Here is a 144,179-nt window from a genome sequence, read left to right on the forward strand (position 1 = left end):
CTGTGTGGTGTAGTATAGAGGATCTCTCCTGTGTGGTGTAGTATAGAGGATGTGTCCTGTGTGGTGTAGTATAGAGGATGTCTCCTGTGTGGTGTAGTATAGAGGATCTCTCCTGTGTGGTGTAGTATAGAGGATCTCTCCTGTGTGGTGTAGTATAGAGGATGTGTCCTGTGTGGTGTAGTATAGAGGATCTCTCCTGTGTGGTGTAGTATAGAGGATCTCTCCTGTGTGGTGTAGTATGGAGGATCTCTCCTGTGTGGTGTAGTATAGAGGATCTGTCCTGTATGGTGTAGTATAGAGGATCTCTCCTGTGTGGTGTAGTATAGAGGATCTCTTCTGTGTGGTGTAGTATAGAGGATCTGTCCTGTGTGGTGTAGTATAGAGGATCTGTCCTGTGTGGTGTAGTATAGAGGATCTCTCCTGTGTGGTGTAGTATAGAGGATCTCTCCTGTGTGGTGTAGTATAGAGGATCTCTCCTGTGTGGTGTAGTATAGAGGATCTCTCCTGTGTGGTGTAGTATAGAGAATCTCTCCTGTGTGGTGTAGTATAGAGAATCTCTCCTGTGTGGTGTAGTATAGAGGATCTCTCCTGTGTGGTGTAGTATAGAGGATCTCTCCTGTGTGGTGTAGTATAGAGGATCTGTCCTGTATGGTGTAGTATAGAGGATCTCTCCTGTGTGGTGTAGTATAGAGGATGTGTTCTGTGTGGTGTAGTATAGAGGATGTGTCCTGTGTGGTGTAGTATAGAGGATCTGTCCTGTGTGGTGTAGTATAGAGGATCTCTCCTGTGTGGTGTAGTATAGAGGATGTGTCCTGTGTGGTGTAGTATAGAGGATGTCTCCTGTGTGGTGTAGTATAGAGGATCTGTCCTGTGTGGTGTAGTATAGAGGATCTCTCCTGTGTGGTGTAGTATAGAGGATGTGTCCTGTGTGGTGTAGTATAGAGGATCTCTCCTGTGTGGTGTAGTATAGAGGATCTCTCCTGTGTGGTGTAGTATAGAGGATCTCTCCTGTGTGGTGTAGTATAGAGGATGTGTCCTGTGTGGTGTAGTTTAGGGGATCTCTCCTGTGTGGTGTAGTATAGAGGATCTGTCCTGTGTGGTGTAGTATAGAGGATCTGTCCTGTGTGGTGTAGTATAGAGAATCTCTCCTGTGTGGTGTAGTATAGAGAATCTCTCCTGTGTGGTGTAGTATAGAGGATCTGTCCTGTGTGGTGTAGTATAGAGGATCTCTCCTGTGTGGTGTAGTATAGAGGATGTGTCCTGTGTGGTGTAGTATAGGGGATCTGTCCTGTGTAGTGTAGTATAGAGGATGTGTCCTGTGTGGTCTAGTATAGAGGATCTGTCCTGTGTGGTGTAGTAAAGAGGATCTCTCCTGTGTGGTGTAGTATAGAGGATCTCTCCTGTGTGGTGTAGTATAGAGGATCTGTCCTGTATGGTGTAGTATAGAGGATCTCTCCTGTGTGGTGTAGTATAGAGGATCTGTCCTGTATGGTGTAGTATAGAGGATCTCTCCTGTGTGGTGTAGTATAGAGGATGTGTTCTGTGTGGTGTAGTATAGAGGATGTGTCCTGTGTGGTGTAGTATAGAGGATCTCTCCTGTGTGATGTAGTATAGAGAATCTCTCCTGTGTGGTGTAGTATAGAGGATCTCTCCTGTGTGGTGTAGTATAGAGGATCTCTCCTGTGTGGTGTAGTATAGAGGATCTGTCCTGTATGGTGTAGTATAGAGGATCTCTCCTGTGTGGTGTAGTATAGAGGATGTGTTCTGTGTGGTGTAGTATAGAGGATGTGTTCTGTGTGGTGTAGTATAGAGGATGTGTCCTGTGTGGTGTAGTATAGAGGATCTGTCCTGTGTGGTGTAGTATAGAGGATCTGTCCTGTGTGATGTAGTATAGAGGATGTGTCCTGTGTGGTGTAGTATAGAGGATGTGTTCTGTGTGGTGTAGTATAGAGGATGTGTCCTGTGTGGTGTAGTATAGAGGATGTGTCCTGTGTGGTGTAGTATAGAGGATCTCTCCTGTGTGGTGTAGTATAGAGGATGTGTCCTGTGTGGTGTAGTATAGAGGATGTCTCCTGTGTGGTGTAGTATAGAGGATCTCTCCTGTGTGGTGTAGTATAGAGGATCTCTCCTGTGTGGTGTAGTATAGAGGATCTCTCCTGTGTGGTGTAGTATAGAGGATCTCTCCTGTGTGGTGTAGTATAGAGGATGTGTCCTGTGTGGTGTAGTATAGAGGATCTCTCCTGTGTGGTGTAGTATAGAGGATCTCTCCTGTGTGGTGTAGTATGGAGGATCTCTCCTGTGTGGTGTAGTATAGAGGATCTGTCCTGTATGGTGTAGTATAGAGGATCTCTCCTGTGTGGTGTAGTATAGAGGATCTCTTCTGTGTGGTGTAGTATAGAGGATCTGTCCTGTGTGGTGTAGTATAGAGGATCTGTCCTGTGTGGTGTAGTATAGAGGATCTCTCCTGTGTGGTGTAGTATAGAGGATCTCTCCTGTGTGGTGTAGTATAGAGGATCTCTCCTGTGTGGTGTAGTATAGAGGATCTCTCCTGTGTGGTGTAGTATAGAGAATCTCTCCTGTGTGGTGTAGTATAGAGAATCTCTCCTGTGTGGTGTAGTATAGAGGATCTCTCCTGTGTGGTGTAGTATAGAGGATCTCTCCTGTGTGGTGTAGTATAGAGGATCTGTCCTGTATGGTGTAGTATAGAGGATCTCTCCTGTGTGGTGTAGTATAGAGGATGTGTTCTGTGTGGTGTAGTATAGAGGATGTGTCCTGTGTGGTGTAGTATAGAGGATCTGTCCTGTGTGGTGTAGTATAGAGGATCTCTCCTGTGTGGTGTAGTATAGAGGATGTGTCCTGTGTGGTGTAGTATAGAGGATGTCTCCTGTGTGGTGTAGTATAGAGGATCTGTCCTGTGTGGTGTAGTATAGAGGATCTCTCCTGTGTGGTGTAGTATAGAGGATGTGTCCTGTGTGGTGTAGTATAGAGGATCTCTCCTGTGTGGTGTAGTATAGAGGATCTCTCCTGTGTGGTGTAGTATAGAGGATCTCTCCTGTGTGGTGTAGTATAGAGGATGTGTCCTGTGTGGTGTAGTTTAGGGGATCTCTCCTGTGTGGTGTAGTATAGAGGATCTGTCCTGTGTGGTGTAGTATAGAGGATCTGTCCTGTGTGGTGTAGTATAGAGAATCTCTCCTGTGTGGTGTAGTATAGAGAATCTCTCCTGTGTGGTGTAGTATAGAGGATCTGTCCTGTGTGGTCTAGTATAGAGGATCTGTCCTGTGTGGTGTAGTAAAGAGGATCTCTCCTGTGTGGTGTAGTATAGAGGATCTCTCCTGTGTGGTGTAGTATAGAGGATCTGTCCTGTATGGTGTAGTATAGAGGATCTCTCCTGTGTGGTGTAGTATAGAGGATCTGTCCTGTATGGTGTAGTATAGAGGATCTCTTCTGTGTGGTGTAGTATAGAGGATGTGTTCTGTGTGGTGTAGTATAGAGGATGTGTCCTGTGTGGTGTAGTATAGAGGATCTCTCCTGTGTGATGTAGTATAGAGGATGTGTCCTGTGTGGTGTAGTATAGAGGATCTGTCCTGTGTGGTGTAGTATAGAGGATCTCTCCTGTGTGGTGTAGTATAGAGGATCTCTCCTGTGTGGTGTAGTATAGAGGATCTGTCCTGTGTGGTGTAGTATAGAGGATCTCTCCTGTGTGGTGTAGTATAGAGGATGTGTCCTGTGTGGTGTAGTATAGAGGATCTCTCCTGTGTGGTGTAGTATAGAGGATCTCTCCTGTGTGGTGTAGTATAGAGGATCTGTCCTGTGTGGTGTAGTATAGAGGATCTGTCCTGTGTGGTGTAGTATAGAGGATGTGTCCTGTGTAGTGTAGTATAGAGGATCTCTCCTGTGTGGTGTAGTATAGAGGATCTCTCCTGTGTGGTGTAGTATAGAGGATGTGTCCTGTGTGGTGTAGTATAGAGGATCTCTCCTGTGTGGTGTAGTATAGAGGATCTCTCCTGTGTGGTGTAGTATAGAGGATCTCTCCTGTGTGGTGTTGTATAGAGGATCTCTCCTGTGTGGTGTAGTATAGAGGATCTCTCCTGTGTGGTGTAGTATAGTGGATCTCTCCTGTGTGGTGTAGTATAGAGGATCTGTCCTGTGTGGTGTAGTATAGAGGATGTGTCCTGTGTGGTGTAGTATAGAAGATCTCTCCTGTGTGGTGTAATATAGAGGATCCCTCCTGTGTGGTGTAGTATAGAGGATCTCTCCTGTGTGGTGTAATATAGAGGATCTCTCCTGTGTGGTGTAGTATAGAGGATCTCTCCTGTGTGGTGGAGTATAGAGGATGTGTCCTGTGTGGTGTAGTATAGAGGATGTGTCCTGTGTGGTGTAGAATAAAGGATCTCTCCTGTGTGGTGTAGTATAGAGGATCTCTCCTGTGTGGTGTAGTATAGAGGATCTCTCCTGTGTGGTGTAGTATAGAGGATCTCTCCTGTGTGGTGTAGTATAGAGGATCTGTCCTGTGTTGTGTAGTATAGTGGATCTGTCCTGTGTAGTGTAGTATAGAGGATCTCTCCTGTGTGGTGTAGTATAGAGGATGTGTCCTGTGTGGTGTAGTATAGAGGATCTGTCCTGTGTGGTGTAGTATAGAGGATCTGTCCTGTGTGGTGTAGTATAGAGGATCTCTCCTGTGTGGTGTAGTATAGAGGATCTCTCCTGTGTGGTGTAGTATAGAGGATCTGTCCTGTGTAGTGTAGTATAGAGGATCTCTCCTGTGTGGTGTAGTATAGAGGATCTGTCCTGTGTGGTGTAGTATAGGGGATCTCTCCTGTGTGGTGTAGTATAGAGGATCTGTCCTGTGTGGTGTAGTATAGAGGATCTCTCCTGTGTGGTGTAGTATAGAGGATCTCTCCTGTGTGGTGTAGTATAGAGGATGTGTTCTGTGTGATGTAGTATAGAGGATCTCTCCTGTGTGGTGTAGTATAGAGGATGTGTCCTGTGTGGTGTAGTACAGAGGATCTCTCCTGTGTGGTGTAGTATAGAGGATCTCTCCTGTGTAGTGTAGTATAGAGGATCTCTCCTGTGTGGTGTAGTATAGAGGATCTCTCCTGTGTGGTGTAGTATAGAGGATCTCTCCTGTGGGGTGTAGTATAGAGGATCTCTCCTGTGTGGTGTAGTATAGAGGATCTCTCCTGTGTAGTGTAGTATAGAGGATCTCTCCTGTGTGGTGTAGTATAGAGGATCTGTCCTGTGTGGTGTAGTATAGAGGATTTCTCCTGTGTGGTGTAGTATAGAGGATCTGTCCTGTGTGGTGTAGTATAGAGGATCTCTCCTGTGTGGTGTAGTATAGAGGATGTGTCCTGTGTGGTGTAGTACAGAGGATCTCTCCTGTGTGGTGTAGTATAGAGGATGTGTCCTGTGTGGTGTAGTATAGAGGATCTGTCCTGTGTGGTGTAGTATAGAGGATGTGTCCTGTGTGGTGTAGTATAGAGGATCTCTCCTGTGTGGTGTAGTATAGAGGATGATCTCTCCTGTGTGGTGTAGTACAGAGAATTTGTGGTGTCCCGGTACCGTATTTTATACGTTACCTGTATAGAGGTCCCCATAGTCAGAGTCCCTAGGATGTCGGGGTCCCTCTTTTGTAGTTTTCCCCTTGTCACCTCACACTTAGTCGATGTCTATATAGCAGTTCTATTTAATATTAATATAAGTATAGGAATTAATATGTATATATTTAGTTGTCTACCTGTTCAAGCGTAGCAGGACCTGCGTGTCACGTGATTACGTTAGAACTCTATGGTTTTGCTAAAGGACCTTTGGTGCTTGTAGTCAGGTGATCACCCACAATGCAATGTAGCGGTGAGTGACAGCTGATTGGACCAATCCAAAACGGCTCAGCCCCTGCCCATATAAGGGATCTGCAGCCATTAATCTCTCTCTTGTTCCTGTGCTGTCAAGCAAGCAGCATCTCTCCTCTTCTCTCTTGGGTTGCTGACTCTGGAAGAGGTAGGACCTCCGCAGCTTACAAGACGATTTACTAGGCCAAAGTCTTGCGGCCTCGGCCGCTAACATAGCGGATAGACTAAGCAATTCCCCGCTACTCATCGCAAGACCCCTGGACCTAAGTACTCCCCTAAATCCAGCGGATCTCTGCTATACAATTCTTAAAAAGCTAAATTGGGCTTATCTGATCCCAACCGACTGTCAATCGCTGCTCAGCTATATCTATAGAGACTCTGTTATCTGGACTGTTACTATTGCTGCATGTACAGAAATTCTTCAGTAAAAGTTCCTGCAAGTTTTCAGTTAACAGCGTTTGTGGACAATCCTTTATTTCTGCATCACCTATTGCTCTTGGAAAGGGTGGCAATAGGCCTGTCAAGAAACACAGCATTTAACCCTCACCCTGGCGTGACAAGGGTTAACAGCGCCCTTAACTATTCGGAACAGCAACACCCTAAATACCCTACATCCCCACAAGACAGTATCCTCTCATCCGCCACCACAACCCTAATTTAGCGTTGCACAAACAGGATTCGGGTGTGTGCCTACTGCTGTTGCCACTAGTGAAGTTGTACTCCCCCCTAGAAAGTAACAGACTTTATTCATGTGTCGCAGACCGCATTATCGTATACAAGAGCGGTGCGTGTGATGCACCTTGCAAGGGGGCCACGCGAAAAGTAAGTGGGGAGGTGAAGATTTATTTGCTGAAATGTGTAAACTGCGAAACGAATTCATGCTACGATCCTCTGGTCCGGTCAGCAGGGGAGGAGTTGGTCTGCTGCCGGAGAAGCACGCGAAAAAGGCCCGCGCTGCACCATGGCCCCCCCTGGGCGTGGCTGCCAAGTTGCTCTGGGAACTTGAAGACACAGGAGTTGTTTCTGGGAGGACCGGAAGTCGGGGCTGCACCGAGGACGTCCTTCCTGCCAGCCGCCATTTTGGGGAAGCCCACTATAAAAGACATCACGCACAGCGACCTCTTCAGTCTGCACAGGGAGCCGGAGAGTACAGACATGGCGGAGAGCAGCGTTCCACGAGGTGAGAGCAGCACAATGGCGCCGGAACAGTGGAAAGTTGTGGCAGTCGCAGCCTAATTTTCCAAGAGCTTTCTGACCGTCTGCAGCGGTTGTCATTAGATGAAGAGGGGGCCTGCAATCTTCCCCCACTGCCTGATGATGACGACGATTGGCCAGAGACACCTCCAGCGGAAAGCGCAGGGACACCTGGAGGTGCATTACTGTTGAGATTGTCCCCTCACCACAGAACTTGGGGCTCGTGGGCCGAGATGCCATCGGAGGAGTCTGCAGTGAGTACCCCGCCAGAGGCCGACTTTTCTTCCTCCTCCAGCCCTGAAGCTATACATCGATCAAATTTGCCGAGTGCACGACCGTGCTCACCAGATTTGCCCCAGTAGATCTTAGGGGACGAGCCGGGACTCATTGAGTATATGCATGCGGTTCTACAACCCATACCTGGGAAGCCACTCCCACCAATTCCAGCCGCACAAAGGGAAAGGGCCCATCAAGAAGCTGAGCTGGCTGAACTGATGGACAAACTAAAGGCCCGATACAGAGAACTGTACCCCCCTAAGCATGTGCATTTGCCTCCTGAGGAAAGAATTCGTTATCAGGAGAATACTAAAGAAATGGAAGCTTTATTCATCCGCAAGTGGGACCATCCCCGAGAAGGGGAGGAGCCTCTAGAACGATGAAGAGCAACTGTGGCCAAATTCGACAAGGTCAGAGGTTATGGGACACTCCTAGATTGCCACACAGGGCAAACCATCCCTGTAAACCGGCGAGCAGTACAGAGGCCATATCTTCATAAAAAGTTCTACTCCTTGGAGATGGCTGAGATAGTGAAGTACACCCCCGTCCAGAGCCTGCGTGGAGAATGGGCTGCAGCAGTCACCAGACCAACAGCCTCAACTCAGCTTCCCTTCAAATACTTTTCGTCTACAGATTGGGAATCAGATCTCTTCAACCTGAGGCCGAAATGGTCTGCTCCTGATGCCTCCACCAACGTACTCAAGGAGGAGGAGCCTCTACAACATCAATCATCTTCTGTGTACAGTAAAGTGCCAAGTCCTGCTCAAGATCAAGAAAGTAAGCCTAAATTGCGGGCACCAAAGACCGTACCTAGACCCTCTCGGAGCAATGAGAGTTTGTCTGTTCCAGAGGTAACAATGTACGTACCTAGGCCCTCTCGGAGCAATGAGAGTTTGTCTGTTCCAGAGGTACCAATGTACATACCTAGGCCCTCTCGGAGCAATGAGAGTTTGCCTCCTGGACAGGTACCAACCTATGTACCAAGGCCCTCTTCTGACATGGAGATTTTGCCTGCTTCCAGGGTACCGACAAAAGTGTTTTGCCCCATTCCTGATATGGAGATGGTGCTAAAACCTTACGCACAAACTGTGATCCCGGCTAGTAAGCCTCTGGTCACCTTGAATCCTAGTGTTGCCCATTTTACTCTCACCAATGTGGTGTGGCAGAGTTACATTAACTCCTCGCCTGGTCCAGATGTTGGCAGATTTAGAGGATCTACAAGAGGCACAAGAAGATTCAGAAGAAATGTCTTTTGAAGGACTGTAAAGCAATGTTTATTGCTTTTCTATGCTAACCACTTTTGTTTTTCAGTAACCAAGTTCAAGACATGTGCCTAGCAGGACTGTGCCAAGATTGTTCCAGTTTCAAGTTCAGCAAAACCATTAAGCTTTGTGCCTGTCCTACTTCAAGTCCCAGCAAGCCCTTAAGGTCTCTGCATCACTATTCACCTCTTTGGGCCCTGGGTGAACTGTATAGACTTTACCATCTGTCTACCATCAGTAAAGCTGCCGTTGTCCGTAACTTGGCGTCAGAGTCATTATGGCCCCCGTGCCTAGCCCAGGATCCAGTGATATACCTTGGGTGGTTTTAGGCTAAACCACACCCTGGCATCACGAATACAAGGTGTTAATGCCATCTGCAGCTAGAGTAACATCTGCCCTCATCACACACCCTGCACCCACACCAGCATGAATAGACACCCGAAGGGCATGCTGGGGGTTCTAGTTATTCAACAGCTGGAGGCACACTGGTTGCAAAACACTGAGAGTTTGTCTCATAACTGAGTGTTTCGCCACCAGTGTGCCTCCAGCTGTTGCAAAACTACAACTCCCAGCATGCACTGAGAGACCGTACATGCTGGCAGTTGTAGTTTTGCAACAGCTGGAGGCATACTGGTTGTGAATGGAAATACCCCATATGTGGATGTAAAGTGCTCTGCGGGTGCACTACAATGCTCAGAAGAGAAGGAGTACCAGAATGTAATAAGGGGTACAGTGAGCATTCACGCCCCACAGGTGTCTGACAGATTTTTGGAACACTGGTCCGTGAAAATGAAAAATGTAATTTTCATTTGCACAGCACACTGTTCCAAAGATCTGTCAAACGCCAGTGGGGTGTAAATGCTCACTGCACCCCTTACTAAATTCTGTGAGGGGTGTAGTTTCCAAAATAGGGTCACATGTGGGGGGTCCACTGTTCTGTAACCACGGGGGGCTTTGTAAACGCACATGGCCCCGACTTCCATTCCAAACCAATTCTCTTTCCAAAAGCTCAATGGCGCTCCTCCTCTTCTGAGCATTGTAGTGCGCCCGCAGAGCACTTTACATCCACATATGGGGTATTTCCATACTCAGAAAAAATGGTGTTACAAATTTTGGGGGACTTTTTCTCCTATTACCCCTTGTAAAAATGAAAAATTTGAGGTAACACCAGCATTTTAGTGAAAAAAATCAAACTTTTAATGTACACATCCAGCTTTAACGAAAAGTTGTCAATCACCTGTGGGGTGTTAAAGGGGTACTCCATCCCTAGACATCTTATCCTCTATCCAAAGGATAGGGGATAAGATGTCAGATCGCCGCGGTCCCGCTGCTGGGGAGCCCCGGGATCCCCGCTGCGGCACCCCGCTATCATTACAGCACAGAGCGAGTTCGCTCTGCACGTAATGATGGGCAATACAGGGGCCGGAGCATCGTTACGTCACTGCTCCGCCCCTTGTGACATCACGTCCCGCCCCTTTCAATACAATTCTATGGGAGGGGGTGTGGTGGTCGTCACACCCCCTGCCATAGACTTGCATTAATGGGACGGGCCGTGATGTCACGAGGGGCGGAGCCATGATGTCATGCTGCTCCGTCCCCTGTATTGCCCGTCATTACGCACAGAGCAAACTCGCTCTGTGCTGTAATGATAGTGCAGTGCCGCAGCGGGGATCCCGGGGCTCCCCAGCAGCGGGACCGCGGCGATCTGACATCTTATCCCCTATCCTTTGGATAGGGGATAAGATGTCTAGGGGCGGAGTACCCCTTTAAAGCTCACTGTAACCCTTGTTACGTTCCTTGAGGGGTGTAGTTTCCAAAATAGTATGGGTTTCCTAAATGTGACATGCCCCCCAAAAACCATTTCAGCAAAATTCACTCTCCAAAATCCCATTGTCGCTCCTTCCCTTCTGAGCCTTCTAGTGCACCCACAGAGCAGTTTACATCCACATATGGGGTATTTCCTTACTCGAGAGAAAATTAGTTACAAATTTTAGGGTGATTTTTCTCCTTTTACCCCTTGTAAAAATATAAAAAAAACTGGGTCTACAAGAACATGCGAGTGTAAAAATTTAAGATTTTGAATTTTCTCCTTCACTTTGCTGCTATTCTTGTGAAACACCTTACTGAATGTCATTTTGAATACTTTGGGGGTGTAGTTTTTATAATGGGGTCATTTGTGGGGTATTTCTAATATGAAGGACCTTCAAATCCACTTCAAATCTGGACTGGTCCTAGAAAAATTCATATTTTGAAAATTTTGTGAAAAATTGGAAAATTGATGCTGAACTTTGAAGCCCTCTGATGTCTTCCAGAAGTAAAAACATGTCAACTTTATGATGAAAATATAAAGTAGACATATTGTATTTGTGAATCAATATATAATTTATTTGGGATGTCCATTTTCCTTACAAGCACAGTGCTTCAAAGTTAGAAAAATGCAAAATTTTCAAATTTTTCATGAAATTTGGGCATTTTTCACCAAGAAATGATGCAAGTATCGATAAAAATTTACCATTATGTTAAAGTATAATATGTCACAAAAAACTTTCTCTGAATCAAATTCATAAGTAAAAGCATCCCAGGGTTATTAATGCTTAAAGTGACTGTGGTCAGATGTGCAAAAAATGCTCCCGTCCTTAGGGTCATAATGGGCTTGGTCCTTAAGGGGTTAAACAGTTTTTGCGATAAAAAAAAAACTGGTCTCAGAAATTTATACAAATAGTGATTTTATTTTGGGATTATAGGGAAACCAGCAATTTCCGCCTCCTTGTAACTTAAGCCGCATGAGGATAGAACCGATGATTCCACTACAATGAGAACACAATGTAAACATGATTAAGACCGGGAATGAGTCCAGCGCCATCACTTTCCTTCATATTTCATCTCCAGTTATTTTATTTTTGTTTTATTTAAATTTATTTTACTGTTTTATACATTTCTTATTCTAAGTCGTCTTCGTGAACGTGTGGACATCCTTCAGACAGAAGAACCATTGCCGTCCGGCATTCTCATTTAGTCTCAAAGAGCAGGAACCCGCAGAAGGTGCAGTAACGTTGATGGTCCCCGTGGAGGGCCCCGGTTCCCATTCGGAGCCACACCTCATCTTCCTTCGCCAGTTTTAACACTGCACTGTTACCCGACGTGTCTTGCTTCCCCTTGGTTTCATAACTGGAATGAAAATATCTTTATTAGTGCCTAAAATGTTGGCAAACACTTTGGGGGAGATTTATCAAAACTTGTCCAGAGGAAAAGTTGCTGAGTTGTCCATAGCAACCAATCAGATTTCTTCTTTCATTTTACAGAGACCTTGTTAAAAATGAAAGAAGCGATCTGATTGGTTTCTATGGGCAACTCAGCAACTTTTCCTCTGAACAGGTTTTAATAAATCTCCCCCTTTGACAATTCTTTGGAACGACAAAAGGAGTAAAACCCTTCCCGACTTTGGAAAGTCTTAAGACTCTTTCACTTTTTATTATGTTGAGGCCTGGTGCCCTTTCTGCACTCAATACCCCAAAATGAGACAGTGAGCCTCCAGTCCCTCAACCCTGACCAGTCTCCCCATCCCAACTGCTGAAAAACACCCCCACAGCACAATGATGCCCCACCATGCCTCACTGTAGGGATGGTATTGGACAGGTGATGGGCAGTGCCTGGTTTCCCCAGACATGATGCTGCCCCCACCATGATCACTGTAGAGATGGTATTGGGTAGGTGATGGGCAGTACCTGGTTTCCCCAGACATGATGCTGCCCCCACCATGATCACTGTAGGGATGGTATTGGGCAGGTGATGGGTAGTGCCTGGTTTCCCCAGACATGATGCTGCCCCCACCATGATCACTGTAGGGATGGTATTGGGCAGGTGATGGGCAGTGCCTGGTTTCTTCCAGTTATGATTCTGCCCCCACCATGATCACTGTAGGGATGGTATTGGGCAGGTGATGGGCAGTGCCTGGTTTCCCCCAGACATGATGCTGCCCCCACCATGATCACTGTAGGGATGGTATTGGGCAGGTGATGGGCAGTGCCTGGTTTCCTCCAGACATGATGCTGACCCCACCATGATCACTGTAGGGATGGTATTGGGCAGGTGATGGGCAGTGCCTGGTTTCCTCCAGACATGATGCTGCCCCCACCATGATCACTGTAGGGATGGTATTGGGCAGGTGATGGGCAGTACCTGGTTTCCTCCAGACATGATACTGCCCCCACCATGCTTCACTGTAGGGAGGGTATTGGGCAGGTGATGGGCAGTGGCTGGTTTCCTCCAGACATGATGCTGCCCCCACCATGATCACTGTAGGGATGGTATTGGGCAGGTGATGGGCAGTACCTGGTTTCCTCCAGACATGATACTGCCCCCACCATGATCACTGTAGGGATGGTATTGGGAAGGTGATGGGCAGTGCCTGGTTTCCTCCAGACATGATACTGCCCCCACCATGCTTCACTGTAGGGAGGGTATTGGGCAGGTGATGGGCAGTGCCTGGTTTCCTCCAGACATGATGCTGCCCCCACCATGATCACTGTAGGGATGGTATTGGGCAGGTGATGGGCAGTACGTGGTTTCCTCCAGACATCATACTGCCCCCACCATGCTTCACTGTAGGGAGGGTATTGGGCAGGTGATGGGCAGTGCCTGGTTTCCTCCATACATGATGCTGCCCCCACCATACTTCACTGTAGGGATGGTATTAGCAGGTGATGGCAGTGCCTGGTTTCCTCTAGACATGGGGGAAGATTTATCAAAACCAGTGTAGAAGATGTGCAGTGCAGTTGTCCATAGCAACCAATCAGATTGCTTCTTTCATTTTTAAATGGTTCTCTAAAAAATGAAAGAAGCATATTGGTTGGTTGCTGTTGGCAACTGCGCCCCTCTTCCTCTGCACTGGTTTGGAGAATATGCAGCATATTTTTAGCTGCGCAGCGGATTTTGCACAGCAAGAAATACGCTACATATACACAATGTGTGACTTTTTACCCTTCCCGTACATTTAACCAGAGGAAGTCAGAAAAAAACATTACAAATTACAAACACCCCCATTTCCAAGTAGTAAAACATAACACAATCAATATAAATGTAATACTACTGTCGTTTACTGACTCCAGAATAAATGTAACACGTCAGTGTTACCGCAGAATAAGGAGCAGGAATTCAGCTTTTTGATGCAAAACTCCAAATCCTTTTTTCCCCCACAAAAAAAAAATTCCATTTAATCCCATATGGGCAAATTGATGCGGACGTTTCTGGTCTGTCTATTTCTTGAGCTATGCTTATTTATTGAGTGTCAGCCCCCTCTACCATAGTGCCACTTAAAAATCACTCTAAGACCTGAAATAACAGGAGTATGCATATGAATAGTAGATCGGCATTTCTGAAAAGGTCAAATATGAAATGCTTGCATTACATTACTTTCTATATGCAACAGATCCTCATGTATATGTGCATCTAGAGGAATGTATTATACTGTATATTGCCTCTACAGATTAAATGCTTGGTAGCAATGACATGCAAATAACCTGTCACCTAAGCTTAAAATATCAGGAACATTTTACATATTTATCAGCTTAGAAAAAAAAAACATTTCTGATGTTTGGTATAGATTTTAACCAGGAATATAATATTGGTGGCAGCATTGCATTGTTTACCAGGTATAGCGCAGTACATCTGTGCCTGGTATTGCAGCTTACTCTGCAGACCAATTTAATAGGACTGAGCTATATTACCAGGCACAGCCACTGCAAAACATAAGGTGCTGTGCATGGTGAACTATAATGGGGGTGCATCGCTACATGAGTCACCATTTTCCTTTCAGTGAACCAATTTGGGGGACTACCTGGAGTCAAACCCCAACCAATCTAATATTCTTTGGCTATACTAAGATACTGAACAAAAGAGAAATTCCAGCTCTGTCACCAAAATCACTGTTGCTTCCTGTATATTAGGAGAATGTAGAGACACCATTGGAATCCAATGGCATGTAGATCATAAATACAGAAAGACTTCTAGCTTTAAATCCTTAAGAACCTCAAACTTTATTGAACACTTCACTGGTAGAGCCGACACGTTTTGGACAGTTCAGAGTCCTTAAATGGGCACTGTCAAATACAAAAGCGTTTTATATGTTGTACATCTTGGCAAAACATTGATCTTTCTAGTATACTTCATAAGAAAATTTTATTTCCTTTTTATAGAAGCAATGGCTCATAAAATCATGGCTTTGTCCAAGCTGAATCACAGGCATGGGCAAAGTCCAGTAAGTGAGGGTGGGATAGCACTCCTCTGGGCTCTCGCCTGTCTGAAGGGACTTGTGAGAGCACAGAGGAGTCCAATCAGACAGGAGAGAGTACAGAGGAGTGCTATAAGACAGGAGAGAGCACAGAGGAGTCGTATCAGACAGGAGAGAGCACAGAGGAGTCCTATCAGACAGGAAAGAGCATAGATGAGTGCTATAAGAAAGGAGAGAGCACAGATGAGTGCTGTCAGACAGGAGAGAGCACAGAGGAGTACTATCAGACAGGAGAGAACAGAGACGACTGCTATAAGACAGGAGAAAGCACAGAGGAGTGCTTTCAGACAGGAGAGAGCCCAGAGGAGCCCTATCAGACAGGAGAGAGCACAGGAGTGCTATAAGACAGAATAGAGCACAGAGGAGTCCTATCAGACAGGAGAGAGCACAGAGGAGTGCTGTCAGACAGGAAAGAGCACAGAAGAGTCCTATCAGACAGGAGAGAGCACAGAGGAGTACTATCAGACAGGAGAGAGCACAGAGGAGTGCTATAAGACAGGAGAGAGCACAGAGGAGTGCTGTCAGACAGGAGAGAGCCCAGAGGAGCCCTATCAGACAGGAGAGAGCACAGAGGAGTCCTATCAGACAGGAGAGAGCACAGAGGAGTGCTATAAAACAGGAGAGAGCACAGAGGAGTCCTATCAGACAGGAGAGAGCACAGAGGAGTGCTGTCAGACAGGAGAGAGAACAGAGGAGTCCTATCAGACAGGCGAGAGCACAGAGGGGTCCTATCAGACAGGAGAGAGCACAGTGGAGTCCTATCGGACAGGAGAGAGCACAGAGGAGTGCTATAAGACAAGAGAGAGCACAGAGGAGTGCTGTCAGACAGGAGAGAGCCCAGAGGAGCCCTATCAGAGAGGAGAGAGCACAGAGGAGTCCTATCATACAGGAGAGAGCACAGAGGAGTGCTATCAGACAGGAGAGAGCACAGAGGAGTGCTATCAGACAGGAGAGAGCACAGAGGAGTCCTATTACACAGGAGAGAGCACAGAGAAGTGCTATAATACAGGAGAGAGCACAGAGTGCTATTAGACAGGAGAGAGCACAGAGGAGTACCATCAGATAGGAGAGAGCACAGAGGAGTGCTATCAGACAGGAGAGAGCACAGAGGAGTGCTATCAGTCAGGAGAGAGTGCAGTGTACTCTCAGCATAGCTCAGGGAGCAGGGGGAGTGACAGCAATGCCTGTGAGTGCACTCTGCATGCGCACGGTGACTCACAGATCCCTGTGTGCCTGCTCGTAGCAGCAGCGGATTGCTGCAACGAGCAGGCACAGCAGGAGGCACACAATATGAATCAGTCATTGGCGGATCTGCAGCATATTTTATCCATTACGTGTGACCCTAATCTAAGGGTGTATTCACATGTACATTATCCTGTGCAGATCTCATGCTGTGTTCAGTCATTTAGTTTACATTGAAATCTGCAGCATAAAATCCTGCGCATCAAATCGTGTGAATACACCCTTAGGGTCGGTTCACACATAACAGATCCACAGTATATTTTACGCTATAGATCCGTTGACCGATCCTAGAGTGAGCCCCCTGCCTTTGCCCGTGTGTCTGCTAGTAGCAGCAATCCGCTGCCACGAGCACACACACAAGGATCTGTGCAACTGTAATAAACTGCGTGCACATGCGCAGTTTACTCTCAGACATCGTGGACACTCTCTGCCAAACTCAGGGAGTAGAGGAGCGGACGCAATGTCTGAAAGTAAACTGCGCATTCGTCTGCAGTTTGTAGGTTACCTAGCCGCACAGGCATAGGTAACCCTGACTGAAGGAGACTCAAGGGTTAAAAGAATAAGGGGACAGACAGCAATCCTCGCACTCCAGTTCCCTGGGAGGGGTTTGGTAGGAAGGCCCAGGGGAGTTATCTGCCTGCTCTTCCCGTTGCTCTCCCTCTTGTTCTCCAGCATCCGCGGTGAGAACTTCCCCTGTGATGGCTGACGAGCAGTTTTGGTGTGGGTTCGGGTAGCGGGTGCTGGCGGATGCCTCCCTCATCCCCCGTAGTTTAGCAGAGCTCAGGGAAGCTGATGCGGTGCGTGCCCCGGCTCCTGTTCACACTCCTCATGCTGCTGCCCGTTCCGATTGCATACCAGCCCCTGTCCATGTGCTCTCGGCTCCTGCGGCTGCTCTGTGCGGCCGGCGCACTGCTAGACAATCCCGTCCCCCCTCCCGACTCAGTCGCGCGTTCTGTGCATCCAGCCGCGCTGAGTATAGCTCCCAAGCTCTCTCCCACGCAATGGGCGCCCAGGCCTCTCAAAATTCACAGGCATCCTCATCGGCTGATGAGGTGCCTTGCAACCCCCCTCTGCTGTCCCTGGTCCAAGTACTTTACCTGTTGCAGGCTGCAGCTCTGCTGGTGCCTCTATTAATGCCCCTATGCAGCCTTCTGTACCCAGATCCGTAGATATGGGTAGCAAGCCCTTGTTTGAGGATGCTGTAGAGAGTGTGGGGGGCGGGCATTTTTAACCCCTGCTCTGCCATTGTCCTCTGCCCCCAGCTCCATGCCTACCCCCTTGCCCCCCCCCCCCCCTTTGGCTGCCGCTGCACAATTGCCGGCACCTGTAGTCAGCCAGCCACCACGTGACCGTGATGGTCCTGCGTCTGTGAGTTGGTCCCGTGGGCGTTGTTCTCGATCGTCCTCCCTGGGTTCTGGGCGCTCCCGCAGGAGTCGCCGGGAGTCTAGGAAGAGGGCCAGGTCCCGCTGGTCCCACTCCTCCCGCTGGCGTTCGCCCTCCTCCTCGGGGGAGAGTTCTTGGAGTTCCATCAGCCCGGACAGGAGGTCTCATAGGCGTTCGGGCCGGCGGCACAGGTCCAGGCCGTCTCGGAGGTCTTCTCGTGGGGGTGATCGACCCAGCGCTGTGGATACACCTGCGCCAGTGGAGCATGTGGACCCAACTCTGGGTCCACACAGCGGACCTTCATCAATTCCGACTGTAGTTCCTGCGCAGATGGGTGAGTTCAACTTTGCTGGGGTTTGGGGTAATGTGAGTTCTGAACTGTTGCCTACCCTTAAAGCGGTTCTAGCTAAGTTGGAAGGTTCACAGGTTAGTCCTGCTCCCGTGGTCAGGAAAGTTTCCCCTGTGCGGGCAGGGGTACACAAGGAGTCGTTCTTTTGTGGTGTTAGTCCCCTGGGATCCCATGTTGATTTGGCTGTGAAAGAAAAAATTTGGGGGAACCAGTATGTTGATGTGTCGTCTTTAGTATCGGTGGATACTGACGAAGAATTTTGTCGCCGCCTGGCGTTGACACCTGAGGTTGGTTGGGGTGTGAAGGCAACCAATGTCTGGTTGTGATTGATTATGGCCCAGAAGGGGTCCCCCTTTCAGTCCGGGGCCGCTGTCCCAGCTGGGACATCGGGGTCAGTGGCCGTGTGGCGACCCGGCGCCTGCTGGCTGTTTAATGAGGGACACTGTAAGTTCCTTAACCTGTGCAAATACAAGCACGAATGCTCCGCTTGCGGGGGTGGCCACGCTGCAACGCGTTGTCCGCGGACCCCGAAGCACCCGGGGCACCCCGCAACCGCGGGTGAGGGAAAAGACGCCAGTGAGCGTGTCCGCAATGTCCCCGTGGTTAGAGCGGTACCCCAATAGGGAGTGTGCTCGAGTTTTGAAGGAAGGTTTCTCTGAGTTTTTTTTTTATCCCTTTTGTTTTGGATTCTGATGTTGGGGATTATCCTGATAATTTGAAATCTGCTAGGGAGCGCCCGGATGTGTTGAAGGATAAGATTGGCAAAGAGGTGGCGTTGGGGCGCTTGATGGGCCCATATCATTCCCCTTCTCTTGCTATGTTTAGGGTCTCCCCGTTAGGGGTGGTGCCTAGGAAGGAGGCCGAAAAATTTCGGCTTATCCATCATTTGTCTTATCTTAAGGGTACATCTGTCAATGATGGGATTCCGAAGGAGGATTCCTCGGTTTCCTACGTGTCTTTTGTTCGGGCAGTGGCTCTGGGGCATGGCGCGGGGCCTTGGGCCTTGATGGCGAAGTCTGATATTGAATCGGCTTTTCGTTTGCTGCCAGTGCACCCGGAGTGTTTTCATTTGTTGGGTTGTCGTGTGGATGGTGAGTTCAATTACGATGTGTGTCTGCCCATGGGTTGTTCCATCTCGTGCCACTATTTGGAGATGTTTAGCACATTCTTGGAGTGGGTGGTGCGTTTTGAGAGGGGCTGTTCATTGGTGATTCACTATTTGGACGATTTTTTGTTTGTTGCCCCTGCAGGTTGCTCCAGGTGTAGTTTCTTGTTGGACACTTTTTTTGTTTTTTGATGCAGCATTTTGGTGTGCCGCTGTCTGTGGACAAAACGGAGGGGCCGGCTACGGTCATGTCTTTTCTGTGGCCATGGTGTTTCGTTTGCCTTTCGTTTAGAGTTTTTTCCAGGCGTCTGTCCTTGGCGACAAGGGGGTTGCCCTTCCTGGTCACCGTATCCGTATTTCTCGGTGCCTGAGGTCTGATCTTTTGGTGTGGCGAGAGTTTCTCCGGTGTTACAATGGCCATACTTGTTGGCAGGCCGAGAAGGTGTGCAGTGGGGAACTGCAGCTTTTCACTGATGCTGCGGGGTCTGCCGGTTTCTGAGCTTTCTTTGCTGGTGAGTGGTGCACGGAGGCGTGGCCACCGGACTGGGAGGAGAAGGTTTGGTACCGCAACTAAGCTTTGTTGGAATTGTTTCCTATCATCGTGGCTGTGGAATTGTGGGGCAGTCGTTTCTGCAATCAGAGGGTTTGTTTCTGGACAGACAAGTTGAGTGTGGTGCATTGCATTCATGGTTTGTCTTCTCCTACCTTCCTGTTTTGTCACTTTTACGGCATTTAGTGCTTCGTTGTCTAGAATTCAATATTTGGTTCCGTGCTCGGCATGTCCAGGGGGTTGATAACGTCATTGCTGACTCTTTGTCTCGTTTTCAGTTCCAGGACTTCAGGAGGTTGTGCCCGACGGCAGAGCTGGAGGGTCGGTCATGCCCGCCTTTCGTTTGGGGCCTAGTGACCGGAGATTGATGCCGCTGCTGGAGTCCTAGATGGTGACCTCTACGTGGTCCAGACACGGTAAGGCGTGGAATGAGTGGTGTCTTTTGGTGTCTGGGCGCAATGTGGCGGAGTGCCCTGATTCGAGATTGGAGGTAACTACTTATTGTCATTGCGCTCTGCGAATTTGTCTGCTCTGGTGGCGTGGCGTAGGCTGGCAGGGGTTAGTTTTTATTTTCGTTTACTGGGATGGGAGGATGTTACAAAACGTTTTTTAATTCAGCAATCAGATTGATTCAGATTGCTGAAGGGATGGCAGCGGACTCATGTTCGCAACGATCAGCGGCGCCCGGTTTCCTATCCCCTGCTTGTTTCGCTTTTACAGGCTTCGGTTAGCTGCTGCTCTTCCGTTTTTGAATCTACTTTATACTCGGCTGCTTTTTGTGTTGCGCTTTTTGGGGCCCTGCGGGTTGGGGAGTTTGTTCCTTCCTCAAAGCAAGGTCCTGGTCCTGTTTTTTGAGGATGATGTCTGCTCTAATGGTGTCTTACAGCTGCGGATCCGCGGTTCTAAGCCCGATCAGGCGGGACAGGGTGCCTGGATTCGCCTGCAGTCTGTCGATGGACCGGCTTGCCCGGTGCGGGCAGTCGCTGCCTATTTGTTGGTTCGGGTTTCGTGTGTTCATTTTTTCACTCATTCGGATGGTTTGTCTTTGTCTCGCTTCCAATTTCAGGCGTTGTTTAAGCGGTGCTTGCAGTGTGCTGGGGCCCCCCCTTCTGAATTTGGAACGCATTCCTTTCGGATCGGGGCGGCGACTGAGGCGTCTAGGGCCGGTTTGTCCGTGTCTGAGATTCAGCGTATTGGGCGGTGGCGCTCGGCTTGCTATGCTGGTTATGTATGCCCAGAATTGCTGCTTTAACCTGTGCTTCCTTTCAGATCCTCCGTTGTGTTCCTGGGCCATTCATATGTTCACCAGGCGGCACGGCGGGCGGCCTGCCGTCCTGGAGGGAGATCGCTGGGCTTTCATCAGGTCGATGCCCAATGGAGGGGAATTCCGGGCATGAGATGGCCTCTAGTGCTTTCAGAAGCGGTGGATCTGTCCGGTAGGCTGAGATCTGGAGTTGTTTTGGTTGTCCACGCGGGTGGCAATGACCTGTGTTTTACTAGGGTCCCGAATTGATCACCGTCATGAAGGCGGATGTGGAGCGGCTCGGGGGATTTTTCAGATCCTCCGAGGTCCCGCCCTCCTTGGTTTTTCTTTTATTGTGTTTTTTGATTGCTTTAGCCAGGCATCCTGTTGTGGGACGTGTCGGTTTTTTGTTATCCCCTTATATATAAAAAAATAAAAAATTCTTTATATGTATAAAATATATTATATACTCTGTTGCTATATATATATATATATATATATATATATATATATATGTATATATATATATATATATATATATATATATATATATATATATATCTGTTTATATTTAAATTGAAGGCTTATCAACCTTGGCCATGGGGAGGTTGGATTCCTCGCTGGCCGTGGTGCTGTTTTTCTTTTCGTTCCTGATGTTTTGTCACAGCTGGCGTGATGGAGTAACATTATGCGAGTTTTAAGGTGCCGAAGGCATTTCATGCACGCTGTGTAGACGGCGGGGCATACTGCTTCGGCTGAAGCAGTACTTCGGCAAAAAGTTGTTTCAGTTCATGGTTACTGCTATGCAGTGTTATATTTATTTAACAGAGTTTCTACATATATATTTTAATAAATGAGCTGTGACCACCTCCCAGCCCACTTAAAAGGTTACCTGTGTGTCAGTGTCTTATTTCAGAGTGGGAGAATTCGTAGCGTTAAGACCCTGGTTAAAAGGTTTGTCCAGGCAGTTTGCTACAGTCACGCAGGTCTCCGTGTGTGTGCTCGTGGCAGCATAGAGAACAAATAAATCACTTAGGTGCTTTGTGACCCTACTTGAGCTCCTGCACACAAACAAAAGGCCTCTTCAAGATGGCTATTTATCTGGTACACACAAATAAAGAGCCTCTCACCCCTATCCTTGGGAAGTCCCTGCTGATCCCAGAGGTCACATGACCTGTTGTGTAGCAGTGGAGTAATGAAGAAAAGGACCCTTATATCACCGGGCGCCACTATATCCCAGGAGAAATTATTTTCAAGACTTGAATATTTGTAAATCCAATAGAACAAAATGTACAATAACCAATAACTCGACAGCCTTTGGCTGTCCTGGCATGCTGGGTGTTGTAGTTTTGTAACAGCTGAAAACACACTGTGTGTAAAACACTGGTCTAGGCCAATCTGAGGAAGGGGGAAATGCAAAACGCGTAAATTTCTTTAAAAATTATCAACATTATGTACAGTAACCAAAGACAATGAGTAACCAATGGAGTCTCCCCCTTCCTTAGATTGACATCGACCATTGTTTTCCAAACAGCGTGTCTCCAGCTGTTGCAAAACTACAACTCCCAGCATGCCCGGACAGCCTTTGGCTGTCCGGGCATGTTGGGAGTTGTTGTTTTGCAAAAGCTGGACACCGGCTGATCGGAAAACACTGGCATAGACACTACTGTACGTGTTTAGTGTTTCCTTCTTGTAACCAAGGCTCTTTTGTGATTCTTCCCAAGCCTCTCTGTTGCTGGATAATCTGTAAACATTTTATGGGTTTCATGGGTTTTAAGTATTATGTGTATCTTTTAATGTATTTCCTGTATGACTTTTGCCTATATTCTGAAATACTGTTGTTACGGAGCTGGATGTGGATCCTCTAACATGTGTGGCAGATGACTCGGACCGTATCGAGGAGCGGAGTCTTCACCAGAGCCTGCCGCAGGCGACACCCAGGTCGCAACCCCCGACACGGCTCGACCACACAGGTAGCTGGGCAGGCGAGGTACCGAAGGAAGCGGCAGTAGATCAAGGCAGGTGGCAAAGGTGCGTAGTCAAATAACGTAGCGGGAAGGCCTGGAGTCTGGATACACAGGTAAGGCAAACAGGCAGTAGGGAACGCTTAATCTCAGGCTATACATTTTAGAGTTCCGGCACGTGCGCCCTAGGGGACGGGGACACGCGCGCTGGAGCTGAGACACAGCGGAGGCAGCAGCGGAGCGTGGTAAGTGACGGGCTGGGATTCACATGCAGGCGCATCCTGCAATGCGAATACCAGTGCCACCGACAGCCGGGGAGAGAGGGACAATGTGCCTGCTGCTGGTGCGTGCGGGCGGAGCACGAAGTGTAACAGTACCCCCCCCCCCCCCTTGGTCTCCCCCCCTCCTTTTGCAGTTGAGAAATTTCCTGAGAGGGTCTTGGTCCAGGATATTGTCCTGCGGTTCCCAAGACCTCCCCTCCGGATCGAATCCTTCCCAATCCACAAGAAAAAAGTGCTTTCCTCTGACCAATTTGGAGCCCAAGATTTCTTTTACAACAAAAAAATCAGAGGTACCAGAGATGGGAGAAGGCTAGATGTCCCTTTGAGAAAACGATTGTGGATGACAGGCTTCAAGAGGGAGACATGGAGGGAATTCAGGATCTGGAGAGAGGAGGGTAGAAGGAGGAATAAGCCACAGGATTAAGTCGTTTCTTGACTTTATAGAGGAACAGATGAGGTCAACAACATCCTGTTTTAAAGTTGGCCACTAGTACTGTGAGGAGTTGAGTTGCTAGGACTTAAGAATACCGGCATGACCGGCCAACAGAGAGGAATGACCCTGTTTCAAGACTCGGAGTCTTAGACGTGGAGCTACGTAAGTCTTCCCAGGAGGCAGGTGTTGAGATGAGACGATTAGGAGGAACAATATGTTGAGGGAGAGATTTGTGGTCTTGTACATCAGAGGATCTAGATAGGGCATCAGCTTGAAGATTCTTCTCTGCAGCATGGAAGTGAATAAAAAAGTCAAATCTGGAGAAGAACAGAGACCAACGAGCCTGCCGAGGATTGAGACAATCTGCAGTCTGTAGATAGAGCAAGTTCTTGGAGTCAGAATAAATAGTAAGCGGATGTACAGAGCCCTCCAAGAGATGATTTTTCCATCTCTTCCATTCTTCCAAAGCCAACTTTATAGCCAAGAGCTTGCGATCTCCGATGGTATAATTTCTCTCCGCAGGGGAGAAGGTCTTGGGGAAATAATCTTTCTACCTTTGGAGGACTTTTGTGTTAAAACTGCACCTGCTCCAACTGAAGAAGCATCCACTTCCAAAATAGAAGGCCTGCCTGGATCGGGTCTAGATAAAACAGGAGCAGAAGCGAAGGCGGACTTTAACTGTTCAAACGCTTCCTCGGCCTCTGGAGTCCAGACCTTCGGATTAGCAGTTTTCTTTCTAAGAGAAATGATGGGGGCTACCAAGGTGGAGTAGTGAGGAATAAATTGCCGATAATAATTGGCAAAGCCGAGAAAGCACTGAATATCTTTGAAGCCAGAAGGTCGTGGCCAGTCCAGTACAGCGGACAACTTGCTAGGATCCATTGTAGACCTTGACTGGTAACGATATACCCCAGAAACAGAAGACTGTTTTATTCAGGAGGCAACGTAGAAGGTCGCGGGGGTTGCTGGCAGACAGGTGCCAGATGAGGAGAGTACCGAGGTTGTGCAGACTCCCTTTCTTGGCGTAGTTCCTCGCGTCGCTCAGAGAAATGGATGTCAATCCGGAATGCCAACTGTATGAATTAATTCAGGCTAGATGGCAATTCCCAGGCAGCGAGGACATCCTTGATATGGCTAGATATTCCTCTCAAAGCGGGGTTGCCCAGGCCAAAGCCCTCCCAGTTAAGAGATGAAGGCAACCTTTGCTCGTTCCGTAGGGAACTGTTCTGCCATGAGTTCAATGTGCACTGAGTCACGAAACTACAACAGGACTTGGGATCCTCCTCATACTTCTCAGGAAGAGAAAGGCTGAGTTTAGATCCGGAGACCACTGCAGGAGCGGGAGGCAACACTGGAGCAGGAGGAGGCTGTGGCAGTTGCAGTTGTTGTTGAGCAGTTAACAACTGCTGCATCATGGCGCACAACTGGCTACACTGCTGTGCCTGCTGGGCCAACTGCTGTGACTGGAGCGCCACGATAGAAGCGAGATCCGAATTATCAGGCAGAGGAACCCCACCGGGATCCCTGGCCAGATCTTGCTGTTATGGAGCTGGATGTGGATCCTCTAACCTGTGTGGCAGATGACTCTGACCGTATCGGGGAGCGGAGTCTAAGGTGCCGCTGGTCTTCACCAGAGCCCGCCGCAAAGCAGGATGGGCTTGCTGCAGTAGGCGGCACCAAGGCCGCTACCCCCGACACGGCTCGACCACACAGGTAGCTGGGCCGGCGAGGTACCCAAGGAAGAGTCAGGGGCGTAGTGGAACTTAACAGAAGGTCAAAGCAGGCGGCAAAGGTGCATAGTCACATAATATAGCGGGAAGGTCTGGATACACGGGTAAGGTAAACAGGCAGAAGGGAACCCTTAATCTCAGGTTAGGGGCACTGAAGATCCGGCAGGGAAGAAGGAGAGGTGCAGGAACTTATAGACTGGTGACAGGTGTAGGACATAATTACGGGCGCAGTGTCTCAGCTCCTGGGGACGGGGACACGCGCGCCGGAGCTGAGACACAGCGGAGGCAGCAGAGGAGCGTGGCAAGTGACGGGCTGGGATTCGCATGCGGGCACGTTCCGCGATGGGAATCCCAGTCCCACCAACAGCAGGGGAAAGATGGACAATGGAACAATGCGCTCACGGCCGGTGCATGCGGCTGTAGCGCGACGTGTAACAACTGTTAACATTGTGAGTTCTCCTACTGCTCCTTGAAGCCATTCTGATGCCTATCTATACCTTGGTAGGACCAGTAGTGTCTGTCAATCTGAGGAAGGCGGAGACTGCCCCCAAAACACGTCAATGGTTATTGTCCATACTATATATATATATATTTTTTTTAAATAAATTAATCGATTGTATACAAATATACAATACAAATATCCATGCCTTGAAAAATGTTTCTCGTGGGATATAGCAACGCCTTTTAAGAAATTGTCTAACTGCTCTTTTAAATGGTAGATGAAATGAAGGAATAAGGAAATCTGTTTAGTGAAGTTTTCATACTTTCAATTGAATAAAATCTTAGAATACAACGCCTACCATATCATAAAGCGCCACCTGTGGCGTTGTACAGCACAGACAGAGGTAAGCACAGGTTTCCATGACATGTATGATAGCATTTATCCAGCCCCATTGTGGGTATAGAACGGTGCAGGAAAATCTACTACAATTATACGCCACAGAGGGGGGTCAATAATCCCGGATACTTAATCAGCTTTTAGGTAATTTCCTCCCTTTGTCCCGTATTAGTCCTCACAATACTTGCATATAAGACAGCATCCATTTAGCATTATCGGAAGGAAGTTATTCTACCAAAGCGGCGCTGCTGGAGAACTCAGAGCCTTAAAATACCGAGACGGGGAAAGGACAGCAGGTGACTTGTCTGGAGCTTTATGGGTTATTGATGATAAATTAACTCACTACCTGCTGAATCCCACAAATAATGTCCTCCTATACGCAAACATTTCTAATTCGGGCTCATTCATACATATTTAGGATCCAAATTATTTCCATTTTTATTTATTGGAAATAAAATTACTTTGCATTTTTTTTCCCACATTTCTGTTTTTATATGGTTTTTTTTCTAAATCTTAATGGTGTTTCTTTAACGGGGTACTCCGGTGGAAAACAGTGTTTTTCATATCAACTGGTTCCAGAAAGTTATACAGATTTGTAATTTACTTCTATTAAAAAAATCTAATCCTTCCAGTACTTATCAGCTGCTGTATGCTCCAGAGGAAGTTGTGTAGTTCTTTTCTGTCTGACCACAGTGCTCTCTGCTGACACCTCTGTCCAGGGGCGTAGCTAGAAACCCCAGGGCCCCAGTGCGAAAAATTGCCCTGGGCCCCCACCACCACCACCACCACCCGACGACCCGCTTCCCCAATCCCGGACGACCCCTTACTCAGCCCCACAAAGATATCAGTGACTACAGCACTGATGGGACACAGCCAGGAGAATACACAACAATATAAGTGACTGACAGCCAGGGCCGTACAGACAAAACATAGGCCCAGGCATTTAAGAATAAGCAGTCCATTTGTCTGGAGGGGGTCCAACTGCTGGGACCCCCACCTATCACCTTGGTTTCAGTTGCTCTCCAGTTGTTATAAAGCTATAACTCCCATCATGTCTGGAGAGTCTCAGGAATTATGGGAGTTGTAGTTTTGCAACAGCTGGAGAGCCACAGATTAGGGTTCAGCATCACCTATGATCACTGCAGAACTGACAAGTGACTCCAGCTGATGGGACAGTCAGGAGAAAACACAGTGATGCCAGTGACCTGAGTGACGTCTTCTCTGTTGTCTTTTCTTTTCTTCTCCATCTGGTCCAGATACCAGGACTTCTTCCAGCTCCATCTTCTCTGCAGAGTCTGATAACTGGACATCGAAGGTCCTCACTTTGTCAGTAGATCCTCATCCTCTGTATGAAGACAACAATCATTATTATTCTGCTAAATACTGTACCCCCTGAATATAATACTGCCACACACTGCACCCCTGAATACAAAACTACCATCCACTGTACCTCCTGTATATAATACTGCCACCCACTGTATCCCCTGAATATAATACTGCCAACAACTGTACCCCCTGAATATAAAACTACCATCCACTGTACTTTCTGCATTTAATACTGCCACCTACTGTACCCCCTGAATGTAATACTGCCACCTACTGTACCCCCTAAATATAATACTGCCACACACTGTATCCCCTGAATATAATACTGACACTGACTGTACCCCTAAATATAATACTGCCACCTACTGTACCCCCTAAATATAATACTGCCACACACTGTATCCCTTGAATATAATACTGCCACTGACTGTACCCCCTGAATATAATACTGCCACACACTGTATCCCCTGAATATAATACTGACACTGACTGTACCCCTAAATATAATACTGCCACCTACAGTACCCCCTAAATATAATACTGCCACACACTGTATCCCTTGAATATAATACTGCCACTGACTGTACCCCCTGAATATAATACTGCCACACACTGTATCCCCTGAATATAATACTGCCACTGACTGTACCCCTAAATATAATACTGCCACCTACTGTACCCCCTGAATATAATACTTCCACAGACTGTATCACCTGAATATAATACTGCCTCCTACTGTACCCCTGAAAATAATACTGTCTCCTACTGTACCCCTGAATATAATATTGCCACCTACTGTATCCCCTGAATATAAAACTACCATTCACTGTACCCCCTGCATATAAAACTGCCACCCACTGTACCCCCTGAATATAATACTGTCATCTACTGTACCCCCTGAATATAATACTTCCACCTAGTGTACCCCCTGAATATAATACTGCCTCCTACTGTACCCCTGAATATAAAACTGCCTCCTACTGCACCCCCTGAATATAAAACTGCCTCCTACTGCACCCCCTGAATACTGCCACGACTGTACCCCTATATATAATACTGACTCCTACTGTACCCCCTGAATATAATACTGCCTCCTACTGTACCCCCTGAATATAATACTGCCAACTACTGTACCCCCTGAATATAATACTGCCTCCTACTGCACCCCCTGAATATAATACTGCCACCCACTGTACCCCTGAATATAATACTGCCAACTACTGTACCCCCTGAATATAATACTGCCACACACTGTATCCCCTGAATATAATAATGCCTCCTACTGCACCCCCTGAATATAATACTGCCTCCTACTGCACCCCCTGAATATAAAACTGCCTCCTACTGCACCCCCTGAATACTGCCACGACTGTACCCCTATATATATATAATACTGCCCCCTACTGTACCCCCTGAATATACTGCCTCCTACTGTACCCCCTGAATATAATACTGACAACTACTGTACCCCCTGAATATATTACTGCCTCCTACTGTACCCCCTGAATATAATACCGCCACCCACTGTACCCCCTGAATATAATACTGCCAATTACTGTACCCCCTGAATATAATACTGCCTCCTACTGTACCCCCTGAATATAATACTGCCTTCTACTGTTCCCCCTGAATATAAAACTGCCTCCTACTGCACCCCCTGAATATAAAACTGCCTCCTACTGCCCCCCCTGAATACTGCCACGACTGTACCCCTATATATAATACTGCCTTCTACTGTACCCCCTGAAAATAATACTGCCTCCTACTGTACCCCCTGAATATAATACTGCCAACTACTGTACCCCCTGAATATAATACTGGCAACTACTGTACCCCTATATATAATACTGCCTCCTACTGTACCCCCTGAATATAATACTGCCACATACAGTACATACACACACATCATTCATACAGTTCATACACACACATCATTCATACAGTACATACACATACATCATTCATACAGTACATACAAACACATACATTCATACACACACATATCATACATACACCCGTTGCCTCCAGATCCCCCCCCCCACAGAATACATCTCCACACATCATACATACATCTTGTTTACACACATCATACATACATCTTGTTTACACACATCATACATACATCTTGTTTACACACATTCATACATCATACATACACATCATTCTTACATCATACATACAGTACATAGATCATACATGCACACACATCACAAAAATCTGCTGAAGCAAATATGCAGCAAAAATACGCACACGTGAACGCACCCTTAGAGTAGGGTCACATGTAACAGATCAATAGTGTATGTTACTCTGCTGATCCGTCAATGACCTGACCCTATAGTGTGCCTCCAGCTGTTTTCCCCCGTGTCCTGCTTGCAGCAGTAATCTGCCGTTACACCATGTATCAGAGTACACTGCATGTGCCCACGGTGACTCGCAGGTCCCTGTGTGCTGCTTGTTAGTGGCAGATTGCTGTTGTGAGCAGCACACAGAGGGGAAAACAGCAGGAGGCACTCAATAGAGTCAAGTCATCAGCGGATCTGCAGTGTTAAATATGCTGCGGATCTATTACATGTAACCCTACCCTAATGTTAATCTGATTTATGATAAGAGAGGTTTCCACAATATATAATTTTTTTCTCTAACTTAAAGGAGTACTCCAGGATGCAAACATTTTCATTCAGACGCCGGCAGTAAAATACTAAATATATATGCGCACCAGGGGAGCGGCCTCCACCACGATCCTTTTCCTGGTTGCCGGTGGTCGGGGAGTCACACTGCCGCTCAGCCTATCGCTGGCCGAGGCAGGACTTCGCTGCGGCCGATGATTGTCAGTATGCCTCACCAACCACCGGCAACCAGGAATAGGATCGTGGCGGAGGCACCAGGGGAGAGACAGCGGGTATGTATATTTAATATTTTACTGCCGGCAGTCTGAATAATAATTTTTGCATCCCGGAGTACTCCTTTAAGATATTTACTGTAAGCCAATGTTTTCCAACCATGGCACCTCCAGCTGTTGCAAAACTACAACTCCCAGCATGCCCAGACAGCCTTTGGCTGTCCAGGCATGCTGAGAGTTGTAGTTTTACAACAGCTGGAGGCACCATGGTTGGAAAACACTGGCTTCTAAGATCAGAGGATGTCACTATGCGCAACTATTATGAAGTGAGCGCAGGAGTTCCATGCCGTAATAGCCATGCCATAAATGAACAGCGCTTCATGCTCCTTTTCTAACCCCTGTCCTACTCCATGCCCCTTCTCTAACAGCGCTTCATGCTCCTTTTCTGTTCTCCTCCATACTCCTTTTCCCAACACCCTCCCCTCCTCCATGCTCCTTTTTCAGGGGGATATTGGAAAAGGAGGTCAGAGGGGGGCTTATTCATGCTCCTCCCTCCAACCCCCCCCCCGTCCTCCACGATGTTCCTTTTCCAACCCCCCCCCCCCACCTCTGTCATACTCCATGCCAGTGTTTCCCAACCAGGGTGCCTCCAGCTGTGGCCAAACTACAACTCCCAGCATGCCCAGACAGCCTTTGACTGTCCAGGCACGCTGGGAGTTGTAGTTTGGCCACAGCTTAAGGCACCCTGGTTGGGAAACCCTGCTCCCTGCTCCTCTAGCCAGCAAACCCTCCCCCGCCACTCTCACCTCTGACCCTTCGTCACTGTTTTCCAGCCTCGTCCTCCTCCTCATCTTGCAGGGAGGATGCACCATCTCTAGGCGGCGGCGGGATGTCCTCGTCCTCCTGCGCAGCTGGGGCAGGGACCGTGACGTCAGGTGCGTGCTTCCGACGTCTTCTGCTCTTAAAGCGGCAGTGTCCCTTCCCCCAGCCGATGTTAATTGGGGCCGGGGGACCGGACTAAATGAGACCCCCCTTCAGCACCACCAGAGAAGGAGGTCTCCCGGGGAGCAGAACTTCCAGGGAGGTTTTCTTTTTTGTAAATATGGCAAGGGGCCCCCTGACGTAGGTGCCCGGTCGCCATGGCGACCGTTGCGACCTCTATAGCTACGCCATTGCCTCTGTCCATGTCAGGAACTGTCCAGAGCAGGAGAGGTTTGCTATGGGGATTTGCTTCTACTCAGGACAGTTCCTGACATGGACAGAGATCTCAGCAGGGAGCACTGTGGTCAGACTAGACAGAACTACACAACTTCCTGTGGAGCATACAGCAGCTGATAAGTACTGGAAAGATTTTTAATAGAAGTAATATACAAATCTGTTTAACTTTCTGGAGCAAGTTTATATTAATTTTTTTCCCCCACCGTAGTGTACCCAGTCTAGACAATGCTCTGTGAGCTAAACAGCCTGGATTCCAGACTGATACATTGTACATGGCTATTCCTGCTCTCAGCTGAGAAGTGGAGACAATTGTATCCAGTCTAGACAATGCTCTGTGAGCTAAACAGCCTGGACTCCAGACTGATACATTGTACATAGCTAGTCCTGCTCTCAGCTGAGAAGTGGAGACAATTGTATCCAGTCTAGACAATGCTCTGTGAGCTAAACATCCTGGACTCCAGACTGATACATTGTACATAGCTAGTCCTGCTCTCAGCTGAGAAGTGGAGACAATTGTATCCAGTCTAGACAATGCTCTGTGAGCTAAACATCCTGGACTCCAGACTGATACATTGTACATAGCTAGTCCTGCTCTCAGCTGAGAAGTGGAGACAATTGTATCCAGTCTAGACAATGCTCTGTGAGCTAAACATCCTGGACTCCAGACTGATACATTGTACATAGCTAGTCCTGCTCTCAGCTGAGAAGTGGAGACAATTGTATCCAGTCTAGACAATGCTCTGTGAGCTAAACATCCTGGACTCCAGACTGATACATTGTACATAGCTAGTCCTGCTCTCAGCTGAGAAGTGGAGACAATTGTATCATGTCTAGACAATGCTCTGTGAGCTAAACAGCCTGGACTCCAGACTGATACATTGTACATAGCTAGTCCTGCTCTCAGCTGAGAAGTGGAGACAATTGTATCCAGTCTAGACAATGCTCTGTGAGCTAAACAGCCTGGACTCCAGACTGATACATTGTACATAGCTAGTCCTGCTCTCAGCTGAGAAGAGGAGACAATTGTATCCAGTCTAGACAATGCTCTGTGAGCTAAACATCCTGGACTCCAGACTGATACATTGTACATAGCTAGTCCTGCTCTCAGCTGAGAAGTGGAGACAATTGTATCCAGTCTAGACAATGCTCTGTGTGCTAAACAGCCTGGACTCCAGACTGATACATTGTACATAGCTAGTCCTGGTGTGTCTAAACATTTTGTAATTTGTTTCAGGCAAATGGCTCAAAGTGGCAGCCGGCATTTTACACATAGAACAAGCAAGGCTCACAGGATGGTTTGCAGTCAGCCCTTGCTGTATCACAGCCAATCATGAGGGATTATTGAGGTGAGTCACAGACGACTCCTGCCAGTGATTGGCTGAGCAGATGCTTCCTGCATGTCGACAGGAAAGTAGGAAGTGCAGCTCATCCTGGATCGGGTAATGTTTGGATGGATGAGGAAAAAGATGAGGGTAGAGGAATAAAATAATTTTTTCTCGTTTATATCCCATTTTTTGGTGTCTGACAACCAAGTGAATAAACCTAACCTCTTAAAGGGGTACTCCGCCCCTAGACATCTTATCCCCTATCCAAAGGATAGGGGATAAGATGTCAGATCACCACGGTCCCGCTGCTATGGAGCCCCGGGATCCCCTCTGCAGCACCCCGCTATCATTACTGCACAGAGCGAGTTCGCTCTGCACGTAATGAGGGGCAATACAGGGGCCGGAGCATTGTTACGTCACGGCTCCGCCCCTCGTGACGTGACGGCCCGCCCCTTTCAATACAAGTCTATGGGAGGGGGAGTGGCGGTCTTGACGCCCCCTGACATAGACTTGCATTAAGGGGACGGGCCGTGATGTCACGAGGGGCGGAGCCATGGCGTCACGCTGTTCCGCCCCCTGTATCGCCCCTCATTACGCACAGAGCGAACTCGCTCTGTGCTGTAATGATAGCGCGGTGCCGCAGCCGGGATCCCCGGGGTCTCCAGCAGCGGGACTGCGGCGATCTGACATCTTATCCCGTATCCTTTTGGATAGGGGATAAGATGTCTAGGGGCGGAGTACCCCTTTAAGGTTGCAGGGCGTACCTGTACGCCCTAAGCCCAGTCCCGGTATTTAAAACGAGGTCACGCATCATACCTGGTCGGTCTCAGCTGCTAATGATAGCCGGGACCCTGGGCTAATAGCGCGCGGCACAGATCGTTGTGCCGCATGCTATTAACCCTTCAAATACGGCGATCAAAGTTGATCGCCGAGTCTAAAACAAAAGTAAAAGCTTCCCGGCAGCTCAGTCGGGCTGATCGGGACTATCGCAATAAAATCGCGATGTCCCAATCAGCTAGGGCGCGAGCGGAGGTCCCCTGGTCCCCTCACCTGTCTCCGTCGCATCCGATCAGTGTTTGATTGCTCCAAGCCTGAGCTACAGGCCTAAGCAATCGAGCCCCTAGAACGCTGATCCATTCAAAGCTATGGCTTTTCAGGGATCAGTGTAAAAGATCAGTGTGTGCAGTGTTATAGCCTCCTATGGGAACTATAACATTGCAAAATGTCCGAACTATAAAAATATATCGTTAATTAAACCGCACGGTCAATGGCGTATGCGCAAAAAGATTCCAAAGTCCAATATAGCGTATTTTTGGTCACTTTTTCTATGATGAAAAAATGAATAAAAAGCGTTCAAAAAGTCCAATCAATACAAAAATGGTAGCGATAAAAACTTCAGAACACGGCGCAAAAAATGAGCCCTCATACCGGCCCGTACACGGAAAAATAAAAAGTTATAGGGGTCCGAAGATGAGAATTTTTAGCGTATAAATTTTCCTGCATGTAGTTATGATTTTTTTCCAGAAGTACGACAATATCAAACCTATATAAGTAGGGTATCATTTTAACCGTATGGACCTACAGAAAAAAGATACGGTGTCATTTTTACCGAAAAAATCACTGCGTAGAAGCGGAAGCCCCCAAAAGTTACAAAATGACATTTTTTCTTCAATTTTGTCGCACAATGAATTTTTTTTCTCCGTTTTGCTGTGGATTTTTTGTTAAAATGACTAATGTCACTGCAAAGTAGAATTGGTGGCGCGAAAAATAAGCCATCATATGGAATTTTATGTGCAAAATTGAAAGCGTTATCATTTTTAGAAGGTGATGAGGAAAAAAATGAAAATGCAAAAATGGAAAAACGCTGAGTCCTTAAGCGGTTAGTGTTGCTCGCGAATATTCGCAATTTGAATATTATTCGCGAATATCGCATATTCGCGAATTCGCGAATTTCGCAAATATAGCGCTATATATTCGTAATTACGAATATTCGTTTATTTTTAATTTTTTTTACACAGTACACATCACAGTGATCATCCCTCTCTGCTTCCAGCTTGTGTGGTGTAAAGAAGGCTGTAATACTACTGTGTGAGACTGGCGTGCGAAAATTCGCATATGCGAAAATATGCGCACGCAAAGTTTCGCATATGCGAATTGTCACATATGTTAATTTTCGCATATGTGTATTTTCGCATGCGCGAAAATAAAACGAGAATATAACGAATATGCGAATATTCACGAATATATGACGAATATTCGTCCATATATTCGCGAATATTCGCGAATTCGAATATGGCCTATGCCGCTCAACACTATAAGCGGTTAAATTCAAAGATGAAGAGGCGTGTCTCAAGGCTTTTATAAGTGTATATAACATACTTTATATGGAAAGATCTATGTGAACCTCAACCTCTGCGCAATGTTAGTGCCCCTACGGTAAAGGGGGTGTAACCTGGCTTGCTACCAAATACACTGACTGTACATAATGCAGGTGAATAACATTGGCCTTGCAGTAGAGAAACATTTATCTATAAATTATATGCTCACTATGGCGCCTGGTATAGAATTTTCTAAACCGTATGGGAGTCCGCAGGGAATCGATTTGTACTGCGTGCGGCCGGCTGTGAGTGGGATTAGACGGTGACTGGGTTTCTTGAGACTAATTGATTGCTGACTGTGAGTGTAAGTGACATCTGTCCATAACTATATTTGAGGCATTAAGATAAGAGGCAGCGTTCTACTCTGTGCATTAGTGAGAAGTGTCTATAGAGACATTCAAGGCAGCCTGTATAGCAGTGTTTTCCATCCACGGTGCCTCCAGCTGTTGCAAAACTACAACTCCCAGCATGACCGGACAGCCAACGGCTGTCTGGTCATGCTGGGGGTTGTAGTTTTGCAACAGCTGGAGGCACGCTGGTTGGGAAATACTGCTGTATAGTAACAGATATGAACACGTACAAAGGGGCTCTGCTAAGTATTTCCTACTCTCTCTTTTGAAAGCTATGGAGAGAACCTTAAAGGGGTACTCCGCCCCTAGACATCTTATCCCCTATCCAAAGGATAGGGGATAAGATGTCAGATCGCAGCGGTGCCGCTGCTGGGGAGCCCCGGGATCCCCGCTGCGGCACTGCGCTATCATTACAGCACAGAGCGAGTTCGCTCTGTGCTTAATGACGGGCGATACTGGGGACAGAGCCGCGTGACGTCATGGCTCCGCCCCTCGTGACATCCCTTAATGCAAGTCTATGGCAGGGGGTGTGACGACCGCCGCGCCCCCTCCCATAGACTTGTATTGAAAGGGGTGGGCCGTGATGTCACAAGGGGCGGAGCCGTGACGTAACGATGCTCCGGCCCCTGTATTGCCCGTCATTACGTGCAGAGCAAACTCGCTCTGCGCAGTAATGATAGCGGGGTGCTGCACCAGCGATCCCTGGGGTCCCCAGCAGCGGGACCACGGCGATCTGACATCTTATCCCCTATCCTTTGGATAGGGGATAAGATGTTTAGGGGCGGAGTACCCCTTTAAAGGGAAAACATATATTTTTAATCAACTGGTGCCAGAAAGTTAAACAGATTTGTAAATTACTTCTATTTAAAAATCTTGATCCTTCCAGTACTTATCAGGTGCTATATGCTCCACAGGAAGTTCTTTTTAAATTTCCTTTCTGTCTGACCACAGTGCTCTCTGTTGACACCTCTGTTCATTTTAGGAACTGTCCAGAGTACAAGCAAATCCCCATAGCAAACCTCTCTTGCTCTGAACAATTCCTAAAATGGGCAGAGGTGTCCAGTTGATTTAAAAAATAAAATAAAAAAGTTTTCCACGGGAGTACCACTTTAACTTTCTGGCACCAGTTGATAAAAAAAAAAACATGTTTTCCAGTGGAGTGCCCCTTTAAAGAATTGCTCTGGTCCTGGTCATTTGTCACTTGACCATTAAAGGGGTCCGACCACAGGATGAGTGCCCCCAATAGAGTTGTATGGAATGACAGTGCTCCACACAACTCCTTGCTCGTTGGGGATCCCAGTGATTGCACTTTCACTTATAAACTTAAAAGGGTACTCCGTTGGAAAACCTTTTTCAAATCAACTGGTGCCAGAAAGTTAAACAGATTTGTAAATTACTTCTATTTATAATCTTAATCCTTCTATTACTTATCAGCTGCTGTATACTACAGAGGAAGTTGTGTAGTTCATTTCTGTCTGACCACAGTGCTCTCTGTCCGTCTCAGGAACTGTCCAGAGTTGGAGCAAATCCCCATAGCAAACCTCTTTTGCTTTGGACAGTTCCTGACATGGACAGAGGTGTCAGCAGAGAGCCCTGTGGTCAGACTGAAAAGAACTACACAACTTCCTCTGGAACATACAGCAGCTGATAAGTATTGGAAGGATTAAGATTATTAATTTGAAGTAATTTACAAATCTGTTTAACTTTCTGGCACCTGATGATTTATAAAAAAAAAAATATAAATATATATATATATATATATATATATATATATATATATATACAGTCCAAGAATTAAAGCAGCACTACTTATCCAGTCCAATAAGAGAGTTGGTGCCAGCGTCCCAAATGACTAGACCAAGGTCCATCCAAGACAAAAAAACAAATACAGGCGCAGCACTCCAACAAAAAGGTGATTTAATGTCTCATGTCAGCATTATAATAATAAATATGTAATGCTGACATGAGACATTAAATCACCTTTTTGTTGGAGTGCTGCGCCTGTATTTGGTATATATATATATATATATATATATATATATATATATATCCCCCCCCCCCACTGGAGAAACCCATTAAAGGGGTACTCCCATGGAAAACTTTTTTTTTTTTTTAAATCAACTGGTGCCAGAAAGTTAAACAGATTTGTAAATTATTTCTATTAAAAAATCTTCCAGTACTTTTTAGGGGCTGTATACTACAGAGGAAATGCTTTACTTTTTAGATTTCTCTGATGTCATGACCACAGTGCTCTCTGCTGACCTCTGCTGTCCATTTTAGGAACTGTCCAGAGCAGGAGAAAATCCCCATAGCAAACATATGCTGCTCTGGACAGTTCCTAAAATGGACAGCAGAGAGCACTGTGGTCATGACATCAGAGAAATCTAAAAAGTAAAGCATTTCCTCTGTAGTATATAGCCCCTAAAAAGTACTGGAAGGATTAAGATTTTTTAATAGAAGTAATTCACAAATCTGTTTAACTTTCCGGAGCCAGTTGATTTAAAAAAAAAAAAAAAAAAAGTTTTCCATGGGAGTATGAGATAGATGGAAGTCCGATAACTGGGATCGCCAACGAACAAGAAGTTGTATGGAGCAGACATTGAGAACGTTTTCTGCCATTCCATACAACTCTATTGGAGCCCTCATCATCTGGTCGGACCCCCACCATTTGTCACTAGTGTTGCTCGCGAATATTCGCAATGCGAATTTAATTCGCGAATATCGCATATTCGCGAATTCGCGAATATTCGCGAATATAGCGCTTTATGTTCGTAATTACGAATATTCGTTTTGTTTTTTTTCCACAGTACACATCACAGTGATCATCCCTCTCTGCTTCCAGCTTGTGTGGTGTAAAGAAGGCTCCAATACTACTGTGTGAGACTGGTGTGCGAATTTTCGCATATACGAATTTTCGCTTATACTAATTTTGTATATGCTAATTTTCGCATATGTTAATTTTTGCATTCGCGAATTTTCACATATGCGAAAATAAAACGAGAATATTACGAATATGCGAATATTCGCGAATATATGACGAATATTCGTCCATATATTCGCGAATATTCGCGAATTCGAATATGGCCTATGCCGCTCAACACTATTTGTCACATGGATAGTTGATAAAATGTTGTCCACTGAGTATTTCTTTGTGAAATGAAGGCCTTTTATTGTTTCTGTGTTGGACGGGGAAAAGAGGAAGCTTCTTTTCACTACACTACGGGGTATTGCACAGACGACTTGCAGAGTATGATTAGACTGTGTTTTGTAAGAGGGTCATCATGGCGACATGATCAAACGTTGGACACCAATGTCCCATCAAGGTGACTCTAGTTTTTCCATTCTTTTATGCCTTTCTGCTTGTTTTGGTTGTTCTGATACAAAAGCGATTGTGAATGGCACGTTGTAGCACCTATACCATGTACCGTATTTTTCGCCGTATAAGACGCACTTTTTCTTCCCCAAAACGTGGGGGGAAAAGTTGGTGCATCTTATACGGCGAATATACGCCCGAGGCTGCTGCGGGCGAGAGCGGGAAGTCAGCTGTAAGTACAGAGGCTGCGGCGGTGCGGTACAGCGCTGACTACCCGCTCCCCACCCGCAGCAGCCTCATGACCGCCGGTGAATTTTTCACCTCACACCGGCTATGTTTATTGCCCTATGCCTGGAACATACAGTTCCGGGTGCCGGGCAAGTGAATTACTAATAACTGTATACTAAAAACCAGGGGGCCTCCAGCTGTTCTGAAACTACAACTACCAGCATGCCCGGACCGGCAAAGGCTGTCTGGGCATGCTGGTAGTTGTAGTTTCACAACAGCTGGAGGCCCCCTGGTTTTTAATATACAGTATTAGTTTTTACCTGCTCTGGCCGGCCCCCGCCTGCAGCCGCACACAGGAGTCGGCCCGGGCAGATAAAATCATAGGTTTTCCTATGCCGGACATCCCTATGTTCCGAAAAATATTTTCGGGACATAAGGCTGTCCGCGGGTCACTCACCATTCCCTGGCCGATGCGCGTCCTCCTCTGGTCCTCCTGCGGTCTTCCTGTGATCCTCTGCCTCTCTATGGTTGTAGGCACGGGACCTCAGTGACTGGTGAGTGACCGGCGGTGTGTAATCTTCAGCGTTCCGGTCACTGCTCCTCCGGTCCCGGCACCTACTGCTATGGTCCATAGGCCATAGCAGTAGATGTGACACTGGGCCAGAGGAGCAGTGGCCGGATCACTGTGGGGGCAGCACACAGAGATACAGCCTCCAGCCGTACACTGTATATGGCTGGAAGCTGTATGTCTGTGGGGGGGAGCTGCCTACTATTGCGGGGGAACTATACTGCCAGCCATTGTGGGGGAACTATACTGCCAGCCATTGTGGGGGAACTATACTGCCAACCATTGTGGGGGAACTATACTGCCAACCATTGTGGGGGAACTATACTGCCAACCATTGTGGGGGAACTATACTGCCAACCATTGTGGGGGAACTATACTGCCAACCATTGTGGGGGAACTATACTGCCAACCATTGTGGGGGAACTATACTGCCAACCATTGTGGGGGAACTATACTGCCAACCATTGTGGAGGGTGGGGAGCTGCCTACCATTTTGGAGGGGGGGGGAGCTGCCTACCATTGTGGGGGAACTATACTGCCGATTATTGTGGGGGAACTATACTGCCAATCATTATGGGGGGGAGGGGGAAGGAGCTGCCTACTGTTGTGGGGGAACTATACTGCCAACTATTGTGGGGGAGGGGGGGAGGAGCTGCCTACCATTGTGGGGGAACTATACTGCCAACTATTGTGGGGGAACTATACTGCCAATCATTGTGGGGGGGAGGGGGAAGGAGCTGCCTACTGTTGTGGGGGAACTATACTGCCAACTATTGTGGGGGGAGGAGCTGCCTACCATTGTGGGGGAACTATACTGCCAACTATTGTGGGGGAACTATACTGCCAACTATTGTGGGGGAACTATACTGATATAAAATATTTTACTACAGTATTTGGTTCAGAAACTTTTTTTTCTAGATTTTCCTCCTTTAAAATTGGGTGCGTCTTATATGCCGGAGCGTCTTATATGGCGAAAAATACGGTAATTTAACTTTCTTACCTAAACTGGCTCGGAGATAAACAATTATGACAAGCTGATCTAGAGTAATGACTGCCCCAAACAAACTAGAAGAGACATAGAAGAAACCGCACAAGAAGGCCGGCACTGTCGCAAATTACCCGGAATCCCGACTGTGGCTTCTCCCACGGTGCTCACTCCTGAATAGTGATGAGCGGCATAGGCCATATTCCAATTCACGATATTTCATGAATATATGGATGAATATTCCTCCTATATTCGTGAAATTTGCATAATCGCTATGTTCGTTTGCTTTTTTTTTTCTCCATGCAAAAATTCGTAGTGAAATTCGCATAGTGCGTCATTATATCTTTCATTTAAAAGAAGGGAGGGATCAGGGTCCTCTGACTGGAAGTGCCAATAAGTGAATATTTGCATATTCGCAAATATTTGCATATATTCGCATATTCGCAAAAAAAAAAACAAAAAAAACGAATATTCGTCATTAAAGGGGTATTCCAGAAAAATACTTTTTTTTTTTTTTAGAACTGGCTCCAGAAAAATAAACAGATTTGTAAATTTGGAAACTTCTATTAAAAAATCTTAATCCTTCCAATAGTTATCAGCTACTAAAGTTGAGTTGTTCTTTTCTGTCTGACAACAGTGCTCTCTGCTGACACCTCTGTCTGTCTCAGGAACTGTCCGGAGCATAAGGGGTTTGCTCTGGGTATTCGCTCCTACTCTGGACAGCTCCTGAGACAGGTGTCATCAGAGAGCACTTAGACAGTAAAGAACAACTCAACTTCAGCAGCGGATATATATAAAAGCTAGTTGATATATATAAAAAAAAGTTTTTTCCTGGAATACCCCTTTAAAAATATATATCACTATATTCTAAATATTCGCAAAATAGCAACATGACGATATTCGTGGTAAAAATTTGCATTTCGAATATTCGCGCTCAACACTACTGAACACGAACACTTGAATAGACTTGAAAAAATATGGAGGCACTCGTGGCTACTGCAATATCCAGTTTATTTGGTCAGGTCACAGATACAAAGCAAGGCCAATGGGCCGTTTCACGCTCACATGCGCTTAATCGTGACCTTTAGGTCACGATTAAGCGCATGTGAGCGTGAAACGGCCCGTTGGCCTTGCTTCCTGCTATTCATGCCATGCCACTGCTTTGTTTTCCTCTCGTAACTATTCATGAGATGGGCATCTATGAATACAGAAGTTGTGATAAACAAGCATCCAGAGGATTTTCTCCTACTCTGGACAGTTCTTAAAATGGACAGAGATGTCAGCAGAGAGCACTGTGCTCGTGATTCAGCAGAAAGCTCTGTGTTCCTAAAAGAAAATAATTTCCTCTGTAGTATTCAGCAGCTAATAAGTACTGTAAGGATTAAGATTTTTTAATAGAAGTAATTTACAAATCTGTTTAACTTTCTGGCACCAGTTGATTTAAAAAAAAAAAAAAAAAAGTTTTCCACCGGAGTACCCCTTTAACTTGAAACTCGATGTTTTCAGGACTTCAATGGGAACTTTACTACTTTTATCCCCTATACACAAGCTGTACTCGAGATGTATCTCCGGCTTTCCCATAGACAGTGCATAGAGAGGGGGTGTCAACTAGTGTTGAGAGCAAATATTAGAAATGCAAATTTTTACCGTGAATATCATCACTTCGAAATTTTTAGATTTGATATTTAGAATATAGCGCTATATATTCGTAATGACGAATATTTTTTTTTTTTCTTCACAGTACATGTCCCAACAATGATGTGTACTGTGTAAAAAAAAATAAAAAAAGTGATCATCCCTCCGTGGTCCAAAGAAGGCTCCAATATTATTTACTGTGTGAGTGTGGAGCGCGAATATTTTGTATATGCGAAAATGCAAATATTCGCGAATATCGCCACTTCCAGAGGACACTGATCCCTCCCTCCCTTTTAGCTTGTGGGCCAATGAGAAGGATGCACACACAGTTGTCAGGGGTTAGCAACATCCCTAGCAACTAATAGGAAAGTTGCCCATCCCATCACTATATAATCACGTAATACGAATTTCATTACGATTTTCGCATGGGAAAAAAAAGTGTACGAACATAGGATGAATATATTTGTCCATATATTCGCGAAATATGGCGAATTCGAATATGGCCCCTGCCACTCATCACTAGTGTCAACCACTGCCGCTCCGTGCATCTGGAGAGGTGGGGTTCTGAACAAAAATCTTCTGAACACTGGGGCGCCGGGCAGATGATGATCGCAGCAGTTGAAACACCCCCCCAGTGATCATACACTTATCCCCTGTCCTATTCATAGGGGGAAAATACTAAATTCCGGAGTTTCCTTTTAATTTACTACCTGGGCCACTAGTTTACTCCACCTGCCCACGAACTTTACATCTGGGTAAAACTTGTTACATATGGTTTGGAATGGGCATTTGTGGCCTTTATGAAGAGCAATAACACTAACAGGGACAAGGCCTCGTTTACCACCTATGACCACCAATCCCAGGGCCCTCGCATATGTACTGTATTAGGGGAACAATTATTGTGAGTGACCATAGATAAACTGTAATAATTTTGGCGATCAGGTTGTGACAGCACAACTCTATTTCATTGAGGGTAAGTAGCCCGACTGCCTATGTAGATAGCATTGATGTATGCAATCCCCGCGGAGTGTTGAGCCCAACAGAGTGGTGCCATACCTTCCAGAAGAACAAGCAACAAAATCCAACATAGTAGTGGAAAAATAGGGGCCCCCATTTTTCCAGTACTCGGTTGGATTGGATGTGTCGGATATTAAAGTGAATGCAATGGAACAACCAGATGTGATCTGTAACTAATAGTAGACACTTCTTGTATCCATGACTTTTCCTCTATAGATTTTAAAGGGGGAAAAGTGACCTCGACTTGGACCCTTCCATTAATATGGGGGCACCTTACCTGTACATGCTGACTATAGTATTGCCATTATGCATTAGGTACACGTATACATCCTCCACTTCTTCATGCTTCAACATACTAAAAGTAAAAAAGTATACACCTATAAAAAAGAAGATTAGGATTAGGAAAAAACCCTGGTTGATCAAGCTCTATTAATCCTTGATTAAACAAGCTCTATGCAAAATTGGTTGATTTGGCTCCATTGACCCCTGGCTGGGAAATATTGGTCTAGGTAGTATAGGTAGTGTGTGGTAATTAAGTTACCATAGATGATCAAGAGCCAATGGTCAACTCTGTATTGGGTAAAAGAGATTGGTTGGGTAGGTGATGACCAAGGGCTCCACCTCTTAACGGGAATATGGAGTAAGATAGTTCATAAGGTTGAAAAAAGACCAAAGTCCATCAAGTTCAACCTATATCCCTAATGAGTCCCTACTGAGTTGATCCAGAGGAAGGGAAAAAACCCTCATACTAGAGGTAAAAATTCCTTCCCGACTCCAAATATGGCATCAGAATAAATCCCTGGATCAACGTTCTATACCTAAAAATCTAAAATCCATAACCTGTAATGTTCTTACTCTCCAAAAATACATCCAGCCCCTTTTGAACTCTTTCACAGAGTTCCCCATGACCACCTCCTCAGACAGAGAATTCCACAGTCTCACTGCTCTTACAGTAAAGAACCCCCGTCTGTGCTGGTGTAGAAACCTTCTTTCCTCCAGACGTAGAGGATGCCCCCTTGTTAGAGGTGGAAGTTTATTTAAAAAAGTAAATATTTAGAAAAAATGTATTAACATTATGGTTTTGTTGCAAGTTATGTTACTATACAGACCACTCATATATACTACCCCAGGGCAGTAGGGGGCCAATTGACACTGAATTCCAAACCCCTTATTAAACAACCCCTAAAGCATAACTTTTACTGCGTGCTATTAGAACATGTAATCCAGACAAAAAAATTAAAACTGATACCGGAGTGGACCAGATTGGTAAATACAACATGTTGGGGAGTATACACTCCCTACAAGGAAATGAAGAGCCCTCCTTCTTGTTCATTTATTTCTTGTTTTTTCCTTTCACTACAGGCTTTGCATATATTCAGAGCCCAGAGTCTATAACCCCACCGCCATTACTGAGTTTGGTTAGTCTGGTCTGGTCTTGCATCAGTATTAGTTTAAGGGCTCATTCACACTATGGAATTTCCACCTGGACCATTTAGAAATGCACCATCTTCATAGACGGCAATGCATTTCTGAGCAGTCTCTGCTGAAACAATGAACATGTTAATTCTTTCGACGGAGTCTGAGATCCGGAATTTCCTAAGTCGAAATAGTGTTTATGATCCCAAAGGGGTCTTATATGAAGTCTATATGTAGGGGAGTTTGTCTGGTGTCTGTGTTAGTTTAGAGTTCTGGTATAGGGTATGCATTTATTTAGGTGTCTGGTCTGTATTAAATCGGTGGGGTCTGGGGTCTGTATTTATTTAGATGGTCTGTATTTATGATAGTGTGGTGTCCCGGTACAGGACATGTCCTGTCCCTTTTGTCAGAGTCCCTCCATGATAATGGGCTCTCCTGGAGGGCTAACCCCTAGTTGCCTCTTAATATGTTAATATCTAATGTATATTTATATATTTAATTAATATAGAATACCTCTGTATAGGACCTTAGAGGTCATCTGCCTTTAATTTATGTTATACTATGGTTTAAGGACCTTTGGGTCATGTGATATACCCAGGGTTCCAGAGGTCAGGACTGACAGGTTTGACTGTCCAATGAGCTTTGTCCCGCCCTCTTAATATATAAGGGGCTGCTGCCACTAAATTTTCTCTCTTGTTCCTAGCACTTAAAGAAAGCACATCTGAGCACAAATCATCAACTCAAGCTAGGCCTGAAGCCTTATCTTCCGCAGCCACTAAACCATGGGTCATCCAGCGCAAAACTACTAAAATCTTGTGTGACTACTGCAACTCAATTATCTTCAAATTCAGTAGCACCGTGGCTAGCAAATCAAAGCTCATTGTTCTCAGAAGTCACAGAAAACCTGTGAGGAACCTGTACCACGGTCCTCTATACTGTAAAGGCTGTTCTGTTAACTGCAGTTGCATAAAATATGGAGTAAAGTTTATTCCGGTTTCATCAAATATCTGCTGTGGACATTCAATTATTTCTCCCTACAGTTTCTGGGACGGTTGGCGGTAGGAACATTACTCTAAGGAAACCGCATCCTGGTGTCACGACAACATTGGGTTAAAGCAGATATCCAGTGATGAACAACTTATCCCCTATCCTAAGGATCGGGGATAAGTTGCAGATCGCGGGGGGTCCGACCGCTGGGGCCCCCTGCGATCTCCTGTACGGAGCCCCGACAGCCCGCGGGAAGGGGGCGTGTTGACCTCCGCACGAAGCGGCGGCCGACACGCCCCCTCAATACAACTACTATGGCAGAGCCGAAGAGCTGCCTTCGGCAATCTCCGGCTCTGCCATAGCGATGTATTGAGGGGGCGTGTCGGCGCCGCTTCGTGCGGAGGTCAACACCCGCTATCTGGGCCGGAGAGCCTGGCCCCCATACAGAGAGATCGCAGGGGGCCCCAGCGGTCGGACCCCCGCGATCTCAAACTTATCCCCTATCCTTAGGATAGGGGATACGTTTTTCACCACTGGATTACCCCTTTAATACCAACATACCCTACACTATTACCTGCACCACCCAGTCACCACAATAGTATTACATGATGGCTATTGACATCTATGGGTTGCCTGTATAAAACATGGACATACTGGCTCTTTCTAGATATATTTTCCACTAAAAGTAATTAGGAAACAAATTATTAGGATTATAACGCAAGACCGAAATCAGTGGCTATTAATGAATCAGCTTTTCAGCAGCATTTTTTTCTGTATTCCAAAGGATTTTGTGATTGACAGTGAAACATGGGAGACGGGAAAAGAGGTGACAGCCCAAGCTGTTCCTCCTGCTGTGAGAGCGTCAATGGTCAACCAATTAGCATAAGGCTAAGCAAGCAGCGAATGCCTGAAGAGCTAAAATAATGGCCAAAAAGTATAGTAAAAAAACAAATAATTGAGTATATGATTATATCGGAATATATTATACATAATGATGGTAATTACAACCTTCTAACTCTTAATGGGAAAACGGAATATTATATGTGATTTAGCTATAACCTTTATGTGGGTGTGCTTAGCTTCCAACAGCAATGTAGCTATAGTGGGGTGCAAAGGTAGCAGTCCAACCAGGGTCCCTAAGGGGGCCCAAGTGCCCCGCTGCCATGTAAGACAACACTAGTATTAAAACTGGCACGCCGTGGTACAGATTGGAGACGGCTGTAATAAAGCCAACCCAAACCCCTGGGCAGTAGCTCAGGGTAAAACCCCCCTAACATGCCTACAGTCCAAAATAAAAGTTCTCACATAGCTCCATAGATGTTAAAAATAAATAAAATAAAAAAAAAATAAAAAAAAGACCATTGCAGTCAGAATAGGGCAAAGAAATGCAAAGCAATCATTTAAAAACGTTTTTAAAAAGTAGTAAAACAAGTTGTACCGACCCACAGACAGTAGGTAAAGGGGTTATCCAGGAAAAAAACTTTATATATATATATATATATATATATATATATATATATATATATATATATATCAACTGGCTCCAGAAAGTTAAACATATTTGTAAATTACTTCTATTAAAAAATCTTCATCCTTTCAGTACTTATGAGCTTCTGAAGTTGAGTTGTTCTTTTCTGTCTAAGTGCTCTCTGATGACACCTGTCTCGGGAACTGTCCAGAGTAGAAGCAAATCCCCGTAGAAAACCTATTCTACTCTGTGCAGTTCCCAAGACAAGCAGAGATGTCAGCAGAGAGCACTGTTGCCAGACAGAAAACAACAACTCAACTTCAGCAGCTGATAATTATTGAAAGGATTAAAGGGGTTGTGCGTTGCCCTGCCTTTCGGAGCTCCGCTCGCAGCATCCGGAAGTTCATTACTCCAAACAGCGGTCACGCCCCCTTCCCATAGACTTTCGTTGAGGGGCCGGGTGTGACATCACGAGGGGGCGGCCACGAACACAGAAGCCCACACACAGCGTTCGGAGTAATGAACTTCTTGATGCTGCGAGCGGAGCTCCGAAAGGCAGGGCAGCGCACAACCCCTTTAAGATTTTTTAATAGAAGTAATTTACAAATCTGTTTAACTTAATGGATGGAAAAATAAAAAAAAATATGTAACTCTTAAAGGAGTACTCCAGTGCTCCAGCGTTATGAACATTTTGTATAGAACGCTCGGTGCCAGAGGCCATAATCGTGACATCACAGCCACGCTCCTGGGGATGTCACACCACGCCCCTCCATTCATGTCTATGGGAGGGGGCGTGTCAGCTGACACGCCCCCTCCCATAGACATGCATGGAGGGGGCGTGATGAGGGGGCGTGACAATGACGTCACGACCGCTGCCGTAGGAACCCAGTGTTGGTTTAGAAGGCTGGGTACTGCGGGAGATCACAGGGGGGCCCAGTAGCGGGACCAATGTGATCAGACATCTTATCCCCCTATCCTTTGGATAGGGGGATAAGATGTCTAACAGTGGAGTACCCCTTTAAGAGGACAAAAAGTAAAAATCCTCTTGGCCAAAATGTTCTTTGCATCCAAAAACAACTTGTGGTTGTGTTGAGACCCCATTGTCTCTCTTTTTTTAATTTTTTTTAACTACTTTCTTTCCAGTTTCCTCAACTCCGAAAGGAGGAAAAAGGTTTTTGTTCACTTTGTATAGACCTATGATAATATCTCCTCCCTCGAATTACATACCTGCTACCGGGGCTGAAAATCTCCCAGTCATGACATCGAAGAAGTTTCCGACATTAGTCTCCACACTGCTGAAGATGATTCCACTGTTGATGTTGCTGAAGTGGGTGGCCATAGAGGCCATGAAGGCTACCTACAGAAGAAGAGGCCATGGCTGGAGTTATTCAGTGATATAGTGATATGATAATTAAAAAAGTAAATGAAAAGCTACTGTCCTGATTCACAGTAGGTGTTCCTTGGTGTCTAAAGGGGTACTCCAGTGGAAAACATTTTATTTTTCAAAATCAAAAGGTGCCAGAAAGTTAAACAGATTTGTAAATTACTTCTATATAAAAATCTTAACCCTTCCAGTACTTATCAGCTGCTGTATGCTCCAGAGGAAGTTGTGTAGTTCTTTTCTGTCTGACCACAGTGCTTTCTGCTGACACCTCTGTCCGTGTCAGGAACTGTCCAGAGCAGGAGAGGTTTACTATGGGATTAGCTCCTGCTCTGGACAGTTCCTCACATGGACAGACGTGGCAGCATAGGTGGTCAGACAGAACAGAACAGCTCAACTTCCTCTGTAGCATACAGCAGCTGATAAGTACTGGAAGAATTTAGATTTATATATAGAAGTAATTTACAAATCTGTATAACTTTCTAACTTTCTGTATAACTTTCCACTCCGGTGGAAACATAGTTTTTCACAGGAGTACCCCTTTAATGAAAAATCTTTGACCCTGTTTTGCATTAACCAGTTGACCACTTGCTGTCTAACATATTCCGCACCTAACACCTTGTACCTTGGCTAATATTTTTGTAATTGTGGTGGCGGGGTGTGAGGTGCCGGAAAGATGTTGTTCTCCTAGGGGCAGATGGCATTAACCCCTTGTATTCGTGACGCCAGGGTGTGGTTTAGCCTATAACCACCCGAAAGTATACCGCTGGATCCTGGGCTAGGCACGGGGGTAATAAAGACTCTGACGCCAAGTTATGGACAACGGTAGCTGTACTGAGGGTGGACAGATGGTAAAGTCTATACAGTTCAGCCAGGGCCCAAGGAGGTGACCAGTGACTCAGTGACCTTTAGGGCTTGCTGGGACTTGTCGTAGGACTAGACAATGAAGTGCAGGCCACGTTGCTTGACAATTTGAAAGAGACTGACTGACTTGACTGATGACGGACAATGCTGCAGGTTTGGATTACTTGCACTTGACTGTGACTGCAGGACTCGAGTTGAGGCTCCAAAACTCTGGACCTACACACTAGGCCCGACTGACCTCAGCAACAAGAGCTCTAAGCTCCAAGAGAGTAAGGATAGCTCCACCCAGGACTTATATGGGGGAGACTAGCAGGGAGCCCATAGGTCACCCCTGGGATCACCTGGTCACTGGTACCTCCTGGGTAATAATCACATGGTATGTCACATGGTATAACTCTTAAAGTGATAACACATTTTATACAGTACAACATATTGACAATGGGGAAACTAATGCAGGGGGCACTGGGGACACTGAAGGAAGCCGCCTGACAGGGCAGCAGGAGTACCGGGTAACACCTCCAGTACTGGGCCTCCACATAATTATCTTGGAAGTCAAATGGTTAAATACCTGACAATCTCTCAAAATTTACATCCCGGCAGCCATGATTGTTACTATCGGTGATTTAGTTTGTTCCCCACGTTCATTTATCCTCCAATTTAGTTGAGCTTTTCAAGTTCCTCTAAAGTTCTTACAAATGTGAAGGAACCAGTCTCCCTGACAACACAGGACCGAATGGATCCCCAAAAAAAGATAAACGTGTTCAACAGAAGAAGGAAAACGTGGCTAAATCTCCATGGAAACGCTCGTCTCCCTCCCGGACTCAATTATTGGGGCTAGAAAACATTGAGATATTCAAGAACCTTGTAATTGCATATACAGAGATAACGTAAAAAGTCAGGGCTGGAATTAAACAAGCAAATGTCATAATAAATAGTAATCTTTTCCATACTTAACAAATTGTGGGGATGAACCAATCTCGCGCTTCTTTAATCTCTGAAGAACGGCAGACACCTGGGAATGTGCCAATGTGTGACATATACGCAGATAGGACGCAGCAGCCATCTGCTCCCAATGTCAGGCCTCATGGATATCTCCGCTATCGGCCTCTCAGTAATTACATTAAGCAAACACCAACATACAACTTGGTATTACTTGTCGGCAACAAAGTTCTTCAGTTTTGTACATATGGTTATTAAGATAAAGACCAAAAGTCACGGTGATCTCTGATTTACTTGAAGAGAATCACTCTGACACAAGGTGTTTAAGCTCCTAACATCAATCAAAGGGATATTGTAGGGGGAGAAATACTGGCAGAATACTAATAAGATAGTCATGTTTAATATAGCTAGCACATGAGAAAAAAATTAAAGGGGTACTCCGGTGTAAAAATTTTTTTTTTAAAATCAACTAGGGACATCTATAGTGCAAAATAACTTATCCCCATCCGAAGGATAAGGGATAAGTTAAAGATCTCAGGGGGTCCGAGCACTGGGGCCCCCCGCAATCTTTGGTAAGGGGCCACAGCAATATACAGGAAAGGGGGCGTTCCGTCCTCGCATGACGCGGTGGCCGACACGCCCCCTCCATGTACCCCATAGCGATACATGGAGGGGGCGTGTCTGCCGCGGCTTTCTGATGGGGAAAAAACTTCACTTCCTGCGGACTGCCGCGGCCCTGTCCAGGAGATCCCGGGGGGGCCCCATCGCTCGGACCTCCCGCGATCTATAACTTATCCCCTATCCTTTGGATAGGGGATAAGTTATTTTGCATTTTAAACAGATTCGTAAATTACAAAAAAGAAAAGAAAAATAGCCAGCACAACTAACTAATACACAGGTGCACGCTGCTGTGGCAAATACAGAATGTACAAAAAAGAAAGAAAGGTTGCAGCAGCACTCTTGGTCAAAAAATGGAGGCTCTTAGCACACTTTTTGATCAAACCGTGTCCCCCATCTACCACGCGGAGGTGGCCTCATTTCGTATTGGACCCTAACATGCTAAATCAATTCACCTTCTGCTGGGCACATGGCCTCTGACTGGGTGACATGCAGGATCCACTATCAAATTGAAATTAAAACCTCCTATGAGGTGGCCCCATTTTGGATGGGACCCTGACATGTTTAACCTGTTGAGGACCAAGAACGTACCGGTACGTCCTGAGTATCTCCCTTTATATAAAGCGGTGCCACGGCGTGACACTGCGTCATAGCGGGTTGGGCCCGGCACCTACCAATGGCCGGGACCCGTGGCTAATAGCGTACGGCACTGATCCCTTTAGATGCGGCATTCAAAGTTTATCGCCACGTCTAAAGTGAAACTAAACTAGCTCAGTGGCTAGCTCAGCGGGCAGTTCGGGATCGCCGCGATGAAATCGCGGCATCCCGAACAGCTATAAGGCAGCAGGAGGGTCCCTTGCCTTGCCTCCTGGTGTCCGATTGCCGAATGATTGCTCAGTGCCTGAGATCCAGGCATGAGCAGTCAAGCAGCAGAATCATTGATCAATGGTTTCCAATGGGAAACCATTGATCAATGTAAAAGATCAGTGTGTGTGTGCAGTGTTATAGGTCCCTATGGGAGCTATAACACTGCAAAAAAAAAAAAAGTGAAAAAAAGTTAATAAAGATCATTTAACCCCTTCCCTAATAAAAGTTTGAATCACCCCCCTTTTCCCATAAAAAAAAAAATGTGTAAATAAAAATAAACATATGTGGTATCGCCGCGTGTGGAAATGTCCGAATTATAAAAATGTATCATTAATTAAACCGTACGGTCAATGGCGTACGCGCAAAAAAATTCAAATGTCCAAAATAGTGTATTTTTGGTCACTATTTATATAATGAAAAAATGAATAAAAAGCGATCAAAAAGTCCGATCAATACAAGTATGGTACTGATAAAAACTTCAGATCACAGCACAAAAAATTAGCCCTAATACCGGCCCGTACGTTGAAAAATAAAAAAGTTATAGGGGTCAGAAGATGACAATTTTTAACGTATACATTTTCCTGCATGTAGTTATGATTTTTTCCGGAAGTACGACAAAATCAAACCTATATAAGTAGGGTATCATTTTAACCGTATGGACCTACAGAATAAAGATAAGGTGTCATTTTTACCGAAAAATGTACTGCGTAGAAACGGAAGCCCCCAATAGTTACAAAATGGTGTTTTTTCTTAAATTTTGTTTCACAATGATTTCTTTTTTCCTGTTTCGTAGTAAATTTTTGGGTAAAATGACTGATGTCATTACAAAGCAGAATTGGTGGCGCAAAAAATAAGCCATCATATGGATTTTTAGGTAGAAGAGTTAGGCTCGGATTCCACTTGTTTTTTTTTTCTGTCAGTTTTTGCAGATCTGCCACTGCAGTTTTTGAGCCAAAGTCAGAAGTGGATCCATAAGGGAGGAGAAGTGTAAGTCCTTCCTTTATATGTCCTATTCCTTTTGAATACACTTCTGGCTTTGGCTCAAAAACTGCAGTGGCAGATCTCCAAAAACTGCCAGAAAAAAAACCAAGTGGAATACTAACTTTATGATTTTTTAAAGGTAAGGAGGAAAAAATGAAAAAGCAAAAATGGAAAAAACCCTGGTCCTTAAAGGGGTATTCCAGGAAAAACTTTTTATTTATTTATATATATATATATATATATATATATATATATATATATATATATATATATATCAGCTGGCTCCAGAAAGTTAAGCAGATTTGTAAATTACTTCTATTAAAAAATCTTAATCCTTTCAGTACTTATGAGCTTCTGAAGTTAAGGTTGTTCTTTTCTGTCTAAATCCTCTCTGATGACACGTGTCTCGGGAAACGCCCAGTTTAGAAGAGGTTTGCTATGGGGATTTGCTTCTAAACTGGGTGTTTCCCGAGACATGTATCATCAGAGAGGATTTAGACAGAAAAGAACAACCTTAACTTCAGAAGCTCATAAGTACTGAAAGGATTAAGATTTTTTTAATAGAAGTAATTTACAAATCTGTTTAACTTTCTGGAGCCAGTTGATATATAAAAAAAAAAGTTTTTTCCTGGATAACCCCTTTAAGGGGTTAATTTACTCCCCTTCTGCTGGGCATATGGTCTCTGATTGGGTAACATGCAGGATCCACTACCAATTTAAAACCACCTGTGAACAGGGAGGGGTGCAGGGCTAGAGAGGGTGCCACTCATGAGGCCACCTCCACGTGGTGGTTGGGGGACACGTTTTGATGAAAAAGTGCGCTAAGAGCCTCCATTTTTTTTTTTTTACCAAGAGTGCTGCTGCAACCTTTCTTTCTTATTTGTACATTCTGTATTTGCCACAGCAGCGTGCACCTGTGTATTAGGTAGGTGTGCTGGCTATTTTCTTTTTTGTGTTTATGCTTTACAAGCAAGGGGGAGTGGCACCCTCTCTAGCCCTGCACCCCTCCCTATTCACAGGAGCTTTTAAATTGGTAGTGGATCCTGCATGTCACCCAATCAGAGACAATATGCCCAGCAGAAGGGGAGTAAATGAAATAGGTCAGGGTCCCATCCAAAATGGGGCTACCTCATGAATAGAGGGGGCGTGGCGTGACGTCACATTTCCAGTCCCGGAAAAAAAGAGCTTTCCGAGAAGCAGCCCCGTATAGAATGCGGGTGCTGCACGGAGATTGCGGGGGTTCCAGTGGCAGGCCCCCCCCCGTGGTCAGACATCCTATCCTTTGGAATACCCCTTTAAGATGCTAGCGCTAGGATAACCCAAGTGAACTCTTAATACCTATATGTGGGTTGGTGTCAGTTCACACAGTTTTGATACCTTTTCTTACCCACAGTGAATATTAAAGAGACATATTGCCATTAGGAGAAAGTGATTTGACCTAAAATCACAACTTCAGTGTTTTATGAAGATTTTACATTTTAAGGCTATGTTCACACATTGGATTTTTACTGCATTTTTTCCTCCCATTTTTCTGTATTTTAGTAGTTTTTGCAGCAGTTTTCCAAAATTGTGGTAAAAATGTAATGTTTTTACCATATTTTGCATAATTATAGTACAATATCTCCATGATTTTGGAAAAATCACAGCAAAAACATAGAAAAAGAAGCAAGAAGTGCAATGTGTGAACACAGTCTCATAGGAGGTGTATAACTCCTGTAACTCCTGATCCCATAGATATAGCAGAGGGAGCTGAGAGGGGAGGGGTCTGAGAGCTGATGGGAGGGATCTAGTAAGTCATGATGTCATCCTGGAGTCCAGAGGAAGTCAGAGTCAGACATCCTGTTGTAACCATTAGGCACTGAAAGATTTGGAGAGTCAGAATGGTGATCACATGACCAAATTAGAGTAACAAAGCACATGGCCGCAGTTGCGCTGGAATACAAGTGGTACTGTATGACTAGTGATAGTGAGTGTGTATGATATAGGCAGAAAAAAACCCTTCTTTAACATTTAGTTCCGAACGCTGTGTGCGCGCTGCGGTGGTCAGCCACGCCTCCCTTGTGACATCACACAACGCCCCCTCAATGCAAGTTAGCGTAGTTCATAATATAGCGTCTGTACCTGTGTTTGATGGATGGTCTCACAATTCTTATGTGATCTTTGCCCCATTATTTATTTTTAAAAGCATACAAAATGAGTGTTGTCTTAGCTTTTCCCAGGTTGCAATGCATCCCGAGACATTACATGACTAGTGAGGTGTTCAAAGGGAGCATGGCAGTGCTTCAATGGGTGAAGCGGCTGCTGGGTGGGGGGGGGGAGATCATTCTGCAAAGGGTGGGGTGACTGATGTGTGAGAGAGAAAAGTGAACTCACACCTACAAACATGGATGGATCCTGGGATTTGTAGTTGGAGGGAGGGATCCTCAGCACTTCTAATCTGAGGAGACTAATTCTAGTCAGTGAGTCTAGGTGTAGCCAGAGTCAGGAACAGCTTATACAAGTAGGACACTACATTCCTAGTCCTGTCTACAGTTAATTCTTCAGCACTGATAAAGTCCAGCTCCAAGGATAAAAGGTCTTTACAGAAATGAGAACAAAGTGGTAGGATAGCATTTAGCAGAAGTACATTTTTGGGACCTTATTACACAAGAAAACTGGGTGTGATCTTGCCTCATGTCACAGCAAAGTCCATAGAAGAAAGTGCAACACAGTCAGTCTACATCCTTAAAGAGGTACTCCGCTCCTAGACATCTTATCCCCTATCCAAAGGATAAGGGATAAGATGTCTGATCGCAGGGGTCCTTCCGCTGGGACCCCCGCAATCTCCCTGCGGCACCTGGTGTTTGTTTAGCGCATCGAGTGCAGCGCAGGAGGCTCGTGACGCCACTTTCATGCCCCACTCGTAACGTCACGGCCACGCCCCCTCCCATAGACTTGCATTGAGGGGGCATGGCCGTGACTTCACGAGCGGGGCGTGACCGTGACGTCACGAGCCTATGCCCCACATCGCCAGTCACTGGAGATCTGGGGTGCCGCAGCCGAGATCACGGGGGTCCCCAGCTGCAGGACCCCTGCGATCAGACATCTTATCCCTTAACCTTTGGATAGGGGATAAGATGTCTAGGGGCAGAGTTCCCCCTTTAAGGGCCTTCTTAAGTCTAGGTACAGAGAAAATACTGGAGTTGACATTTATAAGAAAGTCAAGGGCAACTACAAGTAAAAAAGAATAGCACTAAAGCAACAAATCAGCATATAAGACACAACTCTAAAAGGGACAGTGACTAGTGACTTCATACTGCTTTCTCCGGAAATAAAAGTATATTCCAAAAGAACTGTACAAAACTCCTTCACCATTGTAAAGTATTTGCATTGTACTGATCCGCTCTGAATCTCTGCTATGTGAACACAGAATCCATGTGAAATAGATGGGAGTGCTGCAAGGCGCGATCCGTACGGAATTCCTTGTGGATATTTGTGGATTATTCCTTACCTGTAGCTCTGGGGGAATGCCTGGATATCCTTTTTCCCCTTTCAGACCTGGGTTGCCCCGATCCCCTCTCATGCCCATGTCTCCTTTGTCGCCCTTCTCCCCCTTTACTCCTTCTTGTCCCATTGCCCCATTGTTTCCATTATTTCCATGATTTCCTGAAGAGAAAAAAAAATGTATAGTGAGACAGTGAAATTGTCATAATGTATAAGTTGATGAAGCTACTAAGGTCATGAAAACAATAGGGGACCACAATGCTACCACTATATTATGTATAGTATCTCCTATAAGGGAGTCCACCCCTCACATTATATATAGTATCTCCTATAAGGGAGTCCACCCCTCACATTATATACAGTATCTCCCATAAGTGACTCCACCCCTCACATTATATATAGTATCTCCTATAAGGGAGTCCACCCCTCACATTATATATACAGTATCTCCTATAAGTGAGTCCACCCCTCACATTATATATATATAGTATCTCCTATAAGTGACTCCACCCCTCACATTATATATACAGTATCTCCCATAAGTGAGTCCACCCCTCACATTATATATACAGTATCTCCCATAAGTGAGTCCACCCCTCACATTATATATACAGTATCTCCTATAAGTGACTCCACCCCTCACATTATATATAGTATCTCCTATAAGGGAGTCCACCCCTCACATTATATATATATAGTATCTCCTATAAGTGAGTCCACCCCTCACATTATATATATATAGTATCTCCTATAAGTGACTCCACCCCTCACATTATATATACAGTATCTCCCATAAGTGACTCCACCCCTCACATTATATATACAGTATCTCCCATAAGTGAGTCCACCCCTCACATTATATATACAGTATCTCCCATAAGTGACTCCACCCCTCACATTATATACAGTATCTCCCATAAGTGACTCCACCCCTCACATTATATATACAGTATATCCCATAAGTGAGTCCACCCCTCACATTATATATACAGTATCTCCCATAAGTGAGTCCACCCCTCACATTATATATACAGTATCTCCCATAAGTGAGTCCACCCCTCACATTATATATACAGTATCTCCCATAAGTGAGTCCATCCCTCACATTATATATACAGTATCTCCCATAAGTGACTCCACCCCTCACATTATATACAGTATCTCCCATAAGTGAGTCCACCCCTCACATTATATATACAGTATCTCCCATAAGTGAGTCCACCCCTCACATTATATATACAGTATCTCCCATAAGTGAGTCCACCCCTCACATTTATATATACAGTATATCCCATAAGTGAGTCCACCCCTCACATTATATATACAGTATCTCCTATAAGTGAGTCCACCCCTCACATTATATATAGTATCTCCTATAAGGGAGTCCACCCCTCACATTATATATATATAGTATCTCCTATAAGTGACTCCACCCCTCACATTATATATACAGTATCTCCCATAAGTGAGTCCATCCCTCACATTATATATACAGTATCTCCCATAAGTGACTCCACCCCTCACATTATATACAGTATCTCCCATAAGTGAGTCCACCCCTCACATTATATATACAGTATCTCCCATAAGTGACTCCACCCCTCACATTATATATACAGTATCTCCCATAAGTGAGTCCACCCCTCACATTATATACGGTATCTCCCATAAGTGACTCCACCCCTCACATTATATATACAGTATCTCCCATAAGTGAGTCCACCCCTCACATTATATATACAGTATCTCCCATAAGTGAGTCCACCCCTCACATTATATATACCGTATCTCCCATAAGTGAGTCCACCCCTCACATTATATATACAGTATATCCCATAAGTGACTCCACCCCTCACATTATATACAGTATCTCCCATAAGTGAGTCCACCCCTCACATTATATATACAGTATCTCCCATAAGTGAGTCCACCCCTCACATTATATATACAGTATATCCCATAAGTGAGTCCACCCCTCACATTATATACAGTATATCCCATAAGTGAGTCCACTCCTCACATTATATATACAGTATATCCCATACGTGAGTCCACCCCTCACATTATATATACAGTATATCCCATAAGTGAGTCCATCCCTCACATTATATATACAGTATCTCCCATAAGTGACTCCACCCCTCACATTATATATACAGTATATCCCATAAGTGACTCCACCCCTCACATTATATATACAGTATCTCCTATAAGTGAGTCCACCCCTCACATTATATACAGTATATCCCATAAGTGAGTCCACCCCTCACATTATATATACAGTATATCCCATAAGTGAGTCCACCCCTCACATTATATATACAGTATCTCCCATAAGTGAGTCCACCCCTCACATTATATATACAGTATCTCCCATAAGTGAGTCCACCCCTCACATTATATACAGTATATCCCATAAGTGAGTCCACCCCTCACATTATATATACAGTATATCCCATAAGTGACTCCACCCCTCACATTATATATACAGTATCTCCCATACGTGACTCCACCCCTCACATTATATATACAGTATATCCCATAAGTGAGTCCACCCCTCACATTATATATACAGTATCTCCTATAAGTGAGTCCACCCCTCACATTATATACAGTATATCCCATAAGTGACTCCCCCCCTCACATTATATATACAGTATCTCCTATAAGTGAGTCCACCCCTCACATTATATATACAGTATCTCCTATAAGTGACTCCACCCCTCACATTATATATACAGTATATCCTATAAGTGAGTCCACCCCTCACATTATATATATATAGTATCTTCCATAAGTGACTCCACCCCTCACATTATATATACAGTATCTCCCATAAGTGAGTCCACCCCTCACATTATATATAGTATCTCCGATAAGTGAGTCCACCCCTCACATTATATATACAGTATATCCCATAAGTGAGTCCACCCCTCACATTATATACAGTATCTCCCATAAGTGACTCCACCCCTCACATTATATACAGTATATCCCATAAGTGACTCCACCCCTCACATTATATATACAGTATATCCTGTAAGTGAGTCCACCCCTCACATTATATATACAGTATCTCCCATAAGTGAGTCCACCCCTCACATTATATATACAGTATCTACCATAAGTGACTCCACCCCTCACATTATATACAGTATCTCCTATAAGTGAGTCCACCCCTCACATTATATACAGTATCTCCCATAAGTGACTCCACCCCTCACATTATATATAGTATCTCCTATAAGTGAGTCCACCCCTCACATTATATATACAGTATCTCCCATAAGTGAGTCCACCCCTCACATTATATATACAGTATCTCCCATAAGTGAGTCCACCCCTCACGTTATATACAGTATCTCCTATAAGTGAGTCCACCCCTCACATTATATACAGTATCTCCCATAAGTGAGTCCACCCCTCACATTATATACAGTATCTCCTATAAGTGACTCCACCCCTCACATTATATATACAGTATCTCCCATAAGTGAGTCCACCCCTCACATTATATATACAGTATCTCCCATAAGTGAGTCCACCCCTCACATTATATATACAGTATATCCCATAAGTGAGTCCACCCCTCACATTATATATACAGTATCTCCCATAAGTGAGTCCACCCCTCACATTATATATACAGTATATCCCATAAGTGAGTCCACCCCTCACATTATATATACAGTATCTCCCATAAGTGAGTCCACCCCTCACATTATATACAGTATATCCCATAAGTGAGTCCACCCCTCACATTATATATACAGTATATCCCATAAGTGAGTCCACCCCTCACATTATATATACAGTATCTCCTATAAGTGAGTCCACCCCTCACATTATATATACAGTATCTCCCATAAGTGAGTCCACCCCTCACATTATATACAGTATCTCCCATAAGTGAGTCCACCCCTCACATTATATACAGTATCTCCCATAAGTGACTCCACCCCTCACATTATGTATACAGCATCTCCCATAAGTGAGTCCACCCCTCACATTATATATACAATATATCCCATAAGTGAGTCCACCCCTCACATTATATATACAATATATCCCATAAGTGAGTCCACCCCTCACATTATATATACAGTATATCCCATAAGTGAGTCCACCCCTCACATTATATATACAGCATCTCCCATAAGTGAGTCCACCCCTCACATTATATATACAATATATCCCATAAGTGACTCCACCCCTCACATTATATATACAGTATCTCCCATAAGTGAGTCCACCCCTCACATTATATATACAGTATATCCCATAAGTGAGTCCACCCCTCACATTATATATACAGTATCTCCCATAAGTGAGTCCACCCCTCACATTATATATACAGTATCTCCCAGAAGTGAGTCCACCCCTCACATTATATATACAGTATCTCCCATAAGTGAGTCCACCCCTCACATTATATATACAGTATATCCCATAAGTGACTCCACCCCTCACATTATATATACAGTATATCCCATAAGTGAGTCCACCCCTCACATTATATATACAGTATATCCCATAAGTGACTCCACCCCTCACATTATATATATAGTATCTCCCATAAGTGAGTCCACCCCTCACATTATACATACAATATATCCCATAAGTGAGTCCACCCCTCACATTATATACAGTATCACCCATAAGTGAGTCCACCCCTCACATTATATATACAGTATCTCCCATAAGTGAGTCCACCCCTCACATTATATACAGTATATCCCATACGTGAGTCCACCCCTCACATTATATATATAGTATCTCCCATAAGTGAGTCCACCCCTCACATTATATACAGTATATCCCATACGTGAGTCCACCCCTCACATTATATATACAGTATCTCCCATAAGGGACTCCACCCCTCACATTATATATACAGTAGTGTTGAGCGGCATAGGCCATATTCGAATTCGCGAATATTCGCGAATATATGGACGAATATTCGTCATATATTCGCGAATATTCGCATATTCGTTATATTCCCGTTTTATTTTCGCATATGCGCAAATTCGCGTATGTGAAAAGTAACATATATGAAAATTCGCATATGCGAATATTAGCATATGCGAATTTTCGCAAGCCAGCCTCACACAGTAGTATTACAGCCTTCTTTACACCACACAAGCTGGAAGCAGAGAGGGGTGATCACTGTGATGTGTACTGTGAAAAAAAAAACAAAAAAAAAACGAATATTCGTAATTACGAATATATAGCGCTATATTCGCGAAATTCGCGAATTCGCGAATATGCGATATTCGCGAATAATATTCGAATTGCGAATATTCGCGAGCAACACTAATATACAGTATCTCCCATAAGTGAGTCCACCCCTCACATTATATATACAGTATCTCCCATAGTATCTCCCATAAGTGAGTCCTCCCCTCACATTATATATACAGTATCTCCCATAAGTGAGTCCACCCCTCACATTATATATACAGTATCTCCCATAAGTGACTCCACCCCTCACATTATATATACAGTATATCCCATAAGTGACTCCACCCCTCACATTATATATACAGTATCTCCCATAAGTGAGTCCACCCCTCACATTATATACAGTATATCCCATAAGTGAGTCCACCCCTCACATTATATATACAGTATCTCCCATAAGTGAGTCCACCCCTCACATTATATATACAGTATATCCCATAAGTGAGTCCACCCCTCACATTATATATACAGTATCTCCCATAAGGGAGTCCACCCCTCACATTATATATACAGTATATCCCATAAGTGAGTCCACCCCTCACATTATATACAGTATCTCCCATAAGTGAGTCCACCCCTCACATTATATACAGTATCTCCCATAAGTGAGTCCACCCCTCACATTATATATACAGTATCTCCCATAAGTGACTCCACCCCTCACATTATATATACAGTATCTCCCATAAGTGAGTCCACCCCTCACATTATATATACAGTATATCCCATACGTGAGTCCACCCCTCACATTATATATACAGTATATCCCATACGTGAGTCCACCCCTCACATTATATATACAGTATCTCCCATAAGTGACTCCACCCCTCACATTATATATACAGTATCTCCCATAAGTGAGTCCGTCCCTCACATTATATATACAGTATCTCCCATAAGTGAGTCCACCCCTCACATTATATACAGTATCTCCCATAAGTGAGTCCACCCCTCACATTATATACAGTATATCCCATAAGTGACTCCACCCCTCACATTATATATACAGTATCTCCCATAAGTGAGTCCACCCCTCACATTATATATACAGTATCTCCCATAAGTGAGTCCACCCCTCACATTATATATACAATATATCCCATAAGTGACTCCACCCCTCACATTATATATACAGTATCTCCCATAAGTGAGTCCACCCCTCACATTATATATACAGTATCTCCCATAAGTGAGTCCACCCCTCACATTATATACAGTATCTCCCCTAAGTGACTCCACCCCTCACATTATATACAGTATCTACCATAAGTGAGTCCACCCCTCACATTATATATACAGTATCTCCCATAAGTGAGTCCACCCCTCACATTATATATACAGTATCTCCCATAAGTGAGTCCACCCCTCACATTATATACAGTATCTCCCATAAGTGACTCCACCCCTCACATTATATATACAGTATCTCCCATAAGTGAGTCCACCCCTCACATTATATATACAGTATCTCCCATAAGTGAGTCCACCCCTCACATTATATACAGTATCTCCCATAAGTGACTCCACCCCTCACATTATATATACAGTATCTCCCATAAGTGAGTCCACCCCTCACATTATATATACAGTATCTCCCATAAGTGAGTCCACCCCTCACATTATATATACCGTATCTCCCATAAGTGAGTCCACCCCTCACATTATACACAGTATCTCCCATAAGTGAGTTCACCCCTCATATTATATATACAGTATCTACCATAAGTGAGTCCACCCCTCACATTATATATACAGTATCTCCCATAAGTGAGTCCACCCCTCACATTATATATACAGTATCTCCCATAAGTGAGTCCACCCCTCACATTATATACAGTATCTCCCATAAGTGACTCCACCCCTCACATTATATATACAGTATCTCCCATAAGTGAGTCCACCCCTCACATTATATATACAGTATCTCCCATAAGTGAGTCCACCCCTCACATTATATATACCGTATCTCCCATAAGTGAGTCCACCCCTCACATTATACACAGTATCTCCCATAAGTGAGTTCACCCCTCATATTATATATACAGTATCTCCCATAAGTGAGTCCACCCCTCACATTATATATACAGTATCTCCCATAAGTGAGTCCACCCCTCACATTATATATACAGTATATCCCATAAGTGAGTCCACCCCTCACATTATATATACAGTATCTCCCATAAGTGAGTCCACCCCTCATATTATATATACAGTATATCCCATACGTGAGTCCACCCCTCACACTATATATACAGTATATCCCATAAGTGAGTCCACCCCTCACATTATATATACAGTATCTCCCATAAGTGACTCCACCCCTCACATTATATATACAGTATCTCCCATAAGTGAGTCCATCCCTCACATTATATACAGTATCTCCCATAAGTGAGTCCACCCCTCACATTATATACAGTATCTCCCATAAGTGACTCCACCCCTCACATTATATACAGTATCTCCCATAAGTGAGTCCACCCCTCACATTATATATACAGTATCTCCCATAAGTGAGTCCACCCCTCACATTATACACAGTATTTCCCATAAGTGAGTTCACCCCTCATATTATATATACAGTATCTCCCATAAGTGAGTCCACCCCTCACATTATATACAGTATATCCCATAAGTGAGTCCACCCCTCACATTATATACAGTATATCCCATAAGTGAGTCCACCCCTCACATTATATATACAGTATCTCCCATAAGTGAGTCCACCCCTCACATTATATACAGTATATCCCATAAGTGAGTCCACCCCTCACATTATATACAGTATATCCCATAAGTGAGTCCACCCCTCACATTATATACAGTATCTCCCATAAGTGAGTCCACCCCTCACATTATATATACAGTATCTCCCATAAGTGAGTCCACCCCTCACATTATATACAGTATCTCCCATAAGTGAGTCCACCCCTCACATTATATATACAGTATATCCCATAAGTGAGTCCACCCCTCACATTATATACAGTATCTTATGTAAGTGAGTCCACCCCTCACATTATATACAGTATATCCTATAAGTGAGCCCACCCCTCACATTATATATACAGTATCTCCCATAAGTGAGTCCGCCCCTCACATTATATATACAGTATCTCCCATAAGTGAGTCCACCCCTCACATTATATATACAGTATATACCATAAGTGAGTCCACCCCTCACATTATATACAGTATCTCCCATAAGTGAGTCCGCCCCTCACATTATATATACAGTATCTCCCATAAGTGAGTCCACCCCTCACATTATATATACAGTATCTCCTATAAGTGAGTCCTCCCCTCACATTATATATACAGTATCTCCCATAAGTGAGTCCACCCCTCACATTATATATACAGTATCTCCCATAAGTGAGTCCTCCCCTCACATTATATATACAGTATCTCCCATAAGTGAGCCCACCCCTCACATTATATATACAGTATATCCCATAAGTGACTCCACCCCTCACATTATATATACAGTATCTCCCATAAGTGAGTCCACCCCTCACATTATATATACAGTATATCCCATAAGTGACTCCACCCCTCACATGATATATACAGTATCTCCCATAAGTGACTCCATCCCTCACATTATATACAGTATCTCCCATAAGTGAGTCCATCCCTCACATTATATATACAGTATCTCCTATAAGTGAGTCCACCCCTCACATTATATATACAGTATATCCCATAAGTGAGTCCACCCCTCACATTATATATACAGTATCTCCCATAAGTGAGTCCACCCCTCACATTATATATACAGTATCTCCCATAAGTGAGTCCACCCCTCACATTATATACAGTATCTCCCATAAGTGAGTCCACCCCTCACATTATATATACAGTATCTCCTATAAGTGAGTCCACCCCTCACATTATATATACAGTATCTCCCATAATTGAGTCCCCCCCTCACATTATATATACAGTATCTCCCATAAGTGAGTCCTCCCCTCACATTATATATACAGTATCTCCCATAAGTGAGTCCACCCCTCACATTATATATACAGTATCTCCCATAAGTGAGTCCACCCCTCACATTATATACGGTATCTCCCATAAGTGAGTCCACTCCTCACATTATATATACAGTATCTCCCATAAGGGAGTCCACCCCTCACATTATATATACAGTATCTCCCATAAGTGAGTCCACCCCTCACATTATATATACAGTATCTCCCATAAGTGAGTCCACCCCTCACATTATATACGGTATCTCCCATAAGTGAGTCCACTCCTCACATTATATATACAGTTTCCTCATCGTCCCTACAGCAGCACAGAAGGGATATATCAGATCCCGCTCCCATGTCAGGACCGTCCCCTAGAACTTAATTAATAATTAACACTTAATTAGTAACGGGGCTGGCCAGACCCCCATAAAGGCCCCTTTCACCAATGTCCCACCGTGTTTTGTTTCAGTCCTCACCTGTAGGATCGTCCATCCATCCATTCTGGCCTTGCGGGGTCCTGGCTGCCATGGTCCAAGCCATTGCGGGGTCTCTGGCAGGTACCTATGGGATATTTCGTTGGTTAAATACCGTTACGGGGCATCGGTTCCATGTAACCTATGAATACCTGGCCCGGTGCGGGGCCCCGGCGATAGAAAAGGTACCTAGACGTGACTGATGTGGTGTCCCGACAAAAATCTATGTGTTCCAGTCATAGCCGTGCGAGGTCCGGCGAGCTCATATGTCTAAAGGTCCGGTGCGGGGTCCCGGCATTACTAGACAGAATGCCGGCAGTAGCAGATTCCTGTAGTGCGGTGCGGGGTCTCCGCTTAGATTTGGCTGCAAAATTATATCAGGTACTGCTCTGTATTGCTGCCGTACTATGTACTAGTATACTTACTTGGTGCGCGCTGCTGCTGCGCTCCTGCTGTTGCTTCTCTCTGCCGGCGTTCAGCGCTTCAGGCGCGTGGTCCATGCGCGCGTCCTCCAGCTGTTTGTGTGCTGGGAGGGCGCGTGCTTCTGACGTCACCTGGGTTGCCTCTCCACGGGGGGGCGGCGGAAGAGGCCTTATTAGACCGGGAACTCGGTGTTGCCGCTCTCTCTGAGCTGGGCAGCCGGGTTCTGGGTCTGATAAGGTTAGTTGCCAGTGGTTGCCGTGAGCAACTATCTCTGGCCTGATTATTATGTTATATATTATATTTATTACAATAAATATGTGTTGCAGATGTCCTCTGAAGCGAGTGCTGGAAAGAAGAAGTCTAAGGTTAAACACAGACTATGTGTGTCTTGTGAGCAGCCCCTTCCAGATGAGTGCCCATATGAGGACTGTGATAGTTGTGCAAAGAAAAAAGAGCTTGCAGCATCTGTAGAAGCAAGGAGATGTATAAGCTGTCTGCAGACGCTTATGGAGGAGTGGCCGTCTAACATATGTAAGAATTGTTCACCCCCGGAAGCGGATTTAGCCACGGAGGCAAAAACCTTTTTTTCCTGGTTCAGAGACAAATTCTCTCAGGATAAAGATGAGGGAAAGAGGCTAAAGAAGCTTTCAAGGAAGCGTACTGGTTCAGCTGCCAGCAGTTCCTCCTCTGACCAGGTTAATAAGAGAAGGAGAAAGACGGCGGTTGTTTCTAGTTCAAGTTCCACGTCTTCTCACGCTTCTTCCTCTGCAGGGCCCTCCATTAGGAAGAAAAAGAAGCACCATAGGAAGCAGAGTTATTCTTCCTCAAATTCTTCCTCTTCTTCTAGCTCTTCCTCGGGGGAGAAAGGGGTGACTGAGGACTTTTACCTTTTAAAGAAAGAGACGGCAGAAGGCCTGATCAAAAAGGTCAAGCATTGTGTAGAATCTGGCAAGCATGAGCGCTCCAGACAAAATAAAGAAGCCTTATTCTATTTTCCTAAGAAAAAGTCCAGGGTGCTGCCTGGACACCAGGTCCTTAAAAAGATAATGGAAAAAGAATGGGAGAAACCGGATAAGCGGCTAGATCTTGGATCACGCTTCCGGATGATGTACAAATTGGATCCGTCGGCCTCTGAACTTTGGGATCAACCTGCAGCAGTGGACCCAGCAGTAGCTGGTCTATCTAAAAAATCTTTTTTTTAAGCTGACGAATCTACACTGTTGAGAGACCCCTTAGACAGAAGAGCGGATACCTTTTTGAAAAGAGCCCATCTTAACCTTGCGTCACTCAGCAAGGCAGCGCTGTCGTCAGTGCCTGTCTCCAGGGCTCTTAGACTATGGCTAGGTAATCTATCCCAGGATATAGAGGCAGGAGTCTCTAGGCATAAGCTGTCCCGACAGTTGTCCTCGCTCAAGTCAGCGGCGGATTACCTATGTGATTTTTCTATTGATGTGCTAAAAATTGCGGCCAAAAGTATGGCAGTGGCAAACTCCACTCGTAGAGCGATTTGGCTGAAGCCCTGGGCAGGCGATGCGTCATCTAAAGGGCATTTCTGTTCTCTACCCTTTGAGCCGGGTAAGCTCATTGGGAAGAAGCTTGACAAAGTGTTAAAGCAAAAGAAGAAGGAGAAGGAATTGGATGTCATGCAATCCTTTCGGAAACCCTTTAAGAACTTTCGTGCCCAGAGAAATAAAGGCGGCAACCGTAGACGCGTTTTTCAACAGAGGGAGAGAAAATACCAGCCTAGATACCAGGATAGGAAAAAGAAGCAGTCAGGTCCGGGTCCCAATCCCAAGACTGACTTCTGACGCCAGGCACGATGGCCCGGTGGGCGCAAGATTGCTGGAGTTTCTTCCAGAATGGCAGTCAGTCACCTCCGACCCCTGGGCTCTGAGAATTATTCAGGAGGGGTATGCGCTAGAGTTTGTACACCGGCCGAGAGACCGATTTTTTCTCAACCAAGACAAAGATTTCAGAGTCCGGTCGCTCCTGTCGGAGTTCCTTCAGAAAGCGGCACTGGAGTCTGTCCCCAGTGGGGAGGAGTTACAAGGGGTATACTCACATGTGTTCACAGAACCAAAGCCAGACCAGAAATGGCGATTAATCATAGATCTGAGATACCTCAACAAGTACTTGAAGAAGGTAAAATTCAAGATGGACAATATAAGATCACTATACAGCATTGCCAGTCCTGGGGATGTCATGGTCTGCCTGGACTTGAAGGACGCATATCTCCACGTACCCATAAAAAAGGAGGACAGAAAATTTTTGAGAATAGCTGTCCAAGGGAAAGATCAAGTCCATCATTTTCAGTTCAAGGCGCTGCCCTTTGGGTTGTCACCCGCACCCAGGATTTTTACCAAGCTGGTCGTTGTCCTGGTAGCAGCACTTCGCCTCCAGGGAATAAAGATTGTGCCGTACCTCGACGACTGGCTAATCATTGCCAGCAATACGGAAACTTTGAAGAACCAACTTCAAATCTGCCTCTCTATGCTGCAGAAGGTGGGCTTCATGGTGAACCATCAGAAATCCAAGTTAACCCCCTCCTCTCGGGTTCAGTTTCTGGGGCTTCTGGTGGATCTGCAGCAAATGAAAATTTTTCTTCCAGAGGAGAAAATAGTTCGCACAAGACAGAAAATCATGAAGCTCCAGCATTGCTCAAGAATTTCTATCAGGGAAGCGATGAGTACGCTAGGATTACTAACAGCCTCCATAGAGGCAGTGCCATGGGCAAAAAGCCATTTAAGAAGCTTCCATCAAGAAATTTTGAAAGCATGGAACAGGAGCCTGGCACATCTGAACTCCTCCATAAAAATCTCCCCTGTTGTCAGAAGGGATTTGCTGTGGTGGACCATCAGGTCGAATGTGAGTCAAGGGAGGAGTTTTGTTACCGAGCATCAAACTGTCATCACTACGGATGCCTCGGCCGCAGGTTGGGGTGCACACCTCGGCAATCACTGGACCCAAGGTACTTGGTCTACGAAGATGAGATTAAGATCCTCCAACTATCGGGAGTTAAAAGCCATCCATCTTGCTCTGCTCCACTTCGAGTCTTATGTCTGCAAGAGATCTGTTCTGTTGCGAACAGACAACGCCACAGCGGCTTATTATTTAAACAAACAGGGCGGCACACGGTGCGCAACCCTACAACATCTGTGTGCCCAGATCATGCACTGGGCGGAACAAGATGCCACGGATCTGAAGGCAATACACATCAGAGGAACTTTGAATCAGCAGGCGGACCTCCTGAGCAGGCAGGCCCTACTTCCTACAGAATGGTCTCTCAGCATGAAGCATCTCAGACCACTATTCCTCAGATGGGGGTTTCCAGAGATCGACCTTATGGCAACCAAAGAGAACACCAGGTTGACGAAATTTGGGTCTCTGAATGCGTGGGAACATCCGGAAGTCCTGGATGCGTTCTCCATCCCTTGGAACAACAAGTTTATCTATCTGTTTCCCCCACTGCCTCTTCTACCGAGAGTCTTAGGAAAAATCCTGAAGGAAGGACCATCGGCCATCCTAATAGCACCATTCTGGCCTCGCAGAGTGTGGTTCCCGCTACTGCTCCAGTTAGCGGAGGGGAGATTCTTCAGGTTTCCTGCAGCAGTAGACCTTCTAATACAGAAAGGTTTCTTTCATCCACAACCAGGCAGACTACATCTAACTGCCTGGTTTCTGAGAGGGAAAGACTATTGAACCTGGGTCTCTCTGATGAAGTTATAAATACTTTGCTGTCATCCAGGAGGCCATCAACTAACCTCGTATATACAAAATTGTGGAAAAAATTTGTGAACTGGTTGTCATCGTCTAACCTGCAGTTTTCAGTGGAAAACGTGCTTCAATTTCTGCAAGAGGGGTTCGACAAAGGGCTTAAACCAAATACCCTTAGGGTTCACATGACCTCTATTAATGCGATGTCTGATGGGAAATTTGCAAACCACCCTTTTATTTCCAGATTTTTTAAAGCCCTGAGGAAACTGAGACCGACAGTGAAGCCTCCAGTTGCACTTTGGGATCTGACTCTAGTTTTGAACGCCCTCACAAAAGAACCGTTTGAGCCCATTACAGAAGTGGAGCTAAAATGGCTCACCATGAAGCTTCTCTTTCTCATTGCAAGAGGGTAGGGGAGCTACAGGCTCTCTCTTCAAAGGAACCATTTCTGAAGATCCTTCCAGAGGGTGTGAGACTTTGCACCGTTCCTTCTTTTATACCTAAGGTAGCATCAGTGGCTAACATTAACAGAGAGGTGTTTCTACCAGTGTTTTGCCCCAACCCTGTATCAGAGGAGCAGGAAAAGTTCCATCGACTTGATGTCAAGCGTTCCTTGGTCTCTTATTTAGGTCGAGTCCAGCACTTTCGGAAGGAAGAGAATCTTTTTGTTCTTCCTGCAGGAGCTAGAATGGGCTAGAAAGCTTCTAAGGATACGCTGGCCAGATGGATCCTGTCTACTATTGTGGAAGCCTACCAGAAAGATGGAAGGGATCCTCCACATCCATTGAAAGCCCATTCAACCAGAGCTATGTCTACATCTTGGACAGAAAGGGAGCAAGTCTCCTTACTGGAAACCTGCAATGCAGCATCATGGTCATCTACATCTACCTTTGCCCGTCATTACAGGCTGGACCTGCAGACCCAGAGCCCAGCCTTTAGTACCGGAGTATTGTCTGCTGTTGGCAAGAATTAACCCACCCTTTGTTATCTTTGGTAGATCCCTTCTGTGCTGCTGTAGGGACGATGAGGAAAGTCGGTATTTACTTACCGTAATAGTTCTTTCCTCGAGTCCCGAAGGCAGCACAACACCCACCCAAATAAATTCATTTTTTTGCATCAGTTGGTCTTAATTATTACACAGTGTGACATTGGTGAAAGGGGCCTTTATGGGGGTCTGGCCCGTCCCGTTACTAATTAAGTGTTAATTATTAATTAAGTTCTAGGGGACGGTCCTGACATGGGAGCGGGATCTGATATATCCCTTCTGTGCTGCCTTCGGGACTCGAGGAAAGAACTATTACGGTAAGTAAATACCGACTATCTCACATAAGTGAGTCCACCCCTCACATTATATATACGGTATCTCCCATAAGTGACTCCACCCCTCACATTATATATACAGTATATCCCATAAGTGAGTCCACCCCTCACATTATATATACAGTATCTCCCATAAGTGAGTCCACCCCTCACATTATATACAGTATATCCCATAAGTGATTCCACCCCTCACATTATATATACAGTATCTCCCATAAGTGAGTCCACCCCTCACATTATATATACAGTATCTCCCATAAGGGAGTCCACCCCTCACATTATATATACAGTATCTCCCATAAGTGAGTCCACCCCTCAAATTATATATACAGTATATCCCATAAGTGAGTCCACCCCTCACATTATATATACAGTATCTCCCATAAGTGAGTCCACCCCTCACATTATATATACAGTATCTCCCATAAGTGAGTCCACCCCTCACATTATATATACAGTATCTCCCATAAGTGAGTCCACCCCTCACATTATATATACAGTATATCCCATAAGTGAGTCCACCCCTCACATTATATATACAGTATATCCCATAAGTGACTCCACCCCTCACATTATATATACAGTATATCCCATAAGTGACTCCACCCCTCACATTATATATACAGTATCTCCCATAAGTGAGTCCACCCCTCACATTATATATACAGTATCTCCCATAAGTGAGTCCACCCCTCACATTATATATACAGTATATCCCATAAGTGAGTCCACCCCTCACATTATATACAGTATATCCCATAAGTGAGTCCACCCCTCACATTATATACAGTATCTCCCATAAGTGAGTCCACCCCTCACATTATATACAGTATATCCCATAAGTGAGTCCACCCCTCACATTATATATACAGTATCTCCCATAAGTGAGTCCACCCCTCACATTATATATACAGTATATCCCATAAGTGAGTCCACCCCTCACATTATATACATTATCTCCCATAAGTGAGTCCACCCCTCACATTATATATACAGTATCTCCCATAAGTCAGTTTACCCCTCACATTTTTGTAGTTATTTTTTTCTATCTTTTCATGTGACAATGTAGTAGTGAGTGCACGGCCTGTTTAACAGTGTTTAATGTTGTGTCACCTCAAAATAACTAAACACACAGCCATTATTGTCTAAACCTGGGAGTACACTGCTAAGTGGAAATGCCCAAATGGGGCCCAAAGTGTCAATATTTTGTTTGGTAGCCCCCCTTAAAGGGGTACTCCCATGGAAAACTTTTTTTTTAAATTTTTTTTTTTAATCAACTGATGCCAGAAAGTTAAACAGATTTGTAAATAACTTCTATTCAAAAATCTTAATACTTCCAGTACTTTTTCGGGGCTGTATACTACAGAGGAAATGCTTTTCTTTTTTGATTTCTATGACATCACAAGCACAGTGCTCTCTGCTTACCTCTGCTGTCCCTTTTTGGAACTGCCCAGAGAAGGAGAAAATCCCCATAGCAAACATATGCTGCTCTGGACAGTTCCTAAAATGGACAGCAGAGGTCAGCAGAGAGCACTGTGCTTGTGATGTCATAGAACTCCAAAAAGAAAAGCTTTTCCTCTGTAGTATACAGCCCATAAAATGTATTGGAAGGATTAAGATTTTTTTATAGAAGTAATTAACAAATCTGTTTAACTTTCTGACACCAGTTGATTAAAAAAAAAAAAAAGGTTTCCACGGGAGTACCCCTTTAAGCCTCTTTGGCATGAAGTTCGCCAAATCTTTACAGGTTCCTCCGGACTCCTCTTCCCTCCTCCATGACTACATTATGGAGCTGGTGGATGTTATAGACCTTGTGCTCACCCACCTTCTGTTTGAGGATTACCCACAGATGCTCAATAGGGTTTAGATCAGGAGACATATTTGGCCAGTCCATCATGGTCTGCTGCTCTTTATACAGTTAAATACAGTGATATATTTCCATCTGCTTGCAGCCACCACTAGAGGGAGCTTCCTGTCTACACATTGCATTCAGGGAACCCAATAATAATTCAGTATGCCATCAGCTCCTGGAGCTCTGTATCAGAAAAATGGAACTCCCAATGATATACTAAACTATACTAGAATTTTTGGCATATAGCAGTGTCTCCCAACCAGTGTGCCTCCAGCTGTTGCAAAACTACAACTCCCAGCATGCCCGGACAGCCTTTGGCTGTCCGGGCATGCTGGAAGTTGTAGTTTTGCAACAGCTGGAGGTGCACTGGTTGGGAAACCCTGGCATATAGCATCAATATAAAAGTTATACATTATAAAAGTGTCATTCATATACCAATGAGAATGTAAAGAGGTTGTATGAAATTAGAAAAACATGGCTGCTTTCTTTCAAAAATTGCAGCAGTCCGTTGGTTGTGCCTGTTCACTTGCCAAACAATTAACTCTATGCATACTGCAGTCTGGCATAGTTTTCTGCCATAACTAATTTCTGGTGTAACATAGTAAATGTTTTTTGCTATCAGAAGCCACGCCCACTCCCCACTAAGCCACACCCACATTGGTAGTGTAAATTTCCGCAAAAAAAATAAAATAAACTACCGTACATGACTTAATAATTGATTACCTTAAAAAGGTATTCCAGGAAAAAACTTTTTTTTTATATATCAACTGGCTCCAGAAAGTTAAACAGATTTGTAAATTACTTCTATTAAAAAAATCCTTTCAGTACTTATGAGCTTCTGAAGTTAAGGTTGTTCTTTTCTGTCTAAGTGCTCTCTGATGACACCTGTCTCGGGAAACGCCCAGTTTAGAAGAGGTTTGCTATGGGGATTTGCTTCTAAACTGGGAGTTTCCCGAGACAGGTTTCATCAGAGAGGACTTAGACAGAAAAGAACAACCTTAACTTCAGAAGCTCATAAGTACTGAAAGGATTAAGATTTTTAATAGAAGTAATTTTAAATCTGTTTAACTTTCTGGAGCCAGTTGATATATAGAAAAATAACCCCTTTAATTTTATGGTCCCTGTAGTTCTGCATTGTTATGGAAAATAGATATAATGTGTCACAGTTACCTGGGATACCCGGTGGTCCAGGTAGTCCTGGTGGTCCAGCAATTGGTTGGTGAAATCTATATCCAAAGTCTCCCCTACAGCAGCTACTGCAATCTGGTTGCTGTGGGGGCTGCAGAACATGAAGAAATATTGTTACAACCCAAAATTAAGACATCACAACAACTTCATATAGTACATTGGCAGCTATGTGCACAGTTACGCTGCACTGTAAACAGCAACCTTTAACTTTTTGTGCATCTAGGGATATTTTACATGTTATGTTAATCTACATTACAACATGTACTGTAAATACATTATATTACTTATACTGTATTCTACTCTAGAGCTGTACTCAATATTCTGCTGGTGGGGTCACTGTGTACATACATTACTTATCCTGTACTGATCCTGAGTTATATCCTGTATTATATTCCAGAGCTGTACTCACTATTCTGCTGGTGAGGTCACTGTGTACATACATTACATTACTTATCCTGTACTGATCCTGAGTTATATCCTGTATTATACTCCAGAGCTGTACTCACTATTCTGCTGGTGGGGTCACTGTGTACATACATTACATTACTTATCCTACACTGATCCTGAGTTATAGCCTGTATTATACTCTAGAGCAGCACTCACTATTCTGCTGGTGAGGTCACTGTGTACATACATTACTTATCCTGTACTGATCCTGAGTTATATATCAGACAGGAGACTCATATCTTGCATTAATCTTTCTTTAATTAATGCCCATAGCAGAAATATCTTTATCCAAAAACGTATTTAATAAAAAAAAATTAAAACTACATATCCCAGCAGTCCCCTGTGAACTCCTCCTCCTATCCCAGCATGCTGGCTGCTATATAAGGGACTGCTTGAAGATCCTCCTCTCTCTTTCTTTCTGCTCATGGCAGACAGATAAGTACTCATGGTGTATATGTTTTCTATGTTTTCCTATGTGTATGTTTCTCTGTATTTCGGAAGTTTTATTTTGCATTCTTAGTGGTTATATATACCACTAACTCTTTTCTCTATATTTTTCTTTCTGTTTCAAATTAGCTTTCTTACTTATTATTTGATTTATAGATTTTGTTCTACGTGCCAGCGCATCAGCACTCAAATCTCCTTTGTGCCTGGTGCGCTGCTCTGATCCTCCCCCCCCCCCCCCTTTTTTACTCCCCCCCCCCTTTTTACTTCCCCTCTCTTCCTTACCCAGCGCCATTTTGTGGCTCTTCGCGCATATTCTTTTCCCTCCTTCCCGCCGCTGACTCGTCTGTTACGGGGAAGGAGGAGAGGAGGGCGGGCCTTCAACGACGCGCGCCTGGTGATGCGTGTTTGCTGATGCCACACACCCAATCACAGCGCTCCTTGCCATAATCTCGTGGGATTTCGTCAGGCTTCGCTGTAACTGGTATACGCCTCCTCTCTCCGTCGCATTGTTGTGCGAGTGGTGAGAGGAGCGCCAACGGTTCTCAGGTTGTGGTCAGCGTTATTGCTAGTCAGCTCAGGTAGACTTTAATTACCTCTCTGCCTTCATCAGTTCTGCCTTCACACAATATTACTAATAGTTCTTAGCTGTGGGGCTCATAACTGGGACTCATTATTTTGATAGTCTTGCTGGATACCAATAGCTACTTGTTAGCTTTCAGATAGTCCATTATGGCTGGAGATAACACTAAGGCTCCTTTCTCTGGCATGTCTGGTACTGCTGGTGAGGTAGAGATAGAAGCCTCCCACATAATGTCAGCATCTCAGATAGAAGACCTCATTAATAGGTCCGTCCAGGCCGCATTAGCTTCTGCTGCTCATCCCTCTACTTCGGGGGAGAAACCTACCAGAGGTAAAGCGCTAAGTAAGCGTAAACATGCCAATGGACACTCCGACTCCCCGGGAGGGGAAGAAAACAATATGCCCCAGACAGGACCCACTCCGGCCTGTCACACCCCGCATGTTAAGGAATATGACCGACCCTTGGGCCTCAAGGAGAACAACCCTAAGAGGCACAAGTCCACTAATAGGACAAAGCCAAACTCTTTTGACACGTCCAATGATGAGTCTTCTGAAGCCTCTGAGGTGGCTGAGGCCACGGACTCAGAATCTGACATAGAAGATGCGGGGTTCATGGCTGACAATTTTGACGCCACTCCTGACATACCATCTGAGACAATTTTAGATTCGCTTGGCCAGCCATTTTTTAGCCCGGAGGCAATCACACATCCTCGCTCCGGGGACTGGGCACCGTTACCACAAGTCGCGGACTATATAGAGTTTTGGACCAGACGGTCCCTGGACCGATCCAATCGCAACAAATTGCGAGCCGAGTGCCCCAGATCTTACGTGGCCAGAAAGGTGGCTCTTACACCGGAAATAGACCTGGTCTTACTGAAGTATTTGACTCGCTCTGTAAAAATATGCAAAAAAGGGAATTGAAAGATCTTTTAAATTGATCCAAGATCGTGTCTTGGACCTCCTAGGTCCATTGACCAAGATATTTAACCTTTCCGAACAGGCCGCTTCCACTGCCCAACCTGTGGATCTGGTGCAGCTGAGAGGCTGGGCCCAACGTGCAATCTGCATGTTGGGCAGTGCCAACACCACTTGTTCCATTGAGCGTAGAAGGTCAATTTTGATGAAATTGGAACCCCAGTTATCACACTTGGCAGAAAACGAGCCAGGCCCCTCAGCGGAAGGTCTGTTATTCGGCGAGGACCTCATAAAGAATATAAATACATTTGTGAGTCTTTTCACTAGTCTAGATAAGGCTCAGACCTCGTTAAAGAAGGCGGGTCCAAACACAAAGGCCGGCCGTACTGCCCAATACAGGCCCTACGCTAGACCAGCTCCCCAACCGTACGCATTACCTGTGGCACAACCTGCTCCCTTCTTCCCCCCTTGTGGATGACCCTGGCGAGGAAAGTGGAGGCTGAGGATTTCCCAGGTCTCGCCCGGGAATCGGTGAGTACACTCCCAATTCCACTTCCACACACATTGGTGGGAGGCAGACTGAAGTATTTTATCCATGTCTGGTCCACGATTATGGCAGACGCTTGGATCCTCAATGCGGTAGCAGGGTACCAGATAGACTTTCAATCTCTTCCAGAATTGAACATTATTCCACATCCCATTCGGTTTTCTTCACAAAACATTGCTCTCGTAGACAACAAGCTTCAAGAGCTTGTATCGAAGCAAGCAGTGCAAGAGGTAGATCCTCTCTCTCCCGGGTTTGTCAGCAACGTATTTCTAGTCAAAAAGAAGGATGGCGGTTATCGCCCAGTGATAAACCTAAGGGATTTAAATCAACACGTGACTTACCGTGACTTCAAGAAGGAAGAGATCCATCTGCTGCGCGACCTGCTATGGCCGGGCGACTGGCTAGTAAAGGTTGATTTGAAGGACGCGTACCTCACCGTCCCCATGCACCCATCCTCCCAACCATTCCTAAGGTTTCTGTGGAGGGACCGAATGTGGCAATTCACTTGCCTGCCATTCGGGTTGTCATCGGCCCCTTGGTGCTTCACCAAATTGCTCAAGCCAGTAGTGGCAGCTCTCCGGAGCAGAGGAGTACGTCTAATTATCTATCTGGACGATTTGCTAATCATGGCACACTCCAGAACGCAGGTCTTGTTGCACAGCCAGTGGACGGTGTCTTTGTTGGAGGAACTAGGGTTCCTGATCAACACCAAAAAATCCGTGCTGATTCCTTCACAGAAGATGGAGTTTCCAGGTTTCCTGGTGGATACCAGGCAAGCCGTACTGTGTTTGCCCAACGCCAAGCTGGCCCGGATTCGCAAAGAGATCCGGGCAGTATTGCGCAAGGGTCAGGTATCGCTAAGGATGATAGCTCAAATTGTCGGCTTGCTGGCAGCCTCCATTCAGGCGATTTTTCCGGCCCCTCTCCACTATCGGGCCCTTCAGAGACTCAAAATTCTTCATCTTCGGCAGGGTTTACGCTATGCGGACAAAATTTCCCTTTGTCCGGAAGCGGTAGCAGAAGGACACTGGTGGCTTCGCCATGCCGTCGAATGGAACGGCAAAACTATATTCAATTCCTGCCCAGATGTTATAATAGTGTCGGATGTGAGCCGCCAGAGTTGGGGAGCTCGCTGTGGGCAGGCCACAACAGGAGAGAGTTGGTCCGAAGAAGAATCTCTTCTTCACATCAACGCGCTGGAACTCATGGCGGCATTTTATGCCATCAGGAGTTTTTTTCCGCACAAGTCCAATTGTTGCGTTTCGTTACGCATGGACAATGTGGCGGCATTGCAATATGTCAATCGTCTTGGGGGCATGAGATCCAGAGTTTTGGCGGACATTGCATCCGACTTCTGGCATTTCTGTCTATCCCGGGACATCATTCCAGTGGCGGATTGGAATTCCCGATACCTGTCCGATTCCAGCAACTGGACTCTGGATCGCTCGGTGTTTCTGGCAATTCGAGATCTTTGGGGTCCGTTGCATACGGACCTTTTTGCTTCTCGTCTCAACCGGCAGTTACCCCGCTTTTACAGCTGGAGGCCGGACATGGAAGCGTCAGCAGTGGACGCATTTCGCCAACTGTGGCCGGAGGGGATTCACTATGCGTTTCCCCCCTTCCAGATGATTACCAGAGTGCTTCTCCAGGTAGTGACTCAGAGAGCGACGGTGGCTCTGATTACCCCTTGGTGGCCGACGCAACCGAGGTTTCCCCTTCTGCTGGGAATGTCTGTCGATTACCCCAGATTGCTTCCCCAGTCGCCTCAACTTCTCACGAACCCGACCATGGGACTCCATCCTTTGGTCGTGGAAGGCAACCTTCCGCTCCTCGTGTGGTTGGTTTCGGGGTGCCGGACGCAGGTGAGGATCTTTCACAATCAACTAGAGACCTCCTTGCCTTGGCCTGGGCCCCAGGGACTAGATCGGCATATCGATCAGCCTGGGCCTTGTGTGTTCGTTGGTGTGATCAACGACAAGTTGATCCCGTTCAGGCACCTGTTTCAGTCATAGTGAATTATCTAGCGGAATCATTTGAGGCTGGGAAGTCTTACAGTTCGCTTAATGTTTACAGATCCGCTATAGCGGCATATCATTTCCCAGTGGATTCTTTACCGGTAGGCAAGCATCCATTGGTGTGCCGATTGTTCCGAGGAGTGAAATTTAAACGTCCTCCCCGTCCTAGATATCAATCGACTTGGGATGTCTCCCGGGTCTTAGACATGTTTTCCTCTTGGGAAGACAATGACGCACTGTGCTTAAAAATCCTGTCATTCAAATTGACTATGTTACTATGTCTGGTTTCCATTAAGAGGGTGTCGGACATTAGAGCTCTTGACATCTCTAGGCGACAGTTTTCACCTGAAGGGGTCCGGTTTTCTGTTGTTTGCAGGACCAAGACGGGACTACAGTCGGTCTTTTACCACTTTTTTCCGACGCATCCCTGACTTTGTGTGGTACGCTGTTTTCAGGCATATGAGACACGCACAGCATCTTTGTGATCTCTTACTCATACTCAGCTATTAGTATCTTATGTTCAACCTCATCTTCCTGTCACCTCGGCCACTTTGGCCAGGTGGGTGCGGTCGGCCATGGAGATGGCGGGGATTGACGTTTCCCTGTTTGGCGCCCACGCTTCGAGGGGGGCTATGGCCACTAAAGTGGTTACTTTTGGGGGTTCATTTTCAGATCTCTTATTAGCCGCTGACTGGTCGTCGGAATCGACTTTTCGTCAGTTCTATTTCAGACCAGAAGAACATGTCTCTGTGTCGGTTCTCTGATTTGTCTCTTTGTTGTCTATATTATTATTTAGTGGTAGCTTTAAACTTACATGATATGAGCCTCCTGTCTGATATATAAATCGAGATATTCGAAGCTTGTGACGAAAATATAAGTTAGATGAAGACAGGAGGCGAGTATCTTCCCTCCCTACCCAACCTATTATGGTGTTTTTTGTTTTCCTTCCAGGGTATTGACAGAAGAAGACGAAGACGTCAGTGTTTCGGTGCAGCCTGATATGTTCTGTTGCAATTGTTCCTTAACAGTTTTGTTCCCGATTTTCGGTCCTGTTGGCCGGAGGTTCGTAGGTGCCGAAGGGGAGCTGTCCCGGATTCTGCTGTTCCATGGTTCTGTTGACGGTCAAGCAATTTGCATAAAGAAAGAGGAGGAGGATCTTCAAGCAGTCCCTTAAATAGCAGCCAGCATGCTGGGATAGGAGGAGGAGTTCACAGGGGACTGCTGGGTAATGTAGTTTGATTTTTTTTTTTTTATTAAATACGTTTTTGGATAAAGATATTTCTGCTATGGGCATTAATTAAAGAAAGATTAATGCAAGATACTCGCCACCTGTCTTCATATAACTTATATTTTCCGTCACAAGCTAGGAAAATCTCGATTTATATCCTGTATTACATTCCAGAGCTGTACTCACTATTCTGCTGGTGAGGTCACTGTGTACATACATAACATTACTTATCCTGTACTGATCCTGAGTTATATCCTGTATTATATTCCAGAGCTGTACTCATTATTCTACTGGTGGGGTCACTGTGTACATACATAACATTACTTATCCTGTACTGATCCTTAGTTATATCCTGTATTATACTCCAGAGCTGTACTCACTATTCTGCTGGTGAGGTCACAGTGTACATACATTACATTACTTATCCTGTACTGATCCTGAGTTATATCCTGTATTATACTCCAGAGCTGTAATCACTATTCTGATGGTGATGTCACTTTGTACATACATTACATTACTTATCCTGTACTGATCCTGAGTTATATCCTGTATTATACTCTAGAGCTGTACTCACTATTCTGCTGGTGAGGTCACTGTGTACATACATTACATTACTTATTCTGTACTGATCCTGAGTTATATCCTGTATTATACTCTAGAGCTGTACTCACTGCTAATGAAGACATGGTGTGCTGTACATATCCTCTACTTTAACTATACTTCAGAGCTTGATTTACTGTTCTGCTATATGTCCCTGGAAACAGTCATTTAGCTTGTCATTAAACATTCCCCTAACCATTTAGCTGAGCTCCTACAATGGAGAGGGCAGTTATTTTTCTCTATCTTGTCTATGATTTGGCTCACGTTTTGTATCAATACTCTACTGAGTATTGTCCAGGATTAGAAAATTGGTTTGCTTCTCTCACAGAAACAGCACCACTCGTGTCCTTGTTTGTGTGTGGTATTACAGCTCAGTTCTATTGACGTGAATGTTGCTTAATTATTATACAGTACTTAAAGGGGTTATCCAGGAAAAAAACTTTTTTTATATATATCAACTGGCTCCAGAAAGTTAAACAGATTTGTAAATTACTTCGATTAAAAAATCTTAATCCTTTCAGTACTTATGAGCTGATGAAGTTGAGTTGTTCTTTTCTGTCTTAGTGCTCTCTGATGACACCTGTCTCAGGAACCGCCCAGTTTAGAAGCAAATCCCCATTGCAAACCTCTTCTACTCTGTGCAGTTCCCGAAACAAGCAGAGATGTCAGCAGAGAGCACTATTGCCAGACAGAAAACAACTCAACTTCAGCAGCTCATAGTTATTGAAAGGATTAAGATTTTTTAATAGAAGTAATTTACAAATCTTTCTGGAGCCAGTTGATATATTAAAAAATAAGACAATTTTCCTGGAATATCCCTTTAAATATTATACTACATACAATCTCTGGACATGTGTTTTCTAATTCTAAATAACCAGATTAAGTTAAAACTGCCATAGAGTGATCAAATTACACCACCATGCAGTGCTTAGATAATATCACCATACAGTGCTCAGATAATAACATCATAGAGAGCTTATAAAATATCATACAGTGCTTAAATATATCACCCTACTATATCAGATAATACCACCATACAGTGCTTAAATATATCACCCTACTATATCACATAATACCACCATACAGTGCTTAAATATATTGTCTTAAAATGATCAGATGATACCACCATACAGTGCTCAAATAATACCACCATAAAGTGCTTAAATTTATTGTCTTAAAATGATCAGATAATACCACCATACAGTGCCCAGATAATACCACCATACAGTGCTCAGATAATACCATCATACAGTGCTCATATAATACCATCATACAGTGCTCATATAATACCATCATACAGTGCTCAGACAATACCATCATACAGCACTCATATTATACCATCATACAGTGCTCATATAATACCATCATACAGTGCTCAGACAATACCATCATACAGGGCTCAGATAATACCATCATACAGTGCTCATATAATACCATCATACAGTGCTCAGATAATACCATCAAACAGTGCTCAGATAATACCACCATACAGTGCTGAAAAAATACCACCACACAGTGCTCAAATAATATCCATACAGTGCTTAAAGGAGTAGTGTAGTGAAAGATAACTTATCCCCTATTCAAAGGATAGGGGATAAGTTATAGATCACGGGGGGGGGGGGGGGGGGGGATTCCGACCGCTGGGACCCCCCGTGATCTCCCGAATGGGGCCCTGACAGTCTGCTGGATGGGGGCACAGAGCGGCGACCAATACGCCCCCTCCATGTATCCCATAGAGATACATGAAGGAGGCGTGTTAGCTGCTGCTTCCTGCGGGGTCGGAATGGCTGCTTCCGGCAGACTGCCGTAGCCCCGTTCAGGAGATATGTGGCCCAGCGGTCGGGCCCCCGCAATCTATATCTATCATTTGGATAGGGGATACGTTATTTTTCACTGCACTACTCCTTTAAATATATTATCTAAAAATGATCAGATAATACCACCATACAGTGATCAAGCAATAACACCATATAGTGCACAAATGTCATCATACAGTGCTCAAATATATTGCTCTATAAGGATCAACTTATACTACCAAAGCGAACTTAGATAATACTACCATACAGTGATCAAATACAATCATACAGCACTCAAATAATACCACCATACAGTGTTGTGATAATATCATTATGTATCACTATCACTATAATACCGATATGTCATTGAATAATACCACCATACAGTGCTCAGATTATACCATCACACAGAGACCAAATGACAGCACCATAATACTACCCACTAAAGGTGGATATATCTAAATCCCAATACACATATATCTAAAGCCCAATATCTTGGCAACAATTACAAGCCAACAATATTGTTTTTAAACCATATACCTTCAATGTAATACATAAAAGTAGAGGGTACAGCATCTTATTAAAGGGGTAGTCCAGTGGTGAAAAACTTATCCCCTATCCTAAGGATAGGGGATAAGTTTGAGATCGCGGGGGGTCCGACCGCTGGGGCCCCCTGCGATCTCTCTGTACGGGGCCCCGGCTCTCCGCCGAGATAGCGGGTGTCGACCCCCGCACGAGGCGGCGGCCGACACGCCCCCTCAATACATCTCTATGGCAGAGCCGGAGATTGCCGAAAGCAGCGCTTCGGCTCTGCCATAGAGTTGTATTGAGGGGGCGTGTCGGCCGCCGCCTCGTGCGGAGGTCGACACGCCCCCTTCCCGTGGGCTGTCGGGGCTCCGTACAGGAGATCGCAGGGGGCCCCAGCGGTCGGACCCCCCGCGATCTGCAACTTATCCCCTATCCTTAGGATAGGGGATAAGTTGCTCACCACTGAATCACCACTGGACTACTCCTTTAAAGGGGTACTCAGGTGGAAAACTTTTTTTTTTTTTTTTTAAATCAACTGGTGGCAGAAAGTTAAAAGATTTGTAAATTAGTTCTATTTAAAAATCTTAATCCTTCCAGTACTTATCAGCTGCTGTATACTCCAGAAGAAGTTCTTTTCTTTTTGAATTTCTTTTCTGTCTGACCACAGTGCTCTCTGCTGACACTTCTGTTATGTCAGGAACTGTCCAGAGATGGAACAAATCCCCATAGCAAACTTATCCTGCTCTGGACAGTTCTTGACATGGACAGAGGTGTGAGTCAGACAGAAAAGACATTCAAAAAGAAAAAACTTCCTGTGGAGCACACAGCAGCGGATGAAGTACTGGAAGGATTAAGACTTTTAAATCAAATTAATTTACAAATCTGAAAAAAGAGGATAAACATTAAAGGGGTATTCCAGGAAAAAACTTTTTTATATATATCAACTGGCTCCAGAAAATTAATGAGATTTGTAAATTATTTCTATTAAAAAATCTTAATCCTTTCAGTACTTATGAGCTTCTGAAGTTAAGGTTGTTCTTTTCTGTCTACATCCTCTCTGATGACACCTGTCTCGGGAAACGCCCAGTTTAGAAGAGGTTTGCTATGGGGATTTGCTTCTAAACTGGGCGTTTCCCGAAACAGGTGTCATCAGAGAGGATATAGACAGAAAAGAATAACCTTAACTTCAGAAGCTCATAAGTACTGAAAGGATTAAGATTTTTTAATAAAAGTAATTTACAAATCTGTTTAACTTTCTGGAGCCAGTTGATATATATATATATATATATATATATATATATATATATAAAGTTTTTTCCTGGAATACCCCTTTAACCCACCCCTCAAGGCTAGTATCAGGCAACCTGATACATGAAGGAAAAAAATGTAAACTACAATAAAAATTAAGATTGTGCTTCAATTTGATATTAAAGATATAAAATAATGTATTAAAATACGCAATAAGCACAATTAAACCTCGTAACACAGGACCCTTGTGCAGAGGTAATAGATGTTATATTAAATAAAGAAATATAATAAAACATGTATCAGAACATAATACACACAGCGATAAATGGCACCACTATGAGGTATCAAGAATAATAAATCATGAATAATAATTTGCAAATCTGTTTAACTTTCTGGCACCAGTTGATTTCAAAAAAATTATTTTCCACTGGAGTACCCCTTTAACAAAAAAAAAAAAAAAAATACAACCTGCAAAAAAGTCACAAAGCTCAAAGATTGCCAAATTTCTGAACCTCGCCGCAAATCTGAAAAATTTTCACTATAAACCCAACATTGTACAAACATGACCACAAAAATAAAAATAAATGTAATTAACAACAGTACCAGTACATGAAAAGTATACATGCTATACGAGAAGCTATAGATAAAGCAGAGCCGATGGGGTTAGAGGTGAGATTGTCTTTTGGCATGACTAGGGTGATAGGCACCGGCAAAGAGTTAGAAGGATGATCATGACACGTTGAGCTCTGCTACATCTGGTCTTATGCATACAGTCAAGCACTGTTCTAGAAATCGACATAGACATAGGTGAAGAAGATGAAGGCAGAGTACCTGGACTCTGTGTGAGGTCTGTTCTACCTCATCTACCTCGGGGTTCCCCAACTCTTTTTGAGTAGAAGTATTAATGGAAAATGTCTCAATGTGGATATTCCGCTCTCCCACTACTTCCCTGCCGGATATAAAGCCCGTCCGTTGATGATGGCTCCCAACTACTTTGGCCAATGGCTTATTAGATCTTCTCCTCACCTCCATGTTTTCATCTTGACCAAGACTAAACGGCAAAGCAAAAACAGCCAGAAGAAACCAGATCCTAAGACACCTTGGAGCCATTCAGCTAAATGAATCCAGGCAGCGGCATCAAGCTTGGTTAAAAAGGTCCCAAAAAATGTGCAACTACCAAGTTATATACTAGAGACAGCTGGAGGGGGGGAAAAAGGACTGCAAAATCAACCAAGCCTGAAGGAAAATATTAGTCATCCTTCTACTGTGACCGGAGAAATGGATTTCAATGCGGCATCACGGTTATAATTCGGGAGTCACACCTCTTCTGGATATTTCACGTCTCTTTATTTAGTTAAAAAAAATATATACAAATACGATGGGAAATTGTGACCATGAAACAAATGGGTTTTTGCCCTTGGTTAGACACGGAGATTCAATGGATTTAACGTCTGTAACTTGGAACAAGGCCGGGTCTATGCTGGCCAAGAATTTCTCAGAAGTGTTTCTCCAATGTGCTAAGGTTTCTCGAATTAGTCCAAGTACAAAAGTAGACTGAAGTTTTCTTTTTTTAAATCTTACGCATTTCACTCTTTGATAATGAGCATTTTTTTGTTGTTTTTTTTTTTTTCTAGGGGTACTCCGGTGGAAAACAAGTCAACTGGTACCAAAAAGTTCTACAGATTTGTAAATTACTTCTATATAAAAATCTTAATCCCTCCAGTACTTATCAGCTGCTGTATACTACAGAGAGAGTTGAACAGTTCTTTTCAGCCTGACCACAGTGCTCTCTGCTGACACCTCTGTCCATGTCAGGAACTGTCCAGAGCAGGAGAGATTTGTTATGGGGATTTGCTCCTACTCTGGACAGTTCCTGACACAGACAGAGGTGTCAGCAGAGAGCACTGTGGTCAGACTGGAAATAACTATTCCACTTCCTCTGTAGTATACAGCATCTCATAAATACAAGAAGGATTAAGATTTTTAAATTGAAGTAATTTACAAATCTGTTTAACTTTTTGGTACCAGTTTAGTTTAAAAAAAATAAGTTTTCCACTGGAGTACCCCCTTTAAGCTTTTTTATGATAGTAAGTTGTTAAATATATATATATATATATATATATATAGATATATAGATATATATATATATATATATATATATATATATACACAGACGATTATAGAAAAAGGATCAAACACATTCACCTATAACATCACTTGCTAACTTTATTCTTTATTCATTAAAAGCGGCTTGCCGCCAGCATTTGGATTTTTGTACTCCCATTTTAGTTTTTTTTTGCTTTTTTGGTTATAAATTGTGTCCATGGTGCCAGCCTGTGTTTCCTCTTTTTTTCGCCAAATTGTTATAAATGTTCACCAGGACAGGGCATAGATTTCAATGGCAACACTGCCTCAATTATAGGGAGAGTACATAAGGCTTTAGGGGCCCTTCTCCACCATGGAAAGTAGAGGGCCCCCAACACCCACCCTCCCTGATTGCCATTTAGTGACCCTGTCAGCCAAAGAGAGGAATGGTGAAGACGCAGCATACCAGCAGGAGGAAACGAAAGCAAGTCCCCTGGGCCAGCTGGGCTTGTACTGAACCTGAAATTCTCCCATGGCACACTCTATGAAAATAGGGGGGGCTGCACAGATGTTGTGGGAGATATAAGTCCCTTAGAAGATGTTAACCCCATACAGTACCAGGCCGGTGGTAGCTGAGAGTACCCTTGATATTATGGTGGTCCAGAAGTAGACAAGACACTGGGAGATGGAGGGTCCAGAAGTAGACAAGACACCGGGAGATGGAGGGTCCAGAAGTAGACAAGACACCGGGAGATGGAGGGTCCAGAAGTAGACAAGACACCGGGAGATGGAGGGTCCAGAAGTAGACAAGTCACTGGGAGATGGAGGGTCCAGAAGTAGACAAGACACCGGGAGATGGAGGGTCAAGAAGTAGACAAGACACCGGGAGATGGAGGGTCCAGAAGTAGACAAGATACCGGGAGATGGAGGGTCCAGAAGTAGACAAGACACCGGGAGATGGAGGGTCCAGAAGTAGACAAGACACCGGGAGATGGAGGGTCCAGAAGTAGACAAGTCACTGGGAGATGGAAGAAAATTACCAAAGAACAGTGCAGTTGAACAGGGACAGTAACTCTACAAAATAATGGGTCATCCACATATGTTGAGTCACAGTTCTTAATTAAAGGTTTTTAGTTTCAACATGAATGAAAAAGAAACAGATGGGTATGGTTGTTGTAGAGTTTACCCCTCAGTAGGTGTTCTGATTTAGTTCCTGAAATGTTTAGGATACCTGAGGTAGCAACTGGTGATAAAAAGGGATTTGAACTGGACCAGAGGTCCACCAAGGTTTTGGATTGCAAGTTTACGAAGTAACTAAGAGTGAGATTAATCAAAACCTGTGTAGAGGATGAGTGGTGCAGTTGCCCATAGCAACCAATCAGATAGCTACTTTCATTTTAAAAAAGGCCTCTGAAAAATGAAACAAGTGATCTGATTGGTTGCTATGGGCAACAGGTCATCTTTTCCTCTACTGTAGGTGTGTGAACCCTTGGCAATCGTTGGACCATCCACATATATTATTGGCATGTAGAAATACAATGTTATACACAAGCTGAACAGCAATGGTTAAATGCACACATGATCACATTACTATTCACATTAAGTTCCGAGAGAGTGTTCCCAGCCAAATACAAAACTAGTGTATTAATACACAGCAAAAATGTGTTTCTATAGTCTGGCCCTAAAAACTCCAGCAAAGAAAGCCACCTGCAAGGTAATTTTTCAAAATGGCTGCCAAAGAGGTGGTGGTCAAGTGAGGTCACAGATTTGGGATAAGTATCACCAGCAACCTAGTGGGTAGGGATGTCTGTCTGTCTGGAAAACCCTGTTATCTCAAGAACAAGAACAGGACTCCCATATTGGGCTCTGAATGGGTTGGCAGAGGACAGACATGCTTTATTTATTGTCTATGGGAGTGCCAGAAGATGTGGGGGGGTCCCCAACAGTCAGACATCCTGCTATCCCGTGTATAGGGGTAAGTGTCTAAGGTGGTAAACCCCCTTTAATCCTACCCTAATTGCATCAGTGTAATTCTTAAATTATCCAATGGAGGACATTAACTGAGAGAACCAATTGTAAGACGGTCGTTTTGCATTAGGAAACTGGGGGTCAGAAGTCTCCTGCTCTCTCAATAAGTGGGGGTCCCAGAGACATATAGAACATAATTTTACTAAATTGTAATTAGCTAAATTGTAAGGTAGTCTGTAATACTTACGGCTCCTGCCTTTCTTTTCCTTCGGCTCATTTATAACCCATCCTTCAGTCGTTTTCCAGATGTCTTGGCATAGTTCAATCCATCCTTTAGTTGTGTATACAATGATGCCATCAATTCCTGTGGTCGCACTATTTTTAGTGATCTCTGGCCAATTTGGCTTCATCTTATAGAACTGAAATTGTGTTGGTGCAGATGATTTGTCACCAAATGATTTGTCACCAAATGACCAAATGTCCCCAGGTTACTGACGGATTTTCTAAAGAGGTCTTTTAAAGGGGTACTCCGCCCCTAGACATCTTATCCCCTATCCCCAGCGGCGGGACCCCCTCGATCTCCCTGCTGCACCCGGCGTTCATTTAGAGCATCAGGTGCAGCATTGGAGGGCCTGAGGCTCGTGATGTCACGTCCGCGCCCTGCTAGTGACGTCACGTCCACTCCCCCTCAGTGCAAGTCTATGGGAGGGGGCATGACGGCTGTCACGCCCCCTCCCATAGACTTGCATTGAGGGGGCATGGCCGTGACGTCATGAGCGGGACGTGACCACAACATCATGAGCCTCTGCTCCACATCGCCAGTCATCCGGCATGGAGTGAAGTTCGCTCCGTGCACCGGATGTCGGGGGTGCCGCACCCGAGATTAGGCGGGTTCCCAGTGGTGGGGTCCCCGCCATAAGACATCTTATTCCATATATTTTGAATAGGGGATAAGATGTCTAAGGGCAGAGTACCCCTTTAAGGCCTCATCTCATAAATCCTGAGTAAGGCCCCTTTTACACTACAGGTATCATCCTGCTTTTTTAAGGCCGTTATTTTACAATAACAGATTAAATAAACCGGATGCAATAACTGGTAATAAAGGATGTAATAACGGATGAAAACTGATGACCATCCTCCGTTATTTTTAATTTTTTTTTTCTTAAAAAACCTGATGCTCATCCATTATCATCCGTTATTACCAGTTACATCTGTTTTTTTTTTAATCAGGTTTTTAACCCTTTTTTTGTAAAGATGTACTGAGCATGCTCAGTACAAAAAATGGATGTAAAAAAAAGGGACAATAACGGATGTTTTTCTTTTGAACATCCGTTTCCCATAGACTTCAATGTTAAATTTTAACGGACGTTTTTTCACCATTATTTTTGCCGGACCAAAAATTTGTGCAAGCACTGTCTTTTGTGCCGGCAAAAATTACAGACATTAATAAAAACGGACATACCTGATGCAAAAGGATGGTCAAAAAATCCCATTGACATGGATGGAACTTTTTGACGGCCGTTTTCAGGACTTTTTGCCAGGAGTAATAAATTAGGTTTTTACAAGATGATACCTGTAGTGTGAAAGGTGCCTAAAGGGTATGAATACTTATGTCACTTAAAGATTTTAGTTTTTCCTTTTCAATAAATTGGCAAAGATTTCTAATTTCTGTTTTCACATTCTGGTAAAGTTAAATATGAACTGTGATTGGTTGTTATGGGCAAAATTCCTCCATTTTTAGTCTTTTAAATCAACTGGTGGCAGAAAGTTAAACATATTTGTAAATTACTTCTATTAAACAATCTTAATCCTTCCAGTACTTATTAGCTGCTGAATGCTACAGAGGAAATTCCTTTCTTTTTGGAACGCAGAGCGCTCTGCTAACATATCTGTCCATTTTAGCAACCATGCATAGCAGATGCATAGCAGATGCATAGCAGACATATGGTAAGGGCAGCGTGGTGGCTAAGTGCTTAGCACTGCTGCCTTGCAGTGCTGGGGACTTGGTTTCAAATCCCACTAAGGACAACAATAAATAAAGCGTTATTATTATTATTATAATAATGTCAGTAGAGAGAACTGTGCTTGTGATGTCATCAGAGAGCATTCCAAAAAGAAAAGAATTTCCTCTGTAGTATTCAGCAGCTAATAAGTACAGGAACGATTAAGATTTTTTAATAGAAGTAATTTACAAATATGTTTAACTTTCTGCCACCAGTTGATTTAAAAGAAAAAGGTTTTCACCGGAGTACCCCTTTAATCAGGGCCATTGTTTTAGTGTAATCTCACAATGACTGCCTATATAACACTATATACCATAATATGATGATTCAACACTAAAACATTTTCCAAAGTCGATTTTGAGCCCCAGCTGGATAGATTTGCTGGATTATATATATATATCTAGGATACCTGGAGAGCGAAACGGAAATTACATAACACCAGGATCCTGGAGAAGGCTTCAAAAGCCCAGGTAATCGGCTGGACCCATCTACCTGCAGCTTAACTTTATTATAAATCTTATATTTCTACAGAAAAACATCAAACACATAAATGACCCACAGAGAATCTGTCCCTGACTGCAATAACAGTATTTGCTCAGCTGGGGTGCAGCAAAAGCCGCAGACCCAATACTTCATCTACGTTCTACACCACCACAGGCCGAATTCTTCATCTACGTTCTACACCATGCTGACTGGTTCCAACCACAAACACGTGTTCCTTGGGTTGAACTCACCGTTTTACACTCTACATGTACAGATCCTGGCAGTGAGTTATTGTCATGCATCAGTCTATTTCAACAACATAGTATTGCTTTTTTACACAACAGTAAGAGAAGCCAAAACATTTGAGCTTCTAATGTTCAGGACCTACAACCCAATTTAGCTACAGTTTGGGGACATTAAAGGACATCTGCAGCCATTTAACACTTATCCCCTATCCACAGGATAGGGGATAAGTGTTTGATCGTGGGGGGTCCAACCCCTGGTATCTCCTGTGATCTTCTAAACGAGGCCCCTGCCTTGGCGCTCAGTGTGAGCACTAATGCACGTATCGTCGACCTGAGAGGTCGACGGTTACGCCGCCTCCCCGTCCCCATACAGTTCTATGGGAGAGGCGGGGAGGCACGAACGCTGCCTCCCCCCCTCTCCCATAGAGTTACATGGAGGAGACATGTCGGCCGCAATGTCATACTGCGGCCAGCACACCTCCTGCACGGGAAAGCCATGGCAGAGCCGTGGCCCTGTGCAGGAGATCGCGGGGGCCCCAGCGGTCACACCCCCCACGATCAAACACTTATCCCATATCCTGTGGATAGGGAATCAGTGTTAAAGGGCCGCAAATGTCCTTTAAGATGTGCAGGCATAAGTTGTTGTATATAGTTCCCATGGTAATCATTAAAGATGGGCGAAACAAAGCTGACAAAGTCAAATTCGTTCAGAATTTCATGAAAAATTTGATTCTGAGCAAATCCAAATTTTCTCGTGCTTCGTGGTAACGAATCGCTTCATTCACTACATTTTGTGTGGGCTGGGGGGCTAAAATGGCAGCTACACGTGTGAGGACATGGGGCAAGGAAGTCTGGGAAGGTGGGTAGGCGGGGTCACCCTGAATCACATGGCGGCATGCAGCCTATCAGCAGCCAACCAGCTGTGATGTCACAGCCCTACATATTCGGCAGCCATTGCCGAAGATGGGCATTTCACGGATGTTTTGCTGAGAGAGCAGAGACTGTGTGCACACTAATCACCGTTACTGACAATACAGATCTTTACAGCAGCAAATCTGTGGTGGCCCAGTATGGGAGTTGTTACTTCGTACCCTCTGCTGCCCTGTCAGGCAGCCTCCCTTCAGTGTCCCCTGGGCCTCCCTTGCACTTGTCCCCCCATGTACATATGTTTACCATGTAGTATACTGTGGAATGTGTGAAGAAAGCGTTGACTGTTTAACATGTGAGTTTAACCTCCCCCATATAAACCCTGGGTGGAGTCTCTGCTCTCTCTCTCTCTCTCTCTTTTGGAGCTTAGAGCTCTTGTTGTTGAGGTCCAGTGCAGTCTAGTCTAGGAGTGTGTTTGGAGTCAAAGGAAGCCTCAAGTCAAGTCAAGCTACTGCCAGAGCAAGAGACAGATAAGCCTGTTACAGACACCCAGGCAATTCCTAGTCAAGGCATGATAAAAGTTGAAGGAAGTGTCCAATTTAAATGGGCACCGTCACTTCTCAAAAATGTTGACATGTCATAGAGGCATGTTCAGAACCCCACTGTTCTCTACAAAGAGCTGGAAAAAGTAGGCACTAAGCGTGTTCTCTCTCCCAGCTCCGTTTGTGTGACTGAGACAGACCCCTATAGTGAGTCTAGGGGTCCCGCTTCCGCCTGCCCTATTGCTGTCCTGCCTCTCCCGATGACGCTCCAAACCCACTGCAGAATGTTCGGAACATTATCTGGAAAGGCAAAACAGCGTGTCATTTGGATAAAAAAACAGGGGCACTAGGGGATTGGGAGTGCAAGCGCTGAACTGAGCAAGGTGAGTATAATGTAATGTATTTTGGAGCCCTACCAGGCAGCAGTTAGCCTTTTTTTTGTAAATTGGAGAACCCCTTTAAGGGTGCGTTCCCACAGGGCGTATACGCAGCGTATTTGACCCTGCGCAAATTTTACGGCAGCAGCGGGAAATATCCCTTGCTCACTATACACACAGGGCTTTCCGGCGGCAGCCCTATGTGTGCAGTGAGTTTTGGAGGAGGAGCCGCGCATCACAGTCACGCCGGCACACGGCTCCGCCTCCAAAACTCATTACACACATAGGGCTGCCGCCGGAAAGCCCTGTGTGTATAGTGAGCAAGGGATACGCAGCGTATTTCCCGCTGCCGCCGTAAAATTTGCGCAGCGTCAAATACGCTGCGTATACGCCCTGTGGGAACGCACCCTAAGGCTGCAATATTGCAACAGCAAAACCAAGTGTCTTGTATTGCAATTTTAAAATCCAGGTTTTATGTAAAGGATGTGTCTGTTGCAAAGAGTGTAAAGAACCTAGCAGAATATACAAAAGCCAATGTGGATAAGTAATAAAAACAAAGGTAAGTACAAGATAAGTAAAGTTATATTTATAGCATAGCTAAATGTGAACTCTAGAATGGTGTTCCAAGGTATGGGGGTGTAAGTGACACACTGTAACAAACCTCCTCCTCATGTAATCTCCTTACTACTGGGGTGATACATTGTAACAAACCTCCTCCTCATGTAATCACCTTACTACCTGGGTGACACACTGTAATAAATCTCCTCCTCATGTAATCTCCTTATTACTGGGGTGATACACTGTAACAAACCCCCTCCTCATGTAATCTTCTTACTACTGGAGTGACACACTGTAATAAACCTCCTCCTCATGTAATTACCTTACTACTGGGGTGACACACTGCAACAAACCTCCTCCTCATGTAATCACCTTACTACTGGGTTGACAAGCTGTCACAAACATACATAATTGTGCACTTACACATGCTGTAAGAATCCACACACAAGCCCCCATCGACTCAGTAGTGCCATCATTGTCCTCTATGGCCAGAGCGGTGGTTGAGGGGCGGAGACAGAGTTGCGATGTCATGAGACAGAGGACATCAGCGATCATGCCTGTCCACCTCTGAGGAGCATGTTGTTGCTGAAAGCAGTACTTCTCCAGGGCAGACAGAAGTGATAGCTTAGTAGAGGCGAGGGCAGTGGCGTACCAAGGGGGGGGGGCGGGGGGTGCGGCCCGTCCCGAGTGCCACTCTCAAGGGGGGTGCCAGGGGAGGACTGACCCACCGCCGCCGCTGCTGAGGTACGGGACACTCGTCCCAGATCCCCAGCAGACAGCGCTACATTCTCCTGTATGCGCGATACACGCACATACAGGAGAAGGCGTCCCCTCTGTGTGAGCCGCATCTGCAGCTACACAGAGGAGACGTGACCTCCGCCCCCACGCAGCATGCAGTACAGGCGCCGGTGACGTCACTCATCCGGCGCCTGTACTGTGGAGGGGAGAAGACGCGGCCCTGCAGCTGAGGAGATCGCTGCGTGGGAAATCAGGTGAGCATCCTTTTTTATTTTTATTTTTTGCTCTACATTTACCTATGGGGAAGGGGGGGTGTTACTCTACATATACCTAGAGGGAATGGGGGTGTTCGGCATTTACCTATAGGGAAGGGGGGGAGAGGGAGGGGGGTGCTCTGCATTTACCTATAGGGAAGGGGGGGAGAGGGAGGGGGGTGCTCTGCATTTACCTATAGGGAAGGGGGGAGAGGGAGGGGGGGTGCTCTGCATTTATCTATAGGGAAGGGGGGAGAGGGAGGGGGGGTGCTCTGCATTTACCTATAGGGAAGGGGGGGAGAGGGAGGGGGTGCTCTGCATTTACCTATAGGGAAGGGGGGAGAGGGAGGGGGGGGTGCTCTGCATTTACCTTTAGGGAAGGGGGGAGAGGGAGGGGGGGTGCTCTGCATTTACCTATAGGGAGGGGGGGGGAGGGGGGGGTGCTCTGCATATACCTCTAGGGAAGAGGGGAGAGTGGGGGTGCTCTGCATTTACCTAGGGCTGGGTGGTATGACCATATATGTGTATCACTGTATTTTTTTAACTTACGGTGGTTCCACGGTATATAACGGTATTCCCCCCCCCCCCCAAAATCATGTGACCCGCCAGCACTGTTCTGCTCCCCCCAATTAATGATCAGCCCAGCGGGGTACTACTCACATATGTCAAGCACTGCCCTCCTCCTCTTTGTTGGGGGCCGCCGGCGATGGAACTCATTGTACTCCAGTGGTCTCCAACCTGCGGACCTCCAGTTGTTGCAAAACTACAACTCCCAGCATGCCCGGACAGGCAACGGCTGTCCGGGCATGCTGGGATTTGTAGTTTTGCAACAGCTGGAGGTCCACAGGTTGGAGACCACTGCTGTACGCTGTATACGGCTTCATACATGACAGTGGGCTCAGCCTATCACTGGCAGGGGCGGGGCATCGCTCTAGCCGGTGATAGGCTGACGGCTGTCCTGCGTTCCCATCCCCAGAGACGTGGGTGAGTTAAAAGTTTATTTTCTGTATCTTTTGCAGCCCGGGCATAGGTATACAGCGTACAGCAGTGGTCTCAAACCTGCGGACCTCCAGCTGTTGCAAAACTACAACTCCCAGTATGCCCGGACAGCCGTTGCAACAACTGGAGGTCCGCAGGGTGGAGACCACTGGCGTACAGAGAGTTCCATCGCCGTCCGGGCATGCTGGGAGTTGTAGTTTTGCAACATCTGGAGGTCTGCAGTTTGGAGACCACTGGCAAACAGTATAGAGTTCCAGAGCCCGGTGGCCCCCAACAAAGAGGAGGAGGGCAGTGCTTGACATATGTGAGTAGTACCCAGCTGGGCTGATCATTAATTGGGGGGAGCAGAACAGTGCTGGCGGGTAACATAGGAATAGTTCCCCGATGTGGGGACAGTGCTGTGCTAGGCTGATATTATATTCCCAAGGGGGAGGTGCCCAACCGGAATTGCGGTATGGGGGAAAATCCATATTGTGCAGCCCAAAAAATTTGGTATTCGGTATGAACCGGTATACCGCCCAGCCCTAGATATACCTATGGGAAAGAGGGGGGGGGGTTGTAGCTCTGCATATACCTATGGGAAAGAGGGGGGGGTGTAACTCTGCATATACCTATGGGAAAGAGGGGGTTACCAGGCTACCTACCTACCTGCCCTTTTACTGTGCAGACACCAAGGAGGGCATTACTACAGTTTGTGGGCCTATAGATGGGAAGATTGTGTAGAGGAGGGCACTGAATATATGCAGAGTCTGACATGTTTTTCCTGCAGATGTTAAGAGATCCACATGGCGATCTTATCCGGACAGAGAAGAAAAGTAAAGAGGACGCCGCTGATCAGAAAAGATGTAATTGTGAGTCCCAAAATATAACTGCAATCCTTTATATGGTATACACATCCTGTGTACAGCTGTTATCTACCGCCATATGGTCCTGTATATAATCACTTAACGGTATTATCCAGTTATTGTGTGGTGGTATATATTTACTCATTGTATACCAGTATTATTGGTCATAGAAATTTACCTACGTTAAAGTGTTTCTTACATATATAAATTTTAGTTTATTGTGTGTGGGATTTGGGTGGAATAGGAGTGTGGCAGAAGATTGACGAGCTGCAGGGGCCCTTGCTTTTTTTTTTGGTCCGGGGGCCCCGAGTGTTGTCAGTCCGCTCCTGGGGGGAGGGGAGGGAGGGGGTGTAATTAAGGGGGGGTGCGTGTGTGTGTGGGGGGGGGGGTGCCAAACAAAGGGTCCGCCCCGGGTGCCAAATGTTCTAGGTACGCCCCTGGGTGAGGGGGTTGGTGCGGATTGGACGCACGCGATGTCATGATGCTGGACTGACCTGACCTGCCTATCTGGCCTCGGAGCTGGGACTGCTCTCCTCCAGCAGGCTGAAGAATGCAGATTATTATGGTACCGGGGGAAGGAAGGGGGGATTTGGTTAGGGGGTGTGATGGTGGTGCTGGCTGGGCAAGTGCTTTGGATGAGCAGCGAGCGCTTCGGTTGCTGGCTGGCTACTACATTTCTTGCAGCACTCTAGGTGGCTGCCTATTTTACCTATAGGCAGAACCGGCCTTGCGTGAGGGGTCCATGCAGTCGGACCCCTGCAATCTATAACTTATTCCCTATCCTTTGGATAGGGGATAAGTTATTTTTCACTGCACTACTCCTTTAAGGGTTAATTCCAATAAAACGATTCAGGTTTGAAAAATATTTTTCCAAACGATAGGTATGTCTAAAGTAATACAGTAGAATCTCCCAATAGCAGACACTCACGGCGAAAAAAAAGTGTCCGCTATTGAGAGATGTCCCCTATTGGGAAAAAAAAAGGCTAAAAAATTATTTCTAAATAACTGAATACTGTCCTGTACTCACTCCAGGGTGTAATTACCAATAAAACATGATAAAAAGATATATTACAGTAGAATTCCCCCTCTTGATCCCTCCAATGCCACTTAATTATCCCCCCTTAGAACTCTTCTATGCCATTTTATTCCCCCTTATACCCTGTGCCACTTTATTCCCTTGTGCCAAATCATCCCCTGTTGAACTTACTAAGAGCAGCAGTGGTGGCTGCGGGCCTGACGAGTGACGGCAGAATCGCCAATTGTCAGTGCCTGCAGCCGCCACTGCTCACAATCTCTCAGTGAGTGCAGAGCAGAGAATGTTAGGAGAACGTCAAACCCACTGAGAGCCCCTGCACCTGAGCCTGCTGGCCAGGTAAGAAGAACAACAGGGGGAGCAGGAAAGGGGAAAAGTGATGTGGCACAAGGGGTGAGGGGGGTGAGCTTTGGCACAGGGGGAATAAAGTGGCATAGAGGGATAAAGGGTGATGAAATGGCACAGAGGGTTATAAAGGGGAGATGATTTCGCACAGGGGGATGGGTGGGGGCGGACATACAGAAGCAGAAGATCACTGTCACGATGCCGGCTGGCAGGTAGTGGATCCTCTGTGCCAGAGAGGGATTGGCGTGGACCGTGCTAGTGGACCGGTTCTAAGCCACTACTACTGGTTTTCACCAGAGCCCGCCGCAAAGCGGGATGGTCTTGCTGCGGCGGTAGTGACCAGGTCGTATCCACTAGCAACGGCTCACCTCTCTGGCTGCTGAAGATAGGCGCGGTACAAGGGAGTAGGCAAAAGCAAGGTCGGACGTAGCAGAAGGTCGGGGCAGGCAGCAAGGATCGTAGTCAGGGGCAACGGCAGAAGGTCTGGAAACACAGGCAAGGAACACACAAGGAACGCTTTCACTGGCACTAAGGCAACAAGATCCGGCAAGGGAGTGCAGGGGAAGTGAGGTGATATAGGGAAGTGCACAGGTGAACACACTGATTGGAACCACTGCGCCAATCAGCGGCGCAGTGGCCCTTTAAATCGCAGAGACCCGGCGCGCGCGCGCCCTAGGGAGCGGGGCCGCGCGCGCCGGGACAGAACAGACGGAGAGCGAGTCAGGTAGGGGAGCCGGGGTGCGCATCGCGAGCGGGCGCTACCCGCATCGCGAATCGCATCCCGGCTGGCAGCGGAATCGCAGCGCCCCGGGTCAGAGGACGTGACCGGAGCGCTGCCGCGGGGAGAGAGAAGCGAGCGCTCCGGGGAGGAGCGGGGACCCGGAGCGCTCGGCGTAACAGTACCCCCCCCCTTGGGTCTCCCCCTCTTCTTAGAGCCTGAGAACCTGAGGAGCAGACTTTTGTCTAGGATGTTGTCCTCAGGTTCCCAGGATCTCTCTTCAGGACCACAACCCTCCCAGTCCACTAAAAAAAAATTTTTCCCTCTGACCTTTTTGGCAGCTAAAATTTCTTTGACCGAGAAGATGTCCGAGGAGCCGGAAACAGGAGTGGGAGGAACAGATTTGGGAGAAAAACGGTTGAGGATGAGTGGTTTGAGAAGAGAGACGTGAAAGGCATTAGGGATACGAAGAGAGGGAGGAAGAATAAGTTTATAAGAGACAGGATTAATTTGACACAAAATTTTGAAAGGACCAAGATAGCGTGGTCCCAACTTGTAGCTAGGGACACGGAAGCGGACATATTTAGCGGAGAGCCATACCCTGTCTCCAGGGGAAAAAACGGGGGGAGCTCTTCTTTTCTTATCCGCGAACTTCTTCATGCGTGATGAAGCCTGTAAGAGAGAATTTTGGGTCTCTCTCCATATGATGGAAAGGTCACGAGAAATTTCATCCACAGCGGGCAGACCAGAGGGCAAGGGAGTAGGGAGGGGGGGAAGAGGGTGACGGCCGTACACCACGAAAAATGGGGATTTGGAGGAAGACTCAGAGACCCTGAAGTTATACGAGAATTCGGCCCATGGGAGGAGATCTGCCCAGTCATCCTGGCGGGAGGAAACAAAATGTCGCAAATAATCACCCAAGATCTGGTTAATCCTTTCTACTTGTCCATTGGACTGGGGATGATATGCAGAAGAAAAATTTAATTTAATCTTGAGTTGTTTACAGAGAGCCCTCCAGAATTTAGACACGAATTGGACGCCTCTATCCGAGACAATCTGCGTAGGCAACCCGTGAAGACGAAAAATGTGTACAAAAAATTGTTTAGCCAACTGAGGCGCTGAAGGAAGACCAGGAAGAGGGATGAAATGTGCCATTTTGGAGAATCGATCAACGACCACCCAAATAACAGTGTTGCCACGGGAAGGGGGTAAATCAGTAATAAAATCCATACCAATCAGAGACCAAGGCTGTTCGGGGACAGGCAGAGGATGAAGAAAACCAGCGGGCTTCTGGCGAGGAGTCTTATCCCGGGCACAGATAGTGCAGGCTCGCACAAAGTCCACAACATCCGTCTCCAGAGTCGGCCACCAATAGAAGCGGGAGATGAGTTGCACAGATTTCTTGATACCCGCATGACCTGCGAGATGGGAGGAGTGACCCCATTTGAGGATTCCGAGGCGTTGGCGAGGAGAAACAAAGGTCTTTCCTGGAGGAGTCTGCCTGATGGAGGCAGGAGAAGTGGAGATCAGGCAGTCAGGTGGAATGATGTGTTGCGGAGAGAGTTCAACTTCTGAGGCATCCGAGGAACGAGAGAGAGCATCGGCCCTAATGTTCTTATCGGCAGGACGAAAGTGAATCTCAAAATTAAATCGGGCAAAGAACAGAGACCACCGGGCCTGGCGAGGATTCAGCCGTTGGGCAGACTGGAGGTAGGAGAGGTTCTTGTGGTCGGTGTAGATAATAACAGGAGAACTTGATCCCTCCAGCAGATGCCTCCATTCCTCAAGTGCTAATTTAATGGCTAGAAGCTCTCGATCCCCGATGGAGTAGTTCCTCTCCGCTGGAGAGAAGGTCCTAGAGAAAAAACCACAAGTGACAGCATGCCCGGAAGAGTTTTTTTGTAGAAGAACAGCTCCAGCTCCCACTGAGGAGGCATCAACCTCCAATAGGAAGGGTTTGGAAGGGTCAGGTCTGGAGAGGACGGGAGCCGAAGAAAAGGCAGACTTGAGTCGTTTAAAGGCGTCTTCTGCTTGAGGAGGCCAGGACTTGGGATCAGCATTTTTTTTGGTTAAAGCCACGATAGGAGCCACAATGGTAGAAAAATGTGGAATAAATTGCCTGTAATAATTGGCGAACCCCAAAAAGCGTTGGATAGCACGGAGTCCGGAGGGGCGTGGCCAATCTAAGACGGCAGAGAGTTTGTCTGGATCCATCTGTAGTCCCTGGCCAGAGACCAAATATCCTAGAAAAGGAAGAGATTGGCATTCAAACAGACATTTCTCAATTTTGGCATAGAGTTGGTTGTCACGAAGTCTCTGAAGAACCATACGGACATGCTGGCGGTGTTCTTCTAGATTGGCAGAAAAAATTAGGATATCGTCCAGATATACAACAACACAGGAGTATAACAGATCACGAAAAATTTCATTGACAAAGTCTTGGAAGACGGCAGGGGCGTTGCACAGTCCAAAGGGCATGACCAGATACTCAAAGTGTCCATCTCTGGTGTTAAATGCCGTTTTCCACTCGTCCCCCTCTCTGATGCGGATGAGGTTATAGGCGCCTCTTAAGTCCAATTTAGTGAAGATGTGGGCACCTTGGAGGCGATCAAAGAGTTCAGAGATGAGGGGTAAGGGGTAGCGGTTCTTAACCGTGATTTTATTAAGACCGCGGTAGTCAATGCAAGGACGTAGGGAGCCATCTTTTTTGGACACAAAGAAAAATCCGGCTCCGGCAGGAGAGGAGGATTTACGGATAAAGCCCTTTTTTAGATTCTCCTGGACGTATTCGGACATGGCAAGAGTCTCTGGGGCAGAGAGAGGATAAATTCTGCCCCGGGGTGGAGTAGTGCCCGGGAGGAGGTCGATAGGGCAATCATAAGGCCTGTGAGGAGGTAGAGTCTCAGCTTGTTTTTTGCAGAAAACATCCGCGAAGTCCATATAGGCCTTAGGGAGACCGGTTACTGGAGGAACCACAGAGTTACGGCAAGGGTTACTGGGAACCGGTTTTAGACAGTTCTTGGAACAAGAGGACCCCCAACTCTTGATCTCCCCAGTGGACCAATCCAGGGTAGGGGAATGAAGTTGAAGCCAGGGAAGTCCAAGGAGAATTTCCGAGGTGCAATTGGGGAGGACCAAAAGTTCAATCCTCTCATGATGAGATCCGATGCTCATAAGAAGGGGCTCCGTGCGGAAACGTATGGTACAGTCCAATCTTTCATTATTTACACAATTGATGTAGAGGGGTCTGGCGAGACTGGTCACCGGGATGTTGAACTTGTTGACGAGAGAGGCCAAAATAAAATTTCCTGCAGATCCAGAGTCCAAGAAGGCCACTGTAGAGAAGGAGAAGGCAGAGGCAGACATCCGCACAGGCACAGTAAGACGTGGAGAAGCAGAGTAGACATCAAGGACTGTCTCACCTTTGTGCGGAGTCAGCGTACGTCTTTCCAGGCGGGGAGGACGGATAGGACAATCTCTCAGGAAGTGTTCGGTACTAGCACAGTACAGGCAGAGGTTCTCCATACGGCGTCGTGTCCTCTCTTGAGGTGTCAGGCGAGACCGGTCGACCTGCATAGCCTCCACGGCGGGAGGCACAGGAACAGATTGCAGGGGACCAGAGGAGAGAGGAGCCGAGGAGAAGAAACGCCTCGTGCGAACAGAGTCCATATCTTGGCGGAGTTCTTGACGCCTTTCGGAAAAACGCATGTCAATGCGAGTGGCTAGGTGAATAAGTTCATGTAGATGAGCAGGAATTTCTCGTGCGGCCAGAACATCTTTAATGTTGCTGGATAGGCCTTTTTTGAAGGTCGCGCAGAGGGCCTCATTATTCCAGGACAATTCTGAAGCAAGAGTACGGAATTGTACGGCATACTCGCCAACGGAAGAATTACCCTGGACCAGGTTCAACAGAGCAGTCTCAGCAGAAGAGGCTCGGGCAGGTTCCTCAAAGACACTTCGGATTTCCGAGAAGAAGGAGTGTACAGAGGCAGTGACGGGGTCATTGCGGTCCCAGAGCGGTGTGGCCCATGACAGGGCTTTTCCGGACAGAAGGCTGACTACGAAAGCCACCTTAGACCTTTCAGTGGGAAACAGGTCCGACATCATCTCCAGATGCAGGGAACATTGGGAAAGAAAGCCACGGCAAAACTTAGAGTCCCCATCAAATTTATCCGGCAAGGATAAGCGTATCCCAGGAGCGGCCACTCGCTGCGGAGGAGGTGCAGGAGCTGGCGGAGGAGATGACTGCTGAAGCTGTGGTAGTAACTGTTGTAGCATAACGGTCAGTTGAGACAGCTGTTGGCCTTGTTGCGCTATCTGTTGTGACTGCTGGGCGACCACCGTGGTGAGGTCAGCGACAACTGGCAGAGGAACTTCAGCGGGATCCATGGCCGGATCTACTGTCACGATGCCGGCTGGCAGGTAGTGGATCCTCTGTGCCAGAGAGGGATTGGCGTGGACCGTGCTAGTGGACCGGTTCTAAGCCACTACTGGTTTTCACCAGAGCCCGCCGCAAAGCGGGATGGTCTTGCTGCGGCGGTAGTGACCAGGTCGTATCCACTAGCAACGGCTCACCTCTCTGGCTGCTGAAGATAGGCGCGGTACAAGGGAGTAGGCAAAAGCAAGGTCGGACGTAGCAGAAGGTCGGGGCAGGCAGCAAGGATCGTAGTCAGGGGCAACGGCAGAAGGTCTGGAAACACAGGCAAGGAACACACAAGGAACGCTTTCACTGGCACTAAGGCAACAAGATCCGGCAAGGGAGTGCAGGGGAAGTGAGGTGATATAGGGAAGTGCACAGGTGAACACACTGATTGGAACCACTGCGCCAATCAGCGGCGCAGTGGCCCTTTAAATCGCAGAGACCCGGCGCGCGCGCGCCCTAGGGAGCGGGGCCGCGCGCGCCGGGACAGAACAGACGGAGAGCGAGTCAGGTAGGGGAGCCGGGGTGCGCATCGCGAGCGGGCGCTACCCGCATCGCGAATCGCATCCCGGCTGGCAGCGGAATCGCAGCGCCCCGGGTCAGAGGACGTGACCGGAGCGCTGCCGCGGGGAGAGAGAAGCGAGCGCTCCGGGGAGGAGCGGGGACCCGGAGCGCTCGGCGTAACAATCACTGTTTAAACAGCGGTCTTCTGCTTCTCTGCTGGGGAGCCTGGGCCCTTTACTGGAGTATTGGCTGTACCCCCTGAAGGCATCCCTGTGTACAAGATAGGGCTGGCACATAAGCCTGGTTGTCCCCTATTGGGAGAGTTTGTCCCCGTTGGGTATGTTTTGTCCCCTATTGGATGTGTCCACATCCGCTATTGGGAGTGTCCCCTATTCTGAGGGTAAAAATATATTAAAGGGGTACTCCGGCGCAAAACATATTATCCTCTATCAAAAGCATAGAGGATAAGATTTTAGATCACGGGGATCCCACTGCTGGGGACCCCCACGATCGCCGGTGCAGCACCCTGGTCATCCATGCATGGAGCAAACTCCGCTCTGTGCCGGATGACTGGCGACTACAGCCGCCGCACCCCCTCCATTCATGTCTATGTGAGGAGGCGTGACGGCTAGCCATCACGCCCCCTCCCATAGACATGAATGGAGGGAGCGTGCATGGCGTGACATCACAAACACGGAAGCTCCACGCTCCTGTGTTCCCATGGCGGGATCCTCGCGATCTGACATCTTATCCCATATCCTTTTGATAGGGGATAAGATGTTTTGCACCGGAGTACGTCTTTAAGTCTTACAGGACTCTGCCGGGGAAATAAAAAACTGTCCGCTATTGGGAGGTGTCCACTAAGGGAGATTATACTGTAATATCCTTTCTAATCATTGTCTCAACACATTCACAAAATTACTGTAGAATTGCTTTAACCTGACCTCAATGGGAATCAGTAGATGGGGGACCATAAGATTATCAGAGGGCCTTAGAAATAAATATAAACTCACTGAGTAAAGATCGAGAACCTTCAGGAAATATTGTATATTATGCTCTCAGTGGGAAAAACAAAATGGCAATGTGGCACGTATGATACCTGGTAATGGCTAGCAAAAATACGTGTTAGAAAGCAAGTGTCATCAGATGGCCAACATGGGGCCAAACTTTATTTTAGTATCACTAGGCTCTCCTACAGTATATATAACATACATGACATACGGACTTATACTATATATATATATATATATATATATATTTATATATACATATATATATATATATATACATGATGCAGGTGGTATAAGAAGTGCATTAATGTCAATCATGTTATTTCCAAACTGATGAATATAACAGGAGAGAAGCATTTAAGTGCTTATGTGAAAGGTTACTATATTTATACATACATTTCCAAGAGCCCGATCCATAATTTACGGAGAGATCAATCCATAAATATGAAGGTCAGTATTTCCGCAATGTCATTTCTAACTTGTAGCGGTCACAGTAGTAAGTTACTATGTCAGGGCCTCATGGGTTGTTCTCATAAAAAGACATTACAGTCACAAATGGAACAGAGATAGCGAGGGGTTTAGTCAGAGACCCGATCGAAGAACATTCTGACGTAATTTGCATAAAAAAAATAGTTGCGCATGATTTTACGCAACATTTTTAAAATGGGTAATCCAGCACCAGAAAAACAGAGCTGATTTCTTCAAAAACTGCAACACATTTGTCCACGACTTGTGTGTGATGCTGCAGCTGAGTTCCAGTGAAGTGAATGGAACCAAGTTGTAATACCACACACAACCTGAGAACAGGTGTGGTGCTGTTTTTGGAAACAATTAGCTTTGTTTTGTTTTTTTTATTACTCGATAATACATTTAAATGGGCACTGTCAGATTTTAAAACTTTTTATATGTTGTACATCTTGGCAAAACATTAAACTTCCTAATATTCTTCATACATTTTTTATCTCCTTTTTATAGAAATCATGGCTTATAAAGAACACCACTATAGGTCCCCCCATAATATCCAGAACATAATCCAGTCCAGCTGCAGCATCATCTTTGTCCCAGCTAAAGCACAGGCATGGACAAAGTCCTGGAAGTGAGGGCAGGACTAGCACTCCTCTGTGCTCACTCCTGTCCTATTAGATTGCAGCATGAAAACAGAGAAGAGGGGATTACAGAGCAGCCTGCAGTGATTGGATGAAGAGACCCAGCACAGCACAGCTGTGAAGGTCAGGCTCAGTGGATGTCAGAATCAATGAGCAGAAGAACAGAGGTATTTTTGAGCCAAATACAGAAGCTAAACACATAAAAAGACATGTAAAGCATCAGCATGACCTAGCGAGTAACATGTAGAAGCATTGTTTTAAAGCCATGATCAATAATAGGCTATGGCTTATCAGTAATGGGTTGTGGCTTTGTGGGAAGGGGGTGAAGGGGTTCGCTTGCGCACAAATCTGTGCCCCAAAAATTGTGTCAAATTGTTGGTGTAATATTTTAGTGTAGAGTAAGCCTAATGATTTGTCTAAACTTACTTTTGGACAGCCTACAGATGTAGCAGATTTCTCAAGCCACTGAGCCACCGGGCTAAATCGTCTATATGTGAAGACTGTTTATGGGGTAAATTCACACGGCCGGATCTTCTGCATGTTTCGCTGCGGGTTAAAGCCGCAGTGGATTATTTTGATTATTTCGCAGCATGATTTCCAAGACTTTAATTTGTAGAAATTCCACCACAGCTTAAACCCACTGAGGGAAACTTGCAGAGGATCTCAGGAGTTTTCCGCTTCCTGACAACCTCCAGAAGCTGTAAACCAACGGGAGGGGACCGGGGAGCCCTCATTCTCACATCGGAATAATCCCTTAATGACAATGGACTTAAATGTACGTCATGGTGACGTGGTACTTAACGCACCATGACGTACATTTACGCGCTGACATGATCGCGAGCACCGGAGCGGTGTTCGCATCATGCCTGGCAGGTCCCGGCTGCTATCAGCAGCCAGGGACCCGCCGGTAATGGCGGACATCCGCGATCGTGCAGTTGTCCGCCATTAACCCCTCCGATGCCGTGATCAATACAGATCTGCAGAATCGCGGTACTTTGAACGGATGATCAGATCGCCCGCGGCGCTGCCGCGGGGATCCGATCATCCAGCATGGTGGCCGGAGGTCCCCTCACCTGGCTCCGGCTGTCTCCCGGGGTCTTCTGCTCTGGTCTGAGATCGAGCAGACCAGAGCAGAAGATCACCGATAATACTGAGCAGTGCTGTATCCTATACATAGCACTGCACAGTATTAGCAATCAACTGATTGCTATGAATAGTCCCCTATGGGAACATAAAAAGTGTAAAAAAAAAAGTTTAAAAAAATGTTAAATAAAATCCCCACATTTTATGGTAAAATAAGTGATGCAATTACAAAGTACAATTGGTGACGCAAAAAACAAGCCCTCATATGGGTCTGTGGATGGAAATATAAGAGAGTTATGATTTTTAGAATGCGAGGAGGAAAAAAGGAAAATGCAAAAATAAAATGGGCCTGGTCCTTAAGGGGTTAATAAAAATTTTCCCTGTAGTAGAGACACTTTAAAATGTCACTTTTTTAATGCTCACCTGGCTGTCTGTACGTCTAGACCAGTGTTTCCCAACCAGGTTCCCTCCAGCTGTTGCCAAACTACAACTTCCAGCATGTAGTTTTACAACAGCTGGAGGCACACTGGTTGAGAAACATTGGCCTAGAAAAATCTAAATAATAATAATAATAATAATAAGGTTTACTTGCTGGTGTTGTGCAATATCGTTCAAAATTCAGCTTCTTTCTTAATGGGAATAAAATAATTTTAAGGAGATTTGCTCTAATAACCCCTTGTAAGCTCTTACAATAAGCCAGAAAAGGGATGATGTATTTTAAGGGAACATTTCGCCTAGATAATTTATTATTTTTTCTTTTTTACTGATTAGAACCACATACTGAAACGTGTTCTTTTTCTAATATGTTTCTATTTTCTATTTTTTTCATTATTACGTCCTGTTGCAACTCCCTTAAAGGGGTACTCTGGTGGAATACAATTTTTTTTAAATCAACTGGTGCCAGAAAGTCAAACAGTTCCTGACATGAACAGAGGTGTCAGCAGAGAGCACTGTGATCAGACAGAAAAGAACTACACAACTTCCTCTGGAGCATACAGCAGCTGGAAGCTTTAAGATTTTTTAATAGAAGTAATTTTCAAATCTGTTTAACTTTCTGGCGCCAGATAATAAAAAAAAAAGTTTTCCACTGGAGTACCCCTTTAACCCCTTAAGGACTCAGCCCATTTTGGCCTTAAAGACAATTTAATTTTTACGTTTTCATTTTTTCCTCCTCGCCTTCTAAAAATCATAACTCTTTTATATTTTCATCCACAGACTAGTATGAGGGCTTATTTTTTGCGTGACCAGTTGTCCTTTGTAATGACATCACTCATTATATCATAAAATGTATGGCGCAACCAAAAAACACTATTTTTGTGGGGAAATTAAAACGAAAAACGCAATTTTGCTAATTTTGGAAGGTTTTGTTTTCACGCCGTACAATTTATGGTAAAAATGACGTGTGTTCTTTATTCTGAGGGTCACTACGATTAAAATGATACCCATTATTACATACTTTTATATTCTTGTTGCGCTTAAAAAAAATCACAAACTTTTTAACCAAATTAGTACGTTTATAATCCCTTTATTTTGATGACCTCTAACTTTTTTATTTTTCCGTATAAGTGGCGGTATGGGGGCTCATTTTTTGCGCCATGATCTGTACTTTTTTTTGATACCACATTTGCATATAAAAAACTTTTAATACACTTTTTATAATTTTTTTTTTTATAAAAAATTTTTTTCGTTCACGCCGTTCACCGTACGGGATCATTAACATTTTATTTTAATAGTTCGGACATTTACGCACGCGGCGATACCAAATATGTCTATAAAAATGTTTTTTACGCTTTTTGGGGGTAAAATAGGAAAAAACTGACGTTTTACTTTTTTATTGGGGGAGGGGATTTTTCACTTTTTTTTTACTTTTACATTTTTTTACATTTTTTTTTACACTTGAATAGTCCCCATAGGGGACTATTCATAGCAATACCATGATTGCTAATACTGATCTGTTCTATGTATAGGACATAGAACAGATCAGTATTATCGGTCATCTCCTGCTCTGGTCTGCTCGATCACAGACCAGAGCAGGAGACGCCGGGAGCCGCACGGAGGAAGGAGAGGGGACCTCCGTGCGGCGTTATGAATGATCGGATCCCCGCAGCAGCGCTGCGGGCGATCCGATCGTTCATTTAAATCGCGAACTCCCGCAGATGCCGGGATCTGTATTGATCCCGGCACCTGAGGGGTTAATGGCGGACGCCCGCGAGATCGCGGGCGTCGGCCATTGCCGGCGGGTCCCTGGCTGCGATCAGCAGCCGGGATCAGCCGCGCATGACACGGGCATCGCTCCGATGCCCGCGGTTATGCTTAGGACGTAAATGTACGTCCTGGTGCGTTAAGTACCACCTCACCAGGACGTACATTTACCTCCTGCGTCCTTAAGGGGTTAAAGCTAGTATCGAGATTAAAGGGGTACTCTGTGGAACTAAAACCATTGCCATTCCTTTCCCTTTCACCAACCTATTTATTTGTCTAAATATTAATTAGCTATATAGAGCAGTTTTAGCTGTCACTTACATGCAGGGAGTGAGGGAAAGATGTCATTATCAGATCCACCTCGTCTTTGTGCAAAGCCCTCACTAAGAGTAGCCCCCACCCTTCTGGAAGACAAACACCACGTGATTTCTGTCTTGTCTAGGGGTCACAGCTTCACAGCCACCTCCCCTCCCCTTCTCTCCCTGTGTGCCGGGAGAGAAAAATCGCTAGTGTCTCCTCAGCACATAACATTGCTCTTTGCCTGCTGTAGATCTTATTACTGACTGCTGCCAGAGCATAGCATGATTTATTGCTGGGGGGAAGGATAGCTTGAAGAAAAGACATGTACTGTGTGTTTACAACAACACAGCATGCACACAGATAGTTGTAACAATTGGCTGGCAGCCATTACACAGAGCCGCACTGACTGCTGGGAGTAGTAGTCTGGGCTGCAAGCAAGGAAAAATAATATTCAGGAGACAACAAGGGCCACAGGAGCTGGCAAAATCACATGGATAATTACAGAGGACAAAGAACAGGTGTTAAGATTCGGCAGGCTGTATGTGGATCCTCTGTGTCAGCGAGGGATTGGCGTGGACCGTGTCGGTGAACCGGTTCTAGGTTGCTACTGGTATTCACCAGAGCCCGCCGCAAAGCAGGATGGTCTTGCTGCGGCGGTAGCAACCAGGTCGTATCCACCGGCAACGGCTCAACCTCGCTGACTACTGAGAAGGCATGGGACAGTAGGACGAGACAGAGGCAAGGTCAGACGTAGCAGAAGGTCGGGGCAGGCGGCAAGGTTCGTAGTCAATGGATATAGCAAGAGGTCAGGAACACAGTTATGGTAAACACAATAAACGCTTTCTCCAGGCACAATGGCAACAAGATCCGGCAAGGAAGTGAGGTTAAATAGACAGGGAGCAGGTGGAGGCTAATTAGACAGATTGGGCCAGGCACCAATCATTGGTGCACTGGCCCTTTAAATCTTAAAGAGTTGGCGCGCGCCCTAAGGAGCGGAGCCGCGCGCGCCAGGACGTGACAGCCGGGGACCGGGACAGGTAAGTGACTTGGGATGCGATTCGCGAGCGGGCGCGTCCCGCTATGTGAATCGCTTCCCCGCCGGCAGTGTCAGTGCAGCGCTCCCGGTCAGCGCATCTGACTGGGGCGCTGCAGAGAGAGGAACGCTGCGAGCGCTCCGGGGAGGAGCAGGGACCCGGAGCGCTCGGCGTAACAGTACCCCCCCCCCTTAGGTCTCCCCCTCTCTTTGTCCGGATGTTGCTCCACATGGGACGAGGACATTGGGAGCGATTGTAGAGTCTCCTTCTGGAGGACAGAGAAGTCCTGGGTATGCTCATCAACGGTAGGCAGTTCAGAAGGAGTGGGAATGGGGAGGGGGGGCAGAGGGTGAAGCTTGGCACGGGGCAGAGTGTTACCAGGACGGGGGCTATGAGGAGGCACGGCACAGTCCTGATAGGCCTTGGGGAGACCAGGTATAGGAGGAGACACTGAGGTTTGACAGACGGGACTGGGAGCAAACGTGAGGCATTTTTTGTGGCAAGAAGCACCCCAGCTCTTGATCTCCCCGGTGGTCCAGTCAAGGGTAGGAGAGTGGCGTTGGAGCCATGGCAGACCAAGGAGGACTTCAGAGGTGCAGTTGGGCAAAACAAAAAGTTCAATTTTTTCGTGATGCAGTCCAATGCTCATGAGCAGGGGTTCTGTGCGGTAACGCACAGTGCAGTCCAATTTTACTCCGTTGACCTAGGAAATGTAGAGCGGCTTGGTGAGACGGGTCACAGGGATGTTGAACTTATTAACAAAAGAGGCCAAAATAAAATTTCCCGCACAACCAGAGTCCAAGAAGGCCACAGCTGAGAAGGAGGAGTTGGCAGAAGGAGAAATCCGTATGGGCACAGTGAGACGTGGAGAAGCAGACTTCAGACAAAGAGACGCCACTCCCACGTGAGCTGGGTGCGTGCGTGCGTTTCCCAGATGTGGAGGATGAATAGTGCAATCCACCAAGAAATTTTCGGTACTAGCGCAGTACAGACATAAATTTTTATCTCTGCGGCGAGTCCTCTCTTCATGGGTCAGGCGAGACCGATCAACTTGCATAGCCTCCTTGGCGGGAGACACAGGGGTAGATTGCAAAGGATACTGTGAGAGAGGTGCCCAGAGATCAAGGTCTTTTTCCTGGCGGAGCTCCTGGTGTCTTTCAGAAAAACGATAAGTTCATGCAGGTTGGCAGGAATTTCTCGTGCGGCCAGCACATCTTTGATGTTACTGGATAGGCCTTTTTTAAAGGTCACGCAGAGGGCCTTGTTGTTCCAAGAGGCGAGGGTACGAAATTGGATGGCGTATTCGCCTACCGAAGAATTTCCTTGGACCAGGTTCAGCAAGGTAGTTTCGGCAGAAGAAGCTCAGGCTGGTTCCTCGAAGACACTGCGAACCTCAGCGAAGAAGGACTGTACAGTGGCGGTGACAGGATCATCGCGGTCCCAGAGCGGTGTGGCCCATGACAGGGCCTTCCCAGACAGGAGACTAACCACGAAAGCCACCTTCGACCGTTCTGTAGGAAATTGGTGCGACAACATCTCCAAATGTAGGGAACATTGTGACAGGAAACCACGGCAGAGTCTAGAGTCCCCATCAAATTTGTCCGGCAGGGACAAGCGGAGGCTAGGAGCGGCCGCTCGCTGCGGAGGAGGTGCAGGAGCCGGCGGAGGAGATGGTTGCTGCTGTAGCTGTGACTGAAGTTGCTGTAGCATGGCGGTCAAGTGCGACAGCTGGTGACCTTGTTGGGCGATCAGTCGGGATTGCTGGGCGACCACCGTGGATATGTCAGCGAGACTTGGCAGCAGCACCTCAGCGGGATCCATGGCCGGATCTACTGTTAGGATTCGGCAGGCTGGATGTGGATCCTCTGTGTCAGCGAGGGATTGGCGTGGACCGTGTCGGTGGACCGGTTCTAGGTTGCTACTGTTATTCACCAGAGCCTGCCGCAAAGCGGGATGGTCTTGCTGTGGCGGTAGCAACCAGGTCGTATCCACCGGCAACGGCTCAACCTCGCTGACTGCTGAGAAGGCGTGGGACAGTAGGACTAGACAGAGGCAAGGTCAGACGTAGCAGAAGGTCGGGGCAGGCGGCAAGGTTCGTAGTCAATAGCAAGAGGTCAGGAACACAGTTATGGCAAACACAATAAACGCTTTCTCCAGGCACAATGGCAACAAGATCCGGCAAGGAAGTGAAGGGGAAGTGAGGTTAAATAGACAGGGAGCAGGTGGAGGCTAATTAGACAGATTAGGCCAGGCACCAATCATTGGTGCACTGGCCCTTTAAATCTTATAGAGCTGGCGCGCGCGCGCGCCCTAAGGAGCGGAGCCGCGCGCGCCAGGACGTGACAGCCGGGGACCGGGACAGGTAAGTGACTTGGGATGCGATTCGCGAGCGGGCGCGTCCCGCTATGCGAATCGCATCCCCGCCGGCAGTGTCAGTGAAGCGCTCCCGGTCAGCGGATCTGACCGAGGCGCTGCAGAGAGAGGAACGCTGCGAGCGCTCCGGGGAGGAGCAGGGACCCGGAGCGCTCGGCGTAACAACAGGTACTGTGGTGGCTTTGGGGCATTTTTCTTTTTCTTAACTTCCCAGGAGCACACCTTTAAAGAGAGACTTTTTTATGGCTTTTCATACACAAGCTATTTCTTCTCCACTATTTGGGACTGCAATCCTGTTGCAACTTCTATAAAGGGAAAACTTTTTATGGCTTTTCATACAAAAACAAATTTTTCTCCACTATTTGGGACAGCAATACAGTTGCAACTCCCATAAAGGGAAAACTTTTGATGGCCTTTCATACAAAAGCTATTTCTTCCGACCCTATTGGGACACCAAACCTGTTGCAACTCCTATAAAGGGAGAAATGTCTATGGCTGTTCATACAAAAGCTATATCTCCATCTTTGGGACACCAAAAGGGAGAATTTTTGGAATGCTTGGAAAAGACCACTGCGTTTTCTTGCATCTTCACTCGTTCCAAGGAGACAGTGGGGGGGGACGACACGGGAGGAGGGGGGGGGAGCTCTGCATTCACAGATTGTGACATACCAGCCATATGGCCAAACATTATATTATTACTTGTTATATTACTCTCTAAACTTTCCAGCATTTACCTGGCGTTTCCCACTAGCTCCAGGGACCAAGTACAGCAAATACAGCAAATAACCTGACATTTATTCTTGTGATGGGGATAGGATGTTAGAGGATGAGTTTATGCTAATACAGAGTTCACATTGTTCTTTCTAAATGTCAAGCATGCATAATTGTAATGGGGGGGGGGGGGGGAGATGTATCAAAACCTGTGCAGCGGAAAAGTTGCCCAGTTGCCCATAGCAACCAATCAGATCGCTTCCTTCATTTTACAGAGGCCTCGTTAAAAATGGAAGAAGCGATCTGATTGGTTGCTATGGGCAACTGGGCAACTTTTCCTTTGCACAGGTTTTGATAAATCTCCCCCATAGAGTACATTCCGATTCTTATTAATATTCACCCATGGGAGTTGTAGTTACATCTTTAGGTAAGCAGAGAACTTACTGTACTATAACAAAAAGAATTAGGCTGGGTTCACACGGATGGAATTTCTGCCAAAGATCCTGGGGGCAGCATTAGGACCACCTGGACTGCTTTGCTGACCCCATTGACAGCAATGTATTTCTGAGTGGATTCACCGAAAGAGCCACTGAGAAATGCGTTGCCATCTATGGGGACGGCAATACAGTCTTGGTGGTCCTAGCACCAGCCGCACAATCTCCGGCAGAAATTTCATCTAGAGATTCAACAGTGTGTACCCGGCTTCACTGTAGGTGAATGCATCTGAAAAGCAAGGTGACTAACAAGTCCCAAAATAGGTAAAGTATATTGTCTAATGTCATACAGCTAATGGACACATTGGCCCTCATTTACTATTGCAAACCCAACATGTTTTGTAGGGTCGTGTGCCAGATTGTGTCACATTGCTCCAGAAATTCTGTCTGCGCCAGATTTTGCGCCAGAATTTGCGCCAGAATTGAAAAAAAAAACAGACTAACTCTCCATTTTGCTGAGAAAACCCGAAAAAGGGGCGTGGCTGTTGGAAAAGGGGGTGTGGTCTCTGAAAAGGGTCGTGTTCCCGACATTTTCACAAAATCCCAACATATTCACTAAGGTTTCCACATAAAATGTGGTGGATTGGAGCTGAGGAAAACCAGACAGATCAGAGCAGGTGTAAAAACAGCAAAATGTAGGGAAAAGTGAAAAATGTAGGGAAACCTTAGTAAATACCATGGAAAATAAATTGTAGGGAATTAAAACCTGCAAAGAAACCTACACAATACTCTTAGTAAATAAGGGCCATTGTAAGGGCCATAGGTCTCCATTGTGCCACCCAAACAGCTCTGACCCATTGAGGCTTGGACTCGATTTATATGTATTGTATCCGGTCGTATCTGCACCAAGAGGGCAGCAGGGGATCCTGTAAGTCCATCCAACAGATGATCAATTGGATCGAGATCTGGAAAATTTGGAGGCCAAGTTTCTTTGTCATGTTCCTGATCACTGAATAATTTTTGCTGTGTGACCGGGGAATTATTCTACTGGAAGAGACCACTGTCATTATGGGATCCCACTGCCATGAAAAGGGGTATATGTCAAAGTAACTTCCACATGATTCCAGGGTCCAAGGTTTCCAGCAGAATTAAGCCCATCACACTGCCCCCCATGGTGGGTGTTCTTCCCATAGTGCGTCCTTGAGCCATGTGTTCCCAAGGTAAGTGATGCTCCCACATTCTCCAATCCACACGATGGAAAACGTGATTCATTGTAGACACTTTCAATAGCTGACAGGGGTCAGTATGGTCGCTCTCTCCAATCTGCAGTTACACAGACCCTTACACAGCAACAACGAGCCCTGTGTGATCTGTCACCTGTCTATCACTGCCAGGAGGGACTTCTTCAGCAGTTTGCTCTACGGCAGCTCTTCTATGGGATTGGAACAGAGGGGCCGTCACCTCCCCACACATATCAGTCAGGGCTGGTGCAAGGATTTTTGCCACCCTAAGCAAAAGCTAATTTTGCCATCCCCTTGACTCAACATTGAACGTTGAACATTGAACATTGGCCCGCCCTTTGACACACCCCTTACTACTTGGGAGACACACTGTAACAAACCTCCTCCCCATGTAATCACCTTACTAATGGGGTGACACACTGTAACAAGCCCCCTCCTCAAGTAATTAGCTTACTACTGGGGTGACACACTGTAACAAACCTCCTCCATATGTAATCACCTTACTACTGGGATGACACACTGTAACAAACCTCCTCCTCATGTAATCTCCTTACTACTGGGGTAACACTCTGTAAAAAGCCCCCTCCTCATATAATCACCTTACTACTGGGGTGACACACTGTAACAAACCCCCTCCTTATGTAATTACCTTACTACTGGGGTGACACACTGTAACAAACCTCCTCCTCCTCATGCAATCTCCTTACTACTGGAGTGACACATTGTAACAATCCCCCTCCTTATGTAATTACCTTACTACTGGGGTGACACACTGTAACAAACCTCCTCCTCCTCCTCATGCAATCTCCTTACTACTGGAGTGACACACTATAACAAACCCCCTCCTTATGTAATCTCCTTACTACTGGAGTGACACACTATAACAAACCCCCTGCTTATGTAATTAACTTACTACTGGGGTGACACGCTGTAACAAACCTCCTCCTCCTCATGCAATCTCCTTACTACTGGAGTGACATACTATAACAAACCCCCTCCTCAAATAATCACCTTACTACTGTGGTGACACACTGTAACAAACCTCCTCCTCATGTAATCTCCTTACTACTGGGGTGACACACTGTAACAAACCTCCTCCTCATGCAATCTCCTTACTACTGGAGTGACACACTATAACAAACCCCCTGCTTATGTAATTACCTTACTACTGGGGTGACACACTGTAACAAACCTCCTCCTCCTCCTCATGCAATCTCCTTACTACTGGAGTGACACACTATAACAAACCCACTCCTTATGTAATTACCTTACTACTGGGGTGACACACTGTAACAAACCTCCTCCTCCTCCTCATGCAATCTCCTTACTACTGGAGTGACACACTTTAACAAACCCACTCCTTATGTAATTACCTTATTACTGGGGTGACACATGGTGGTGCTGCTAGCTGAGCTGGTTGAGTGAGTGGTTCAGATAGTGGCTGTTTAACTTTCTTGCAGCGGGCAGAGCGGCGACCCCATCAAGAGGGCGCTCTAGGCGGCTGCCTATTTTGCCTATAGGCAGAGTCGGCCCCGACATCAATGAGCCCTGGGTGCCCATGATACTGTTATCAGTCACTGGTTGTCCTTCCTTGGAGCACATTTGATAGATACTACCAGGTACTAACCACTACCGGGAATACTCTGACCCAGTCGTCACAATTTAGCCCTTGTCACAGTCACTCACGTCCTTACACTTGTCACTTTTCCTTCTTTCCACATTCAACTTAAAGAACTGACTGGTCGGGAGCTGTTGTCTTAAGATGTTAGTGATTTGATATTATGGCTTAGTGCTGAGTGAATGGAAGATAGCCTCCACAGGCTGAAAGGTTGTCCATACTAAACTTTACAGATTCAAATTGTGGCATGATAAATGCCTCCCTTAGGGTCTATTCACACAACAGAATTTCTGCTTGTGGAATTCCGCCTCAAATTAAAGCCCATAGAATTTTATGGGATTCCGCACTCCCATTCACACTTCTGAATTTCCGCATGCGGAATTCCGCAAGCGGAAATTCAGAAGTGTGAGTGGGAGTGCGGTATCCCATAGAAGTCTATGGGCTTTAATTTGAGGCGGAATTCAGCAAGCAGTAATTCTGCTGTGTGAATAGACCCTTTTTCATTTTTCATTGTAGGTGTAAGTGAAGCATTTATCATTGTAGGTGTAAGTGAAGCGTTTATCATTGTAGGTGTAAGTGAAGCATTTATCATTGTAGGTGTAAGTGAAGCATTTTTTTTACACCTTTTTTTTGTGTGCTGGTAATGTGTAGGAGAAACAAATGTATTACATTTTCACAGGCCCACATTTATCATTGTCTTTAGGCAGATTTTTTGCGTCTAAAAAAGGGGCAAAAAAGGAGCAATCAGGGTTTTTTGCGCGTTTTTTTTGCCCCTTTTTGTTTACACATTTCTGCTGATTTTGAGTTGAAATCCACTGATTTTGGCAATAGACATGATATGGAAGGGATTTATCATTGCACCTTTTTGTAAAAAGGAGCCCAAAAAGGCGCAAAGCCACTGAAAAGTCTCTAAAACTACACCAGCCCAGACATGGTGTAGCTTTTTGGTGTATGTGAAGACAGAAATTTCAGAAAATGTGACCTGCACTAAATTTATCAAATGCTCTTTGACCATTTAATAAATCTGATGCTCCTACACATTATCAGCACACTAAAAAAAAGGTGTAGAAAAATGCTTCACTTACACCTACAATGATAAATGCTTCACTTACACCTACAATGATAAATGCTTCACTTTCCCCTACAATGATAAATGCTTCACTTACAACTACAATGATAAATGCTTCACTTACAACTACAATGATAAATGCTTCACTTTCCCCTACAATGATAAATGCTTCACTTACACCTACAATGATAAATGCTTCACTTACACCTACAATGATAAATGCTTCACTTACAACTACAATGATAAATGCTTCACTTACAACTACAATGATAAATGCTTCACTTTCCCTTACAATGATAAATGCTTCACTTACACCTACAATGATAAATGCTTCACTTACACCTACAATGATAAATGCTTCACTTACAACTACAATGATAAATGTGGGCCACAGAGCATTTGATAAATTTTGTGCAGGTCACATTTTCTCAAATTTCTCTCTTCACGTACACTAAAAAGCTACACCATGTCTGGAATGGTGAAGTATTAGAGACTTTTCAGTGGCTTTGCGCCTTTTTTGCGCCTTTTAATAAAAAGGCGCAGTTCATAAATCCCTTCTATGTCATGTATATTGCCAAAATCAGTGGATTGCAACTCAAAATCAGCAGAAATGTGTAAACAAAAAGGCGCAAATAAACCCTGCTTGTGCCTTTTTGTGCCTTTTGTAGACTAAAGACAATGATAAATGTCGGCTTTGATGTGCTGCAAGTGGTGTAAGCCTGTTTTTTTGGTGCAAATTATATTTGGTCATCAAATTAATAGGGAGGTAATGCTGGGCACCACTGACAGAGCAAGTATTGAGTGCAGCTGGGAAAATTGTGGGGTAAAAGTCCTTGCAGACTCGCAGGTCACCGGGACCTGAGGAAACCCCAAATGGCGTGAAACAGCGCCTGTCGTATAGGTGAACGCTCCTGCCTCTCACCTCTGCTCGCATTCGTGGGGAAGAAGTCTCATTTGTGTTCTGCATGAACTGTGAATAAATTCGTGGCAGCAGGAACCCTCAGGTGTGTGCTCCGTTTTTTTCCTTCTTTCTATTGATGCATTTGGTTATTGTTATATGTGCAATATGGATTGATGAGAATCAGTGATATATAGATACTGTTGCACCTTTTTCGCCGCTATATGTACATATGCACTTCAATCCTATATGTTTATATGTATGGATATGCTGGGTTCCAAGTTTGAGCCATATACAGTGACCCCCTCGACCTACGATGGCCCCGACATACGGTCATTTCAACATGCGATTGCCTCTCAGAGGCCATCGCATGTTGAAGGCAGCATCAACATACGATGCTTTTGTATGTCGGGGTCATCGCATAAACGGCTATCCGGCAGTGCAGACTGCTTCAGCTGCCACCAGATAGCCGTTTACGGTGCCCCGTGAGCTCCGGTAATGGTCACTCACCTGTCCTCAGGGTTCCGGCGCGTCCTCTTCGGGATCCTCTGCATCGTCTGCACTCTCCATCGATGTCATCGCGTCGCTGCGCACGCCGTCCAGTCATCCAATAGGAGCGGCGTGCGTAGCGACGTGATGGCGGCGACGGAGAGCGAGGATGCCGGGGAAGCAGAGGTCTTGCCGGAGCGTTGGGGACACCCCGGGGACGCGGCGACAGCGATGGACGGCGACATCCAGGGCAGCGGTGACGAGCGGTGACGGTCCGGAGCGGCGGGGACAGGTGAGTACAACTTTCTCTAACAGTGGTCTTCAACCTGCGGACCTTCAGATGTTGCAAAACTACAACACCCAGCATGCCCGGACAGCCGTTGGCTGTCCGGGCATGCTGGGTGTTGTAGTTTTGCAACATTTGGAGGTCGGCAGGTTGTAGACCACTGTGCTATACTTTACATTGCACGGATCCCTCAACATGCGATGGTTTCAACAAACGATGGTCCATTTGGAACGGATCACCATCGTATGTTGAGGGACCCCTGCAGATTAATTTGAATTATATAGGGCTATATATTGGGACCCTAGCACATGCCATCTGTACTTTTGACAAATTCATGGCATATATATTCCACTCCGTGTTCCCCCACTGCTGTTTTTAATCATAAGTGTTTCATGTTTTTTATGGGTGGCTCATTATTGTCATTATGTATTGCTTTCTAATAAAGATTATCTATTGGTACCATGTTGTTACCCCTTTTTTTTTTTTGGGATATCAGGCTAGAAATTTGGGTAGGTTTCTGTAATTTAGTTTTCTAGCCGTTTTTTGAGGCTGCTGATTTGTTATATTAGTGGTCTTATTTATGTAGGTTTGTGCGCCAGAATACAGTCTGAAGAATTGCTCGCGAATATTCGCAATGCAAATTTTATTCACGAATATCGCACTATATATTTGCAATTACGAATATTCGTTTTTTATTTTTTCACAGTACACATCACAGTGATCATCCCTCTCTGCTTCCAGCTTGTGTGGTGTAAAGAAGGCTCTAATACTACTGTGTGAGACCACCCGGCGAATTTTCGTATATGCGAAAATCTGCATATGCAAATTTTTGCACATGCGAAAATTTGCCTATGCAAATTTTCGTATACCCCAATTTTTATATGCTAATTTTCGCATATGCAAATTTTCTCGAATATTACGAATATGCAAATTTAGCGAATATATGACGAATATTCGTCCATATATTCGCTAAATATCGCGAATTCGAATATGGCCTATGCCGCTCAACACTACTGAAGATGCAGCCACTGTGATAAATCTGGGGCACTTCTAGACTGTCACATTTGCGCTTTCCCAAGAATAGTAAATCTGGAACATTCTCTGAAGCAATTATCTGAAGTTCTATGATCAGTTTTTAAGCAAATTTCATTTATTTATTTTTTATTAATTCTATAATTTTTTATTAATTTAATTATTTTTATTAATTTTCATTTATTTTTAATAACCAGCAGTAAACACCTTCATTACAGCGTATTAGCCCCATCCAGATGGTTGTTCCATGTATAACAAATCTTTATGAAGAATAAATTACATGTAAACCTATTACAGGGATTAGGCTTCCGTTTTGTATAAATGGTGTAAATCAATTTTACTCCCAGAACAGGTATCACAAGCCTCTTGCTATGTATATTTGTGCCCTTCATTTTTATGTGTCGCACCCCCAAGTATATATGGTAATTGTGGTGTTTTGCTATTTTGCTAAAATAAACTTGAAGGGTCGGTGAATTTTCAGTAAACCTTTGACATGTCCTAAGGACAGTTACCTGTTCAGATCCCGTCTGGCCACTTGACACGCCCATTGGCCCGCCCATTGACACGCCCTACCTTGACGCACTGTAACAAGTCCCCTCCTCATGCTGCTGGCTGAGCGAGTGGTTTGGATGCGGGTTGTCTAACTTTCTTGTGGCAGGCAGAGCGGCGCCCCCCATCAAGAGGGCGCTCTAGGCGGCTGCCTATTTTGCCTATAAGCAACGCCGGCCCTGACTCTATGTAACTCTCAAAATGCATGCACAGCAAGGGAGGAGAAGCAGTGCTCAACCGCACATTTCTAGGTATTAGTAAGGGCCTGAATGCACATACCCTGATTGATCAAAACTTTTAACAGGTCCCTAGGTCAAAAGTTTTCTGAACCCTTAAGTACCTTTAAAATTGGTATTGTCAGTTCAAACAACTTCTCTCCTATTTTTGTAAATCACATATTTGTAAATTACTTAATTTACCAAAAACGACTCTTAATCCCAGAAAAAAAGGTCTGAAGTGTTGGCCAATAGGTGTCTCTCTTTTTCCTGCATTCTGTTGTTTACTTCCTGTTGTGGTGTCCCGGTACCGCATCCTATCCGGTACCTTTGTATATAAGTCCCCATAGCCAGTTCCTAGGACGTTGGGGTTCTTCTTAACTAGCCCGCCCCTAGTCACCTCTCATCTAGGTATTAGTTATCTAATAATTCTTCAGGATTTGTGTATATATAGCATTGTACAAGTGTATATAAATGGTTAATTACCTATGCATAGCGTAACAGGACCTGCGGGTCACGTGACCAGGTGAACTCTATGGTTTTGTGCTTGAGGACCTTTGGAGGTTCCTGTGACGTTTATCTCCCATCACTCCTTGTAATGGTGAGTGACAGTTGATTGGACCAATATAAGGGAGCAGTGGCCATTGCTCACTCTCTTTCCTCGTGGGCTGTTGATGGAGAAGGATCTGCGCTGCTGTCATCAGTGAGTTTAGGCCTGAGCCTTGCGGCGACGGCTGATATCTGCTAAATTGTGAGTGTGTCAAACCCTAAACACTCTGCAAGATCACCGGACCTTATCTATCCCCTAAATCCGTATGGATCTTCGCAATATTGCCTAATTCAGAGACTTTTATGAGAAGTCAAGGTCCACAACAACTCTCAGTCATTGCACTAGATAGAGACTGTATTCCCGAGACTGTTACTGTTCATTGGATGTACCGCAAGCATTTAAGTAAAGTTATCCAAGTTCAAGTTCAAGTACCTTTTTCTCTAGTATCCGAATATAGGAAGTGAGGGCAGGGCATAGCAACTGCATTGTGCAGTAGAGAGCCTGTCTGCCATCTCTAGAGGGCCCACATTGTGTCTGAAAACTAATCCAAGGTTTCCCTCTTACGCATAAATGTTCTGGGCAGCTGTCTTTTCAGTAGCTTACCGTTATAATCAGCAACAGCAGATGTTCACTGCTTAGACCAGGGCTACATTTGTAATGTAACCCCTTTCTTGCTGTAGTCCCCTCCACAATAGAGCCCATTTCATTAGCCCTTTATTAGCCATTGCCATTTCATAAACCCCTTGTGCCATATATATAGCCCTCTGTTGCATTTCAGAGGTTTGCTGGACTGCGCAGGATTTTGCGTGACCCGCTGTATGTTCTCTTGCTGCCCGCTCCAGCCTGCTCAAGACTAAAAACCGCCCGATCCCATAAGTTTTATGTCAGGTCCTACAATCCCATTGCAGTCCTCTATTCTACAACCTCCCTGATAAATGCCATCATCATTACCAGCAGTTCACTGCTTAGACCAGGGCTGCTTTTGTGCTGTGAAGCTGTTGCTATGATTTTTCATGCTCACGTAGCACCTAGTGAAGCCTGTGAATCAATAACCTTTCTACCCCCATGCACTTTTTCAGCACTATATAATGGCATAGCAGAAAGTAGTAGGTGCTGTTGTGTGATTAGCTGGAGAATTAAAGGGGAAATAATTCCCAACTCTGGCCCTGCCCCTTGAAATGGACAGAATGAGGAATAGCTGGGCCCCATAGAGGGAAGTGTCAGAGGCTCAAAACAGCAGTAAGAGCACTAAAATTACTTTGTTACCAAGGGTTAATCCCATAAAATGGAGCAGGTTGTTAAAATTCTTTGAGAGTACAGATACAGTGTGGGTTTCAGTTATTTGCAGGTTAGATTCATGTTCTTTTGGACAAAAAAGTATTTAAAAAAAAACAGCAATTCTGGCAATGAATATTTTTATCTCTGATGGGCTTTATCATGCAGGATAAATAAAATTTATATGTGAAAAAACTTTTACATTTTTTTTAACTTTTACTCCTACAACAGTATTTGAATAGGACAATGCTTTGATCGCTTGTATATTACTGTGTATTGCAATCTGTCCATTTCTTTAGTATATTCCGCCTTTGGCAGGATGTACTAGGAGTACTAAGATGGCCGGCTTAGGAGACTTCACTGCCATATTTACAGCGTGACACCCCACAATCACATCACATGGGGTCAGTCCCCACCTTCTTTATAAACGGGATCATCAGCTCAGTTATCTCTGATCCCCAATAGATCAGATAACTTCCTGGATAATTTGGAGAGATTTTGCTTTCATGCCCCACTAATCTTCCTCCTCCTTCCTCCTGATCTTGCTATGGGGCCCCACTAATTTCACCCCAAATTAGTCTTCCTGTAGAAGCGGTTGCTGCAAAAACTGTGGTGTGGATTATGCATGGGATAGGTTTAAGGCTATCCTTCATGTAAGATGGGAATGGGCATAAGGCTATCCTTCAAATAAGATAGGGATAGGCATAAGGCTAACCTTCATATAAGATAGACATAAGGCAATCCTTCATATAAGATAGGAATAGGCACAAGGCTATCCTTCATATAAGATAGAGGTAGACATAAGGCTATCCTTCATATAAGATAGGGATAGGTATAAGGCTATCCTTCATATAAGATAGGGATAGGTATAAGGCTATTCTTCATATAAGATAGGGATAGGTATAAGGCTATCCTTCATATAAGATAGGCATAAGGCTATCCTTCATATAAGATAGGGATAGGTATAAGGCTATCCTTCATATAAGATAGGAATAGGTATAAGGCTATACTTCATATAAGATAGGGATAGGCATAAGGCTATCCTTCATATAAGATAGGGATAGGTATAAGGACATCCTTCATATAAGATAGGAATAGGTATAAGGCTATCCTTCATATAAGATAGGGATAGGCATAAGGCTACCCTTCATATAAGATAGGGCTAGGCATAAGGCTATCCTTCATATAAGATAGGGCTAGGCATAAGGATATCCTTCATATAAGATAGAGATAGACATAAGGCTATCCTTCATATAAGATAGAGATAGACATAAGGATATCCTTCATATAAGATAGGGATAGGTATAAGGCTATTCTACATATAAGATAGGGATAGGTATAAGGCTATCCTTCATATAAGATAGGGATAGGCATAAGGCTATCCTTCATATAAGATAGGGATAGGCATAAATCTATCCTTCATATAAGATAGGGATAGACATAAGGATATCCTTCATATAAGATAGGGATAGGTATAAGGCTATTCTACATATAAGATAGGGATAGGTATAAGGCTATCCTTCATATAAGATAGGGACAGGTGTACGGCTATCCTTCATATAAGATAGGGCCAGGGACTATTCATAGTATTCACTTGAATACAATACCCTACACAGTACCTAAGGAACAGCACTGTGGTACAAAGAATCCATAACAAGGGCATAGATTTAGGGGACAGAGGTAGAGGTCCCACCTGGACCCTGAAAGAGACACCACTATTATAAGTGACACATGGTTTTTTGGGCCCTACTACAGATATTAAATTTTTGCCCAAATATAACATTAGTTTTCTGGGCCAAACAGCCTGTGAATCTTTCATTTTCAAGATTCTTCTTCTTGATTCCCAAAATAGAACATGTGACATACAAGTGTCTGACATTCAGAAGCATCGCACGTCAGTCCCCCGATATCCGGTCCCTCTAAACCATCTGTTTCGGGAACCCTCTACTCCGGGGAGCTGTCAAGATTCCCAAGAAAATGCTTCTCCGCTCATCGTGTCGCATCTTCTGCTTACACCACATGCATAAAAAAGTGTGAGCGCCGCACAAATCCTCCCGGCCATATGTCTTTCCGCATTTTCCACATGGCTAATGGAGTCTTACGTTGCTTATAGTAGAGATGAACACCTATAATGTAGCAGAGCCGATATTGTCATATGGGACCACACATTGAGATGCCAGAGTGTGTTATCTTTGGTTTTCATTTCCATGTGTCCTTTTAGAGCAATGGTTTCCAAACTGTTGCGGCCCAGATGTTGCAGAGCTACAACTCTCAGCATGCCTGGACAGCCAACGGCTGTCAAGGCATGCTGGGAGTTGTAGTTCTGCAACATCTGGGGGTCCACAGTTTGGAACCACTGCTCTAAAAGGACACATGGGAATAAAACAGTTTGGAGTTTACTGTATTAGAGCCTGCAGATCTCAATATAAAGAGCCAGAGCACTATGGATGGCCATATACATGAATGGGGAGGTTGTCTTTGTGAGACATGCCTTTTAAAGGGGTACTCCGCCGGAAAACATCTTATTCCCTATCTGTGAGCTAAACAGCCTGGACTCCAGACTGATACATTGTACATAGCTAGTCCTGCTCTCAGCTGAGAAGTGGAGACAATTGTATCCAGTCTAGACAATGCTCTGTGAGCTAAACAGCCTGGACTCCAGACTGATACATTGTACATAGCTAGTCCTGCTCTCAGCTGAGAAGTGGAGACAATTGTATCCAGTCTAGACAATGCTCTGTGAGCTAAACAGCCTGGACTCCAGACTGATACATTGTACATAGCTAGTCCTGCTCTCAGCTGAGAAGTGGAGACAATTGTATCCAGTCTAGACAATGCTCTGTGAGCTAAACATCCTGGACTCCAGACTGATACATTGTACATAGCTAGTCCTGCTTTCAGCTGAGAAGTGGAGACAATTGTATCCAGTCTAGACAATGCTCTGTGAGCTAAACATCCTGGACTCCAGACTGATACATTGTTCATAGCTAGTCCTGCTCTCAGCTGAGAAGTGGAGACAATTGTATCCAGTCTAGACAATGCTCTGTGAGCTAAACATCCTGGACACCAGACTGATACATTGAACATAGCTAGTCCTGCTCTCAGCTGAGAAGTGGAGACAATTGTATCCAGTCCAGAGCATTGTCTAGACTGAATTGTCTCCACTTCTCAGCTGAGAGCAGGACTAGCTATGTTCAATGTATCAGTCTGGTGTCCAGGATGTTTAGCTCACAGAGCATTGTCTAGACTGGATACAATTGTCTCCACTTCTCAGCTGAGAGCAGGACTAGCTATGAACAATGTATCAGTCTGGAGTCCAGGATGTTTAGCTCACAGAGCATTGTCTAGACTGGATACAATTGTCTCCACTTCTCAGCTGAGAGCAGGACTAGCTATGTACAATGTATCAGTCTGGAGTCCAGGATGTTTAGCTCACAGGGTATTGTCTAGACTGGATACAATTGTCTCCACTTCTCAGCTGAGAGCAGGACTAGCTATGTACAATGTATCAGTCTGGAGTCCAGGATGTTTAGCTCACAGAGCATTGTCTAGACTGGATATTGTCTCCACTTCTCAGCTGAGAGCAGGACTAGCTATGTACAATGTATCAGTCTAGTGTCCAGGCTGTTTAGCTCACAGAGCATTGTCTAGACTGGATACAATTGTCTCCACTTCTTAGCTGAGAGCAGGACTAGCTATGAACAATGTATCAGTCTGGAGTCCAGGATGTTTAGCTCACAGAGCATTGTCTAGACTGAATACAATTGTCTCCACTTCTCAGCTGAGAGCAGGACTAGCTATGTACAATGTATCAGTCTGGAGTCCAGGATGTTTAGCTCACAGAGCATTGTCTAGACTGAATTGTCTCCACTTCTCAGCTGAGAGTAGGACTAGCTATGTACAATGTATCAGTCTGGTGTCCAGGCTGTTTAGCTCACAGAGCATTGTCTAGACTGAATACAATTGTCTCCACTTCTCAGCTGAGAGCAGGACTAGCTATGTACAATGTATCAGTCTGGGGTCCAGGCTGTTTAGCTCACAGAGCATTGTCTAGACTGAATACAATTGTCTCCACTTCTCAGCTGAGAGCAGGACTAGCTATGTACAATGTATCAGTCTGGAGTCCAGGATGTTTAGCTCACAGAGCATTGTCTAGACTGGATACAATTGTCTCCTCTTCTCAGCTGAGAGCAGGACTAGCTATGTACAATGTATCAGTCTGGAGTCCAGGATGTTTAGCTCACAGAGCATTGTCTAGACCGGATACAATTGTCTCCACTTCTCAGCTGAGAGCAGGACTAGCTATGTACAATGTATCAGTCTGGGGTCCAGGCTGTTTAGCTCACAGAGCATTGTCTAGACTGGATACAATTGTCTCCACTTCTCAGCTGAGGGCAGGACTAGCTATGTACAATGTATCAGTCTGGTGTCCAGGATGTTTAGCTCACAGAGCATTGTCTAGACTGGATACAATTGTCTCCACTTCTCAGCTGAGAGCAGGACTAGCTATGTACAATGTATCAGTCTGATGCCCAGGCTGTTTAGCTCACAGAGCATTGTCTAGACTGGATACAATTGTCTCCACTTCTCAGCTGAGAGCAGGACTAGCTATGTACAATGTATCAGTCTGGAGTCCAGGATGTTTAGCTCACAGAGCATTGTCTAGACTGGATACAAATGTCTCCACTTCTCAGCTGAGAGCAGCACTAGCTATGTACAATGTATCAGTCTGGAGTTCAGGATGTTTAGCTCACAGAGCATTGTCTAGACTGGATACAATTGTCTCCACTTCTCAGCTGAGAGCAGGACTAGCTATGTACAATATACCAGTCTGGAGTCCAGGATGTTTAGCTCACAGAGCATTGTCTAGACTGGATACAATTGTCTCCACTTCTCAGCTGAGAGCAGGACTAGCTATGTACAATGTATCAGTCTGGTGTCCAGGCTGTTTAACTCACAGAGCATTGTCTAGACTGGATATAATTGTCTCCACTTCTCAGCTGAGAGCAGGACTAGCTATGTACAATGTATCAGTCTGGAGTCCAGGATGTTTAGCTCACAGAGCATTGTCTAGACTGGATACAGTTGTCTCCTCTTCTCAGCTGAGAGCAGGACTAGCTATGTACAATGTATCAGTCTGGAGTCCAGGATGTTTAGCTCACAGAGCATTGTCTAGACCGGATACAATTGTCTCCACTTCTCAGCTGAGAGCAGGACTAGCTATGTACAATATATCAGTCTGGGGTCCAGGCTGTTTAGCTCACAGAGCATTGTCTAGACCGGATACAATTGTCTCCACTTCTCAGCTGAGAGCAGGACTAGCTATGCACAATGTATCAATCTGGGGTCCAGGATGTTTAGCTCACAGAGCATTGTCTAGACTGGATACAATTGTCTCCACTTCTCAGCTGAGAGCAGGACTAGCTATGTACAATGTATCAGTCTAGAGTCCAGGATGTTTAGCTCACAGAGCATTGTCTAGACTGGATACAATTGTCTCCACTTCTCAGCTGAGAGCAGGACTAGCTATGCACAATGTATCAGTCTGGAGTCCAGGATGTTTAGCTCACAGAGCATTGTCTAGACTGGATACAATTGTCTCCACTTCTCAGCTGAGAGCAGGACTAGCTATGTACAATGTATCAGTCTGGAGTCCAGGATGTTTAGCTCACAGAGCATTGTCTAGACTGGATACAATTGTCTCCACTTCTCAGCTGAGAGCAGGACTAGCTATGCACAATGTATCAGTCTGGAGTCCAGGATGTTTAGCTCACAGAGCATTGTCTAGACTGGATACAATTGTCTCCACTTCTCAGCTGAGAGCAGGACTAGCTATGTACAATGTATCAGTCTGGAGTCCAGGCTGTTTAGCTCACAGAGCATTGTCTAGACTGGATACAATTGTCTCCACTTCTCAGCTGAGAGCAGGACTAGCTATGTACAATGTATCAGTCTGGAGTCCAGGATGTTTAGCTCACAGAGCATTGTCTAGACTGGATAAAATTGTCTCCACTTCTCAGCTGAGAGCAGGACTAGCTATGTACAATGTATCAGTCTGGAGTCCAGGCTGTTTAGCTCACAGAGCATTGTCTAGACTGGATACAATTGTCTCCACTTCTCAGCTGAGAGCAGGACTAGCTATGTACAATGTATCAGTCTGGAGTCCAGGATGTTTAGCTCACAGAGAATTGTCTAGACTGGATACAATTGTCTCCACTTCTGAGCTGAGAGCAGGACTAGCTATGTACAATGTATCAGTCTGGAGTCCAGGATGTTTAGCTCACAGAGCATTGTCTAGACTGGATACAATTGTCTCCACTTCTCAGCTGAGAGCAGGACTAGCTATGTACAATGTATCAGTCTGGAGTCCAGGCTGTTTAGCTCACAGAGCATTGTCTAGACTGGATACAATTGTCTCCACTTCTCAGCTGAGAGCAGGACTAGCTATGTACAATGTATCAGTCTGGAGTCCAGGATGTTTAGCTCACAGAGCATTGTCTAGACTGGATACAATTGTCTCCACTTCTCAGCTGAGAGCAGGACTAGCTATGTACAATGTATCAGTCTGGAGTCCAGGCTGTTTAGCTCACAGAGCATTGTCTAGACTGGATACAATTGTCTCCACTTCTCAGCTGAGAGCAGGACTAGCTATGTACAATGTATCAGTCTGGAGTCCAGGATGTTTAGCTCACAGAGCATTGTCTAGACTGGATACAATTGTCTCCACTTCTCAGCTGAGAGCAGGACTAGCTATGTACAATGTATCAGTCTGGAGTCCAGGATGTTTAGCTCACAGAGCATTGTCTAGACTGGATACAATTGTCTGCACTTCTCAGCTGAGAGCAGGACTAGCTATGTACAATGTATCAGTCTGGAGTCCAGGATGTTTAGCTCACAGAGCATTGTCTAGACTGGATACAATTGTCTCCACTTCTCAGCTGAGAGCAGGACTAGCTATGTACAATGTATCAGTCTGGAGTCCAGGATGTTTAGCTCACAGAGCATTGTCTAGACTGGATACAATTGTCTCCACTTCTCAGCTGAGAGCAGGACTAGCTATGTACAATGTATCAGTCTGGTGTCCAGGCTGTTTAGCTCACAGAGCATTGTCTAGACTGGATACAATTGTCTCCACTTCTCAGCTGAGAGCAGGACTAGCTATGTACAATGTATCAGTCTGGAGTCCAGGATGTTTAGCTCACAGAGCATTGTCTAGACTGGATACAATTGTCTCCACTTCTCAGCTGAGAGCAGGACTAGCTATGTACAATGTATCAGTCTGGAGTCCAGGATGTTTAGCTCACAGAGCATTGTCTAGACTGGATACAATTGTCTCCACTTCTCAGCTGAGAGCAGGACTAGCTATGTACAATGTATCAGTCTGGAGTCCAGGATGTTTAGCTCACAGAGCATTGTCTAGACTGGATACAATTGTCTGCACTTCTCAGCTGAGAGCAGGACTAGCTATGTACAATGTATCAGTCTGGAGTCCAGGCAGTTTAGCTCACAGAGCATTGTCTAGACTGGATACAATTGTCTGCACTTCTCAGCTGAGAGCAGGACTAGCTATGTACAATGTATCAGTCTGGAGTCCAGGCTGTTTAGCTCACAGAGCATTGTCTAGACTGGATATTGTCTCCACTTCTCAGCTGAGAGCAGGACTAGCTATGTACAATGTATCAGTCTGGAGTCCAGGATGTTTAGCTCACAGAGCATTGTCTAGACTGGATACAATTGTCTCCACTTCTCAGCTGAGAGCAGGACTAGCTATGTACAATGTATCAGTCTGGAGTCCAGGATGTTTAGCTCACAGAGCATTGTCTAGACTGGATACAATTGTCTCCACTTCTCAGATGAGAGCAGGACTAGCTATGTACAATGTATCAGTTTAGGCTGGTAAAAATGCTTGTGGCAGATCTTTTAGCTGGAGAACCAGTTGTGAACATCTGGCGTATAACATCTAGCAGTCAGCAAATATTGGGAATCAGAGGCTGCTTTCAGCTGCTTTTAGGTTTTTTAGGTTTTGGGTCTGCTTCACACATCATCTACAACCATCCGCGGAACAAATCTTTCCATATGAGTCATAACCATTGAGAAGCATGGCAGGTGGGGTGGGGAGGAGGACATGAGGGTGGGCAGACGTAAATTACATGGCTTCCCTACCTCTCCCGCTGTTCTGTAGTCACCAGAAGATCGTCGTACAGCTGGAATTATAGCATGTAATTTTGGCATGTAAAGTGTTAAGAGAAATTTTGAGAACATTTTGCAGCTGGAGTAGAGCATATACTTAGCTGTAAAGTCTGGGAAAACTGGAGTTTCTCCAACCTTTGGATCTACAGCTGTTGCAAAACTACAACTCCCAGCATGCCCTGACAGCCGCAGGCTGTCAGGGCATGCTGGGAGTTGTAGTTTTGCAAAATTTGTAGAACCGCAGGTTGGAGTACACAGCTCTAGGTGGTCTCATGATATGCTACAATCCAAAAATAATAATGCTAAATTGTATCCAGGCCTGCCTTATACTGGAGAAAAGATTCAATTCAATATCCTGGCCAAGGTCAGGGTCACTTCTCTTCCCCCAACTTGTCTTGGCAGTGCAGAACACATTGCACAGCAGGGGCCACTAAAGCCTGTGAAGCTCTTTCTTGAGGAAGGATGGGAACAGAAATTAGCATTAGAATAATGCAAAAAGTTGTATGATTGTAATGGGAAAGATTAAAAACTGTCAGTTATAAATGAGCTTCCGCCAGCCGCCTGATTGGATGAGCCACCAGCCCCCTGATTGGGTGAAGCGCCAGCCCCCTGATTGGACAAACCACCAGCCCCCTGATTGGATAAACCACCAGCCCTCTAATTGGATGGACCACCAGCCCTCTGATTGGTTAAGCCACCAGCCCCCTGATTGGATAAGCCACCAGTTCTCTGATTGGATAAGCCACCAGCCACCTGATTGGGTGAACCATTAGCCCCCTGATTGGATGAGCAACTAGCCCCCTGATGGATTAACCAGCAGGCCTCTGGATGAATGAGCTACCAGCCCCCTGATTGGATGAGCCACCAACCTTCTGAATGGATGAACCACCAGCCCCCTTATTGGATAAAACACTAGCCCCCTGATTGGGTTAACCACAAGCCCCCTGATAGGATAAGCCACTAGCCCGTTGATTTTGTTAACCACAAGCCCCCTGATTGGATGAACCACCATCCCCCTGATTGGGTGAACCACTAGCCCTCTGCTTTGATAAACCACTAGCCCTCTGCTTGGATAAACCACTAGCCCTCTGCTTGGATAAACTACTAGCCCCCTGATTGGATAAACCACTACCCCCCTGATTGGATAAACCACTATCCCCCTGATTGGGTTAACCACCATCCTCCTGTTTGGATGAACCACCAGCCCTCTGATTGGATAAACAACTAGCCCTCTGATTGGATAAACTACATGCTTGGTTGAACCACCAGCTCCATGATAGCAAAAACTACAAGCCTGTTTATTTGACAAGCTGCCAGCTCCCTAATTGGTTGAGCCATCATTAAGCAACTAGCCCTGTGATTGGATGAAACACCAGCCCCCTTATTGGATTAGCTACTAATGAACAACTAGTCCTATAATTAGATCAGCCACCAACCCCCTAAAATGTCAGTCAGTCAGACATCTTGCAAATTTGCTAAGTGGCCGTGTGCACTGTACATACAGTCTTGGCACAGTCTTGGCACGATGGTCATTTTGTCAGATCGGGTTCATATACCCATCCTCCATGTAGTCTTAATTCCATACAGTACTAATACAATACACCATTAAAAACACAAGTTCAAAGTCAAGTTACAATGTAATGAATAATACCTTACAATAAAAATACATTCACATCACAGCAATCGCAGGGCCTAGAGGTCACAAGGCCTCCATTCTCAAAATCAAAGAGGCCTCTTTTGGCAACAATATCTTATTTATTTTACACCATGTATCCTGAAAGCACTGCTGTATTAAAGAGACTAAAGAAATATAAGAAGAGGGGGGACACAAAAAGAAATTAAGTGCGGTAAAGTCTGCCAATTTACAGGTTCAATATTGGACCAATGATTGAACCATTATATGGAGGTCATTGGGCCCAATTGTGACTCCCTCCTCTCATATAATTTAGGATAATGAAAATCCATTGATAATCCTCCGGTGAATGTTATTTCTCTCCACAAGAACATTATTAGTCTTCTATCTAAAGGTTTAAATTGCCTGTAATTTTGACTTTGCGTCTGAAGTGGATTTTTATGCCACTATGTGAAAATGGCTATTACATATGTTTCGTACTTAAAAATAGGTAGGTGTTGATTTACAGAATTAGACATTTAGACAATTAGACAAATGTATTATTGAGTGAAGTACCAATGTATTTTGACCCATTGGGTTACTCCTGATGTGTTCCATCACTCATCTACCAAACTGTGGGTCCACCTTTTGCAAGACTTGTGTCCTAGGAACCAAACTACCCTTCCATGGACATGGACACCTACCTTACAGGATCTCACTCCTATGTCCATTCCCACTCGCTATACGCTGTCATGCCTGCACTCATTAGGGGTTTAAGGAGTCGAGTCCTTTTCTCCCCATCACTGACAACCCTTCCTTTTTCCTTGGTATGTTGTCCCTTGCCTTTTTAGAGACTGAAGCAGAGGCAGAGGCCGACCCCTATGATTTACTCATGTTGTGTAACACCACTGCCTTCCATTGTGGGTGTTCCTCCCCCCTCTGCCCGGCACTCTTGAGTATACCCAGTTTAAACACTTATATTCTACCACTTCCCATACAGCTAACCTACACAAAACCTTGACTGGTTTTGAGAATTTTTGTCTGGTTTCTCCTGTCCCCACGTCATCTCCATCATTTATAAAGTCTTGATCTCTCTCAGAACCCAACAGCTCCCATCATCCTGCAATGCCTGGGAAGTGGAACTGTGGACACAGCATTCCCCCACCCAAGGGTTCAAGTCTTTTTGTCTGACACACAAAGCAGTTATAGCCTCCAAAGCTAAAACAACTAGCTCGAAAATGTTGTCCCCATGTTGTTCTTCATAAATGGTACTGTGGTAGTGGGGTGTGATGCGGACAGATGTTGCTACCCTAGGGGCACATGGCATTAACCCCTTGTATTCATGACGCCAGGGCGTGGTTTAGCCTAAAACCACCCATAGGTATACCTCTGGATCCTGGGCTAGGCACAGGGGCAATGAAGACTCCGACGCCAAGTTGCGGGCAACAGTAACTTTACTGAGGGTAGACAGTTGGTAAAGTATATACAGTTCAGCCAGGGCCCAAGGAGGTGACCAGTGATGCAGAGACCTTAAGGGCTTGCTTGGACTTGTAGTAGGACTGGACAATTGAATGCAGACCATTGAATTGATGGTGGCTGCAGGACTTTGAGGTCTCTAACACTCTGGACACACACACTAGGCGACTGCACTGGACCTCAGCTTAGCAGAAGAACAGAGCTCAAAGAGAGAGAAGCTCCACCCAGGGCTTATATGGGGGAGACTAGCAGGAGCCCATAGGTCACTCTTGGGATCACCTGGTCACTGGTACCTCCTGGGTAACAATCACATGACAAATCACATGGTATAACTCTTAAAGCGACATTACATTTTATAACACTTTACATGGTAAAACATATTTACAATGGGAAAACAAGTGCAGGGGCCTTGGGGACACTGAAGGAGGCTGCCTGACAGGACAGCAGGAGCACGGGGTAACACATCCCGTACTGGGCCACCGCAGTACCCTACACTCCCAGATGTGTGTTGGCACTGCGGTGGGACAGAGGGAACCATGACACATATTTGGTGAAGCTATCCCTCACTACATAGTTGCTGGACGTAACTTGAATCTCTATCCCCAGCACCATGGAATTTACTTTGCTCTAAATGTTTCCCATGGCCAAGTCCAAATATAAAAGTTGCTTACATGTCACCTCTTGCATGTGTTAAGACTGTTATACCTAGACTGCGGAAATCCTCAGATCCTCCCAGTAAGGGGGATGGGTGTGCAGAGGTCACTCATATCCAAAACATGGCAGAATTATTGGCTTTAACTCTGGAGGACGCAGATCGGTATAATCCTACCTGGTACCATAGGATAACTGTTCAGTCCTTTTCCATGTACAGAACCCTGATGGGTAAACCCTGTGGTTGTTTTTGCTACTTTTTTGCATATATCTTTTTTTTTTGTATTTTGTTGTATTTTTTCTCTTTGATGGGCAGTCAGGTAGGCCCGAATGCTTGGGTGATCTCTTGTAATCCCCTTTGATAATACATCGGTCCCCTACTTTCTTGTTATCCTCCCTTTAACTTTCCTTTCCCTTAGGGTATGCTGCAAAAAATCAGTTTAGCAAAGCTTGCTGAATGGAATTGCAGAATTCCAGCGGAAATGCAGCGGAATTTCCCAAAATTTCGGTGTTGTCAGAACACAGAATTCCACCAAAAACACAAGCTTCAATGGGATGCCATTGCGGAATTCCGCAAAATATAAAGCTAATCTTATATTTCTGTGGAACGCGGAAAGCGGAATGGGAAAGTGGAATGCCATTGAAAGAACTGAAATAAGCCGTAAATTCCAGTGGAATTTCCAGTGGAATTCTTCCGCGGAATTCCGCACATAAATACTACTGTGTGAACATACCCTTACTCTTTGCCTTATGCTATCACATGTCTTTTCTTTTCAATCTCACATTGTTGGCCCTATATGATATGACTTTGTTAACTGGCTTCATGTGTTCTTAGGTGTCTTATCATTTTGGATTTCCTGAAGAACTCCCTGAGATGTTATAGTCTCCAATTGTTTATTGCTTTTCCATTTGAGGGTTTCTTCCATTGAGCATTTATTTTATTTCTATTGCATGTACCCTTTCTTTCATTGCACTTTTTGGGATTTGTGTATGTGTGTACCATTTTATATTGGTTTCACGTTTTCATTTCATTTTGCTTGTTATTTTGAAAATAACGTTTCTAATTAGAAAAAAGGGTATTTTTAGGTTTATAACTGCTCGAGGTGTCAGAAGTGACAGCCGGGGAGTGAGACACGTACTGGTGTGCACCTTACCCAGCTGTAACCTAAAATCACAGCAGGTCTTAGGACGGAGACGCGATCCGATCTAAACTTTTGATATGTCTGAACAACATGTCTAAAGTTTTTACAGATGAAAGTGAAGCTTTATAGCGGTAGTCTGACGAAACAGGATAGGGAATAAGTGTCCTCTTAGAGAGCCATTAGTCCTAAACCCTTGAGAAAGCCACCGGCTGGTGGTGAAACGTTGGGGAGGGCGATGTGTAATTGGTTTTAAACTAACAACAGTGCGGTCCTTTAATATCAAGATTGCCTAATAGCGGACTGCAGCCGCAAGCATTAGGGCATCACATAAGCATGTAGGCACATGCAGAAGGGATAAATATAAAGTCACATGGAGGGGCATTTACTAAAGGGTTTAGTCATTTTTTTCTGACTATTTTTGGCACAAAATTGTCGCAATTGCGCCTACCCTATTTTTTGTGCGACTTTCTCTCGCAAGAGCTAGAAAGTCAATTTTTTTCCCGCTCAATTTACGCAAGTTTTCAGTTTTTACTTGCAGTGGTCAGGAATTTATTAACTGAGACAGTCAAAGTTGCGCAATAAACTGTCGCAACGGCCGTAAAAAATGACTAAATTTACTCCAGCTCCAACATGGAGCAGGAAAAGCTACTGCCGCCCGGGCTCCGACATACTTTCTCCCCGCTACCCTCACTGCGCTACCGGGGCACTGCAGTGATTTACATCCCCCCCTCTCACCTGCCAGCGCCACACAACTCCCATCTGTCTGCTAACTGTTGCAAGACTACAAGTCCCACGCTGGGAGTTGTAGTCTTGTAGCAGCGGGAGCTGAGCGGCGCGGGAGACAAAGGGGGGGGGGGTAGCGGGGAGGCCGTATGAGGAGCCCGGGCGGGAGACAAGGGGGGGTAGCGGGGAGACCGTATGAGGAGCCCGGGCAGCTGCACTGTAATGTCAGCCCGGGCTCCTGCCCTGAGAGCCAAAGGCTTTGGCTGTCAGGGCATGCTGGGTGTTGTAGTTTTGCAACAGCTGGAGGGCCACAGTTTGCAGACCACTGGTGTGTGGTCTGTAAACTGTAGTCCTCCAGCTGTTGCAAAACTAAACAGCTGAAGGGGACCGGCGAAGACGTTCACTTACCCTTCCGAGGCTCCAGCGACAATCGCTGACGGAGATCGTCGCGCGGCAGTGTCGTGCAGTGCTGGATCCTACGGAAGACGGTAAGTTGCCCAAGCTTCCCAACCAGGGTGCCTCCAAATGTTGCAAGACTACAACTCCCAGCATGCCTGGACACCGTTTGGCTGTCCAGGCATGCTGAGAGTTGAAGTTTTGCAGCAGCTGGAGGCACCCTTGTTGGGAAACACAGGCCTAAAACAGTGTTTCCCAACCAGGGTGCCTCCAGATGTTGCAAGACTACAACTCCCAGCATGCCTGGACAGCCATTGGCTGTCCAGGCATGCTGGGAGTTGTAGTTTTGCAACAGCTGGAGGGCCACAGTTTGCAGACCACTGGTGTGTGGTCTGTAAACTGTAGTCCTCCAGCTGTTGCAAAACTAAACAGCTGAAGGGGACCGGTGAAGACGTTCACTTACCCTTCCGAGGCTCCAGCGATGATCGCTGATGGAGATCGTCGCGCGGCACTGTCGCGCGGCAGTGTCGTGCAGCGCTGGATCCTATGGAAGCAGGTAAGTTGCACAAGCTTCCCAACCAGGGTGCCTCCAGATGTTGCAAGACTACAACTCCCAGCATGACTGGACAGCCTTTGGCTGTCCAGGCATGCTGGGAGTTGTAGTTTTGCAACATCTGGAGACACCTTGGTTGGGAAACACTGTTTTAGGCCAGTGTTTCCCAACCAGGGTGCCCCCAGATGTTGCAAGACTGCAACTCCCAGCATGCCTGGACAGCCAAAGGCTGTCTAGGCATGCTGGGAGTTGTAGTTTTGCAACATCTGGAGGCACCCTGGTTGGGAAACAATGTTTTAGGCCAGTGTTTCCCAACCAGGGTGCCTCCAGATGTTGCAAGACTACAACTCCCAGCATGCCTGGACAGCCAAAGGCTGTCTAGGCATGCTGGGAGTTGTTGTTTGCAACATCTGGAGGCACCCTGGTTGGGAAACAATGTTTTAGGCCAGTGTTTCCCAACCAGGGTGCCTCCAGATGTTGCAAGACTACAACTCCCAGCATGCCTGGACAGCCAAAGGCTGTCTAGGCATGCTGGGAGTTGTTGTTTGCAACATCTGGAGGCACCCTGGTTGGGAAACACTGATTTAGGCCAGTGTTTCCCAACCAGGGTGCCTCCAGATGTTGCAAGACTACAACTCCCAGCATGCCTGGACAGCCAAAGGCTGTCTAGGCATGCTGAGAGTTGTAGTCTTGCAACATCTGGAGGCACCATGGTTGGGAAACACTTTTTTAGGCCAGTGTTTCCCAACCAGGTTGCCTCCAGATGTTGCAAGACTACAACTCCCAGCATGCCTAGACAGCCTTTGACTGTCCAGGCATGCTGGGACTTGTAGTTTTTCAACATCTGGAGGCAACCTGGTTGGGAAACACTGGCCTAAAACAGTGTTTCCCAACCAGGGTGCCTCCAGATGTTGCAAAACTACAAGTCCCAGGTTGGGAAACACTGTGCCCGGCCTCCGCCCCACCTTACTGTAAGGGCATGCTGGGAGTTGTAGTCCTGCAGCTGGGGGCAGGGGACAAGCTTGTCACTTGCCCACACATCTCCTGCACCACACAACTACAACTCCCAGCATTTCCTTACTGTAAGGGCATGCTGGCAGTTGTAGTCGTGCGGGGCGGGAGATGTGTGAGCAGGTGATAATAAATGTACTAACCCATTTTTTTTGTTTTCTTCTCATTTCAGAGCCGTGTATCCTGTGGACTCCTTCAGATTCGGTGAACTACTTCGATGACCACCGTTTTTCTTTGTTTGATTTTAATAAAATGGTTAACGAGGGCTTGTGGGGGAGTGTTTTTTGTAATAAAATTTTTTAAAAACCTGTTGTGTTTTTTCCTTACTTTACTAGACAGGCTTAGTAGTGGAAGCTGTCTTATAGACGGAGTCCATTACTAACCTGGGCTTAGCGTTAGCCACAAAAACAGCTAGCGCTAACCCCCTATTATTACCCCGGTACCCAACGCCACAGGGGTGCCGGGAAGAGCCAGTACCAACAGGCCTGGAGCGTCAAAAATGGCGCTCCTGGGCCTAGGCGGTAACAGGCTGGCGTTATTTAGGCTGGGGAGGGCCAGTAACAATGGTCCTCGCCCACCCTGGTAACGTCAGGCTGTTACTGTTTGGTTGGTATTTGGCTGAGAATGAAAATAGGGGGGACCCTATGCGTTTTTTTTTTAAATAAATAATTAAATATTTTAAAAAAACGCATAGGGACCCCCTATTTTTATTCTCAGCCAAATACCAACCAAACAGTAACAGCCTGATGTTACCAGGGTGGGCGAGGACCATTGTTACTGCCCCTCCCCAACCTAAATTATGCCAGCCTGTTACCGCCTAGGCCCAGGAGCGCCATTTTTGACGCTCCGGGCCTGTTGGTACCGGCTCTTCCCGGCACCCCTGTGGTGTTGGGTACCGAGGTAATAATTGGGGGTTGGCGCTAGCTGTTTTTGTGGCTAACGCTAAGCCCGGCTTAGTAATGGACTCCGTCTATAAGACAGCTTCCACTACTAAGCCTGTCTAGTAAAGTAAAATAAAAAAAAACACAACAGTTTTTAAAAAAAATGTTATTACAAAAAAACACTCCCCCACAAGCCCTCATTAGCCATTTTATTAACATCAAGCAAAGAAAAACGCTGGTCGTCGAAGTAGTCCACCGAATCTGAAGGAGTCCACAGGATACACTGTATCAGGGTTAGCTGCTTTTTTGGACACCAGGTGAGGGCGACTCCATTACTTGTTTGGGACATTGCCTGTACTGTACAGGACTCCTGACGACGCTCCTGTCCTCTACATAGACCAGTGTTTCCCAAGCAGGGTGGCCCCATCTTTTGCAAAACTACAACTCCCAGCATGCCCGGACAGCCTTTGGCTGTCCAGGCATGCTGGGAGTTATAGTTTTGCAACAGCTGGAGGCTCCCTGCTTGGGAAACACTGACATAGACAGTGATTTACAGCTCCCAGCAGATCTTTATTACGTTTATATGTAAGGATTTGCTTTATCTATATTAGTTATCTACTTATTTTTCTTTATCACTTTTTCCTATATTGGATGACATTTTGGTGCCTTTAGAACCAATTACCAGGTTTCCATAGAGTCATGGTCTCAACATACAATGGTTTCAACATACAATGGTACCAATTAATATTGTAACTTGAGGGACCACTGTAGTTATTGAATTATTTAGATGTGGTGAAAAAGCTAAAAAAAAAAAATCAAAAACAAAAGATCCAGAAGGAAACCAGCAGCCAAACCTATTCAGACAGCAGGAAAAAGGAACAGACTATTTTTTCTACTACATGAAGTAAATTTCCCACTTTTGCCTATGTGTGCCAAATTTATTAATGCCGTGCAACAATTTAGTAAATTTGTCGCACATAGTCAAAAATGAAGTAGAAAAAAACAGGGTAAAAACCAGACTACATAGTAAAAGATTAGTAAATGCCCCTCATAGTGACCGCATGTTGAGTTTTAAATTCACTTATAGGCAATTAAAATAAAAGTTAAGTTTTAATACTTAGTTAATGGATGGGAAAAATAGGGTATTAGTGATCACGTGAGTGATCAATTGTAAATAAATCTCTCAGAGAGCCAGGCCACCAGGCAGGATATCTTGGGGGGGGGGGGGGAGGGGGGTACCAGCAGTCGGACCCCTCGCAATCAGACACTTATCCCCTATACTGTGGAAAGGGGATCAGTTGTTTTTTGCTGGACTACCCCATTAAACTAACTTACTACTTTCTAGCAGAGGTGGCAGCAGAGAGCAGACAGTGTGTGTGAATGGGATTAACTTATTGATACCATTACATGAAAATATGCTAAAATGCAATTTAGCAGCAAAACAGTATAACGGCATAACAGTGCTATTTACATACAAAACAGTAAATACCCAGATGATGCTTCGTCAAGCCATAAGACACCTGCATCGGGACACTGCATACTCACCTTTTGCCAGAATGGCGCTGGTAATGTTGAGAACACATTTTCTTTCTTTTTTCTTGACACCCTGAGCAATTTTAAACCTAAAGAAATATCTCTCCGAAACAACTTTGCTTAAGAACTTTACTAATGTACAATCAGCTGCAATACAGAACCACTTACTCTTATAGGCAGAGATAATGATGATGTGGTTGAGATAAAAAAGCTTTTAATGGACTTAAAATCTTTACCTTTAATTCAAATTACAACTGGCAGCGCAATTGCAATTTTTAAAACTTGTTAAACAGGTATAAAATCTCTGATTTATAAGAAAAGAGAAAATGGATATGAGTGATCAGGAATGATGTGCTCTTAAGGGGTACTCCGGTGAAAACATTTGGCCTGTAAAGGTGCCCATGGTGTCCGCTTAAACAAGATAAAACTATACTTACCTCCTGTGCTCCCCCACTTCCTCTGCTCTGGGTCTCCGCCTCACTCCTCTTCCTGGTGCTGGGGTTCAGTGCCGTCCAGCCACTCACTGGCCGAGGTGGGACATCACTAAGATACAGTGATATTTCAACCTTTTAGATTTTTAACCCAAGAAAAGTACAGAAAGAAAAGAAAAGTACAGAAAGAAAACCAAATCTAACAAATGAGTCCAAAATAAATTAGTCATAGTTATTTAGTTATTGAGGAAACAGTCAAACATCACATAACTGTGACTGGCAAAGAAACGTGAACCTTTACTCTCAGTATCTGGTATGAACACCACTTGCAGCCACTCTAAACTAACGCTTTCTAAACATAACGCTTCTCATTTAACAAAAAAAGCGATATTTTGGTCTCATCTGTCCACAAAACATTGTTCCCTTAGTCTTCTGATTTGTCCAGGTGATCTTTAGCAAACTGCAGACGGGCAGCAATGTCATTTTTGGCAGCAGCAATTTTCTTGCAATCCTGCCATGCACACCAATTGTTGTTCAGTGTCTTACTGATAGTGGACTCATAAACACTATTATTAGCTAATGTGAGAAAGGCCTTTAGATGCTTAGAGGTTACCTTGTGTTCGTTTGTGACCACGCAGACTGTTATACGCTGTATTCTCAGTCTGCCCTTTGTTGGTCGACCATTCCTGGGGAGGGTCATTATGGTCTTAAATTTCCTCAATTTGTACATAAACTGTGTGATTGTTGATCTGTGGAGTCCAAACTCTTTAGAGATGGTTTTGTAAGATTTTCCAGCCAATAAGAATTAACAATGCTTCTTCTGAGATTCTCAAAAAGCTGTAAAGATCAGACTTTGAAATATCCTTGTTCTTTAACTAAAACACCAAATAAGTATCATAGTTAGTTATATAGTTACATAGTTAGTACGGTCGAAAAAATACATATGTCCATCAAGTTCAACCAGGGAATTAAGGGGTAGGGGTGTGGCGCGATATTGGGGGAGGGATGGGATTTTATATTTCTTCATAAGCATTAATGTTATTTTGTTCCAGGAATGTATCTATTCCTGTTTTAAAGCTGTTAATTGTTCCTTCTGTGACCAGTTCCTGAGGTAGACCGTTCCATAAATTCACAGTCCTCACGGTAAAGAAGGCGTGTCGCCCCTTGAGACTAAACTTTTTCTTCTCCAGACGGAGGGAGTGCCCCCTCGTCCTTTGGGGGGGGTTTAACCTGGAACAGTTTTTCTCCATATTTTTTGTATGGGCCATTAATATACTTATATACGTTTATCATATCCCCCCTTAAACGTCTCTTCTCAAGACTAAACAATTGTAACTCCTTTAATCGCACCTCATAGCTAAGATGTTCCATGCCCCATATTAGTTTAGTCGCGCGTCTCTGCACCCTTTCCAACTCCGCAGTGTCCCTTTTATGGACAGGTGACCAAAACTGAACAGCATATTCCAGGTGAGGCCGTACCAATGCTTTATAAAGGGGGAGTATTATGTCCCTGTCCCTTGAGTCCATGCCTCTTTTGATACATGACAATATCCTGCCGGCTTTGGAAGCAGCAGCCTGACATTGCATGCTATTCTGTAGTCTGTGATCTACAAGTACACCCAGATCCTTCTCTACCAGTGACTCTGCCAGTTTAATCCCCCCTAAGACATACGACGCATGCAGGTTATTAGTACCCAGATGCATAACTTTACATTTATCCACATTGAACCTCATTTGCCAAGTGGATGCCCAGACACTTAGTCTATCCAAGTCATCTTGTAACTTATGCACATCCTCTATAGACTGTACTGTGCTACAAAGCTTGGTGTCATCTGCAAAGATAGAAACAGAGCTGATAATACCATCGTCTATATCATTGATAAATAAATTAAACAACAGCACAAACATTTATGGTGCAGATACATTGTTGACGTGCTGCTGATATGGCCATGCTATTAATTCGAATTTTCTGAATTTGACAATTGCATTAAGGGAGTAGTCTAATGCAAAAAAAAAAAATGTATCCCCTATCCATATATCTCAATGGGAGAGGCATTCAGCTATCTTCGGCTCCGTACAGGAGATCTAAGACTGCCGATAGGGGATAAGTTTTTTTTGCATGAGACCACTCCTTTAACAATGCTGATGTTATACATTATAGCATTTTAACAGTCTTTATCCATCTTATATTTAGAAAGCTGTTCCTTATGGTCAAAATTTCAGATCGTGAAGCCACTGATGAAGTCATGAGTCGTTGGACGCATTACGTTTTCTCCCGATGTGTCCAGGTTCAAGAAAATTTATTAAAAACACTGACAAAGTAGTACATAACTGCTGCTGTACTGAAAATAAATGGGAGTGGTAGAGAGTGATGTCTCCTGGAGAAGTAACTCCACTGGTCCAATTTCCCTC

The 144,179-nt window shown here is 45.3% G+C and overlaps 1 protein-coding gene and 1 long non-coding RNA gene across 2 annotated transcripts; one reads left to right on the forward strand and one right to left on the reverse strand.

Annotated features, from left to right (window-relative positions):
- Positions 1-11,320: 11,320 nt before the first annotated feature.
- C1QTNF3 (C1q and TNF related 3) lies at positions 11,321-85,842 on the reverse strand. Its single transcript, XM_056552555.1, has 6 exons — positions 85,541-85,842; positions 74,342-74,450; positions 56,179-56,333; positions 48,266-48,395; positions 43,445-43,544; positions 11,321-11,746 (listed from the first exon to the last, which is right to left on the reverse strand). Exons 1-6 carry the CDS (start codon positions 85,817-85,819, stop codon positions 11,587-11,589), a joined length of 933 nt encoding a protein of 310 aa, XP_056408530.1. The 5' UTR covers positions 85,820-85,842; the 3' UTR covers positions 11,321-11,586.
- LOC130312060 (uncharacterized) lies at positions 24,866-48,436 on the forward strand. The gene is made up of 3 exons (XR_008860265.1): positions 24,866-25,209; positions 32,603-32,714; positions 48,182-48,436. It is a non-coding gene; the product is annotated as an uncharacterized LOC130312060 (long non-coding RNA).
- Positions 85,843-144,179: the final 58,337 nt, after the last annotated feature.

Source organism: Hyla sarda, chromosome 1 (assembly GCF_029499605.1).
Source record: "Hyla sarda isolate aHylSar1 chromosome 1, aHylSar1.hap1, whole genome shotgun sequence".
NCBI lineage: Eukaryota > Metazoa > Chordata > Amphibia > Anura > Hylidae > Hyla > Hyla sarda.

Excerpts from the sequence above, each read along its gene's own strand:
- C1QTNF3 (XM_056552555.1), bottom strand. The coding sequence starts at position 85,819 with ATGGCTCCAAGGTGTCTTAGGATCTGGTTTCTTCTGGCTGTTTTTGCT. Across the intron at positions 74,451-85,540 it reads AGACCTCACACAGAGTCCAG|CCCCCACAGCAACCAGATTG; the intron begins GTACTCTGCCTT and ends CATGTTCTGCAG. Across the intron at positions 43,545-48,265 it reads ATTTTCAGCCCCGGTAGCAG|GTGTATACTTTTTTACTTTT; the intron begins GTATGTAATTCG and ends TCTTTTTTATAG.